The 144179-nt window shown below is 30.6% G+C and overlaps 1 protein-coding gene across 1 annotated transcript; it reads right to left on the bottom strand.

Moving 5' to 3' along the window:
* Positions 1-4762: 4762 nt before the first annotated feature.
* On the bottom strand, positions 4763-78371 carry LOC129909144 (L-lactate dehydrogenase-like). The gene is made up of 3 exons (XM_055986124.1): positions 78164-78371; positions 5013-5872; positions 4763-4951 (listed from the first exon to the last, which is right to left on the bottom strand). Exons 2-3 carry the CDS (start codon positions 5847-5849, stop codon positions 4787-4789), a joined length of 1002 nt encoding a protein of 333 aa, XP_055842099.1. The 5' UTR covers positions 5850-5872; positions 78164-78371; the 3' UTR covers positions 4763-4786.
* Between the last annotated feature and the right edge of the window lie 65808 nt (positions 78372-144179).

Raw genomic sequence — 144179 nt, forward strand, 5'->3', positions numbered from 1 at the left:
AACTAGTTCACCGCCTCTTTAACATTGTTATTAAATTCCAGGTTCACAAGTGACATATTAATATTGTAACTTGAACATTTTTATTATTAATGTTTGCAAAATTTTATTATTTCCTCAGAAAAAAAAGTACGTATACGCCATAGTGACCCATGAGTAAAATTATCAAAGGAACCTCCTAGGTATGTTATTTATTGCTTCATTTTCAAAGTCTTTATAAAAAAAAAAAAACAGCAACGAATAAAGTCTAGTCTAGTTCATAAAATAAAAATCTCAATCTACTATAGGTATTTCACCCACTTTCAACTGTTCAGATTGATATAAAATTAACAACCTACCATTAGTCACATGCATGGCATTAAAAAACACAAACACAATTTCAACTGTAAAAAAAAAATGTAAATAAATTCCTAGCTAATTAAATCACACCATCAGAAAAAGCAGAAAAGTGTAGAATTTACAATGTATGTGTGTGATGTGACACCATCTCATTGTTTTTAACCACAACAAACTAACAATCAGTAATTAACGCGAGTCAATTTTTCTCAATTAAGATCCACTAATTCCACATTATTGCTGCCCAGGATAATCGCAAAAAATAACACCATAAATAACAAGCTACACGAGAAAAATGTTTTTGCTTTTAATTGAAGCTCTACAATAATGCCTCACAAACATACTACACACCGCCACAATATAGGAGTCAAACAGAAAATATACACACAAGAGGACAACAGGACGACCGACGACAGGAGTATATAGAATCACAACAACACAATAATTATTATTGTAACCCATCACATTCCAGATGAATTCCTTCATTCATTGAAAGTGGTGAATGGGAATGAGAGTGGAAGGTGTAATACCACCCACACTTTTAGGTATTCTTTCACATAAAAGTTGATCTCTTATAAACCTCCCTCCCACCGTCGACAGTTAAATAAAACACCATCTATCGCACAAAGCTTTGCAACATACGAACCAACACATTACATTCCCGATTATCGACACACACACTCACACGAACAGTGTCGTGCAATTACACTGGCGACGGCAGGCAGTAGAACGGGAAATGGAGCTCCGACTCGTCGGGATGACTGCGGCGGGAGTGGCAGTCAGGGACAGGATAATAAATCCATTAACATTATGTTTCACCGCAATATGCGCCGTGCCGCGCGCCTTTCAGCACACAAAAGAGCGCCAATTTATGTGTGGGAAAAGTTTTTCCAACTTCAAAGGGACGACAACGGCAAAGTCGTTGTCGTCGTCGGCGTGTCTCTTTGTGTGAATTTCACATTACAACATGTAGATTGGGGTCGTCAGGACTCGCTGTATACGACCGACATCGCACAATCCAGGAGTGAAGGCGAGGGGGGCGGTTCGTTACTCTTGGCTACACATCAGAGCTATAAAAGCAGGGAAGGACTCGAAGGGTGTCCTCTGGAAATGTTTTCATCGTCATTTTATTGCAAACCTTAAATTGTGAATGAAATAGGCGTAATTCTTGACATATCCTCCACAGTCTCATTTCCATAATTTGTTAGGATTACCTTATGCTAATATATGGCGAAAAGGAACAACAACATAAACACACTTACAACGACACCAGCAACATCAACAAGGACAATTTTGTATATACTATATAACGGTGACAAGCGCATAATAATTTACGTACCAACTATTTTCAAATTTGTGGTAAGAAACAGAGACAGAGAAAGAGAGAGATGTCTTTATTTTTTTTTTTGTTTTTTCTTAGGAAAAGCGGATCAGTCAAAAAATGTTAACATGATGAGGATGTTGTGTGTGTTGTTTATGGATGCTTTTTTCTTTTCTTCAATATTTATGGAAATTATATTTAAGAAGATTCCAAAAATAAAATAAGGACTCTCGACTCGATGATGGTGTGAGTGAGAGAGAGAGTCTTTTATGGAAGAACATCAGTAGTAACAGTTTGTTTGATGGCTGGTTATCCTTTTGAACCCTAAACAGATGTTACAATTTTTTGATGTGAAGAGACAAAAATGTTTATGGTCTGTTTAGTAAAATTATGTTTAGGTTGAAGTTTGATCATGAGATTTGAATAATTTGTTAGTTTTTTTTTCATCTTATACAAAAGGATAAAAGTTTTCTATGCGATGTTGTGGTTATTGTGTGACAGCTTTGAAAGCGGTATGTGGGGCTTGAATTTTGATTTCTAGAGAAAAGTTTTGGTCGTCATAGGAAAAGTTTTTGGGAAAATTATTTCTTTTTTAAAAATGTGGGATAACAAAGAAGTCATGTATATTTCTCATTCATCGCGTCTTGCTTTTTGGATTTTTGAAGTAAATCCATTTTAACATACTCTTCTTTTAAATAGACTTGAACTACGTTGAACTTTTAGTTGTTTCTATTTAATTCATTGAGTTTATCAACAATATCAATGCTTTCTTAAAAAATTCTAGAATAAATAAAGATTCATCACTTCGTGAAATACGTTTTCAAAACCGTTTTCAAAAATGAAGATTTTTTACTTCAAGAAGTTTTTTTACAAAATGAAGATTTTCCGTTTCATGATAATTATTTTCAAAAGGAAAATTTTGTGCTTCATGGAGTAACGGCCAATTTCTTCACATGAGTACTAGCCCAGCTTAGTACCCAGTCTAGCTAGGACCGGTACTAGCACTGGTACTCGGTCCTAATGAAAAGTTAGTACCTGAGCATTTCTTCACATTTATAGGACCTGATCTAAATTCACAACGCGGTCCTAAAAAATAATTCGTATAAAACTGGTATAACTGTCATTTTGACAATATTTTGAAGTTTTAAATATATTATTATGATAATTCAGCAAATCAAACAAAACAAAATAGACAAAAACGTTTAAATTTAGTGAAATCACCATTTAAAAAATAATTAAAAAGGATTATAATGACGCTTAAGAAGACCTAACAAGAAAAAATGAAAATAAAAAAAGGTTAAAATTCAAGTTCTCTCAAGAAGTGTCACCATCAAAAATGGGATGTCATGCTCTATTAACTATGAAGTTCGCCTGCCGGAAGAACAATTATTTTAAGTTAGCAAATAAAAATTAGACGTTTGTACCTATGTACATACATATATATTTAAATAAAAATAACATTTTTTAAAAGCGCAGACTTTTTTGTGTGATTATGCCTCAAATAAATCATCGGTGCGAGTCGCGTTGTTAACTATAACTTGAAGAAAGGCGCCGACTTTTTGAGTTGTGGGACAGATGTCGTTTACCAATTCTGCATAAAAAATTAAATCAATTTTCTTCAACAAAAAAAATTACAAAAAGCACAATTTCGACAAAAAAAAAAATATTACAAAATCAGAATAAAAATCAATAAAAGCAAAAAGTATCTATTTGAAAAGACACCAAATCTCAAAACTGCTAATTAAATTTTGAAATAAATGCAAAAAATCCAACCAAATCAAGTATTATCGTCGCTAGACTGTCGATTTTTAGGTTCTAACTTTTAGGAAGTCCTAAGCAAAAATCGGTACCAATTTGACAGTACTAGGGCTTAGTACTTGTGTGAAGAAATCACTTAGGACCGATTTGAGTACTAACGATTGGTATAATAACCAGGTCCTAGCTGATTTTGAGGAGCTAGCTAGTACCGAGTGCTAACTAGTACTCGGTCCTAAATTGAGAGTTCTATAGCTTAGTACTTGAGTGAAGAAATGAGTTGATACCGATTTGAGTACTAACTTTAGGACTAGGACCGGTACCAGCGCTAGGACTCTTTGAAGAAATCGCCCGTAAGTGTTCTTTCAAAATGAAGATTTTTTGCTCCATGAAGTTTGTTTCTAAAATGAAGATTTTTTGCTTTATTATGAAGTATTTTTAAAAAATGAAGATTATTTCCTACAAGAAATCCGTTTCCAAAATGAAGATTTTTTGCTTCAAGAAGTTTGTTTAGAAAATGAAAATTCCGTTTCATGAAAATTATTTTCAAAAGGAAGATTTTGTGCTTCATGAAATACATATGTAAGTCTTCTTTCAAAATGAAGATTTTTCGCTTCATAAAATGAAGATTTTTAGCTTCATAAAATCCCTTTTCAAAACGAAGATTTTTTGCTTCATGAAATCCGTTTTGAAATCGAAGATTTTTTTCTTCATGAAGTCTGTTTCTAAAATGAAGATTTTTTGCTTCATGAAGTTTTTTTTCTAAAATGAAGGTTTTTTACTTTATGAAGTATTTTTCCAAAATTAAGATTGTCCCCTTCAAGAAATCCGTTTTCAAAACGAAGATTTTGTTTCTAAAATGAAGATTTTTTGCTTTATTAAGTATTTTTAAAAAATGAAGATTATTTCCTAAAAGAAATCCGTTTCCAAAATGAAGATTTTTTGCTTCAAGAAGTTTGTTTAGAAAATGAAAATTCCGTTTCATGAAAATTATTTTCAAAAGGAAGATTTTGTGCTTCATGAAGTAAGTCTTCTTTCAAAATGAAGATTTTTCGCTTCATAAAATTCGTTTATAAAATGAAGATTTTTCGCTTCATAAAATCCGTTTTCAAAACGAAGATTTTTAGCTTCAAAAAGTTTGTTTAGAAAATGAAGATTTGCCGTTTCATGAAAATTATTTTCAAAATGAAAATTTGGTGCTTCATGAAGTAAGTCTTCTTTAAAAATGAAGATTTTTTGTTTCTTATGAATGTAGTATGTTTCCAAAACGAAGATTTTTCTTTTCATGAAATCTGTAAAATCCGAATATTAATAAAATTGGAAAATTTGACAAAAATACATATTGGGTAGGATTATAGTAAAAAAAATAAATTTTATTTAAATTTCAAGATTTTTCTGTGCTTCATTTAAGATTTTTGCTGATTTTTGTAATAATTCTCCTTCGGATGGTGTAAGATTAAGTTTTATAATAGAAGTTATTCCATTTGCATGCAGTGCACAAGGCATAGAAAGAAAAATATCTTCTTCAATTCCGTACATTCCCTAAAAAAAAAAAACAAATTTTTTAATAGCTCATAGATAGATTTGTATTTAAAAAAAATACCTTTATAGCTGTTGAAACTGGCATAATAGCACCTGAATTGGTAAAAATCGCATCAACAATTGAAGCACAACTCAATCCAATTGCCCAATTAGTATATCCTTTCTTCTTGAGAATATCTCTAGCAGCATTAATAACTGCTAAATGAACTTCCCTCCATCCTTCAGCATCGTTATCAATCGAACCAATACGTTCATCATAATCTCTCAAATTGATACTATCAATATTAACAGCTGACCAAACTGCAACACTACTATCGCCATGTTCTCCAATTATACTCCCCTCACAAGAAGTCGGTGCAATACTTAAACGTTGTGAGATCAAAAAGCGAAAACGAGCTGAATCCAAAGTAGTTCCACTGCCAAAAACTCGATTTATTGGAAATCCTGATATTTTCCAAGCCAAATAGGAAAGAACATCCACTGGATTTGTTACCATCAAAATTATACTGTCAGGACTTGTTTTAACAATCTGTGGTATAATTCCTCGAATGATTTTTGCATTTCGTTCAAGAAGTGACAAACGTGATTCCTCAGGAAGACCAGAAACACCAGCGGTAATAATGTAAATTCTCGATCCAGCAGTTATGGCGAAATCAGTTCCGCCGGTTATTTTAGCATTTTTGACAAAACTCGAACCATGTTGAAGATCTAGAACTTCACCTTTGACCTTATTTGCATCAACGTCGATAAGGCAGATTTCGTTTGATATTTCCTGGGTAAGAATGCTGAAGGCGCATGCCAAACCAACATGTCCAGCACCGACAATCGTGACTTTGTTGCAACCAAATGACGGAATTTCAGCAATTTGGCTTAAAAGTTGGTCCCTGATTGTTGACATGGTTTTTTGAAATTGGTAGAAGACTGAAAGAAGAAAAAATGTGGTTTTCTATAAAGTCGGTTTACGGACGATAATTTTACGTGTCATAAGAATGTCCTAAGAAACCAAGTTGCGTACAACTTTTTGAATCCAATCATAATTTATAAGAAAAAACTAAAAAAATAACTTTTTTTTCTTCTCTCGTTATATCAATTTTTATATGAAAAGCTTATAAATAAATTACACCATAAAAATTAATATTTCTTCTACTTAAATTTTTACAATGCGTAAAAGGAATAAAATTAATTTAATGAAAACAATCATTTTTAATGAAAAAAGTGAAAAAATCAAACTTTTTTTTATTCCAACACCATTAAATCCATTTTTTATGTAAATCTGAAAGCCTATTATTTCAGCTCAAGATATTCATATCAACCATGTCTGTGCGACACCTATAAAAAGAGCTAGAATTTTTTGAATCCAATCAATTTTCACCAAAAAATCAATCTTTTTCATCTTCTAACACCATTAATTCCATTTTTTTATATGACAACTTGTAATATATTTTAAATTATCTGAAAGCTTATAATTTCACATTGTATATGATGCTTCAATCATAATTCTACGATGCCTAAAAAAAGTTAGAATTTTTTTTAAAGCTAAGCATGTCAAATTTTTCAAACTGAGATTACGGTACTTCCCGCACTGGTGACTGGTCAGTGGTTATGGGCAACAGATCTCCACAGGTGTTTTGAAGTATTTCTGAAGTTTATTAATTTAACATCGTATAGATTGTAGTAAATGTTCCGTTGGGACAAAAAACGTGTTTTCCCGTTGTCCTATGTGTTCTATAATTTTTCAGATTTTTTGAAAGCTCCAAGAAATTGCTAAATATAAGAAACCACCCGAAAATACCTCTAAAAAAGTAGGTGCTATTCAAAAATTCTAAACGCAAAGACTTAAAAAAAATTCCGTATTCGGTTATTATCTTTCAAATGAGCTATTAAAGATTTTTGTATATCCAATAGTTTATTTGTAATTGAAATTTAAGCCGGTAAAGCGGGAGAAAATGGCGTCACTTTTTCGTGAATGCTGCTATGGTTCATAGATTAAAAAAAGACGTTATCACGTCAAGAGGAAAAAGGTTTTAAAATTTTGTTGTCAAAAATACACTTTTTCGCTATCAACTAAACGCATTTTGATGAAATATTTAAAAAGGATCATTACAAGCTTTGATCATAATTACCAGTTCACATGCAAATTAACCCCATTAAAGGTTTCATTTAAAGTCATAAAACGGTTACCACTAAATTGGTGAATAAATAACACATTTCCTCCTGTGTGCAACATTAACACCCATGTTCTTGTTGCAACAACAATAACAACAAAAAAGTAGGAAATAATTGGTTTCTTTTGTCGCAGGTAATTTTAAGGTAAAACCAATTTTGAAATTTTCTCTTGGAAAACCATTTCCCAACAACCTTCGACTGCAGTCGAATAGAGAAAGAGACATAGACTTACCCTTTATTTAGCCAACGAATGTAGAACACCAGTTATATGGTTCTTGTTCTAACTGACACAACCAGCAATGTCATCTGGACACAATTGTGGTTTTCGCTTATACCTAACCTAACCTCGGTCAGAATAGCCATATAGCCAGCCGCACAGAGAACTTAATGTTTCCGACATATCCCACATATACGAAACGGTTGATAGGGTCAAACCTTCCCTTACACACACACTCATGAATCCTTTTTTAGCACACACACATTTATACAACAAGAACCACTTAAACATTCACCTCTTAAGTTTAATTGTGCAATTAAGATCAATATCATACACTGTTGTAGAGGATGACTGTAAGGGAAATGCGAGTCCAATGAGGTGGACATCAGCAGACGCATCAAGGACGAGGACGAAAACGTATAGGAAGGTGTGGTGGTGGCCAGAATGCCAGTGGTAGAATGGCAAGTTGCCTGTGGGCAAAGTTGTTATTCAAAGTCGACATGCTATTGGGGAATACACTGGGAACTGCCACGAGAATGGCGTTATTATTTGTCACTTCATGTGGACACATGCATGGCAGATGCCCGGTCGGACGCATGAGGTTTTCGTTTTCGGCAATTGTGCAACACAGTGTGTCGTCATATTCCCCCAATTGAGTGGTATGTAGTAGGCAATAGGTAGCACATCATATAGCCCAAATCTATTTGTGAAAGTGACGAGTCATGCATATACAACATCTCATGGCCAGCAATCTTCGACATTGCTAACGTTGCTGGAGTTTGGTTTTTGGAAATGTATATACGAGAGTAGGCATCTATCTCTCATAGGATCTCTATACAGGATGTATGAGATGCTAATGAAATTATCTGCAAAACCTCCCCGGACATGATCTTGACACCTGCCACGCAATACCTATGTTGATTTCAAATTATTATGGACTTTAAATAGACATGCGGATATACGTAGGAGAATGAAGACTATAACACTGCACACGATTAGTTATGCATACTTAATTGAGAGATTTAAGGTTAAAAGTGCTAAAAATACATGTTTTGTTTTAAGGAATTTTAGACTATCGATAAGAGGACTTTTTTTTCAATATTGGAGTGCATAAAAAACAATCGTTTTGATACAAAGATGTACCAAAAGTTTTGAAGTTTCACATTTAAAATAGCCTTTATCAAAATATATTTAAAAGTCATGGCCAAAAGCCCTTTCAGAGGCAATCAAATTTGAAAAACTATTTCGAACAGGAAAAAATTGTTCCAATTATGATACTTGCCAAAAAGTTGGCTATTACAATAAGGATGAAGGATCAGAAGAGTCTACAAAACAAAAAAAAAATTTCGAGAAAAAAATGAGGGGGTGAAGATAATCATTTTTGACAACTTACAGAAATAAAATGCACGACTAGGGTCGCACGTACTTGCTCTTATGCTTTAAGTAACTCTAATGTTAAAGCTTTTTATTCAAGAAAATTAGGAAAAATTTGATATTTTCAAGAAATTTCATAGGTAGTGTAAAAAATAAAATCTGTTTTTATAATTAATTAAACTCCGTTTTAAATGATGTTTAAAAAAAAAAAACAAGTATGCCATTTTATTACTTGTATAAAAAGGTATTTTTAGAAAAAAATTTTCGAAAATCGTAGGAGCCGTTTTTTTTTTAAATAATTTCTTATATATAAAAAATTTCTAACATTTTTCAAAAAAAATAGTTGGTATGCCATTTTGAAGAAATAATTAATTTACACATAAAAACTTAATTTCAAAATTTTTCATTAATCCGTTTTCAAAAAATTGATTTTCAAAAAAAAAATTTTGAAAAATTTTTTAAAATTCCAAAAATGCGTTTTTTGAAAATTTTCTAAAATTTTAATATTACCTTTACTTAAACACTTTTTAATGAAATTTTTTTATTAAAATAGGGTAAATGTTGTACGAGATATTCAGAAACGAAAAAAAACCGTTCTACGTTAGGTACCGTTAATAACACGGTGTTACAAAAATGAGGTTTCAAAATATACGCAGGCGGAGACCTATCAGGTTTTGTAGAGCTAGTCGCACTGATTACGAAACGGTATTTGAAAATCCCCTAACACCCCCAAAATCTGGAGTTACGGGCGAAAAACGGTTTTTTGGACCTTCACCCATTGGAAAAATTCTAGCTTCGACAGTTTTTTACCGATAGAAGATAAATATACCTTTTCAACAATGTATAAAACATGTAACTCAATTAAACCACTAAGAATTTTTAATTTATAAAGTTCAAAAATTCCATTTTTTTCGTCATTTGCCCAACTTCGGCATCAATTTAAAGTATATGTTTTCAAAACAACATGCTATTTAAAAAATATATTCTAAAACCATATCTATTTCTCAATCAATCGAGGTATTTTTTGTGAAAATCACTTCAAAATGGGCTTAGAGAAAAAAATTTTTCGATTTCAACCCAGATACAGAAATTCGAACTTTTAGGTAAAGAACAAAAATGTTGTTTCGGCACGTAGTAGGATAACTTGGGCGCCAGGATTTAATAACGGATTATTGTAGAGGAGCTCAATACAAACATTTTTTTCTTTGGGAGGGGGGTCTATCTCTCCCCGTTTAGGTGGGAGGGGCATTTTTCTAAAAAAAAAATTATCAAAATAAAAAAAAATTATTAAAAAACAACGGCAACACTTACAGTAATAAATGATACCATTTCCGAAAGAAAAAATTGTACATTTGATTTTAATTTTTAAAACAATATAATATAACCAATAGTTTTTGAAATAATCGATTTCAAAGTTAAAAATAGGCGAAAAAAAAATTTTTAAAATTCATTTTATACTATTTTTGTGCAGACTGTGAATTTTAGCAAAAAAATTACTCACACAGAAAACTGTATCAATTGATTCCTTATCGAACAGTGAAAACTACATGTTTCTATGTCTTCTAGTTTTTGAGAAAATTGAAAAATAAAAACAAATAAAAACAAAAAATATTTTGAAAAAAGAAAAATCTGATAAAATAATTTTTCAATTTTCTCAAAAACTAGAAGACATAGAAACATGTAGTTTTCACCTAAATTTCCCCTCTAGGGAATCACCAAAAACTGCTAACTACCAAGTTTGAAGAAAATCACTTCACTTGTTTAGGCTGCAGCTCCAGATAGAGACAGACACACAGACAGACAGAATTGCCGGACCCACTTTTTTGGCATTCTCCATCATCGTAATGTCATGTAAAATTGTTATCTCGAGTTCGATTTTTTTTACGAATCCTAAACTTGCCCTATAGTACCTATATCGCAAGTAAAAAATATAACCGAGACCCATGTGAAAAACTTTAAACACACGGAGGAAACAGACCACATAGAATTAAGCAGATCGCACCTTAATTTAAGCGGATTTCTGCATAGTTTTTTTGCTAAGATGACTTTCACCTTAAATTAAGGTGACAAGTCACATTAATTGCTTGAATGCGCAAATTAAAAAAAAAAAACTGGCATCCACCGCGGATCGAACCTACAACTGTTGGGTTACTATGCCAGTGCCTTACCACTGTGCTATCTCACTGTTGGAAATGAGTATGATAAACTGGAAGTAAAGCTAAAGTGTGACTGCATATAATTTCAAAATTTTTATTTTTTGTCGGTTTTTTTAAGATGAAGTTCACATTAAATTTAACTAACTTTAAGTGGAATCACCTTATTTTAAGCGGATATCACGTTATTTTAAAGTGACACTTTTTTCTCCGAGCACTAATGAAATTTTGAATGAGGATTTTGGATGAAGCAGAGATAAGACACAACCCATTTCCGGGTAATGTTGCGTTTTCGCAATGTCATGTTTGAAGACTTCTGGAACCTAACTGATTATAATTTAAAATAAACTAAAAATTGAAAGATAGTTCAATTATCTAATCGACCTGTTTTTGGATTTTTTTGTGAACAAAATTTTTCGTGCTTTTTTAGGACTTTCAAAATTCGATTGAGATAGAATTTTTGAACCCAATTTGTCATTTTGTTTTCAACAATTTTTTCAATACTTAGTGCATTTATGTCTAGTTCATTTTTTCATGAAAATATTCAAATAAAACTGATTTATATTCTATGTAAGAATTTTTTTTAAAATAATTTTGATAATGTCCATTTTCGGTGAGCGTTGCGAAAACGCAACATGAATTTTTCGGAAAACCAGAAGCTTTTCCAAAATTTTTTTTTTCACATTTCTAATAAGAAAATTAGATCAAAAACAATAAGTGTGTAAAATTTCAAGTTTCTAAGTCAACTGTAACTGGTAGTAGGGATGCAAACGATACATCGATGTTTTCAAAACATCGATGTTTTTGTTAAAAACATCGATGTATACATCGATGTTTCTTAAGCCGATACATCGCCGATACATCGACGTTAAATCTGCAAAACATCGACATCGTTCATTTTGTTACTCGTTTTTCTTTTTTTGCATAATAACAGAACTTGAACTCTCAAACTCAATCTTTTTTGTCTAGTGTTCAAAGCTTCAAAGTTTTTTTTTAATGTTTTCATTCAAAAGACTGTTTCTGTGTGTTCAGAAATCAGAACGCGACCATCAGAGGCGTACGTTGAGTTGCCGGGGCTCCGTGACAATATTAATTTTAAGGGGCCATTTCGACATTTTTTTAAAAAGGATATGTATATACGCCTTTCTCTTTTTTTGGGGGCCCCAGAAGTATGATTTGTTGGTCGCTTAGATTATTTTAGTAGCATTTTTTGAGGTCCCTGAGGATATATTTTTTCTACTTTATTTATAATAACAGTTTCCTTCTCTGCATTGTCTCCAGTCAGGGCCCTAGCGTCAGTTGGGGCCTCGGGGCACCGCCCCGCTTGGCCCAATGGTGTGTACGCCTATGGCGACCATTATTGACATGCTTGTGAGTTACGTTCAGAGCTCTGAACGTTAAAAAAATTGATTCCATTTGATTAGAATTGATGGTATTTATATATACATAAATAAAAACGAAAATCGTATTAAGAAAATATGTTTCATTTTGTTGATAAATTTGTCTGTTTTGTGGTACCTAAAAATTGAATTCAACTTAGGTTTTTGGGTTTTAAACAGATAAGACATAAATATTTTGTTCTTTAGATACAGTAGAACGTATTTATGTCCAACAAAAATACATCGGGACAACATCGATGTATCGAAGATAGAACCGATGTTTTTTTAACATCGATGTTGTAAATAAAACATCGATGTATTCAAACATCGATGTTTTTTTTAACGATGTTGCATCCCTAACTGGTAGCCGCCGGAAATGGGTTAAGAACAAGGTTGTTGCCTTTTTAAGAAAAAATTACATTCATAATAAATAGATGAAAAAAACTATGATAAAAATTGTACTTCACATAAAATAAGTAAAAATGAATCTGAGAAGTCTACACATATATTTTAGACAAAAGGGTGTTTTTTTTTTTTGGAAATAATCCGATTCAAGTCTGACAAAATAAATGCTATAAAAGGTACTTTAACGAAATTTAATAAAAATGTTGTATTTGCTAAATACCGTAATCTCAGTGTGGTATTTCGAAATGGTTGGCTTTAAAAAATTCTTACTTCTTTTGTAGTCATCTCAGAAATAAGATTGAACCGTCATTTGAAAGGTGAAATTATAAGCTTTCACATGATATAAAATTTTTTAATAGGTTGTCATTGCAAAAAATTGATTCAATAGCATGTGAAAATAAAATTATACCTACGTGTTTCTTATCTTCTTTAAGATTTTATAGGGTAAATAGGGGTAACACGACATTGAAAAAAGAGGCTATTTTCTAAACGGTAAGTCGTAAAGAGTTGACTTTTTTTAAATGATAGACAAATTTATTCAATAGTTAAAAACGGTATTGAAAACATTCAAAAAAATTTCAGAACCAAGTCTTGAAGGTTTTTTTGCAGTCATAGACCTTTGACAAAGCACTAATTAGAAAGATATTAAAAAAAAATTAGGGGTCTAATACGGATTTTTTTCATAGGCCCTGTATTTTGAAATAAAAATTTTTGAAAAACAACTAATTTTTAGGGACATTTTTGAGTAGTCTTTTATTTTTTTGGAGTTTTTAAAAGTCTGCAAAAAATCTCAAACTTATGGGAAATATAGGTTTTAATCATGCGCATGCATGAGTATTTTGCATAGGCCACTTTTGCTAAAAGTTTAAAAGTTAATATTTTTAAACTAATTTCATGAACTTTTCAAGTTTTTATCCTCTTTTTCATTTGAAAGAGTCGAAAATTAGAAATAAATACAAGAAATGGCGGAACGAAGTCCGCCGGGTCAGCTAGTATAACAATATATTATTATGATATAAATATTTTGTTAACATAATAAGGGTATGTTAACAAAATAATATTATGTTGAAAAAAAAAAAAAAAAATTTTTTTCGAACTTTTGATTCGTTCTTAATAATAATGGTCTAAAATAAATTTTCCCTATTAAAACAATAAAGAGGTGTATTGATTTTTTCCATTACAATGTATCAAAGATAGATATAGGATATAAACTCTGTGATGCCATTTAAATGCAAACAAACCACAAATATTTATAACAAATTTTGCATAAGTAATTGCATACAAGCATTTGTCCAAAGAAACCCCAGGTATTTGGAATGTTTCAGTATCTTGTGAATCCAAAACATACCTAAATAATGTACCTACAATTCTCTGCTTACAGGATATTGTTGTATATAGCTTTTACATACTTTCATATTATTTTGTGGAAAATTCTTTCTTGACACCAGATACAATTTGGAAAACAAAAAATGAACATTTCAATACAGTTACAAAAGAAATATTCTGTTTATGATGACTTTTAAAATAAAATTACTATTTTCGTTTGTTTTGAAGTTTCAAATCAAGGATGAATTAAAATATCTATCAAGCAAAATGACAATATTTAAAAATAACTTGAAAAAATAAAAATAACAGCACTTTTTACAATCTGAATAGTCTGTTTACAAAATATCGCCCTGAGGAAAATCAAACAAAAAAATGCACAATTTTCAATCCTGGAAAAAGTTTGTAGAGGCACAAAATTAAAACAAACATGAAAAGCAATCGTCCAAAACTGCGAAATAAGCAATTTTTCCAATCACTATAGGACTAAATAACTATTCAAGTAAGAAACAAAATTTAAAACCTTTTTCAAGGTCGTATGAATATGTTTATGAGTTTTTATTTATCGTTCCAATATTTGTGTGTTTTGATAGAAAATGTAGGTATTTTTAAAATCGATTTTATTTTAAATTTTAATAAATTAATAATAATAATTTAAAACTAAAAATATATTGAAAGCAACTGACTGAAAACTAATTTTAAATCAATTTGAAAATTATTTTCGATGGTTTTGAAGCTAACAAGCTGTTTTTTGAGCTTGGAGTTGAAGTCATTTGACTATTTTATTGAAAATTTAAATCGACTTTAAATTTTTTGCAATTGGTTTGAGACTCATTTGCAATCTGTTTAAAATGAAATTATTTGCAGAGTTAAAAGTTCACATATTCTAAATTGAAAAGTTTTTGAAAATCTTCAATTTTTCTCAAAACCATACTTCACCCTTTAAAACGTCTAAATCGAAAATAAAAATGCTTCCAGCTAGCAGTAAACTAAATTTTTTTTTTCTATTTCCAAAGTATTCCGTGCTTCCAGTTAATTCACTTTTGTGTTTCTATTTTTCTACAGTTTCAGGCAATTTTAAATTTTGTATAATGTTTACTTTTCAAAGATATAAATTGGAAATGCAAAATTTAAACAAAAAAAAAAAAACTCTCAACATGTGTGGAAAGTTAATTTTTGTCCAACAAAGGCAAATCTTTGCATATAAAATAGTTATTTTGTTGCAAATAATAATATTGGCAGTCAAACATTCATTGAATTTTAATGAATAAGTTTAAAGTGCGGGTGTGTTAGCAAATATGCCAAAGGGATAAATATCAACGCTGACAGTCTACCTCATCATTTGCATTCGTCATTGCGAGTTGCACCATTAATAGAAAACGGATTCACTTGAATACGTCGACGTCATCGTGATCGTTGGCGTTGCCTTTGAGGATGTCATGATGCGTTGACGTTCCACAGAAACACTTTCATTATTGTAATCAATCAACGGTACTTTATCTTTGAACATCCTTATCCTTCATCCAACACACACATGTCGCATATCCCCATTCCATCCAATGCAGGATATTCTGCTTACATGCATCCTTTTAATTCAACAACAGTAATAAAAAGAAAACAATATATGTCGCTGAGTGCGATGTTGATGCTGCTTGGTGCATATATCCTTTATGTTTGATGAAACGAAATGCATGCATATAAAATTGCAACAGCACTCGAATTGATTTTCAAAATTACTTTTACTTCTATCTGTTTGTGGATGTGAATGTGTAGCTGTGGTAACTGTGTATATTGCTGGTAGAAAGTGGACTTCATTTCATTTTCAAGAAGATATTATGGCTGCGCTGCGGCATTTCAAAAAGAATTGCCTCATCCTTTTTGATAGCAAAAAAAATTAAAAATATAAAAAAAAACTCACTCTCAAATTCTATCTATATAAATGAGTGAATACTGAGGAAAAGAAGGATATTCATGAAGCTTCCCCGCTTAGCTGGACAAAGAAGATGCAAAAGGCTAAGATATTAAGAAAAATATATAATTTTTTTTACTTTGTGTTTTTCTTTTTGTTTTGCATTCAAAAGCAAAAGAAAAGATTAATTTTTCATGGTGCTGTTGGTGATTAAGGAAAATCTTTGAGTATGCTTGAAATTGAAGAAAAAAAAATTATATTTTGAGAGGATAACACTGCAAAATGTCTTAAGATTCTTTATCAACAGTCTTACAAAGGTTGGGCCCCGGCGGTGCAGCTTTTTTAAAAAAATTGTAAATGCAACTAAATTTTAAATAAGAACAATTACAAAACAATACAATTCATTCTTAAACTTATTTTAAATGTCATTAAATCTTCTATATTTCTATATACCACCACGGTTGTAAATAAAATGCATTCGTTTTCGTTTAAAAAAAAAATAAAATTAAATCTAAAATTAAATTGCCCTCCAAAACAAGTATGCAGTTTTGATTGATATATTAACATGCATTTTTAGAAAATTTGATTTTTCAAAAAAAAAAATTTTCAAAATTTTTTTAAAAATCCAAAAATTATTTTTTTGGAAATTTTATTTAGGAAATTTTAGTTTTGTTGAAATCGAATAAGCAGTTTAGGAGATAATCGGATTTGAAAAAAACCGTTCTATGGCAGGTACCGTTATTAATGATTTTCAAAAAAAAATTTTTCATTGAAAGATAGAACTTAGCTTAAAACTAACATTTGAATTTTTTAAACGAAATCGTTAGAGCCGTTTTCGAGATATCTCAATTTTACTTAAATCGGTATATGACAAGTACCGTTATTTTTGGTCCAAAAAAATTAATTCCAAAAACCCCTCTGGAGAGTCGCCAAATAACGATACATACCAAGTTTGACATTAATCGGTCCATCCGTTTAGGCTGTAGCTCCTTATACAGACAGACAGACTGACGCACAGTGGTTCCCTGATGGAAAAAACCCCAAAAGTGAAACATTTTTCATAATTTTTTTTATTTGTTTTATTGATTTTACATAATAATTAAGTACATAATGCATAACTTTTAACTTTTTGCATAGCCTGGGTCTCGATTACATTTAACTCAAAGTGGATCCTTTAAAATTATCGAAATTAAGATTATTTTTTTTGCAACTTTTGATGTGTATAATTTGAATGAATACAGCTTTTTTGAAATAGAAAAATGTATTAGATTTTGTTAATGGTATAATTGTCCTTAGTTATGCATTTACTGTTTGTTGGATTTTTTTTTTTCAGTTTCAAGTTCAGTTTAGTCAGCATTGAAAGCCTGTTGAAAACACTATTTATGGTGTTAAAATAAATTCCGCCCAATACCGCCCTGGCTTGCTAGAAGCTTTTAAGTGTTAGATTACGTGTTCCTGAAATGCACTTCTATGATAACACTCGTCAACAAAATTGAACTTTTTTTTAACAAGAACCAAGATATACTTTTCTATAGGTTTTTGATGTGCTGAACTCGAATCCGCAATCAGAAAAATTGTATAAGCCTTCATTCTTGAGATATTACCGTTAAAAATGAAAGAAAATAGGTTTTTTTTATAACGGTTATATTTCAAGAACGGAGGCTAATAGAATTTTTCTGACTTCAGATTCGAGTTCAGCACATAAAAAACCTATAGAAAATTATATCTTGGTTCTTGTTAAAAAAAATCAATTTTGTTGGCCAGTGTTATCACAGAAGTTCATTTCAGGTAGTGTTTCAGGAACACGTAATCTATCTTGTGGCAAAAATCTTGTTGACCAGTGTAATTTTTTTAATTTAAGTATTATTTTGCTTAGATAAAATTATAATATGGTATAGTATTATCAAGAAAATGTTTTCAGCTGGAATTAAACATAGTAAGGCACAAAATAAATTTATTTAGTGTAAAAATGACTTACATCGTGATATCATTGCTGCAGAAAAGAAATTAAAAACTTAAATATGTTATTCTTAAAGTTCAGTTATTTATTTTGTCTTGATTGAATTTGTATGCAACTTTTTGTTAAATAAACTTCTTTTTTACCTATTATTTCTAGCTTTCAAAGAATATACCCATAAAAAATCTCAGTTCAGATAATAATCATTTGACAGTTTTCATTAATATGCTCTGCAAAATCTTTCTAGACAGCTTAATGGAAAATCAATGAGAACAGTTTGGAACCAAAAAAAAAAACTTTTTACTATGAATAGTTCAGAACAACCTCACTGAACAAAACGAATGACCACTTATAGCACCTAACAGCATTTGGGAGTGAATCCGATCTAAAAAGATTTTTTTCAAATCACTACTTTTTAATAAAAGTTTTAAATATCAATATTTTTTTACGAAGGCTCCTTATTTTTATATCATGAAGAAGAGCTTGTTTTATTCCACTCACATTTCAAATTTCAACAAAATCGGTCCACCCGTTTAGTTTTTACAACTTTTTTCCACTTATTCCATAGAGAGGAACCACTGTGAGACGGACTTCCGGGACTAACTTTTTTTGGCATTGTCTACCATCGTAATGTCATTTAAAAATGTTATCTCAACTTTTTTTTTTTGTACAAATGCATAACTTGATATATAGTACCTATATTGCAAGTAAAAATGATTTTTTTTAATGCATTTGTTTTTCATTTCAAATTAAAAAAAAATATTTATTGCTTGAATTGAAAAAAAAAAAATAAAACTGCAAGTGAAAAAAATTTGCATTAAAAAAAATTTTATTAACTAATACCTAAAATAAATAATTTATTGCAAACATTTTATTTTAGATGCAATTAAAATTTTTGTTAATGTAAATATTTTTCAATAATTGCATTAAAAAAAATATTTGTTGTACCTATCTAAAAATATTTTACATTAAAAAAAAAATGTTAATGCAACTGAAAAATATTTGGATTTTAAATAAAATTTTTATTGGAAATACAAATATTTTGCATTAAAAACAAATTTTATTGCAAATAAAAAATTTTCTGAATTGAAAAAATATTAAATCCATAATGTGTGCATTTTTTTTAACCCTCTGTCGGCACACGGCACAGTGCGGCGACTAGTGGAAAAAAATCAAAAAAAAGAATTTGCCAAAAATGTGAAGCAAGTATGCCAAATTCAAGGTATTAAGTCTGAATGAATAAATCGACAGTTAATTTATGATAAAGTTCAATTTTCTGTTGTCAGAGATCCTCAGAAGATCAATAAAAAAAAAACAAACAATTAGAGTAAGATTTGTAGTTACCGGTTAAAAGACCATTTACTGAAGAAAAAAGGAACATATGATATTTTTTTTGCTAGGTTCACATTCAGGAGAGAAAATATAATTATTCTAACTGCATATTTTTTTTCTACATGTAAATTTAAATTTTTTTTTAGAGTCCATATCAGCTTCTTTGTTCGTGGTAAGTACTAACTTTGATAAGCCATATATTTTGAGAGGGGCCAGATGGGAAAAAAGTGTTTTTATTTAAAGAAAGAAAACAATTATATCTTTTAAAAAAAGTAAGTTTTGTCTGCAGAAACTTGCGCTTTCTCTTGCAACAAGTGTTTGTTTACGAGTATTTTTTACATAATGTGTTCAGCTAGGGAGCTTTTTGATGTTTGTTTTTCCAACCCAACAGCCCGATTGCGTGGTGTTTTGCAGTTAATGAAGTCAAAACTAAATATGCAATCAAATTTAGAGCCTGAAAATCAAGAAATCTTAGCAAAACACTTGTTTTCTTATTTTTTTCCCGAGTTCCCATACATACAAGTTCCTGGATCGAATCATGTATACAAAAGTAGGCGTGGCAGGGGGCGAATAGGGTCGACACTATTTTGTACTTTTGAACTCGCCTAGATAATCAAATTTCTTCAATTTTATTCAAATTGTGCAAGCCGTTTTCTAGATATAAATATGCACACTCAGAAGTGGGCGTGGCAGGGGGCGTGGAAATTTCGCTAAAGTTTGTAAAACGTGTTGTTATTAGGTACATTAAAAAACAATTTTTTTTCCAACATCTCCATACAATCAACGCACTGTGCACGGGTGCGAATTTGGCAGGACAAAAATTAAAAGAGGTCACAAAAAAGTGTCTTTCTTTATAAGGGTAAAAATACATTTTTTTTTTGAATTGTGAGTACATTATTCGAATTTCTCGGAATATTCTATACATCAACTTCATTTATGATTCTTTATAAAATAGTGAGACCGTAAAAAGTTCTAGCGACATGAAAAAGTATAAACCATATTCGCAAAAAAGAGGTGTGCCTACAGAGGGTTAATATTCGTCGAATTTCTTACAGTTTTTCGTATTAAAAAAAATATGCACACATGCACACATTTTGCATTGAATTTTTTTTTTCAATACAGAATATTTTTTCAATGCAAATATTTTTCAGTTGCAATAAAAATTTATTTTTAATGCAATTTTTTTCCAGTTGTAATACATATATTTTTTTGAATGAAAGCAATTTTTTTTTTTGTTGCAATAATTTTTTTTTTTATTTCAAATTTCTTTTTTTTTCAATAATTGATATTTTTGCAACCCTTTACACAATACATACTTAAAAACACGAATTATAAAAAAAGGAGAAAATAAATTGGAAAGAATAAATGCACTACATAACACATCCTCTACGAAATAAGCTTCAAAACAAACACTCGGAATATATTACAATTTAATGGTTTAAACAACTGAGCCAACGCGGATAAGAAAAAATCCATATTGTAGCTTCTTTAACGAAGAAGGACTCTCTCTACCAAGGATATATTATATTTTATTTAATAATACATCCTTGAAGTGCACTCACGTTCAGGAGCAAAGACCCAATAAAACCAGAATCACTAGGGACAACCACTAAAACAGAGGCAACAAAAAAAGAAAGTTACACTGCACCAAATATGTAATCCACCCACAGTAGCAGACTTACAACATATTGCCACACAACACAACGAAACTCTGGGCATGATAAATAATTCGCAACAATTCAAGTGCAATATTCTGTCGACTGTTTTTCTTTGTTTTCTTTTTCGATTTTTTTTTTTTTTTTTTTTTTCTGGTCTGCGCTTGGCATTCAAGATATTATGTGCAACTGGACCAACAGTGATGCCAATACATCATCGTCGTCGTCCTTTAGTTCAATGGTCCCATAGGGCTCCCTCTGCTTTCTTCTCGATCGATAGTGTAAATTCTCAAGAGGATTTCATTTTAGAGTAAGATCCAGGACATTTATGTCAAATTGTGTCTTCATTTTGATTTCAAGTGAAAATTAAGACCCCAAAACGAAGTTCATGCCAAAACCGCACAACTTTTAGAAAGTTTTCATCTTTTATGAAATTCAAGCTTCTTAAAATTCAAGTTCACTTGAATTTAGCCTTTTTCTCTATTCTTTAATGACTGACGACAGAACAACCGAATAACTTTTCTACTTCATCTTTTGCTCATCAAGATGATGTACTTTTGTAACTTTTAATGAGACATGAATAAAATCAAATACACGGAGTATATTATCATAACCCAGGAACAGCATCAAGTGCAAGGATTCATCCATTTCCATTCATTCGAGGAAGGAGCTCATCACAGTGCATAGGAATCTATCCTGTCGCATAAATTCATACAAAACAAAGACCGCTCCTTGTGTGGTGGTTAGGTCCTTTCTGTGGCAAAAGGATTCCTCTCTATTATCTATGTCGTGTGTGTCGTGTCTATGCGTTGTATAGCAACGACTGACGACGACGGCAGCGGGTAGTAGTATTATGATGTTTGCTTGTTTTCGAATAAGGATATAAATTCGCACACAAACTATTTGTGTGTAGTGTCCTGAAATTAATTATGACGTTCACATTTGAATGGATTCGAGGAGGAGGAAGAGTCCTGGATGCTGCTCCCAGAGTCGTCCTTTCACTCTAGAGGGAGAGCCTCTGACTAAGTCACATATTATATCTATTCCATTGAATGTGACATCACAGCATGTGTCATTTGTGTGTTTGTTGGAATATGATGCTGATGACGCTGATGATGCGACAAAAGCCATAGGAGAGGACGTTTCAGCCATATCATCAGGCCAGAAGCCAAGCACAAACTTTCGCAATGGGATTTAGTGTAAAATAATTATTTTGACAAGCACCCGAACTGCACTGCATTGCATTCGTGTGGAAGTGGATGGAAGATAGGTGGCATGTTGGCCTGGTACTCATGATACACTCTGTTGCATGCAGGCATTTTGAAGCGAACCATGCTGCTGCATGTGCAAATGGCACTCTTGAGACTACTTTATAATTTTTAATGTGGCCGAAAGTTGTTAAAACAAACAAGGCTGCTGGCTGGTGGACGACCGACAGGGAGAAGTGTGTGTGAATGGTGCATGGTCAGGCTAGGGTTTTGAACTGTGTTATGTCATCAATGAATTAAGTGACTTATTAAAAATTAGTTATCCTTAAGGGGATAAGCGATAAAAAATGCATATGGAGAAGAGGTGTTAAGATGACACATGAAGTTAAACTTAATTTGACAAGCAAAGATTATATTTTTATGAGGCCTTAGTGGCACAAATTAAGGAACTAAGAGTTGAAAATAAAATTAATAAATCATTCTTTAAATTTAAAAAAAAAATCTTTTGAGCATGGTTAGGGTATATTATCATCGTACGTTAAATCGAGAATTTCTGATATTTTTCGCAGAACTGCGTTTATTAAGTTTTTCACTTCTAGAATTAAAAGGATTATTGTGAAAAATGCATTTTTCAATATTTGACCATTTATAACTATTAAGTTAATATAATTTGCAGTAAATCGAAGCTCTGTTTTATTTTTAAACTCAGAAATATTTTTTTTTTTTTTGAAATCGAAAAGACTAAAAATCAGTGGGAGTTTTTACTTGCGATATAGGTACAAGGTACATACTATGTATATATCAAGTTATGCATTCATATACAAAAAAAAACGTGTGTGTACACATGTACACGCGACTGAAGTTTTACTTCTTACTTTTTTTTTTGCAAAACTACAAATTTTATTTCTAATAACATTCATTAATTTCTAATAACATAGGGTAGAGTTGCCTATTTTCTGCCGTCTCCAGTTTCCGGCCACCTTTCGAAAAATCGTTATAACTAGTGATTTCGAAGGCGTTTATTCCAAATTTTCCCTCGTATGCTGTTCCAACAAATAAGAAAACAGCATAAGAACAAAATTTTGGAATAAACCCTATGAAATCCCTAGCTATAACGATTTTCCAAAAGGTGGCCGAAAACTGGAGACGGCCGAAAATAGGCAACTCTACCCTACCTAATAAGTTCAGGACTAATGATATTGCAATAGAAAACAATACCATTCTGATTAAAGAAAGCCGACTAGGCTCTTCAAAAATTTCACATCTTATTTCACATAATTATGTAGATTAAAAAAGAATCGATTTTTTGTTCAGTACAACAGACTTCGCGAATTATTTACGACAAGTAAAACACAATGAGATCGATTTTAATTCGATTTTAGAAGAAGTTTGTGTATGGGCAATTCCATGGTAACTCACGTTACATTCACAAAAATTTCCAACACATAAATAATTTTTTTTTCAATTTTAATGTAAATTGATACGAAATTATTATCCATGAATGGAGCATAACTATTACTTTCATAATTCACTAAAAAAATTGTCTTTATTTTTAACATTTACTTGGGAAAAATAAAAGTTTGATGGTAACTCACGTTACAAAAATCGGACACGAATTTTAAGGGTCCGACAGTATGAAGTTTTTATGTGAAATTAAGTATCTTAATTTGTTTTCAATGAAGATTCCATACATACAAAATTAAAAGCTTTTAATATGAGTGACAAAACCAAACATTTTTTCAATATTTCAAGGAAAAATTTTTAAATAATTAGGTAACTCACGTTACATTATTTTGGTAACTCATGTTACCTGCGATTTGTGGTTCCAAAAGTAAAAAAAAGATGCATTTTCACTCAAGTTTTGTTTTAATCGAATAGTGTGTAACGAAGCTTGCTTAAATGTTAACTTATTTTAGCACTCACCAGGGGATATTGTCATCGTCACTATTAGACTCATCATATTTTCAGTTTGCTTGTTTTTCCGTCATTTTCATGTGAAATTCTTCTGTTGCTGGCAAGCTTATGCTATAAAAATGCTTTACTGGTTGAACAGAATGAAAATTCGCTTGTAGCAAAGAAAAACGTCGTGGTACAAGATGTCAAATAAATTCGCTCAAAATGTAGAAAAGATGAACAGAATTATGTGGCGTACAAAAATGTCAATTGCCTTGAAAAAAAATAATTTTAACTAAGTAACCACATTAGAAACGTCAAAAGTCATTCCGCTTGTAGCTTGAAGTAAAAGTCGACTCGACTTGTACCACAGCGAATTTCCTTGCCACAGCCACAGCTACGTATTCTGGCACCAATATACTAATTTCATACTTTTTAACTTTGACAGCGACACAAGACACAGACACACATTCTGGTCTACCAGTTAAGATTATTAAACTCCCTGAATTTTTATGTTGCTATTTATAAATAGTAATTTTCTAATAAAAAAAGTAAAAATGACTGCATAATTTGTTCAAAATTCGTGTCCACTTTTTCATGGAATTACCCGTATGGCTTTTCATTCTTGCAGGGAAGCTGCCTATGTAATCAATTTATATTGAAGGTTTTGAGTGAACAACAACAACTTGTGTGTACTTTCAAATAAACTACAAGAAACAAGAATCTTATGTCAAAATTCAAATAAAAAAAAAACACTACTGGAAAAGTCAAAATGACATTTTCCTATAGCGTAGATAACTCAGCAGCTACATGTGCATTATTTGTGTGTGCATTATTGTGCCTGTTCACACGTGAAGAACGTCTAGGGTTATCATACGTTAAGAATTACTTCTGCGTATTTTGTTTTTCATTTTATGTTTAAAGAAAAATATAAAAATGGTTTTGAAACCAAATTTATGTTTTTTGCATCTTTGTTTAAAATTTTGTCACAAAATGACTTTGTAAATTTGCACTTTTCTCTTTTGGCAAATAGTAGTAATGGAATGACGACACCAGAAAGAGATGCGTACCTACGGGAACGGGTAGTTGTATGAAAAAATTCCAAACCAGAAAGTCAAAGTTCACGTGTGGAAAAGTTTCTCATGTAAACGTCGGTCGTCGCCGTTCCAGCTTGGAATTTTTCCACACGTGAACGCTGACGTAAATCACCGGTTTGGAATTTTTTTTCATACAATTTCCCGTGTGGAACTGTTCCGGCTTGGAATTTTTCCCTACCGTAGTGCCACCGTATTCACTTTTTCGATTTTGGTTTACAGCTGTGGTGAGTTAAAAAATTTATTTTTCCGAAAAAATCTTAAAAAATTGGGTGATTTGCCTACGGCCTCTAATGGCCCTATTCTGGCCAACCTCACAAGTTATGAGGACCTCACAAGGTGAGCTGATTTTGATTTTGTGAGGTTTTCGCGTCACAAAAACTTTCGAATTTGTGATCTGCTCTGAAGGAGGTCACAACTCACAAGTTGGATTTTTGCTAGTAAGAAGTTTGTGAGAAATAAATTTTTACAAAATCGAGTTATGATCACCTTGTGAGGTTTTTGTGACTTGTGAGGTTTGCCAGAATAGGGGGGTAAATCACTTGATTTACCATACAAATATAAAGGCTTGGCCACACCGGAGGGTACATGCGGTAGCGGTACGGGTATTTGTATGAACAAAATTCCAAACTGACACATCAACGTTCAGATGTGGAATTTCTTTCATACAAATACCCGTACCGCTACCGCATGTACCCTTCGGTGTGGCCAAGCCTTAAAGGCTTGGCCACACTGGAGGGTATGCGGTAGCGGTACGGGTAGCGGTGAGGGTACTTGTATGAAAAAATTTCCAAACTGACACATCAACGTTCAGGTGTGGAATTTTTTTAGTACAAATATCGTTACCGCTATACCGCATACCCTCCGGTGTGGCCAAGCCTTTAAATCTCCCCAAAACAAGATTTAGGCCGTTTTTGAATTGGGTTAAATACTTAACCTCTGTTAAATTTTTGACACTATTGTGGTGAATAAAAATGTTAAGTTGTTAAAAATTTAATGGGCTCTGGGACCAGGTTAAATTTTGTTGGCAGATGTTTTTTTTTTATTGAAAAGGAGTAGTATCATGGTAGAAAGAGGCAGAGAAAAATATTAAACAATAAGCTATACAACTGAAAATTTTTTTATTCACCTCAATAGTGTCAAAAATTTAACAGAGGTTAAATATTTAACCCAATTCACACACGGCCTTATAATCGAAATCGAAAATGAGGAAATCAAACATACCCAAACACACAGATTTTGATGTGCTGAACGCACTCATTTTCTTTTTTGACAACTTATGAAAAAAATGTCATAATAGGGGGGTTCACATTGACCAACCTACCGGACAGACTAGCTGCCATTTGGTCTGATCGGATAGTATTTTGATAATGGGAACACACATCCGACGGCCACCCAACTAACTATTTCGATGTTATAACGATGGTGAGAAGCTTCTCGTCATGACTAATTTCACACCTAAAAGACTCATATAACCCTGTTTATCATCAAAAAGGCCCCCTTTTTCACTCCTATTAAACTTATGAGAAGTGCAATGAAATACTCCTGTAAAGTTTCTCATCAGTAGCCGAAAGTGGTATTCGATCCTATAAGTGTGGGAAGAAGTACACTGTAAGACTACTGTAAAGTTTGTCATCAACAAACGCAAGTGGAGGAGAAATAAAAGGTGAGTGAGGATATAAAAGGAGTGGAAATAAAACGAGGAGAAATAAAAAGAAATTAAATTGTGTTGCATTTATGTTGATTTTTATTTTAGTATTAATTTATTTTTATAAAGTTTATCTGAGGAGCTAGGCCCAACTAGCACAACAGCTTCTATAAATTGAGATCTCTACTACTAAAACTACTTTTTATACAGCTTGTATTGAGCTTGCTTCAGAATTTAATTTCTTATAGAAGTTCGAACTTGTTTAACAACTTCTAATAAGTTGTTTAAATACTGTTAAAGAAACTTAAACGAAAAAAAAAATTGTTGTCGGAAAAGCCTGCTTAATGAATTTATACAAGCTTTACAGAAATTACCAAGTTTAGTAATTGATTTTTGGTTTTGATATTGAATAATCTAGCTCGGACACTTTTTGGTTTTGATATTGAATAACTTAGCTCAGACATTTTTTTTTTACATTTCTGATATTTGAACTGATTAAGTTTTTGATTTCATTAATGAATATACTAGGATGGCCGAAAGTAAAAAAGAATTCTTTTTTGTTTTTGTAGTTGTTTTTTTTTTTTAAATTTCGATAAGACATGTATTAAAGAGCTATACAAGTTCTTCCGAAGCTATCTGTCAAATCTCACAGCTTCGGTAAAGCTTCATTTAAACTTCTTAAAGAGTTTCAAACTTGTATAACGTTCTCCTTTTTCCATGCCCAACAACCTTACTAAAGTTTAAAAGAAGCTGAAATGTAGCTTTTGTAATATCTTAACCGAAGCTGAAATTTTAGTTGGGTATTGTGTAACAAAAAATAAAGTATCTTGGCACTACTGTTTTCATCGAGATAATAGGTGTGTTTTTTTGTTTATCTATATAGATTTTGTGCAAAAAAACGACATCGGGATTTTTGAAATCCATGCAAACATTTGGCATCACTGTACATATACTTTGGCAGCTGTCTGTCAAAAATGTTGCTTTTGTTTTTTTTTTATTTTAACTCCGAAGTGGGAAGGCCATTACATCCATGTTGGATGCAAACAAAAATTTTCATATGGCCATGGCATCCATGTTGGATTCAAAAAAATTGTTTTTTCACAAAAAACCATAAATTATCTGTATATTCTTAGCTACATTTTAAGACCATGACCATTAACATTAGTTGCGTCGTTCTTGTGTTATAAGCGTTTGAAGGTAGCCATATTGAATTTTTTTTCGATTTTTTAAAAATTAAATGTGAAAACTTTTTTATTTTTATTTCTAATTTTTTGAAAAAACTTTGGTAATTTTATATACATATCTGTTCAACAATCTTATCAGGATCCATTTAAGACTTTTATCTGAAAAGTGCATTGCGTATATCTCGAGATATTAACATTTCAATGCAATCATGTCAAACAAATTTTTGATTATTTTTTTCTATGAGAGTTTTTTTCAAACCTCGTTTTCTCCGCTTTTTTTTTTTTGTTAATATTTTCAGATATTTTTGTATGAACACAACAAATAAAGTACCTTGGCACTACTGTTTTTATCGAGAGAAAGTAAAATCTGGATAATTATCTGGATTTTTCAAAAATCTATACAGATAAAGTTTTTGTTGTTTTTAACACGTAAATTGTTTTGATTTCAAAAATCTCGATGTCGTTTTTTTGCACAAAATCTATATAGATAAACAAAAAAACACACCTAATAGTAAAATCTGGATAATGATCTGGATTTTTCAAATATTTATACAATTAAAGTTGTTGTTGTTGTTGTTGTTGTTGTTTTTAATGCGTAAATTGTCTTGATTTCAAATGTCTCGATTTCGTTTTTTTTGAGCAAAACTCTATATAGAAAAACAAAAAAGCACACCAAATAGCATAAACTTAAACAAATTTTGAATTCATTTAAAAAATAAAGAAATATCTAATTGTTAAATATAATTGAGAAAATTGAACGAAATTATCATCTTTAAATTGTTTGCATTTCCGATTTACAATTGTAGAGATAAAATTTAGTAAAGCGCGATTTGTATACTGGACTTTTGGCCAGAAATTCACTTTCTACCGTGTGAACATTAATTATTATAATGTGCGCAATAATTATGCCCATGTAGCTGCTAAGTTATTTAAGATTGGTACTTGTAATAGAGCTAGGTGGCGCTACTTGCTAATCCTTTTGACAGTTCTTGTCAAAAAGTAAATTTTCACAGTCCACTGCCGGAAAAGAAGTAAAACTTCAAAAAAAAGTTGAGATAGCATTTTTCTATGACATTACGATTATAGAGAATGCCAACAAAGTGGGTCCCGGAAGTCCGTCTGTCTGTCCGTCTGTCAGTCTGTCTGTCTGTAAACCTGTAAACGAAGCTACAGCCTAAACGGATGGACCGATTGATGTAAAATTTGGTATGTAGCGTTATTTGGCGACTCTCCAGAGGGATTTTTGGAATTAATTTTTTTGGACCAAACCAATGCTCACTGATTTCAATAGTTTTCTTATGACCCGTATGCATTTGGATACGAATATCTTCTAAACGGTTAGAGCAATCAATTTGATTCCAAGAAATTTTTTAAAAATATAAAATGTTTTTATATTTTTTTTTAACTTTGACCTCGAATATCTTTAGAATGGTTAGATTAATAAAAAAGTTAATAGAACCTTTTTTGTGGAGCAATCAATTTCCAACAAGAATATGTCTTGCGCGTTTGATCATTATAATTTTTCAATTTGTTACAAAATTAAGAACAAAAAACGAATTTTTAAAGATTTTCTCGATTTTTGGACCTCAAATATCTATTCAACGGTTAGATAAACGAAAAAAGTGTTTAAGGCCTTTTTTGTAGAGCGGTCAATTTCCTACAAGAATACGAAAAGAAATTTGCTAAAAAGTCAATTAATAAAAAAAATAATTTTTTTTTAGTAGAAGCTTGATGTAAAAATGGAAAATTGCAAAGCGGAGGACCTTCCCCTTAATATAAAGAGCTCATATTTGGTGTGTATATTCTAGAGGTGTCTAGAAATCGATTTTTCGGAGTACCAAATCAAAAAAAAAGAATTTCGATTTTTTTGACCCACCCTAATGTATATGTTCATCTGTGACATTATAGCTCCTAAACAACTTATCAAAATCTTACAAGTGAGGTTTCGTTGGAAGCATCTTCCTCTTCCACTGGTTAATGGCAAATTAACGTCAAAAAAACGGAAAACATGTAACACCTTTTAGAGACAAAAGTCATAAGAAGTTTATGGGAATAATTTCGAATCTTTTCAGTGATATATTAAAAAAAATTTAATCTTCTTTAAGTACAGAAGACACTCGGTGTAGTATTATTTCCCATATGAGATGTTGGGCATGTTGAGTTAGAGTTAGGAAGGCTAAAAACGTGCATAGTTGACAGACTAATTTTTTGTAAAAACAAAAATTCAGACAAAAAAAAAATAAACCCTCTTGTGAAAGCTACATATATTTATGTTATTTATAATTTTGTTAGCATATTATCCTTAAAGCACTCCGAATATAGACTGATTGCTTATATAAGTCGCTTTTTTTCAAGTTCATGGAAACGCTAATCAATTATCGTTTGAAGAAATATTTCGAACAACGGAAACTTCTTGAGCGGTAGCATAAATCTCGAAAAAAATTCCAAAAATTTAAACAGTAAACAATTTTTTTTTTTAAATAATTTTTAACTTAATCTTTTGTTGTATGTGTTAATTTATATTCATTTTTGAATAGCATGAAAAATTTTGTTGAAACATTTTTATATATTTTTTCTAGAATTTAATTTTTTTTTAATTTAAAAAATATTTTTGATATTGTCAATCAAATTTTATATAATTTTCTTCGTTTTCATTAAAAACTTAAAATCTTATCCCCGAACTTTGGTTTGTTAGTCCTAGAAATTCGTGGAATGAGTTTTAATTTACAAATATTTCCATTTTAATAATGAATTAAAAAATGTGCCTTAATCAAATTCAATACTCGCAAGGCAACATTCCAAATATCACATATCTATATACAAACAGACATCCATTTATATACATATTCGCATCCAATCACCATTAAGCATTACAAAAGATTCCCAACATATAAATCAAACTTCATTCCAAAGCATTCCCCCATTAATCTCTATTTCTCTAACATAACCTCTCAATCGAAATCAACTAAACTACACCCACACAGAAATACACACTCAAAACCACACACATCAAATAATATATCCTCAAGTGCAACTCTACATATTAGATATAGAGTCCTCCATCTAAAATCCATCCAAATCCAAAAGCTATAAATCCATTACAACAAATAGTAGTATAGTTTGCTGGATGTGCATTGTGCATGCAAATGACTCAAGGACACTCTATGGTTGATCAATTATACCAAATTGAAAATATTAATTCGGAAAGGTACATCGTTACCGCTTCATAAGTTAATCCTTTTGCACTTTGTATATCGCTGAAATACCACCACATTCTCCATTAGTAACAGTAACAGCTGATGTATAGATTTGGAGTTATACTCGTGTAGATACTTAAAAAATAAATTCAAAATAATTACATTTTCAAAAAAGCATTTCGGTTTCGAGTAATGACTTTGGTGCTGAAATCACAAAATTATCAAAAACTCTTCTAGGAAGAGGGAAGTGTATTTCTGTATTTGATGTATGCAATAATACTATTCAGTTGATATATTTCAGGGCATCTAAATCCGAAAGTAGATACCCAAACCCATATCGATATCGACATGTTAATCGAACTAATGCGTTTGGGATTCGCATTACTTCCCATATGCAACTAGCTAAAAAGCTACAGGAAAACACTCATCCTTCTCAATCACGCCATCCATCCGTAGTCGTATATATACACATTCCCATGTATTCAAGAATCTTATTCGCATCTGTTATATTTGGAATCCTTCGTGTCGGCTTTTGAGATGAAAATGTCTGTGTGAGTGTGTGCACTCTACCGTTTGAAGGTTTTCTGATATTCTTCTTCGGTTTTTTTATTTTTATTTTTACTCCCACATTTTCGTGAGATTTCACTCATTCAGTTTCCTCCAGGATCTAATACCCTAAATGGAACAGGAGGGTTTTTTGCTGGTGCTGCTGCTGCTTCCTCACACTCAAAACGATAAGTATCTTTTTCTTACACGGATACATATCTCAATTTATGTGTTACGTGACCTCATATTCATACAGGGTTTTGATCCTTGTAAAAGTGTTTTGGGATAAGGCTTCTCTTCGGGAAGAAAAACAACATAACCCTCGCCATGTTTACATGCAAACGCTTCAGTAGGGAAGACCTTTTAAGAAAATAATGTTAAAAAAAAATAAACAAAATTCAAAGAAACATGATTGCCAAAGGACTTTGTTTTAAGATTAATGCAGAAAGTATTGATATCACTAGTTTACAAAAAAAAATAAAAAAAAATTTTGGACACCAAGTGCAGTTATACTTTTCATATAGATTTGAGCCCATGAAACTCGAAAATTTTATCTAAAAAAATGATTATTAATTGGTTTTCGAGATATGATTTTTCAAAGTTTTTTTTTTTATTTTTTTTTTCCAGCTAAATAAATAAACAACAACCACTAAAATAACTTTTTTTTTGACACTCCAGATGTTTAGGTGCAATATATCAAAACATTTTAAAAAAATCGATTTTTTAATATAGTCCAGTCATTTTATACATTTGGAAATGCAAAATGACCGAGAAAGCTAAATTTTGGATATGTTGTATAGGATGGTTAAAAAAGCTTAACTTGAACTTTTCGACCAAGATTTCCTATGAGCTTTCTCCGCAATAACTTTTTTGACAATAACTCGGCTATCCTTTGAGATACGAAAATTTTACAAGGAGGTTTTTTGTAGCTTTTACCATGTTCTACATGCATACACATTTTTTGCTTATCATGAACCGTTTTCGAGATATCGATCAAAAAAGTCAAAAATTTACGATAGGTATGCGATTTGTTTTTTTTTTCGTATCTCGAAGGATAGAGCCGAGTTATTGTCAAAAAAGTTATTGCGGAAAAAGCTCATAGGAAATCTTGGTCGAAAACTTCAAGTTAAGCTTTTTTTAGCATCCCCTACAACATATCCAAAATTTAGCTTTCTCGGTCATTTTGCATTTCTAAGCCGTTTTTTCCGACATAATGACTGGGACTGGCCTAATAGTAGAATGAAACCCATTGAAAAAGGAGGTGAATATAATAAAAATTAAAGGAAAAATAAATTGCGGGAGAGCCGAGTCCGGGAAGTGGGTTGAGTTTCTAATGGTAAAAAATGATATATCTCGATTTCCGGCAAAACTACAAGTCTTATGGGAAAAAGTTATATGGCAAAGTTGTAGGTAATAAAAAGATTTACAAACAATTTTTTCACATAACCTCAAAATTTAGGTGAAAAATTAAAAAAACAGAGTTTTTGGTTTTTTATTTTAATCTTTTTCAAAAAAAAAAAAGTTTTTTTTTTCTACGAAATTTGGTGACAACTTACCTTATTATGTCTCAAATACACTAATTCATTTGATTTAAAATATTTATTTTTCACCTTATTTTGACTTAATATCAAAAAAAAAAAAACACCCTAATTTTTAATCGAAAATTCACGTGTCAAAATATCAGCTTTTTTCAAAAAGTCGGTGGGCATTTTGTTCGTTGAAATATCTTCTTCTTTTCTCGGAAAATGCAAAAAATGAAAAAAGCTTGAATTCGAAAATTTTTGTAATATTATTTAAAATGTTGGCCTATTTATTAAAATTTACACTTTAATTACTTAAAAACCATACGATTTATTAATTCAACATGAAATTTTACGGTTTTTCAGTAATTAACGTGCAAATTTTAATAAACAGCCAAAATTTTAAATAATGATTAAAAAAAATTTTCGAATTCAAGCTTTTTTTCAATTTTTTTTATCATATTCACCTCCTTTTCCAATGGGTTCCATCCTACTATGATTTTTTTTTACTTTTTAATATTTTTGAAGGCTTCGGCACTGGTCTAAAAGTAAAAGTAAAATAAAAAATCCAAATCTTTCGAATACTCATAGTTTTATATTTTTTATGTGTAGGGCACTTTCTGGCAAAGATAACAATAAAACTTTTTTTTTCAAAATCTATGGATAGGTTATAAAGAAAAGATAATTTTTGTAACGATCAATATTTTTGACTCTTTTTGTTACTTTTTGTGTTTTTTGTCTATAACTTGAAAAGGAAGCCGATTTTGAAAATTTTTATTAAGTAATTTTTTGTAGATAATAAAATTTCCTATCGATATAATATCTGTATCCTTATAAAAAAAATTAAAATTAAGATATTGTAAAAATCTTAAGAAAAACTATCAAAAGAGAGAAAAAAATGACATTTTTAATGTTTTTACCTAATTTCTTTTTTTATCCTTTGGATATTTGGATATCAAATATGGACTTTCAAAATCTAATTCTGATTGAGTGTCCATTTTGGCTGTAAACCAGTGTATCATTCTGAGGATTGCAAACTTGGATCTTGAATGATTCCAAATTAAGATGTGTAACGTGAGCCAGTTGTATGTTGAGAAAAAAAAAAAAAAAAAGCATTTCATTCTTAAACCTAACTTTAAACCTAACATGCAATCAACAAACTACCACTACTTTAATAAAAATATAATAATAAATAATAATAATAAAATTAATAAAATCATCTTAAAATAAAATCTAAACTACAATCTATCTACCATTCATACATAGTGGGAGGGAGGAGGTGATCATACACCACCCCCTCAACCTCGATTCATATTTTTGGATCCATATTCCATCTTCCACTTGTGGGTGCATATCATCCACAATATTTTTTTGGAGTGTATCTTGTACATCCCATTTCCCATAATGCATACAAGATATATCCCCCAGATAGTGGAAAAGCAGTGCTGGATAGTTCGCACTACAACAGGTAGTGGCGAATCAAATTTGCAAATTTGCCTTTGTTGTTTTTATCTCCATCTATCTGGGGCACTAAGTCTTTCGTTATTCCATTTATGTATTCATTATCATTCTCTTATATAATATAGTAAATCTAAAAGAAAAAAAAAAGGTCATTAAAAAAGAAAATAAAAAAGAAATAAATACCAAAAATAAAACTTACCAATTATGCCATCCATTCGCCACCACGTTTAGTTTTGTTTTCATAATTTACATAAAATAGTTTGACATTTCTTAATAACACTCTATCTGTCTCTTTCTTAAAGGAGAGAACGCAACTTAAAATTAAATCATCATGGATTTGCTTCCTTACAGTCCTAGAGAACATCCCTACAAAGTTTGATCAAAATCTAAAATGAGACAGCAATTCCGATTAACGCTTGCATACGGAATGACAGTTAACGGTCCATAAAAACTGTTGTAATCGAGAGCGGTGAAATTTTTTTTTTTAACTTTCTTATTTGACCCTTTTATAATGCAGTCCTATACTCGTTTTTCAGATGCATCGACTTTCCCTGGATTCCGAGGTATAAAGCTAATTTGACTCCACTATTATTATTCTCTTTGATTTTTTTTATAAATCATTGCTGAGTAAAATTTTTGTTTGATTAAATTTTTTTACGTTTGATACTAATTCAAACAGTTTATAAAAAGTGGAATTCAAATATTAAAGGATTATTCGAAATATGGCAGGTAGAAATACAGGTGCTGTATCTAGGAATGGTTTACCAAGTCCTTTTGTGAGATTTCCTCTCAGGACTCTTACGGAGGAGATGGAGGATAGGACATCTACAGCTGGGAGCAGTCCTAGTGCAATGTCCACTTTGAATGGCGAAGCTCTAAGTAGGTCATTGGGTGAAAATCCGCCTATGCTATATGGGTCAGATAGACCCAGTGGCATTTCAAGTAGGGGAAGTATTCGAAGTGAATCAAATAGGGAATTTGCTTTTCATCGAGCAACTATAGAAGAGATCGATGAAGAGAATAGCCTAGACGGCGTAGATGATGATAACGACATCATAAATCAGATTCGAATTTTACAGATCGAGGACAGAAATGTCCGTGCTGAGATGGAAGAGAGAAATTCACATCGCGAAAAATCTCGTGAATCATTAGATTCTAATCTTGGGTCAGGGAAAAGAGTTTCTGAGAAGATTGAAAAGAAAAGTCAACTCTATGAATCCGAAGCTGACTACATTAAAAAAATAGCAGAAGAAAGTATCTCAAATAAAATAGAATCGGCGATATCAGTGGCAGTGAGGGAATGTAATGATCGGACACTTAATATGTTTCACGATGGTATGACAAAAATGTTTACAAATGTGGAAAATAAGTTTAAAGAAATAAACAAAAAAATAAGTGAACTTGAAAACACTTCCACTTTTATAAAAGATAATGTTCCTTCTCTGTCTAAACAATCTAATAATACTTTTACGTTCAATTCAAGTGTTAAAAATCCGATAGTTCCTCCCACTGCTAACCTATCTTTAAATACAAAACCACCAATAAGTGGAGGTAACCAAACTAATTGTAGGGATACAGAAAACTTTAGAGATACACGAAAATTAGATGTACACAAATGGGATGTAAAGTTTGATGGGTCATCAAAATCTGTGTCTGTTGAAAGCTTCATTTTTAGAGTTGAATTCATGAAAAAGAATCATAACTTAAGCAACAAAGAATTACTTAAAAATTTTCATTATTTGTTGTCAGGTACTGCTCGGACATGGTACTGGCAGTATCTAGAGGAAAATTATTTAGCAAATACAATCCTCAACTACGAGGATTTGAAATCGGAACTTTTAAATCAGTTTAAGAATAAAAGAAAAGATCCTGAAATCCTTCGACAAATTATGGATAGGAAGCAACTTCAACATGAAAGCTTCGATGAATTTTATAGTGATATTAGGGGTCTCTTTTTGCAAATGCGAAATCGCCCTAATGAACAGGATTTGCTAGGGATTTTAATGCCAAACATTAAGGATAGGGTAGCAAATCTAATTTTTAGCTCTAACATAAGTACGATTCGTGATTTAAGGGAAGAATGTAGACGTGCTGAAATTCACTTAGCAACTAGAGAGAAGTTTAGAAAAAATGTTAGCGAAGTAGATTATAAAAAAACAATTTTACAAGAAGATGAAGGGACAGGTGAAGAAAGCTTCTTTAATGGCGAAGAAGAAGAATACGATATTGCTGCTATTCAACAAAATAGATTGAATACGAATTTTAATAAAAGAGGTTCAGGTCCACCTAAACAATCCGAAAGGGAAAAACCACATTTTAGTGGAAATGACCGCAAGAAAGAGGAAGGGAATTGTAATGCAAATTGTCCTTCAAGTTTCCATACAATGACATGCTTCAGTTGTGGACAGGGAAACATATCATTTAAATGTGCATCTTGTATGGGAAAAGTACAAGTCGGAAGTGCATCCGGGAGTCCACTTCCGACGAAAATGCAATCTCCTGCGAACCCGAGTCAAACGGAAAAATAAATATATTAAGAAGAATAACCAATGAAAATGAAATTGAACCAAAACCTGAAATACTACCTGTAAAATCGCTTCACCAACGGCTTCTTGATTATCAAGAAGCTAGAAAACGTATCTTTGGTGAGGAGATAGAACAGGTAACAAAAAAATCTAAAAATTATAAGAAGATTGAAAAATTAAGGGAGAAGTGTGCAATATTGAGGTTACATAAAAAGAGAATCGAATCATCGATTATAACAAATACAGACGACAATAGACCATATACAAAAGTACATATTGATGGAGAAGAGATGCTCGGTCTTTTAGACAGCGGAGCATCTGTTAGTTGTTTAGGGATTTGTGCAATAGATTTCTTAAGAAATCATAATATAGAAATCATAAAAATGAACATTGGGATAAAAACAGCTGATGGTAAAAATCAACAGATCTTAGGTAGATTCAAAACTAAAGTCTCCTGGGGAAATAAAACTGAAGAATTAGATATTTATGTCGTGCCAGGTCTTCAGCAAAAGTTATACTTGGGAGTAGACTTTTGGAGAGCTTTCAAGGTAGCTCCGAATATTGTGAGTGCTCTAGACATTCCATCACCGATGGTAGGACCGGATACTGATCCTGTACGGGATCTTTCACCAACACAAATTGGAGATCTAGAGCGGGTCAAGCAGCTGTTTCCTTCGTTTGCAGTGTTGGGATTGGGGAAAACTCATCTCGAAGAACACGTAATAGAAATGGAAGATGATATACCCATAAAACAGCGGCATTACCCAATCTCACCTGTGATACAGAAGTTGATGTACGCGGAACTTGACCGGATGCTCGAACTCGGAGTCATAGAAGTAAGCAATAGTGCATATAGTTCTCCAGTTGTGCTGGTGAGAAAACCTGGGAAGAACAGACTTTGCTTAGATTCACGTAAAGTGAACGCGGCTACAAAAAAGTTTGCATATCCGCTACCACATATCGAAGGTATTATAAGCCGCCTGCAAGATACACATTTTATATCCAGCATTGACTTAAAGGATGCTTTCTGGCAGATTCCACTGGAGGCCAAGTCAAGGGAGAAGACAGCTTTCACAGTCCCTGGACGACCATTGTACCAGTTTACGGTTATGCCGTTTGGACTGTGCAATGCCGCTCAGAGAATGTGCAAGCTGATGGACAAAGTCATTCCCGGTCATATGAGGGAGAATGTCTTTGTTTATCTGGATGACCTTTTGATCTGTTCACCAGACTTTGAATCTCACATTAAAGCACTAGAGGAGGTAGCAAAATGTTTGCGTGACGCTGGTCTCACTATTAACGTGGAGAAAAGCAAATTCTGCTTCAAGGAGATTAAGTACCTTGGTTATTTCATCGGTGATGGATGTCTTAGAACTGATCCGGACAAAGTCTCAGCGGTGAAAGACTTCCCAATTCCAAAGACTTCCAAGCAGCTCCGTCGGTTCCTGGGAATGACAGGCTGGTATAGAAGGTTCATACCAAATTTTGCGACCATTTCAGCTCCAATGACCGATTGTCTTAAGCAAGGCAAAGCTTTCTTCATGACAGACGAAGCGGTCAAGGCCTTCGAGGAGCTGAAAAACAAGTTGGTAACTGCGCCAATTTTAATAAACCCGGACTTCTCGAAACACTTTTACATTCAGTGTGATGCATCGACTTCAGGTGTAGGGAGTGTTCTTTTCCAGAAAGATGCTGAGGAGAACGAACGACCCATAGCATTCATCTCTCAAAAACTGAATTCCGCCCAAAGGAATTACACAGTGACTGAACTTGAATGCTATGCGGCCGTTCTGTCGGTAAAGAAGTTCAGGGCATATATTGAGGGATTACCATTCACAATAATCACGGATCATGCTAGTTTGAAATGGTTAATGACCCAAAAGGATCTGTCTGGAAGATTGGCCAGATGGAGTTTCAAACTGCAGGGTTTCGTTTTTAAAATCGAACACCGAAAAGGGGTCCTCAATGTAGTCCCTGATACTCTCTCACGAATCCATATGGAAGAGCTCAATCCCGAAATAGAAATGCAGGAAGTTGATCTCAGTTCTCCATATTTCTGTTCTCAGGAGTATGAGGAGCTGAAGAAGACAGTGGCGGAAAACAAAGAAAGATTGCCTGATGTATGTGTTTCGGAAGGTTTCGTTTACAAACGGACAGACATAAGAACCGGTGACGAGCTTCAAGAAGACAGAGCCTGGAAACTCTGGGTTCCGAAGGAGTTGCATGGAAACCTTTTGGAGGCGGCTCATAATTCACCAGCTGCAGGACATGGAGGAATCCATAAGACCTTGGCAAAACTGCGACAAAAATATTTTTGGCCAAACATGACCACCGACGTGCGGGAACACGTAAGTTCATGCGAAATTTGTAAGTGCAATAAACCTCTAACTGTGATATCACGACCTCCAATGGGTAACCAAGTCGTGACTGAAAAACCTTTTCAAAGGTTATACATAGATTTTTTAGGACCGTATCCTAAGACAAAATCAGGAAATACTCATATATTCATTTGTTTAGACCACTTTAGTAAATTCGTGTTTCTAAAACCCATAAGAAAAGCTACTTCAGCAACCATAGTGCAATATTTAGAAGAGAGTATATTCCATATTTTCGGTGTACCAGAGTACATACATTCGGACAATGGAAAACAGTTTGTATCTGAACTGTTTTCCAGCTTTCTCAAAAGATATGGGGTTAAACACATCAAAACTGCATTTTATTCGCCTCAAGCGAATGCATCCGAACGAGTAAATCGTTCAGTTTTAGCAAAAATAAGATCCTATTTGGAAACCGATCAAAGAAACTGGGATATGCATGCAAGCAGTGCAGCATTTTCTTTACGAAGCGTAATCCATGATTCCATTTCATTTGAACCATACTACGCGGTTTTCGGTTCACAAATGGTACAGCATGGAGGATCTTATGAACTTTTGCGAAAACTAAACGCGTTAAAAGATGGCAATATAGCTATAAGCAACACTAACGATAAACTAGAATTAATAAGAAAAAAGATTTTTGAAAATTTAAAGCTAGCACATGAAAAAACCACAAAAACCTATAACACACGAAGTAGGGACATAAAATACCAAGTAGGTCAAATTGTGTATAGGAGAAACTTCAAGCAAAGTAGTTTAGCAGACCACTACAATGCGAAATTGGGACCAAAATTTCTGAAGTCCATTGTTTTAAAAACAATTGGGAATTCTCTATATGAACTAGGTAATCTCAGAGGAGAAAAAGTAGGAACGTTCCATGCTAAGGATCTTCATACTTAAATCTTCAAAAATCCTGACAATCTGTACTGCTAAGTCAAACCTATGTGATTAATTTTTGTGATATACTATTCACTCTGACAAACCTACTTCTGTCAAAACCTTTACTTTTGGAAAAACCTACTTCTGTGATTAAACTGTGATATAAAACCGTGATAAACTTCTGTGATATTTTTAGTTTTTAAGAGAAAGATTTATTTAGTATTTATTTAGTATCAGAGATTTATATTTTTATTTATTTACTTATTTATCTTAACATAGTTTTATTTTTTTTATTTTCCTTTAACTTTAATGTGCAATATAGTTTTAAGGGCATTATTTTATTGATATGCAAAAGAATCTGTGGTACTAAGAAAATTTTAAATACATCTTTCATCTGTGATATCCACGTAACGTCCCTTTTATGTAAACTTTAACGTTCGGACTAACGTCCTCCACAAAAAAAAAAAAAAAAAAAAAAAAAAAAAAAAAAAAAAAAAAAAAATCTCGAAACACAGTATAAGCACAATCATGTATCTTAATAAAAGCCCGGCTGTAACAGTAGAGCATTAGTTCAGGGCGGGGCTCTTGCCACACGTTTGACGAGAAATAATTTGTTGAAAATCGCATATACATACAACCAGCACCACTCCTTTTTACGACGCTTTTGACCTCACGACCACTCAGCCAAAATCGTCGAGCTTGTAACGTGAGCCAGTTGTATGTTGAGAAAAAAAAAAAAAAAAAGCATTTCATTCTTAAACCTAACTTTAAACCTAACATGCAATCAACAAACTACCACTACTTTAATAAAAATATAATAATAAATAATAATAATAAAATTAATAAAATCATCTTAAAATAAAATCTAAACTACAATCTATCTACCATTCATACATAGTGGGAGGGAGGAGGTGATCATACACCACCCCCTCAACCTCGATTCATATTTTTGGATCCATATTCCATCTTCCACTTGTGGGTGCATATCATCCACAATATTTTTTTGGAGTGTATCTTGTACATCCCATAATGCATACAAGATATATCCCCCAGATAGTGGAAAAGCAGTGCTGGATAGTTTGCACTACAACAGGTAGTGGCGAATCAAATTTGCAAATTTGCCTTTGTTGTTTTTATCTCCATCTATCTGGGGCACTAAGTCTTTCGTTATTCCATTTATGTATTCATTATCATTCTCTTATATAATATAGTAAATCTAAAAGAAAAAAAAAAGGTCATTAAAAAAGAAAATAAAAAAGAAATAAATACCAAAAATAAAACTTACCAATTATGCCATCCATTCGCCACCACGTTTAGTTTTGTTTTCATAATTTACATAAAATAGTTTGACATTTCTTAATAACACTCTATCTGTCTCTTTCTTAAAGGAGAGAAAAGAGTACAGATAGAAATTATGTAATTTAAGTCGGCCATTTCTTTTTGCGGCGAATTCAAAAAGAAAGGAAAGTACCAAAGGATGTAGTAGAATTATTTATAGGAAGTTAAGATCGTAGCCGGAAATACGAATTCTAGTCTCGGTTACACTTTGAAAACAGGGAAAGAAGTAGTAAAAGCAATAAATAGTATTTTAGAATGTTTTAGGATTATAAGATGCAATATTTATACTGTGATACTAGTTTATAAGATAGGAATATACTTATAATCTGTGATATTAGTCATAAGGCAACCAAATATAGTACAAACAGTACAATAGTAGTGAATACTTGTTATATGTATAAGGGTAATACGTTACCCATATTAGGCTTGTAAGTACAAAAGAGTGAAGAGTACGAATGTTAATACCAGTAACTATGTCCAGCTACCCTACGGTTAAAGCTTATGTATCTCATAAAACAAAGAATTTTAGAAGTATATTGGGGGTCTTTGTTTAAGGGTTTAGACAAAGGGTAGTCATATGACCAAGAAATCTCAGTCAGATCAGTGTGAATCTTGTCGCAGAATTTTTGATTAGCAGTTGAAGAAAGTTTCACGAAGTTTTAAACCAATTTAGATTTTTTTTATTTTTAAAATAAAATCAAAGTTAAGACTGAAAAAGTGAAAAATTACAACAAATAATAAAATAAAAAAAATTCTAAGAGACAAATAAACTAAATTACAAGAAAAGTGAATTAAGTGAGATTTCGTTAATAAAGCTGCAAAGCCCCATTAAGCAGTAAAGGATTTCTTTTTAAGATTCAAAAAAAAAATAAGCAGAGGTATGTAGCTTCACCAGGCATAGATTGTGGTGACTTTATCTTGAACATTTTTTTTACATTCGTGTATAGGTACTCATTTGTAGTCCTGGGGCTACGAAATTCAAGGTGGACACAAAGGTGCCTCTGCCCCCTTTTTTATCAAGACCATAGATGTCCTGTATGAAGGTTGTCTGACAAAAGGAAAAGGAAGCCATTCAGTACAGGAATCCATGTCAAACGAGGGATCTTATAGATTATTAAATCTAGACGGGGACATTAGGATCTAAAAGGAGCTAGAAGCTGCGAAAGTTTAAACAAATAAAACGAAGAAAGAAAGAAATAAGTGACTAAAGAAAGAACTAAAGAGAACAAAAAAAAATAGAAAGAAGTGAATTAAAGATATATATATAAATTTGAATACAAAAAAAAAAAAAAAAAAGAATATCAAAGAAAGGTTCAAAAATTAAAGTAAAATTAGATTTTTTTAGTAAAGTAATTTTAAAAGTAATTTTAAAAATATAGAAAAGAAAAAGAGTGAAAAGCTTATCTGCATTTGAAATACAAGTATTAGTATCGGTAAGAACAAAAAAAAAAAATAAATTCAGTGATTTTAAAACGACGTTCCTGATACGTGCTGCCGGCAGGACTTCGAGGGACGTGTAAAAACGTGAGTAAACCAAAGATTTACATATATATACATATATATATATTTGTCTGGGACGACAAAGAATTCCCCAGATCCAACCTAAAATTACATATATATATATACTTATTATTAAGTGCAGATTTTTTGCTTCTATAACTATATTAAATTTTGATAATTTTTTTTTTCTTTAAATTGAATTTTTATGATTTTTATGAATATACTGATGAAACATCAAATATTAAAAATTTTTGAACTTTCAAACAAATGAAAATCTTTCATTGCTACCAGAATTTGGTGGTTATATTTTAATGATTTTAACAGCAGGATGATTTGCTAAAATTCGAAGCATTTGGTGTGTGAAGGGTCTTTGTCAGACCACCTAAAAGGAATGGACTAGAACGAGAACATGACATAAGATATATTTTTTTAGCTGGTAAGCAATATAGGGGCTATCTTCCACAACATGGGCCAAGGAAGATAGCGAAGGATATGTTTTCGAACATATGGGAGGGATGGCCAAGCGGATGCCAACAACACCGGGCAAACCTTCATGGTTCCAGCGAACCATTATCTTGAGGAGACGATGGATATAGGTGTTAGAATATTTTTATCTTGATAAACAGATAAAAATATATTTAGATTAGGTTAGGATAGCTTGTATTAAGGGGGGTTAATTTTACTAATATATTCTATTGGTAATTTCATATTTTAAAATTAATTTTATAGTTAGTTATAAGATATAGTTTATCTAAATTCAAGATAGATATTATTTTCTTTCATCATTTATCCATCCTTTCGTCAAGGTAATGGCATAGGCAATGTGCAGTATGTTCCTTTTTATTTATTTCTTTTCTCCTATCGTCCGAACAAAGTCCGTCTGATTAAAATTATAGATCTTTAGTTTTCTCCTTCTTCTTTTTAAATTTTTTTTATATACAATCGGCATGATTTTTTTGAGAGTGAGCCTAGAGTGTGAGTAAAGGACAAGAACCACCCCGTCCGACGAGCCTTAGCCGTGCCCGAGACAAGCATGCCGCCGTCCTTTAACGAAGCACAATATCGCCCCTATGGCCAAAACCTAGCTCATTTCAGATGGGAATAGGAGAAGGATGTATTATTTTTTGTTTTGGTGGCTTAGTAATTTGTAGTTTGAATTGATATGACAAAGTGGTCTTTGTTTTTATGCCTTGGCCGGCTTACATAGTTTTAGGTGTTTAGTTTTAAGTAGGGACAGTCGGGGTGGCAAAAAAAAAAAAAAAAAAAAAAAAACAAAAAAAACAAAAAAAAAAAAAAAAAAAAAAAAAAAAAAAACAAAAAAAAAAAAAAAAAAAAAAAAAAAAAAAAAAAAAAAAAAAAAAAAAAAAAAAATACAAAAAATACAAAAAAAAAAACAAAAAAATACAAAAAATAAAAAAATTGCTTGCTGTGGCTGTTCTAGTTTTTAAGTAGTTTTAATTAGTTTGTAAGTAGTTTTAATTAGTTTGTAAGTTTTTAAAATAAGAAAAAAAAAACGATAAGATTCCAAGTTTTTTTAAAATTATTTCTTGGTGAAAAATAAAAACCATTGAAATATTAGTATAAAAATAGTTATAAGGCCGAAAGGCATTAGTATTAAGAAAATTGAATTATAACTTAGAGTGCCCGTATAGGGCCAGTAAGTTAGTTGTAAGTAATTGATAAGTAGGCTAGTTTTTATGAATTTTTGTCTAGCTTTAAGATAGTTTTAAGTTGATGAAAAATAAAAAATGAATTGAAAAAAAAAAAAAAAAAAAGGATGTATTATTTGTGTTATTGCCCATTAATTTTATTTTCTTATATGAATGATTTTTTTTAATGGTTTATAATATAAACACAGTTGGCAACCATTTTCAAGAAACCATTTTATTTCTCTGGGGAGTAATGGTGGGCGATGGAAAGGCTTTTCTACGTCAAAACCCATGACATTTTTTTTTTTTTATTTTTTGGTGTTTCTTAAATCGTAAAACATGTGTACGCTCAGGTCCATTCCTAGACCCGCTATATGCTGTGTGTGTGTGTGTTTGAGTGTGAGATGTGGGTCTCCATCTTTGCCGATTTACTACTGCGAAAATGAGTATAACATGGATCATAAATAAAAATGTGACAAAGCGCGACATAAAAAGCTGAAAAACGAACAATTTATTGCCATTTTTCGGAAGAGAGGTTTTCTAAAGTTGTTTTGATAGGGCGCTGTACACTCTTTATACTTGTACACCCCGGACACAAAGCAAATAGTCCAACAACAAAAATAAAAAAAAAAGGATTCACACATACACAAGGGTCTTATGTGTGTGTTTTTGAATGGCTTTGAAAACGTCTCAAGCAAGGTTGGCGAAATAAGAGAGAAAAACTTTTTACCCCCAAAAAACCCATTTGTACGTCTTGGTTTTCGTTTTAAGAAAAAGGAACTTAACGCGTTTAACTGCAAATGCGTCCCGTCAAGACCGTTCTCGTCGCATATGAAGATATACAATTTCAATGGCAACTTTCAAAAACAACTTTTCAAAAAACCCGCACGTAAAGCCCCATGAAGGTTTTTGTACCTGGGGAAATTTATAGCTCAGCGTTAATTTAAACTGACATAGAGACGACGGCGACGTTTGTATAACTAAAGGGAAAGGGGATAAGGAGAGGTTACCTGTGTACCAGTACCCTAATAATTCCGAAATACACAGTATCCTATACTCTACTCATAATATTACCCGAAACGAAGCATCATACATATGACAGAAAGGGCGGCGGGCGGTAAGGCGGTAGCCCATTCCGGCCGTAACCTGCGATTGGATTAACTTAAAATTCATGACCTAGCAAAATATGTTTGTGAAATTTTAATTTATTTCCAACCAACTCCTTTATTAGATTATGAAATAATAGTAAAAAGGTAGGCATGGGAATATGACACATCGCACATAAATCATCAAAACACTGAGACTATAAAGCATACATTTTCCGACCTATTCGTATTCGTATATTCGTTTATAATGTGTGTTGGATGGAGTCGACCTCTGTTTTGGCAGGAAGGTAGGAGCCATTGCATTTGGGGTTTTTTATTTTTTGGGTTTGGGTTGGTTTCGGGCAAACGCTGGCTGCTGGCAGTTAATCTGGGACTGGGAAATTTAAAATGCAAAAATAATGTTGTCAGGTAGGAACGGTAAATTATTATTAAGTCCGAATTCAAATTGATATTAAATTAAAAGTTTTTCCTATGCGAAAAGTTGGTTTTAGTAGGAATTGTGTTTTTTTTTTTTTATTATTACCTTTTTTCCATTTTTTTTATAAAACAAAGTTATAGGAAAATTGTAATATTATATACAAGCAGAGGCAAGTTTGAGCACTTTAAATATTAATTATGCTTTTAATGGATACATTAAAATTGTATGACAAAGCAATTTGTGGGTGTATGTGTGTGCTTGTACCTATAGTTTTTGCTTCTCAATTTAATTTTGAGTGATAATATTAATTTAAAGTTATCAAATCTACTCTAGTGAAAGATGTCCTAGAAGTTTCACATTAACAGCTAGGACTGGTTATGGCAAAGTGATTTCATAGAGTGGACAGTGAATTGTTTTTTAACGGTACCTGGCATGTGACCAACAAAAAAAAAAAACCTTATTTTTTACGAATAATAAAAAATAATGTCCCACTAAAAAAAATGTTGAGATAACAATTTTACATGATATTACGATGATAGAGAATGCTCAAAAAGTAGGTCTTGAAAATCCGTCTGCCTGTCAGTCGGTCATTCATTCAGGATGTCTGTCGGTCAGGGCCAATCCACTTCAAACTTGGTACGTAGCAGTTTTTGGATCCTGTACAAAGGGTTTTTGAAAATAATTTTTTTGGAACATATGTAGGTATACATCAATTTTTGAAAAATTTAGTCTTCTCAAAAACGGCTCCTACGATTTCTATCAAAAATTCTTTCTTTCAAAAATCGTTACTAACGGTACCTCCCAAGTGATTTGCTTAATTTCAGCGAAATTTTTAAACAGAAGCACTTTTTTAATTTTTAACAAATCAAAAATAAAATTGGAACATTTTTTTTTGAAAAATCGAATTTTCGAAACTGAGACAATGAATTTTTTTGAGATTTTGGTTTTAGGTTTTGATTAATAATAGCTATAAAATAGCATACCAAGCTTATTTTAAAACATTTTTTTCAAAAAAAAAATATTTATTAAAATATAGTTTTTTTAAAAAACGGCTATAACGATTTTAAAATTTTTTTTTCTACAAATGCATCTTTTTAAAAGAAATTAAACTGCATACTTTTTTTGGAGCTCGATTTCATTTTTAAAGAGTTGTTTTTTTCTTTTAAAGTACGAACTTTTTTTTATTTTCATATAAATTTATAATAAATAATATTTACATATGTATAAGTAAGTCTTAAACATTTTTAGCATTTTGAATTCCAGGAGCAAGTACTTGTGACCCGGTTGTGCATCTAAATTTATTTATTTTTATATTCAGTCCAATAGCGTCAATATTGTCGTATAAAACAAATAAATAAAAAATAAAGTACGTATACGTCACGGTGTAATAGGAAGCTAGTAAAGCAAATAACAACTTTGGCCAAAGAACATTCCGAAATACAAATTTAATAAAACTTGCATTTAATAATTGATTAAAATCTTCATTTTCTTTATCGTCAGTGTTAATAAATTAACAGAAAAATAAAATCATTTCAAATAAGAATTGAAAATGTTAAAATTATGTCTTTGCTTATTTTTAAAATATTACTAGAACAAAAAAAAAAAAAAACAAACACATTAAAATCTTACACAAAACAAATAAATTAAATATATATAAATAGCATTTTGTATAATAACTTTTGATTCAATTAATTTTATATTCAAAATTCGGAGATAACGGTAAAAAGATGTTCTTTTTCAACACACGTTATATCTTTTGATCTAGTGCACATACAAATTTGATTTAACTTTAATACGCATGCTGATAACATAACCTTTTATTTGATATATCACACATAACGGTACGTGCTTTACAAGTTACACAATCTTAAATTGAAAAAATTGAAACATACCTCAAAACACCTGTGGAGATCTGTTGGCGATGACCAGCTACCAGTGTAGGAAGTACCGTAATTTCAGTCTGGAAATTCGACATGGTTGACTTTAAAAAATTCTAATTTCTCTTATAGACATCTTTGAAATAAGATTTATACATCATTATACAAGGTGAAACAATGGTATACAATTTACAATGGTATACAATTTTTTATAGGTTGTCAAACAAAAAAATTGATTTAATAAATAATAAAATAAATGTTTTTTTTGCTTTTTGGATGAAATTTCATCGAGTTTAAAAAATTCTAGCTCTTTTTGTAGATGTCTCATACACCTGATCGATATATATATTTTGAGCTTAGACAATAAGCTTTCAGATGGTGCAAAAATTTGTATAGGTTGTTAGGAAAAAAAAAATGGATTTAATAGCGTGAGAAGATAAAAATACGTGTTTTTTCGCTTTTTTTTATGGAAATTGATCGAGTTCAAAAAATTCTAGCTATTTTTGTAGATGTCTTATAGATCTAATAGATATATATATTTTGAGCTCTTACAATAAGCTTTCAGATGGTATATTATTTTTTATAAGTTGTTAGGGAAAAAATGCATTTAATAGCGTGAGAAGATAAAATTACGTGTTTTTTTCGCTTTTTTTTGATGAAAATGATTGTTTTCAATAAATTATTTTTAAATTTTTGGGCATTGTAAAAATTTTAGCATGGCTTTATTCTTTAGGAAAATTTTGTAAGCTTTTTAATGGTTTTAATTTTTTTTTTTTTTTTTTTAAATGATTTTTTAAGGTTTCACTTCTATCACGTGTGAATGCACACATGATTTTTTTTACCGTTTTTGAAGTTTTGTTGATTTCTTTCAAAAATTGTTTAAATCTTTCCGATATCTTTTTTTATATCCTGATATATCTTCAGTTGTTTCCAAGACTGCCCAGTGCCCATCCCTATTTTATAATATTTTTCTTAATGAAAGTTTGAACAAAATTCTTAAGTCTCTCATAAAAACAGTTTTCTTTGTTAACTGATCAATATGCTTCCAGGAATTACCACTCAAGTTTTAAAGAGGGTTATGTGTAAATATTTTCTTTAGTTCTTAGCCAAAGATGAAAATTTCCATCCATTTCTTTTTAACTTTGATTATTTTGATTTATATTTAGTTTGCTGGTAAGAAATCCAAACACAAAGTTGATGATGGTTTTACCTTGTTCTACCGAAAAACTTGTGTAGTTTTAAATTCTTTATCAAAGATGTTTACCTATAACTCTCTGTAATATGCAAATTGATGAAAATGTTTACTTTATTTTTTCAACACAACTTTTTTAGTTTAACGTATAACTGCATTCAATGTAAACAAGATAGTTTCTTTTTTTTTGCAAAGTTTGTTTGAAAAAAAAATACAGAAAAAAATAAAACAGAGAGAAGCAATAGAATGGAAAAGGATCTATGGTGATGGCGGCAGCGTAGCGGGGTCGGAAATGCTGGACAAACGTTGGTAAGCCTTTAGGGAGTTTCGATAGTATAGGACCATGTTAAATGTTTTACGTTTTTATTTCATTTTTTTTTTTTTACTTTCAATTTGAATAGTTTTTTTTTTTTTTTCTCTCATGTTTTGAATGTTGATGTTGCCTTTGGCAGTAACAACTTTACTATACAGTTTGTTCATAAAAAAAAAGAATGTAAAAAAAAGTTACATATTTCAATTCTGGGTTAGTATATTTGAGTGATTTTAATGCTTCATCATAAAATGAATATTTGAAAAAATGAAAACATTAACTCTAATGGAATGCATTACAAAATAAAATAAAAAAAAAAAAAAGACTAAACCAAAAAAAAAATTATCATTGATAAAAAAGGATACATGAGCAGCTTTTGTTTGATAAATTCTACAGCTTATCTGGTATAGCTATACATATATCTAGGTGATAGTATTGATTGAGTCCTTCTGATTTTATTTTCATTAAAGTGATTTGAATTCAGTGATTAATTCACGAATTTAAATCAAATTTAAATTTAAAATCAGCTTGTAAATTATTTAAATTGATTATGGCTTTACTTTGAGTTGTATTGTAATTAAGTTTGTAAAATGAGGGCTAATTTAACACGACATGAAATGTTTATATACCTTTTTCCAAGAATAAGCCCTTATTTAATTCACACTTTTCGTATTAAAGCACTTCTAGGTTTTCTTAAGAATCCTCTTTCCTTGTTGAGTGAACACGTTTAAAAATCTAAAAGAACATCTGAAGTGTCCTTTAGCCTGAAAAAGAAGTTTCCAAGTACTTGCATTTTACACACTAAGAGATTTATGTATACCAACCGTGCCCTTTGGCTGAAAACGAGATTCTTAATGATAAGTAAGGATATGATTGGAACAAGAAGAGATCTAGTTTTATGGTTAAACTTGTGTAAAGGAAAAAATATAACGAATTCGTTAAAAGGTATTTTATAATTTTTGACTGTGTTTGAAGGCTTTTTAGGAATTAAATGCACGACTGGGTTGACCACACTTGCTTTTATGGTAAAAGTTGCCCAGAATATTGAACTTTTAATGCAAATTTATGAGAAAATTTTAAAATAAATTTTATAAGAAATTTAGAAAATTTATGAATTGAAAAGAAAAATTTTGATTTATTGTATAACAAAATTTTTTTCTTAGAAAGATTTGAAAATCATTTGCTTGGAAAAAAGAATACATATATCGATCAACACATTAAAACAAAGTTTCAACAAAAATTCATTTTTAATCAGATTTCAAAAAATTGATTGTTCAAAACTAGACCTGAGCCTGCTGTTGCGTTAGCTGCTTTCAATCACTCTGCTCTTCAATATAACTGCTCACTTCCCAGTCCACAACTAACAAAAATCTAAACCAATCTTATTTTCGTTTTTATATTTACAATTATAAACATGAAGCGATTAAGTGAGCAGGAAAAACAGTAATAATGGCCGATGTTCTTAAGGATTTCACTGCTTTTAAAAGCAAATCTGCTCTCTGTAAATTCACTGCTCTTTTTCAGAAAATATTTTCGACTCTTTAAAATTTCGACTGCTTTTTTGTGATCATTCTAATTATTTGACTAACGATGAAAAGAAGCAAGGTTGTAGAGAAAAGTTTAACTGGATGATGGCAAAACAGAGAAGTTCTATTTGAATAACCATTGTTTTAGTGCAGGCATTCAAGGAGTTATTAAAAAACGGTAACTTACTTTTTACCGACTCACAGTGTGGCCGATGGTAGGAAAAGTTGGCAAAAATTATTTTTGTTCGTTTTTAAGTTTGTTATGGGTAAAAATACTATAATAAAGTACAAAACTGAGACAACTCTTGTGATTCTATGAAAAATTATTAAAAACGCACATAACTAAGAAGGTATCTGTTACCTTTAGCTTTGAAGTTGTTTGAGAAGGAGAATTGTTATTTAATTTTTCAATACTTTGAATTTACTGGTTTTATTATTTAAATAAGGTTTTTCTTAAAAAAATATAGTTTTATTGCTCAAAGATTTTTGACGTGACTCATTAATTGGTTTAGCAAAATCTTCCTAATCAAAAAATACACTGGTCAACAAAATTCAACTTTTTTTGTCCAAAGAACCAAAATATACTTTTCTGAAGGATTTAGGAATACTGAACTCGAATACACATTCAGAAATATTCTTTTAGCTTCCGTTTTTTTAAATATTAGCGTTATAAAATGCAAAAAAAAAATGTTATTTTGAATGTTTTTGAGGTTATGCAAATTATGGTTTATTATTTCAGCATAGTTTGACGCTAGTTTGATCTGTTTTTCTTCTGTTTAAATTTTTCCGATCTTATTTTATGCATGAGATATCTCAAGATAAGTTTCCATTTTGTTGATCAACACTATTTTCTTAAATTTTTAGCCAGCATGCTAACCGTACACACTCTAAATTGTGGCTAATAGAGTAATAGAGTAATTCTGATTATGTAGGTATACGAGTTCAGAATCTCTCACACCTTCAGAAAAGTATAATTAGGTCCTTGTGTCAAAAATCTAGCTGACCGGTATTGTCAGCACTGCCGGAATCTGAGAAATATATACAAAAAAATGGTTATTTTTAGCTAACTTCACATAGTGTTTACTTAAAAAGGGGCAAACATGGGCAACATTTTTTTAATTGACACGAAAGATGACACTCTCATCAATAAAGGGACATCAACAACAAAGCGCCACTTCACACCGTTATGAACTTTTTCTCAAGGAATTTGTATGACGAACACAAAACACGAATGATCCCAAAGACACATAATTCGAAAAATTATTTCAAACAATCTACACACTCATAATTCAAAAGAGAAATGAGAATCTAAAGCTTCCCTTTTGCTTGTAATTCCATATTTATTTCAAATTTTTATCTTTTGTTTTAACGAAATAGCACTTAAAACTTGAAACACCCATGGGAGCTAAAAAAAGTTAAATAACGAATAATTTCGTCAATGGTGACATTTTAAAGTGTAGTTACTCTCCCCGTTAGGCTAAAATCGGTTTTGTGCAGCCTATTAATCCCTCTATTAAAGTAAATTTGTATTTGGCAATTTCGGTACAAATAAAAAATAGCTATTTTTGCCAGCTTTTGATACCATTGGCCACACTGTGCGACTTCCAAAAAGGAGGAGGTATTCAATTCGTCTGTATTTTTTTTTTTTTTTTTTTTTTTTGTTTTATGTTTGTTACCTCATAAATTTGGACTGAGTGAACCAATTTTGATAATTGAATTTTTTAATGGAAAGCTGGTGGCTGCAATGTGGTCCCATTTCAATTTCGTTCAGTTATATCCATAGGAACTATTAGAAAAACCATAAAACCCAGTATTTTGACCCATGGAAGTCGGTTTTGTTTTTAGATAAAAATGATTATTATTTTTATTTTGTATTTCATATTTTCAATAATTGTAATTTAAATCAGGAAAAAATTTAAAAAGTATATTTGCAACTTTTGCTAATTCCTATTTAAAGAGTGATTAAATAGCAGCTATAAATCGCTGCTTTTTCAATATATTGCTCACTGCTCTTTAAAAATCGCTCTTTAGCACACCTCTATTAAAAAAAATGTTTGATTTTTTTTTTCAATTCCCTCTAGGCAGTCACCCAAAAGAGTGTTAACTACCAAGTGTGAGTCAATACACTGGTAATATAGAGATTCGTAAACAAAATCGAACCAGAAAGCACCCGAAAATTAAGGCATACAAAAGTTTGTCGAGTAGAACCTTTGAACTGAGTGTGTTGACAAGCTTAATCGGTATTTAGTTATTTCTGGTCATTCCAGAAAACACGATTGACCTCGTTAAAAATAAATAAAGCTTAAGATCATGCGTCAAGTCCAAAAAGGAGAATCAATTTTTGTCAAGAACCCAATCAAAGGTTCCAACTTTCGTCTTCAACGATACTTCAACTTTCAGATCCCTCGAAAAAGACCATTCCTGGCAGAACAATTTGCTGCCACAAACAGCAACGGTTATTTAAAAAAAAACTGAAATCAATCACGATTTTTTTGAGAAGTAGTATCGCTATACTATTTTTTGGAAAATCAGTTTAGTTTAACCGAGGTGGGTCAAGTCCAAAATTTTAGGTTTTTAATTTCATTCCTGACTTTTTTGATCAAAACTCTGCCTGTTATAATGGTAAACAAAAAAAGACCAAAAAAATCATGTGTGCAATTCACACGTGGTTGAAGTGAAACCTTAAAAATCATTTTTCTTGCAATAAAAAAATCGAAAAAATATAACTTTTTTTATTCCATCACTTTTTTTTTATATGACAACCTACAATAAATTTTATACCATCTGAAAGCTTATTGTTTCAGCTCAAAATATTTATATCGACCATGTCTATACAACATCTACAAAAAGAGCTAGAATTTTTTTTAACCCAATTAGTTTTCATAAAAGAAGCAAAACAATCTCTTTTCTCTTCTTACGCCATTAAATCCATTTTTTAAATGGATTAATTTTATATCATTATTATTTCACCTTTTATATGACGCTCCAATCATATTTTTACAATGCCTACAAAAAAAGTAAGATTTTTTTAAATCCAACCATGTCGATATTTCAAACTGAGATAACGGTACTTCCTACACTGGTGGCTGGTCATCGGCAACAGATCTCCACAGGTGTTTTGAGGTATTTTTCAATTTTGTTCAATTTAAGATTGTGTAACTTGTGGAGCATGTACCGTTATGTGTGATATATCAAATAAAAGGTTATGTTATTAGCATGCGTATTAAAGTTAAATCAAATTTGTATGTGCACTAGATCAAAAGATATAAGGTGTATAGAAAAAGAACATTTTTTTTACCGTTATCTCAGAATTTTGAATATGAAATTAATTGAAATTTTGTACAATTATAGTTTATTTAATTACCTATCTACAGTACAAATTTTATTTATCTATCTATTAAAACAAATAACTTCAAAAAGTTATAACAAGTTGAATGTTCGTGTCGCGTTTTCGTTTCATCTTGTTTCAAATCACTACGATACTAAAGAAGTTTTCACTTCAAAAATTAAAATTGTATATCAAGGTTTAATCTGACAAAACGTTCGCCGTACTTTGTTTTAAAATCAGTTAAATTTTAAGGCTGTGTCAATTTCCATTTGTTTGAAAATCAGTAAGTTTTGGACAGAATTCCAAATTCTCAGACGACATGTTTTTAAATCTAAAAACTGGTATATCGATATTTTGTTCATTTTTTTTTTTTTTGAAAACGGTTCAAAAAAGTTCAAAATTTTAAACTAAATTTTTTTGAAGGAATTCGCTAGCCTCATTTAGCCAAAACTCCATTATACCGGTAAATACAAATAGAGATTTTGTCGACAAAGCTAGCGTCTGAATTTGTTTAGAAATCGGTTGAGTTAAGATCATTCTGACCTTTTTCGCCAAAACTCCGTATAACTTTAAATACAAAAAATTAAAAATTGACATATCGAGATTTTTATAATATGAAGCTATTGATGTTCTTTTTTTGAAAATCGGTTGAGTTCAACGGAAGTGGCTTACAATTTTAGACTACAGTTTTTAAGTCATTTTTAACTCTTTTCGTTTAAATGTATAACGATAAATGAAAAAAAAAATTCAAAACTAGCGTATCCACACTGAACCAAAATCAATTCAGTGGAAAAATTATAAATTTCAAAAATTATAAAGAGCAGTTGCAATCAATAAATGCAATGAAATTAGATAACCTTGTTTGCACAAAATCTACCTAAAAAGTTTTGCTAAACTGAAGCTAAAAGTTAAAATTTGATAAAGTTAAAATGAATTCCGTTCAAATTTTGGCATTATAAAACTTCAAATCTAAATTTCCATTAACAATACCTAACAAAAACAACAACAACAACAACAATCACAACAAACTGTCTAGAAACAAGACAACTTAATTCAAAACGAAACGAAAACCTCAATTGGAATATTACTCTAATTTTCACTTTATTCAGTTTAAAAATAATGATGTAGATGGTTGATGGTATTCCTCATTTAACTTCATTATGATCTTGAAAAGGCATCCTTATACCAACACCAACTCCGGCATCATGTAATTATTGTTGTGTTGGTATATAAATAAACTCTAAAGAAACATCCTGTCATCCGGCGACCCGCGAAGTGGAACTACTCGTGGTCTGATCGTCTTTCACTTGGTCCATTTACCATCAACAAACCACTCTACACCGTCTTCCTCTTATATCCATTTCCATTCTTCCCATAATATCACAATGAAATTATTATGCGTTTTATTTTTGCCAGCCGCCATTTCTAGTGAATTGAATTGAAGAAAGAAGAAGAATATCAAAATGGTTAAAAAAAAAAATTAAAGAGAATATAAAAAACATCTAAGTGAAAGATTCTTATTCATCTCTGTTTCGGAGGTACCTACATTTCCATCGTTATTTTCCATTACGAGCCATCACAAAGGATAACAATGATATCTTAAGAAGGATGCAATGGCAAACTTAACAAAAAAAAAAAACGAACGAAAAAAAAACTCGGGCAAACAATTCACTCATTTTACTATTTTCTTCGGCGGCGACGGGTGGCGGCTGGTTTTTTTTTTTTTTTTTTTTTTCTTCTCGCCAGGACAACAAGGATAAGGAAACAACTCGAACGTTAGTACCAACCATCAGAGATGGCTGCTTTTATTTTTAAGTCTCTATTCCTAGTAAGATGGCAGCAGACGGGACATGGCGTGACGGTGGCGATGGAAAGTGGGGGTGGACTGGTACCTACTTCGTTGCCACCATGCCTTGGGGGAAAAGTTTTTGGTTCAGTTTATGTCACTGGGTCTGGTTGTAAGGATAAAAACATTTCCTTGTGAAGCGTTTTTCATGATGGAACAGACATGACTGCTCTCTAGCTCGCTAGCTCCAACTCCTTTTTCCTGCTGCCTCTATTATAGAATGATGATGTAGGTGTATTTACATACATACACCATAGCAAAGTATGATTCGGGAACAAACCATTATGGTATTGTTTATTTTCGAGAAGGGTTCTTGTTCCAATCGGCAATGGTTGGCCGAGGCTCTGTCTTTACGAGTTTCTATATGAATGGCAGACAGCAGAAGCAGCAGCAGCCAAGAAAAGGTGGAGGAATTGGGTTGCATTATGCACTTTTGATAGCAGCGAGCGCTTCAGGGAATGCAATTTAAAGAAACGAAATTTTGCCCAAAAGAATGTTGAAATTTGAATAATGATTGATTGACTTTTCCATAAAGAAGGATAATAATATTCATCGAAGACAAAAAAAAATGATAAAATTTGAATAAACTATGAGGATGATAGACGAAGATGTACATCAGGCAAACGAGGAAGGTTTTTATGGAATTTTCAATTTTACTTTTTTTTTTTGGTTTTGAAAAGTTGAATTGATTAAGGATCAACATTCCTTTGTTTATGATAGATCAGGGATTGTATAAATTTGTTTTGTAACAAATTATTCAGAAAAACTGACGTTTTTTGTGGAGGATAATGCAACTTTAAAGGTTCCTTCAAAATGTTGTATTTCAAGAATTCCCACATTATCCTTTAATTATATCAACATTAGAGGATTCAATATGATTTTCTTAGAACTATATAATGAAACTATACAAAACTATGGACACACATCCAATTAATTAAATTATTATACCAAAGAACAATTCCAAGTAGAAGATAAGAATGCGCAGACAATTAAATCATCACTGGAATCCATTCACAAGCTCTTAACTCAAAACACACACACAAAGACACGAAATAACTTCGCATCTTCCATTTCAAATAGTTTAACCATCGCACATTCTCATTTCATGGAAAATCTCATGGTTGTTGTAGGTATTGTACCTTTAGCTATGTTTACTAATGTTAAAGCATTTAAACATTTGTTTTGTTTGTTTAAAATAGCATCACGCTTCGTCGCTTTTCATTTCATTTCAACTAGGAGCAGGCGAGTGTTTTTCTTTGATATTTAAGATTCTTTCTAAGTTTAATCAGAAGTGTTAGCGCGTAAAAATGATTATCATGAAGTTTTAAAGTTGAAAAATCACGAGTCTGTAGTAGTTAAGCGATGTTTTTTATTTTTTTTTTTTTGTTTATTAAGAAATTAAAAACCAACTCCACTAAGTAGGAAAATATTCTGTGTCACCACTCTAAAGTGAAGACAACTTTTTCATATTAAAACAAAAACAAAAAAAAAAAAAAACAACAGAAAGAAACTTTCATAAACTTTTTCTTTAAATACTAAGGTTTTGAGATATTATAGAGAATAAAAGATTTAGAATGACTAGTAAAAATTTTTGGTAGTTAAATAGTAATTTTTTGTATCGATTTGATTAATTAGTAGAATTTTTCTATCCAAATATTTCCACAGAAAAAAAAAAATGTTAAGCATACACCACAGTGACCCAGTTCGATAAAAGATTCTTATAAGGATTATAAGAAAAATTACAGAAAATTTTACAGGCAAAATTTACAATATCCAAATGCTAACGTACAAATATTTTGTATAATAGTTTAATTTAAATTTTCTTTGACGTGATAACGTCTTATAAATCGATGAACCATGACAGCCACCACGAAAAAGTGACGCCATTTTCTTCTGTTCCACTTGAATTTTTTTGCAGTGCGACAAAAATTTCAATTAAAAATAAACTATTAGAGATAAAAAAATCTTCTATAGCTTATTTGAAAGATAATAATCCATACATAGTTGAATAAATTTGAAGGATTTTAAAAAAATTCGTCATTTAATAGGGTAAATAGCCAAGCTATAAATGGTTATTTATAACTAAAACATGAGGTAGACCTTTGACAAAGTAGTGATTATAGGTAGGGAACATTATTTTTGACAATTTGGAAAACGTCATTAAAAAGATAATAAAAAGTAAATCTAAGAATCTGATACGGATTATTTTTAAGTCTCTGCGTTTTGAAATATGAATTTTTGAAAAACACCTTCTTTTTGTTAGGTTATTTTTAGGTGGGTTTTTATTTTTATACATTTTTTATAGCGTTAAAAAAATCTCAAACTTATAGAACATATAGCCTATGACTGTGCGCATGCTTGCAGAAAAAAATAGTATTCTTAAATGATTTTTTACCGAATAACGGGAAAAACAAGTTTTTTTGTCCCAAGTTTTTTGGCCGTTTTTAACCGTTTTAATTTTTATCTTTTTTTCTTCAACAGATAAGTTAATGAAATTTATATTGTAGATTGATAATAAGCGACTGGGACTATAATTGTGCAAAATTTCAATCAATTTCGTATTCACGATTTTAAGATAAGGGTAAAATAAAGTTCTATTATTAACACGTTCTTTCTTTTTTCTAGAGCACATTTAAAATTGATTTAACTTTACTGAGCATGCTGATAATATTACCTTTCATTTGATATATCACGCATAACGGTACATTTAAAACAAGCTAAACAATGTTAAATTAAAAAACTTCAGATATACCTCAAAACACCTGTTGAGATCTGTTGCCCATGACCAGCCACCAGTTATGTGGGAAGTACCGTATTCACAGTTTGAAATTTCGACATGGTTGGCTTTAAAAAATTCTAACTTTTTTTTTAGACATCGTGGGAATATGATTGAAGCGTCATATGAAAGGTGAAATAATAAGCTTTCTTATGATATAAAATTAAATAGAAACAAATGAATTTAATAGCGTGAGAATATAAAAAAAAGATTGATATTTTTGGTTTTTTTTTATGAAAACTGATTGGGTTCAAAAAATTCTAGCTCTTTTTGTAGATGTCGCAGAGACATGATCGATATAAATATTTTGAGCTGAAACAATAGGCTTTCAGATGGTATAAAATTATTATAGTTTGTTTTATAAAAAAAAAATGAATTTTGGAATTGATTTTTTTTTTAACACAAGCACACACCCTGTTTTCTTATGAAGTTATCCGTAAACCGTTTTGTTTTTATTTTGTAATGGTCATTAGAAGAAGCTAATTTATACAAAAAATAAAATTTTGTATGTAATATATCAGGCAGACGGCAGAATAGCCATGTCATTATTCTTAAGAAAAGAAATTTGTGAAACAAAATTTTATGAAATAAAGAATTTATCTATCTATCTATCTATATCTGAAAAAAAAAAACTTTTAAAATAGGTGTTGAGCTCAGAAGAAAGTTTGATTTTTTTTTTTTTTTTCTTCTATAAAACTGATTTCTTGGAAAATAAAGCTTGATTTTTTTTATTAACATTTTTATGCACGCCTAAAAAATTTTCAACATTTGTGCGTAAAGAAATTGGTATTGTCGAACAAATTTATTTATTTATTTTTTTTTTTTTTTTTTCATTTAAAAAATCTGTATTTTTATTTATAAAAATTCTGAGTATTTATTTAGATCTGTACACACATTTTTTTTTTCAAATATGTACTTGCTTTTATGAGAAGAGTTGCTTAAAATTAATATTAAAGCTTTATGAGTTAAAATTGATTAAAAAATAGTGTTAATTTAATTTTTTTAGTTAAAATAAATTTCAAAAATAATATAAAATGTTTTTTTTTTTTTTTAATTGAAATACAAAAGAGGAGTGATTTTTCAAAAATTTGTTTTTGTTAATCAGAAAGTCGAAAAAACTTAAACTGAATTGTAATTTTTCATACGACTTTCAGTTTTCACTGGTTTTCAGAGTTTGATTTGTGGGATAAAAGTTGTGAAAAGTGACTTAAATCTCCTTTTGAAAAGTCACTATCCTCAAATAAATTCTAAACAATAAAAGTAACTTTTATAAATATTTATTTATTCCTCATTTAATTTGTTTAACTTTTTATTGTTCGTTTTTGCGACGCGTTTAGGAGCTGTTACTATATCATCAGGTGGAGTATGAAAAAATATTCCGTGTGATGATGGAGTAACAGTTCCAAAACGCATAAAAAAACGAAAAATAAAAAAGAAGGTTTTGAAGTTGTTAAATTTATAATTAAAATTAAGAGTAAATAAATTTTTTTTTTTATTTTTCAACAAAATAAAATATTAAACTACAACTTGGAGACAAATAAGCAACATAAAGTGTTTAAGGGAAATTATGGGTAGGGGTACCGACTACCGAGTTCAGGATATTTTTTTTTTTTATCCTTGAAATAAAATTTTGAACTTGTTTCTTTTTTATGACAAGATGACAACCAATAGAATTTCTATTTGGGTTTTCTTAAAACTTTTCACTTTCGTTTCCTGAATTTCCTTAATTACATGTCCTTTCCATTAGAAAAATTAAAAATGTCAATCTTAGGCTTTTTTTTTTTATTTGTTGTATTTATATTTAATTGTTCTCAATAAAAACAAAACATAAAATAAAATACCTATGTTGTTTCAAAAAAAAAAATCACGCGACCAAAAAAAAGCTATTTTCTTTTGTCCTGGATGTTTATTTCAATCAGCATTTTGCTCCTCTTCCTCTGCATTTGATTAGTAACACAGCAAGGACATTCCAGCAGAAAACATATACAGAAAAACAGAGATACAACCATTTCGAACAATGTCGTTTATTCTGTCGGAAAAGTGTCAAACATTTCAATAGTTTTCAATTCAATGAGAAAGTACAACCAGAGAGTGAGAGAGAGAGAGAGGGAATAGAGAGATAGAGTGTAAGTAAGTAACGTGTTGCTTTTGTGTTTCGATTCAATTCGATTGGAATCGACTTGTATAGTGCATACGATGTGTTCCCTATGTGTATCAAGGATACAATATCACGATGTACAGGGAGGACTCTCTCTCTCTCTCTCTCTGATGGTGTTAATATAGCAATGTCTCGTAGAATGTTATTATTATTATTTTTTTTTTTCTTGTAAAAGCAGATATATTGAATTTCAAACAATTGGCAATTGATGGAAGTATAATGGAAAATATATAGGAAGCTCAGTTCCGCCATTTGTGAGAACTGACATCCTTCTATACAAGGACTCTATTATCTTCATGTAGACATTATTATGTATGAAAAAGTATAGCTAAAGGTATGGCTTTGATGAGGAAATTGAATTTTTTTTTTGTAAAAACGTTTCTGCGGAAGTAGAAATATTAGTTGAATTAGTGACTTGAAAGTAACAGCTAAAAGAGTTATTTAAAGTGCAAAAATATCAGAAAAGTTAAATTTCCAAACCAACATTGTCAAAATTCACCTTTTTTATAGTGAAACAATCTTTCCGTGCGCCTAAAAATAGACTTCAAAAAAAGGAAATTAAATCAAAGTGACGAATCAGAGGAGCAAACTTCCATTTTCATAACTCGCAGGAAGACCTCATCACTGTTGCAATCAATAAAACGTATCACATTATGGCCAGGATATGAACTCTGAGCTCAATTCGTTTGACATTCAGCGTATCGCATATCTCCAGCTCACAACATTTCGCTAAAGAGACAATATCATCCAAAAACAACCATCATCCCGTGGCGCGAAGGTATAAGGTCTGTGATGATAGTGGTGGCATTGGCACAGGGATTGAAAATTAATGAACTGAATTATAGCATTTTGAAACAATTTCCGTCTACGTGTCGACAGAGAAGAGTGCGATGTCAGAGCCCGTCACTCTTTCAATTATCAGTCGTTAGTAGCGTGGTGAACACACTCTATAAGAGTATTGTGTTGAAAGCAAAAATAAATGTTTCATTTCTAAAGCTCTCAGATTTTATGCATAGAGAACTTTTCATCGTGAAATTGAAACTATAAACAACGACACTATACTGAATACTCTAACCCCACGACACGAAAACAGGAGCAGGAAGTCTATAGACGAACTGTCTAATGTGGCGAAGCGGTGGTGACTATCATCATTTTCATGGAGATATTCATCATAAGTTATTCAAAGCACAGACAGAGTGATGGCATTAAAATTATTATTTTGTGAAGTTGTTTTTTTTTTTGTTGATGAATTGCAATTTATTTTCATACAGGATGAAGGCGCAAATGCTTTTGGGAAATTCCACGAACTTATTCGCCAGTATGAACTCTGGCGCACTTAAAACAGATTTTCCTGTTTGATTGCATTTACAAAAGGATAAAGTAAGTTTTGTTTAGAATTGAAACGTAACGCACGTACAATGTACTTAAAAGCTTATTACACCTTCAGACTATAGTGGAGTTGTGATTTTATTTTCTGTTAAAATTTCTAGGATGTTAAGTTTTCAAAATAAATTTTGTTTATTTTTTATGGTATTATATCATTGAGTATAGCGCCTTCTAGCGTCAGAAGTAGAGCTGTTCTATGCTCTTTTAAATTTCACATTTTTCAAGTATAATTGATCTTTGTTCTTTTGTAAAAATTTACTGCTCTTTATCAAAAAATATCCTCGGCTCTAATATTCACTGCTTTTTTGTGAGCAATCTATTCTTCATATCAAATAATTTGATTAACGATTTAAAAGGCAAAGACGTAGAGAAAAGTTTAGGTACTATGACGATGAGGAAACAGAGAAAATCAATTTGGAGTTCCATTGTTTCAGTGCAGGCATTCAAAGCATTCTTTTTTTTTTATATTTCATTTTATATACTTGATATTTCATATTTTCAATCATATTTCAAATCAAAGAGAAATTAAAGAGTTACTTGTGGGAATTGGGAATAACTGCTATTCAAAGAGTGATTAAATAGCAACTAATATTAATAGCTGCTCTTTTTATATGCTGCTCACTGCTCTTTAAAAATTGCTCTTTAGCACACCCCTAATCAAAAGTCATGAGTTTGTTTGTTTTTAGCATACATTAATATAGACTTTAGACTATACCGCAATCTTCAGAGCCTACAGCTGACAAAAAAGCCTCTTGTCGGGACACCCTTACGACTTTCTGGGCTGGATGATGGCGCTTTTGGACTAAGTTTTTATTTAATACCTCTACCAGAAGTGATGAGCCTTAATAGGGACATGACATTACGATGATGGAGAATGCCCAAAAAGTAAATCTGGCAATTCTGTCTTTCTGTCTGTATATATGTTCATTTAGCTACAGCCTAAACGAGTGAAGTGATTTTCTTCAAACTTGGTAGTTAGCAGCTTTGGGTGATTTCTTAGAGGTGAAATTTAAATTTTTTTATGACCAAAACTAACGGTACCTGCCATATAACGGAAATAGAAAATTTAATTTTTTCAAAAACGGTTCTAAAGATTTTGATTACAATTTTTGTGTGTACCTAGTGTTACATATAAAATCCAGCTTTTGAAATAAAAATATTATTTTTTGTACCGTTATTAACGGTACCTGCCATAGAACGTTTTAGTTTTTTTTTTTTTTTTTTGGTTTTTAAATATCTCGTACAATATTGACCCGATTTAAACGAAAATTTTTATACAAAAGCGTTTAGTAAGGATAATAGAGGAAGGTGGCCTAAAATGTCCCCCCTAAGGAAAATGTCTCATATCTCAAAAAAAAAGTAACATTCAAACTTAAATGCTATATACTTTTTAAAGTTTAAAATATTACTCTCACATTTTTTTGTTTTGCGAGTTAAAAAAATTCCAAAAAGTATTTAAATTTTTTAATTTTCAAGACGTCTACTAGACGGGTAAAATGGCACACTGTCCAAACATACGTGATTTTTAATGAAAAATCGAGTCAAAAGGCTACTTTTCCATTTCCTTGGAACAAATCTTTCTGCGAGTCATTCAAAACCCTGTTCACGTTGGTTACTCGTCTCTGAAGTTTTTGAACTTCGAATGTTTTGGATGCTTTTTTCCAGATTTTGGAGGGAATCAAGTATACCTACTTTCCTCAGTCCAGGACTTCCTCTCTGTAGAGTATAGATCGTTTATGTTTAGCAACCATTTTCACTGTCAAAAAATGAAAATGTGAAAGTAAGTATGCCATTTTACCCGAGTAATAAGTAGGCCATTTTGCCCATTTGGGGTTTTTTGAATTTATGTTTTATACCAGTAATTTATTTAGAAATACTTCATGCATACATATAATAACTTCTTTTTCCAAAATACCATTTTTTTAAACTATTTTTTTGCAAAACAAAAATTCACAAAATTTTAACGAGTGTACTTTTTGAGGTGGTAAGAGACAGTTTGACCTGTCATATTTCAAATAATGGCTTGAAGTTGCTAAAATTTCGTATGTGTCGGTTTTTCCAGATTAACTAAAGAATCGAGTTCATAAAACTTTCTAATTATGTTCGATTCTACGATTTCTAGCAAACGGGGCCATTTTACCTTGGAATGCCATTTTAGGCCACTTTTCCCTGGGTATTAAAATTTTAGAAAGTTTTCAAAAACCACATTTTTGGATTTATAAATATTATTTCAATTTTTTTTTAATCAGTTTTTTGAAAACGGGTTGGTGGAAAATTTTGAAATTTTGTTTTTATGTGTAAATTAATTATTTCTTCAAAATGGCATACCTACCAATCTTTTTTTTTAATGTTGGAAAATTTTTATTTTATAAGAAATCAAATTGCATACTTTGCTTTGTGTAAAAGACCATTTAAAACGGTGTTTAGTCAATTCTAAAAAGGTTATTTTTTTTACATATGAAATTCTTTAAAAACATCAAATTTTCCCTAATTTTGTTCAATCAAAAGCTTTAACATTAGAGTAATTTAACCATAAGAGGAAGTTCGTGCGACCCCAGTTGAACATTTTATTTAGTGTATAAGAACTCTGATTTAAATTATTTTTAAAAAATTTTCTTAAGGACTATTTTTGTCTTTAAGTTAAAAAGTGAAGTTTCTGAAATACAATGTAGCTAATTGAAAGAATTTCATTTAACGACATATGTATTTATAAATGTAGAATTGTACAATGTAGAAGTTCATATATACTTCTCCTCAATATAACACCTCTCTCCAGATTTTAAACTTTATTACCTTAAAAATAATAAAACCTCTGTACTCTAACTCACTTTTGCACTTTTACTGAATGTTTGAGCTTTGTTGTTCGGCAGTAAAGAACCTTATGCTGACATAACAAACAAATAAAAAAATTGTAAAAAAAAAAAAACATTTTTTATTTATCTGAAAAAGATTCCATCACAACAAGTTACCACACCAACAAAAAAAAAAACAAACAAACAAAAAAACGCGAATGCCGCCCTTCTACTGAAAGATATCCATCTCATCAAACAATGAAGTAAACCATACCTACCTACTTTTACACCAAAAAAAAAAAAAAAACAGAAGTACCAAACTCATCGAGAGTTAAAATCCCCAGTGAACCCAAAAGCCACTTAAGGACCTAACACCACACCAAAAGGATAATGGCATTGACAGTTACACCACGAATAAATCCACTTTAACTCGGGGATTCAAAAACGAATCTGACATAGAAACGACTTAATCCGCACAAAGGAGAAAAGTACACGATTAATACAGACGGGTTTTTCTCCGGTTTGAGTTTGAAATTCGTCAATAAAAAAAGAGAACATTGAAGGGAGAGAGAGATTTGGGGGTTGTATACTACACCACCCCCGCACCAAAAAAAGAACAAGATGTAATCATTTTGCTTTTGTTATGTAAAAAAAAAATAAAAAAAAAAAAATATTTTGAGAGTGTCTAAGGTCGTTGCTATATACGCACCTGTCGCGCACCTGTGTGTTGTTGTTTTGGAAGGAAGAGACACTCTCTCTCGATGCCACAGCATATCTGCTTGGGTGCGACATCAAATTGAATCAATTTTTCGTCTTAAGTCATAAAATGTTATGCGTCCTGAAGGGAAACTTTTTTAACAAAAGAAAATCACTTTGCGTGTTCGATGTATGTGTGTGTGTGTGTGTGTGTCGTTATACTGAATCTGAATTTCATTTTCCTGTTTTCTTTGATCAAGGGATTTTATTATCATTCTCAAAATGATGGTGTAAGGGAATTATACCAAAAAGGTATCTAAATCTACATAAATATATTGTTCGTGGAATTCGAAGAAAAAAAAAATTTAAAAAAAAAACATCACAAAAAGTGAAAAATATTAATTTTAAACAGAATTTTTATCTTTTTAAATTTTATGGTATATTCCGCTAATTAATTAAAAGTGTCAATTTAGGCAAAATAAAAAAAATATTTATTAATTTTCCAACGATCGCCTAAGCATTAAAGATGCATATTTTTTACAACACGAGAAGGCTCTAAACTGGCTCTGGCCCACAATTTTTTTGGGCAAAAAAACAAAATGCAAAAAAACAAAATGTCCCCGTCGCTTCCATAGAATTTCAAATTTTTTTATTAAAAAAAAAAAACACTGTGCAAGTCGAAATTTTTGACAAGTGCGCTGTTGACTGTTTCCCCCTATTTCGGACCTGAGAAATCCATTGGCATCATTAGTTTTTCGATTTATCGGTACGATTCGAACAAAATTTTGTTTCGGAAGTTTTTTTCAATAATTTTAAGCATTTTGCCCGGTTTAAAGTAATTTTTCTTGTTTATTTTGCTATTTTTTCTGCTCAAACGTTATTAACTACCAGCATAAACTACTGGCTTTGTGAAAATGTATATCTTAGTAAAGAATGTGATGCCGATGTGTTTTTTTACATTTGAAGCCGATTTGTGAGAAAATTGCTTCTACCGCCTAAACGATTTAATCTTATAATTCACTCCAATGTAATTTTTTTCTGTAAATAATCTAGGTAATCCTTATACAACATTTTATTTATGAAATTAAAAAAAAAAAGTTTTGAAAAAAAATTTATTTTTAGTTTAAAAAACTAAACGGCAACACCGGCAGTTTTTAAGACATAGATTTTAAAGTATTTTTGATAACCGACGTTAGAGAACAGAAATTATCAAAATTGGATCTGTAATTTGCTTTAGTTACTCCACTAAAACATAATAAAACGATAAAAATGCAAACAAAACCAATTTTTTTGAATTTTTTCAACAAAAACTTGCTAAATTGTTAAATAAATTGCATAAAATTATTTATTTGTTTAATACTGCTGGTAAATAACGTTTGATTCCAATAAATAAGGGAAAAATTCTCAAAATTATTGAAAAAACTTCTGAAAAAAAATTCGTTCGAAGTCGTACCGATAAATCGAAAAACTAATGATGCCAATCGATTTCTCAGGTCCGAAATAGGGGGAACCAGCGCACTTGTCTCAAAAAAATTTTTGAAAAAACTTGCACAGTGAAATTATAAAAAATATGTAAAATTTTTAAGAATTAATAAAAAACAAAAATGTAACATTCGCTAAAAAATATATTTGAAAAATTTCGGAAAAGTTTAATTTCACGAAAACGGCTCCAACGATTTTGTTAAAAAAATTCAAATGTTAGTTTTTAAATGAGGTCTATCTTTTGAAGAAAATTTTTTTTTTTTGAAAATCAATATTAACGGTACCTGCCATAGGACCGCTTTTTTCAAATCGGATTTTCTGCTAAACTGCTTATTGTATTTCAACGAAATTTTTTATTCAAAAGCATTTATATACTTTAAATATAATAATAAAATTTTGAAAAAAATAATTTTTGGATTTTTAAAAAAAATTTTTAATTTTTTTTGAAAAATCAAATTTTCGAAAACGGGAGATTGAATTTTTTGAAATTTTGTTTTTAGATGTTGATTAGTGATTTCTACAAAATGGCATACCAATTTTATTTTAAAACTTTTTTTAAAAAAAATTATTAATTATTTATTATATTATAAAAAATTAGTTTTTAAAAAAACGGCTCTAACGATTTTGAAAAATTTTTTTCTAAAAATGCACCTTAATATATCAAATAAAACTGCGTACTTGTTTTGTGGGGCGATTTGATTTCAGATATTGTTTTATTTTTTTGAAAAATGAATTTTTTTTTTTTTTTTTTGTTTTTATATATTTACATTTTCTAAGTTTCTATAATATAAAAAGTCTTAAAAACTTAAGCAACTTTTTTTGAAAAACCAAAAAAATGCTGCCAGACAAAAGAATTCGGGCCTGGTTAAGACCTTTTTATTAATATGCCTTTTAACATTTTTTGGGTGACTTTATTCAATATGTCGTTGGCTCTCGCTCTATAGGAACTGTGTCAAATTAAAATTAGTAAATGTTTCATTCTTTGAAATAACGACGGAAAACGAGAAAACAATGCAATGTTTTTTATGTGCTTACAAAGTTCAAAGTTTAAGGCTATAAAATATAAGATGATTTTATCAATAGGTAGTGGTTCCATACTTTTACTCTCAAGTGTATATAAATTTAAAAACCGTTAGAAAGAATACTTTTTTTGTCAAAGCCTTCAACAATATATTTATATCATTTAAAAAATGGCTGAGTGTCGAAAACGTGTTTTGAAGCCTTAGATCCTTTAATAACGATTTTTTACATCCAAAATGGTAATGGTCATAAAATTGGTCCGTAAGATTTCATTACTTGTCTCTTAAACGGAGAAAATCGAATGCAGTAAAAATTATTCAAACAAAATATTACGCATACGCCACAGTGACCGCCTGAATTTAAACTTTAAAATTGAAAAAAAAAAAAAAAATAGTTTTGATGCTTATCAGTTTTCAATCCTAAATAATTCATTTTCAAAATTTTGTTTAATTATGTAAGTTTTTTTTTAATAAATTTTTGGAATTTCTGTTTCTGATCTTGAGATTTTCGGAACAAAAAAATGATAGAAAAATAAATTTCATTTCCATTTTCTGATGAAATTCCCCTTAACCCATAGACCTTTTTCACCTACGACGGCATTTGAAATGAAAACAAAAAGAAAAAAAAAAAACTCCAAACGAATTATTGCAAAAGACTCGTCATCATCGAATTTCATCGCGAAAACAAAACAAAAAAATTGATTACATTTCAACGCTGCCACCGCTTTCATCACTACTCCCTTCATCCTACGGCGCATTCAACAATCCCAACCAAACCACCTTGCCACTATTTTTCTGCCGCTGTGAATCAACACAACAGTGAGTATATCCGCATCCTCGCAAATGTCCTCTTCAATGGAAGAACAAACCCTCGAGCCTTAAGCCGCGAATAGGCCGGGGAATTGCTGACATAATTTGATATTTCCCATCATCTCTGGGTCTCTGGTTTTTGTTATCTGGGAAATCGTTTTAACAACTTTTTGGGGCTTTTCAATTTTTTTGTTTCTTGTTGTTCCTTTTTTTTCATAGTCTTATCCTGTTTTTTGTTGTTGTTTTTTGTTTAATTTTTGTATTTTTGTTTTATTCGAGGGGACAGAGGTTATTAAAAACATTTTTTATGTTGACGCTTTGTTTATTCGCCGACGGTGGATAGTGCTTTGTTTGTGTATATAAAAACCAGCAACTGGATATATCGAGCAGCAGGACTTTGGCACTGAAGTGGATATAATCAGGGGATGGGTAAAAGGGAGCACAAGAAAAAAGTTATATAGGTTCGTCCTTTAGAGAGAGAGAAGGCTGACGCGTAGCGTGCAGTTTGTATAAACTGGAACTCACTTTTGGTCATTATGCAAATGTGTTTTCTTCTTTGTGATGTCTAAAAGTTGTGTGTGTATTTTAAAAAGGCGGTAAATCGGAGGGCGGGCTATTTAATGGCATTTTCATTGTTAAACTGTTTTTTTTTTTTGTTTTTTTTTATTCCTCAAAAAGATAAAGATACAACGGACAAGAGAGAGGTTTTTCTTTTGAATAATTCATGTGTTTTCTTTGTAAAGCAACAGGAGTTACCACCTCCTCTCAGTGGAACGTAAGCGGAGGACAAAAAATACTCAACAACGACAATAAATTGCTTGTAAAAATTGCAAAAAAAAAGGCGGAAAATAAAGCCGAAACGCTTGCAAGAGGGAAGCTATGAAAGCAAATACGAGTAAGTATCCCGCTGCTAAAGTCATTTTACTCGGCTTTCTATTATGATGTCATCCCTAAATTATCCCTTTGTTAATCCTCCCTATCCTCTGTGTGTCGGTGTACATATCTCGCATCAGCCAACGTGTGTCATAAAGGGAAAGGTGTTTGGGGGTGGTATTTGGTTGAATGGGGGGTGGGTATCTTCTTCGTCCTTGGCAAGGATGTCGTCGTCGTCCATCACAACAGCCAGCGGTGGGATGGTGATTTTATGTTGTTGCCGTGAATTGTTATGTTATAATCTCAGCTTGTCGTAAATTCACGTATTTGTGAGAGGTGCGTAGATCCTGAACCACCGACACAACGACCAACACGACGACGACGGTTTGTGTATATTAAATCTTGTTGTTGTTTCGTCGTTGTGTTGTATCAAAAGATGAGTAAGTGGTAAGAGTAATTGAGGGAAAGGAACGCGTTGAGGTATTAAGATGGTCGAATCACTTTAATCGGGTTTATGTCAGTGAATCAAGATTAAAGTGATGCTTGGGGCGTTTGTATACGAGTATGCTGCTGATGGTCATAAAATTTGGTCATAGGCTTTAATGGAGAATGTGTTTGTTTTTTGTTATATTTTTTTTTCGTATTAAGCTGTTAACAAAATTTATGCTGAGCAAACAAGAATAAGGCAGCTCGCTGTTGCCTACTTGTGTACTTATGTGTGTAATAACGAGTTTTCTTTTAATTTGGCTTTTAATCACAGTTTTATGTGTTTAATTTAAGTAGTCATTAATTTTGAAAGTGTAGAAGAAAATAGGTACTTGAGTCTTTAAATCTTGATTGAATCAAATAATATTGGAGGACTTAATTGGCATTTGGTTAGGAAATGGACAATAGGGTCTTGTTGATATAATACAAATTTAAATTTTATACAGTATTTTCAAAATCGTTTGAGAAAAATAGAAGAGTATATTAAGAAATTTTATCAGAGACCACTAAAAAAGTAAAAGTAAAGTTGAGAAAACTTGCATTGCAAGAGACCCATTTCTGTCATAAACTTGTCAAAATACATACAAAAATAATTTGCCAACTTTTTTGGAATATTAAAAGTTTTCGAACATTTTTTAAAAAATAAAATACAAAAAAGAAAAATGTCGTCCAATTTATTTTTTCTCAAATTTTATATCTTTGTTTAATATGCTACACTTTCATATCATTGACAATCCTTTAACTTTTTTTGGCAATCCTTACCAATGTTTTAATTTTTGATTAAAAAAAATATTTTTTTATCAAAAAATGTTTTTTTCCCAATTTTCGTAGATGACTTATCATCTAAATATCGTCGCTTTCACGGCAAAGTGGCATAAGTCAGAATTTGCTTATTTTGCTATGAGATTGTATAATAAGTTTTATAGAAAACGCAAAAGGTATTTAAAAAAAAATAGTTTGGAATTATGCCGTTTTTTCGAAAAAATAGGACTATTTTCGACACTGTTTTTTCTGCTATGGAAAAAGTTATTAAAAGACAAAACTAAAAATATAAAAATATTATATTACATATTTTAACTCAATTTTATTTATTTAATAACTCAATTTTATTTAGCATACACGAAAAACATAAACAAAAACTTATTTAAATTCATTTTTTTAACGCAGTTACAGAACCGGACTTACAAACCATATGAAACAAAAATAAAATGCACGACTGGGGTCGCACGTACTTGCTCTTATGCTTTAAGTTACTCTAATGTTAAAGCTTTTTATTCAAGAAAATTAAGAAAATTTAAAATTTGATATTTTCAAGAAATTAAAAAAAAAATAAAATCTGTTTTTTATAATTAATTAAATATCGTTTTAAATGATCTTTCACAAAAACCAAGTATGCCAGTTTACATCTTGTATAAAAGGGAATTTTTAGAAAAAAAATTTCAAAAATCGTTAGAGCCGTTTTTTAAAAAAATAATTTTTTATATATAAAAAATTTCTGACATTTAAAAAAAAAAGTTGTTATGCCATTTTGAAGTAATAATTTACTTACGCATAAAAACGAAATTTTAAAATTTTTCATAAACACGTTTTCAAAAAATTGATTTTGCAAAAAAAAATTTTGAAATATTTTTTAAAAATCCAAAAATGAGTTTTTTGAAAATTTTCTAAATTTTTAACATTACCTTTACCTAAAATATTTTGTATAAAAATTTTCGTTGAAATCGGGGTATTCTTGAACGAGATATTCATAAATCAAAAAAACCGTTATATGACAGGTACCGTTAATAACGGTAAAAAAAATATTTTTTTTATTTAGAAAGTTGGCTCTTATGTGTATTGCTACACTCAAAAATTTTAATGAAAATCGTTAGAGCCGTTTCTGAAAAAAATTAACTTTTCTATTTCCGTTATATGACAGGTACCGTTAGTTTTGGTTCTAAAAAAAAAATTTCAATTTGTCGCCTAGGGAATCACCCAAAACTCTTAAATACCAAGCTTGAACAAAATCACTCGAATAGTTTAGGCTGTAGCTCGAGGTACATACAGACAGACAGACAGACAGACAGACAGACGGACAGACAGACAGACAGACAGACAGACAGACGGACAGACAGACAGAATTGCCGGACCCACTTTTTTGGCATTCTCCATCATCGTAATGTCATGTAAAATTGTTATCTCGAGTTCGATTTTTTTTACGAATCCTAAACTTGCCCTATAGTACCTAAATCGCAAGTAAAAATGCCGAAATGATGAAAAGATATTATAGGTTTGCTCTTTTACTATTTAAAATTTTTTTTAGTTGTGCGTTTTCTTCGAAAAAAAAAAAACAAAACCAATCCTATCGACGATAACAGCATAGCTAAAGAAATGCCATTAATATAATACAAAATGACAGGGATATTTTTGGAAATTAACAGAGAACCTAGAAGAAGTAGGAAAGCTCTGATTACACAGAAAAAAATGCGTTTTTTTTTTAATCAGTTCGGTGCTCTAAACTAAAAAATGACAAATCTCGACTTATGCTACTTTGCCTTGAAAGCGACGATTATTTCCTTTTTAAAATTTTTTTTAAATATTTTTTTTTTATAATAATTTTTACTTGCTCTATAGGGCAAGTATTGGTTTCGTGTCGAAAAAAAAATTTGAGGTTTTAATCAAAACCAACATTACGATGATGGAGAATTACAAAAAAGTGGGTCTCGCAATTCCGTCCGTGCGTCTGTACGTCTGTGCGTCTGTGCGGTTGTGCGTCCATCTGTACACATTTCCACAGCCTAAACGGGTGGACGGATTTTCTTAAAATTTGGTACAGATGATTTTTATAGAATTCTGAAAGTTGGTTTTTTTTTGTTTTTTTATATCTCGTTTAGAACGTATACCTCCCATACAAAAAAATACGATATTGCGAATTTCTCGAAAACGGCTCTAACGATTTTGATTAAACTTTGTATACGTAATATTTTAAGCAGTGGCAATAAAATTGCATTTTTATTTTTTCTCAAAAAAGTCAAATAACAAAAAAAAATTTTTTTCATGCCCTAAATGTCGGCTCTTCCTCAATATCAATTTTTTTTTAAATTTAGAGCCAGCTTTTAAAATCTACAAGTAGACTAACATAAAAGTGCTTTGAACTGCAAGAGCAAGTACGTGCGACCCCAGTCGTGCATTTTATTTTCCTGACAATTGCGTTTTTCAAAGTGGCAATCTTTGAAAATTGAAAGAAAAAATATTTTTGAACAAAAAATTTTATTCCTAGATTTTGTTAAGAACTTCAATTCATTTTTTAAGACTTAAGTAAGGAAACTAAAATGTTTTTTAAGCTGTATATACCTGACCTTAAAAAGTGTCAAATTTTTCTTTTTAATTTAAATGACCACTGTTGACCACTTTTTAATTTTTTTTTTTTGATAACCTTTAAAAAAAAAGTTTTAAAAAAATTGGGACCCGAAAGAACACTGCCAAGCATGTCGCCAAAATTTTGTATATTTATTTTTGTGTATTTATTTTTCTAAGCTGTACTTAAAATTCAAATTTATGAATTAAAACAAAAGTGATGATTTTTCTAGTTTTCAAGTTTTCAATACTTAATACAGTTTAATTTTTCACTGTAACAACTTCGTTCGGGCAATTTCAAATTACTGAATACAGAATCGGATTTTTCGAAATTTTGAAAAAAATACCCTCCTTTTTTTTACTTTCTAGAAAAACCACTGTATATTTTCAAAAATATTTAAGTTGTCATATGCTTTTTCTTTGGAGAGTTTAATGAGGAACAATTGTACAATTATGTGTAAATTTTGAAACAGAAATAATTAACTCATCATGTACAAATGCTCAATCCCGTGACGATGGAATGGCCCATTTATCATTATCTAAAAACAAAATTTCAAACTAGATCCAATTTCCACTTTATTTTTTTTTTAGTTCAAAAATGTGTTGTTTTTTTTTTTTAATTTTGTATCCAATTAAATTGTAGATAATTTAAATTATGTATGTAAAACGGAAGAGTCATTTGAGAGAAAACCTGAACAACCATATTATTTACAACCATATTATGTTTCATATAACAGGTAAGTGTATAACCTAGTAAAAATCCAAGCAAGTTTTAATCAAAATCATATCAGTCCTTCGCTGTTTTATCGTTCTGTTGACAGCTTTTAAATGAAATTAACAATTTAAATAGGTATTCATTATTTTAACCCTTCCTTTTTCTCGCTAGAATATGTCTCCAAAAGATTCTTTGTTAATGTCCTTCTGTTAAAATATAAATGTAATCTCTTCAGACATGATTCATATAAAAAAAAAGAAAAGAAAAATGTTTTCCATTAATAATCGCATTCCAACCTATACCACAACACCCATTTCCTGTCAATGTTGTCGTCTTAAAAAAAAAAAACAGTTTAAAGTGAAATTGAAACTACTCAAATTGCAAAAACCTCCTATAAGCTCTCTGTAAAGTGTTTCAAACCACTAAGCCATCTAAAAGTCCAACCACCATTTTAATGACACACACCAGCAATCGATGCGATGATGGTGCGGTATAGCGTAACCAACGATAAGCAGTATGACTTTGGTTAAAGTCACTCAAAAACTATCTAAAAACGTTTGACATAATCCGATAAAATTAGTGGCATTATATAGGCAAATGGAAGGCGAAGCCTTGGAACTGTGAATGTTGTCATTATCGCCAACATCATCATTACTACGGCTTTGTTTCTTTTTAACTGGAGAATGAACGAAGAACGTTGATGATGAAGACGACAACAACACAGACGAAGAAGAAGAAGACAAAGACATGGATTAACTGTAAGTAGTTTGCTAAACCATGATTAAGGAATATTTCAAGGACTACGGAAAAACAAGAAAAAAAAAATAATAACCACAAAGTAGACGAGATAACAATCAGTGGCGGACAAAACGTTATCAATTAACGCAGACATTCGTCTTCTTCTTCAGATTCTTCAACAAGATAAATATGTGTCAGAACATTCATTTTCCCTTTTTGCCTTTTTCTTTTTTGGTTTGAATCAAATCAAAATGGCCCAAAATGACTCATAAACTCAACTCGAATTTCATTGATGTACTGACTTAATTGCTTTATCCTTGTATACTTCCAAGGACTAAACAGAAGCAGCAGCAGTTCTTCTTCACAACCAGGACCAATTTATTGTGCCTCTAGATAAATGGAGGGGGATTTGAGTGAAAATATAGATGGATGATACTCCAGCCACCCTACTTTCGATTCCACAGGGAAGGATTTGGACAGATATGTATTTTAGAAAAAAGGCGAAAGGGCGAATTTGAAAAGTGTCTACAAATATAATTTAAAATAAAATGAACGACTGGGGTCGCACGTACTTGCTCTTGCAGTTCAAAGCTCTTTTATGTTAGTCTACTTGTAGATTTTAAAAGCTGGATCTAAATTTTAAAAAATTGATATTGGGGAAGAGCCGACATTTAGGGCAAAATTTTGTTAAATGAAAAAAAATGTTTTTGTTATTTGACTTTTTTGAGAAAAAATAAAAATGCAGTTTTATTGCCACTGCTTTAAATATTACGTATACAAAGTTTAACCAAAATCGTTAGAGCCGTTTTCGAGAAATTCGTAATATCGTATTTTTTCGTATGGGAGGTATACGTTCTAAACGAGATATAAAAAAACAAAAAAAAACCAACTTTCAGAATTCCATAAAAATCATCTGTACCAAATTTGAAGAAAATCCAACCACCCGTTTAGGCTGTGAAAATGTGTACAGATGGACGCACAGACGCACAGACGCACGGACGGAATTGCGGGACCCACTTTTTCGGAATTCTCCATCATCGTAATGTTGGTTTTGATTAGAACCTCAATTTTTTTTTCGACACGAAACCAATACTTGCCCTATAGAGCAAGTAAAAAATGAACAAAAGTATTAAAGAATTGATGAATTTCGCTTAAAAGTAGCTAAATAAAAATATTAAGAATTCTGAAAATTTGTTGCCCTAAAATATTAAGTAGGTAACTGGTTTGAAAAAATTTTGAATGTTAGATGTGATTTGACGAAATATTTCTTTTTCAAGCCTCTTCTTCAAAAGAAATTTTGATTCCTTTGAGTTTTAGTGAGAATAGAACTTTCATTTTCGTCTCTATGAGGAAAATGTATGAAATCCGTCCCTGGAATTCGTAAACTCCTATCAATTGAATAGGTATGAAATTCAATACAAGTTTGCTATAGCTTCTATAGAAAAGTGTTTTTGCCTTCTTCTTCTATTTTTTGCTTTTTTTCTTCTCCAGAATACAAAGAGCATTTTGTGAGTAAAATGGTAACCGGAATTGAATTTCCGCAAAAGTGTTTTCCTCAAACCTGCCGTTTTATTTTATATATACCTAAGCCCAAAGCCCCCACTATCTTCAACAACACCGATACACACGCTCTTCAAGACGTAGTTGTGCACCTTCTTCTTGCCGTTGTTCGTCAGCTCGTAGATTTTTATTGAGTGGAAATGTAACAAGTGTATCGCATTACGAAATCATTATTGACAGACAATTTATTGCACACTTGTTGAGGAGAGGACGACTCAGAGAAAGTCAGACTCGAACAGTCTCAATGCCAGTACAAGCTACAAGCCAGCCAGGCTCTAAGGGGTTGTTTAGTTGTTTGGTTGTTCGGTTGCTGTTCTATGTCTACCTATTGTTTGATTTTTTTTTTTGTATGTTTTCTTCTTGTTTTGTTTCTTTATTATTTTTTTTTTTTTGCTTCATCCCCACAAATGGAATAAGGTTTATTTAGGAATGAGTATATTTGTGTGGAGGAATGACGATATACTGAAGGGTGTTTTTTTGCACATTATGTTTCATGGCTTGCCTTATCCGGTTCCGGTTTGAGTTGTGATTTTGTGAGAATTCCAAAACAACAACAGTTGTTTGGTCTAATTTATTTGATTTCATGTTTTTTAAGTGAAAAAACAAACACTTGAGATGAGAATGTTTGGAATTTTTTTTTTTTTTATTTTTTTTATTTTGAACATGATAATGAAAATGATTGTCGCCCTTTTAATATGCTTGTAGGGAATTCTTAAAATAGCTACACATTCACAGCACACCGGCGTACGAATAAAAATTCCTTCCATATTTTGAATTGAAATGTTTTCATTGGGATTAGCTTAAGGGAAAAGTAGATTTGCTGTTTTTAGTGGAGGATTACGAAAATAGAATTATTTTCTTTTTTTTATTTGATTATTTTGTATGAATCACTTACTCAGTTCACTTATGATAGTTTTGCACTTTTTTGGGTTTGAAAAAGGGGGTTTTTACTCTTGTTGTTCAAAAAATGAAAACACTTAGTATTTGTCAACAGTCAAAGACAAAGTAATTATTATTTTTTTTTTCGATGCGTTTTTCTCAAAAACAACAGTTTGGTTCTTCAGTTGTCACTGTCTGCACTAACTTTGAAAATTGCAATGGTTTGAGTACTAAATTAAATTGAGAGACACTTTTCTTAATGTGAGTGTCGCATAATGTCAGAAAATCTAAGAATAAATTTTCAATTTTAGGCATTGCCAGATTTAAATAATAACAACACATAATTTGGAAAAAAGTATTCTCTAAATCAACTCATATTATTGCCAAGATGTTCAATATAAAAAAGTCAAAAAGGTGATTTTTGGTAATTTTTAAGTCAAAATACGAAATATTTTTTAATATCATAATATTAATAATTTTTTTTTACATTTTGCATCGAAAAACAAATTTCAAATTTTTACTTGCTCTATAGGGCAAGTATTGGTTTCGTGTAGAAAAAAAAATTTGAGGTTTTAATCAAAACCAACATTACGATGATGGAGAAGATCAAAAAAGTGGTTTTCGTCATGCCGTCCGTCGCACAGTGTGGGATTTCGCGAATTTAGCGGAATTTAATTCGAAAAATGACTTGTCTTGTTTGATGCCAAAACCGGTTTTTCTTAAAGCTAATAGATTGTAGAAAGTGATAACATAAGAATTGATAGGTGGGAATCATGTAAACAAAAATAAATAGCTTCGAAGTTGCAGTTGGCGATTTTTTTTCTGTTTATTTGGTGAAAGAGATTACTTTGCTCTTAATTTTTTCTCGTGCGTTTGGTGTGCGTTTTAATAAAAGTTTTATTTTTTTTATATTTTCTAAATATCAAGGTATAATTATTTAAGTAATTTTTTATTTCACAGGGTGTTTTACATTTTTGTTTTGGTGATTGAAGTTAAAAAAATGTGTTTTTTTTCGATTTTTGTACCTTTGTTAGAGCAAAACTTTAGTTATTCCGCGTTATTCCGCTTAGAGACAATATTCAATGCAAAGCTTGATTTATTATCTATCAGGAATCACTAAAATTTGACACCCCAATTTTGTTATGATATATTTTTTTTTTTTTTTCTAAATGACCATCAAAAAAAAAAAAATGATGGCATACCGTAAAAATCGAATAACTTTTTGGTATTTTGTTAGAAGAAGAATGTTATAGAATTAGAAACTTTTTACTTGCTCAATAGGGCAAGTATTGGTTTCGTGTAAAAAAAAAAATTCGAGGTTTTAATCAAAACTAACATTACGATGATGGAGAAGCCCAAAAAAGTGGGTTTCGTCATGACGTCCGTCGGTCTGTGCGTCGGTGCGTCGGTGCGTCGGTGCGTCGGTGCGTCCGTGCGTCCATCTGTACAAGTAGCTACAGCCTAAACGAGTGGACGGATTTTCTTGAAATTTGGTATGGATGTTTTTTTCGTAATTTCCAAGGTTGGTTTTTTTTTGTTTTTTAATATCTCGCTTAGAACATATACCTCCCATACAAAATTTTCGAGTTATTGCAATTTTCTCGAAAACGGCTCTAACGATTTCGATTAAATTTAGCACACGTAATGCTGTATATAGTTCTAACATAACTGCGTTTTTAGTTTTTCTCAAAAAATACGGATAGTGGAAATATGGTCTTTACATTTTTTTAAATCGCGGATGTCGGCTCTTCCCGTACATCATTATGGAGTTATTGCAATTTTCTCAAAAATGGCTCTAAGGATTTTGATAAAATTTTGCATACGTAATATTCAAAGTAATTTCAGTAAAACTGCGTTTTTAGTTTTTTTCAAAAAAGTCAAGTAAAATAAAAAAAAATTTTATTTAACTAACATTTGGCCTCCATGCCGGCTCTTCCCCTACATCAACCAAATTTCTTAAAAATGTATATAGAGGCAGCTCTAATAACCTACAAGTAGGCTAACATAAAAAGGCTTTGAACTGCAAGAGCAAGTACGTGCGGCCCCAGTCGTGCATTTTATTTTATTTCACAGGGTGTTCAAAAAATTTGTGAATTTGATTTTAAAATAGTTCCAATAAAAATACAGGGTGTTCAAATTCAAAGTTAACAGTAAGAAAAAAAAGAATTAAGTTATTTTAAAAATTAAAAACGAAAACTATCAATTAATAAAAAAAAAAGTATTACATCTGATAAAGGGTGTTCCAATTATAATAATAAAAATAAATTAATAAAAAAAAAAACAATTAACGCGTATTTTTCACAAAATTTGATATTTGATACTTTGAAAATCGGTATTAAAATTAATTTTACTTGTTATAAGTGCTGTGTTTTGTTATTGTGTGTATATGTACTGTGGAGTATTAATTTCCGTCTTTTTATAATGTGGTATGTTATTTGAATAATTAGCAAACTATCCTTTTAATTTAACAAAATATTTCGGTATTATATAATTTAAAGAATGTCTTTCCAAATAACAAAGAAGGACATATTTGATGTTTGGGTCTCAAAAATAAAAATTAAGCGCTTTGAGGCAGTTATGTCATTTGTTTTAAATGTTTTTGGTAACATAACGTTTTCTGAAGAAGCAGTTAAATCATTAAAGGCGTCTGTGAGGACAACTTGTTTTAAGTTAGATCAGTTATGGTCAAAAAACAGGAACCGTGAAAGCTTTGAATGCAAAAATGCTTCCTGGCTCAGTGGCTATTTAGTAATACCACAGCAAATATTTTACGAAATTCCTTCCCCTTCGAATTCTGCAAGTGTGGGTAGATCTAGAAAATCATTTAATGAGTGCTGTGAAAAAATGAAGGAGAAGAAAGTACAAGGCCTGTTAGACTTATTTAGCTTTGAAGAAATTTCAACTGCATATGAAATTAGTTTGCGAAAAAGTGGAAAAAGGAATTAGTAAGGGTGAAATTGTTTACATTAAAAACAAAAAATACAGCAAAAACAATTAAATAAATTCAAATTGGCTTTTTATTTTACAAGAATAACACGATTGGTAAAAACAAATTGTCTATTCCAGTTAAACTGATTTTTTTTCGACAGGAAGTTTACGGTTCTTTTAATTATTGATATCCTTGATGATGTATGGCAGAAAAATTTCGTGACAGAACACTTACCAATTAAAAAAAAAAACATTGATTGTGCATAAATAAAGCTACATAATTTAAAACATCCTTTCAAATAGTATCTTGTACGTTTTAGTAGCCTTTTAGAGAATAGTTTCTTTAGTTCATAAACAACGTCATTGACATATCGGTTTGCAAAAAACCTAGTCAATTCTGACAATAATTAACTTTTTTCTTTATTTTATTCATATTTGTCATAAAATTAAACAATAAATCATTCCTCAAAAGTTTTTTTTGTAAATTATGATTTTCAAAAAAAAAGTACTTTTTGGTGAAAATAACCTGTCACTTCAAAGCTCATTTTACAAAAACTTAAATAAAATATCAGCAAAATGTGAATTACATTTGATTGTATACACATATTCAATGAACTAATCACAAAAAAAACTACAACAAAATTTAAAATGCAAGCGTTATTAATTTTATTCCGCTAAATTCGCGAATTCCCACACTGTGCGTCGGTCTGTGCGTCTGTGCGTCTGTGCGTCCATCTGTACATCGAGCTAGGGCCTAAACGGATGAATGGATTTGCTTGAAACTTGGTACAGATGCTTTTTAGGTTATTCTCTAGGACCATTTTTTTTATTTTTTTAATATCTCCTTTTTAACGCATATCTCCCATATAACGTTTTCGAGGTATTGCAACTTTCTCAAAAACGGCTCTAACGATTTTGACTAAATTTGGTATACGTAATAGAATTATTGATTCTTACAAAACTGCGTGTTTAGTTTTTCTCAAAAAATGCGGAGAACGGAAATATGGCGTTGCCGTTTTTCAAAAATTGACATGTTTTTTAAGTTTATATATTTCATCAAAGCATAAGTCAATTTTATTCAAAATTTACAAACATCATAGGTATTGAAGTGTAAAATGTAAAAAAAAATTAAAAAAAAAAGTTTTTCAAAAAATATTTTAAAAATTGAATTTTTTTAACTTTCGATTTTTTTTTTTTTTTATTTTATTTTTTTTTTCTCCACAAAATCTTAAATTTCCAATAGATATTTAAGATAAAGATACTTTGAACTACAAGAGCAAGTACTTGCGACCCAGTCGTGCATTTTATTTTTAAAGAAAAGATGCAACAGTTATAAAAACTTTTAACTTCTTATGTAGTGAGCCAATTATTGTAGAAAATTATAAAAATAAGAAATTTATAACATTCATTAATTCATTCATTTGTGGTTGTGGTTGTGGTTAAAGAAAACGTAAGATGATGAAATTTAAAGTACACTGAACGAAAAAAAGCTAATATTTTCTAAACTGGTTGCGATAAACTTTTTCTATACTCGGTTTCAGAACAGTCAAAAGTGCACCTATCAGCCATTTTAGGCTTATCCATTTTCTACCCGACACCCTGTATAATATACTTATACAGTGTATATAACCCTTTCGAGCCCAAGCTATGAAAATTAACCCTCTGTCGGCACACGGGTGCGAATTTGGCTGGACAAAAATAAAAAAAAATTACGATTTTTCAAAAAAGTGGTCACACAAAAGTCTCTTTATAAGGGTGAAAATATTTTTTTTCGGAGTTGTGAATACAATTTTCGAATTCCTCGGAATATTCTTCATCAATTTCATACTTGATTCTCTATAAAATATTGTGACCGATAAAAGTTCTAACGACATGGAAAAGTATAAACCAAATTCGCACCCGTGTGCCTATCACGTCACAAAAAAGAGGTGTGCCTACAGAGGGTTAATATTAAAAAATGTTTTTTTTTTCAGTATTATCATGTCAAAAACAGAACAACTAAGAAATATGAATAGCAAAAAGTTATTTTTCAAAATAATAAATAGCAAAACTAATGTGTTACTCTCATGCTACATGTGAGTAATATGCACTGCCTATGCACACAAAAAAAAGTTGGACAACTGAGAAAATTACTTTTTATAGATCAATAATGTATGCTACTTCTTCTAAGCCAAAAAAAAACAAAACACTTTCTGGATTAATATTTTTTTATCTTTTTTTCAAAATTATGACCATATACGAGTGTAAAAAAAAAATGCAAAAACAAAAAAAAAAAAGGGAATTTCAGTCCCTTTTTCGATAAAAAAAATTAAAAGTATGATATAGGCATTATTATATTTCAATTAAGCCATCGAAACCTAAAAAATTATTTTAGGGAATATTTTTTTACAAAATTTTAAGTATATGTTACATGAGAGTAAGGCTTTTTGAGATTTGATTGGTAGTTTTGAAAAAAAAAAAAAAAAAAAAAATGATCGGTTATTCGACTTCAAAGCTAAAAACTCCACGTTTCTGACCTCTTTATGATCAGTTCATTTATTTAAAAAAAAGTGACGTGAGCCAGATTCATTTTGACTTCAGATTCAAACTCAGCACACTTAATTCTTTTGAACCGTATAGCTAGTTTGTTTCAAAGGCGATTTTGCTGCAGAATAGTGTTTCTAAAACTTGTTGATTTTTTATTAAGAATGGAACTTAAAATAAGTAGTCAGTAATGGTTTTAGGACTTGCAGTACCCTTGGGGAATATTTCACTCGGCGCCTTTTACAGAAATAAAACCTTCATTTTCAAATGATTTTTATGAAATTTTGGTCTTGTAGTTTTCATTATTAAGTTCTAGTTCTTTTATCATTAGTTCGTAAATGTAAAATTTTGTACATAAAAACCATTTTGGAAATTGGTAATCGGATAATGTTCTTTATTTAAAAACTTGATTTGAATATGCTTTTTTTTTCGGGAAACCAATTCAATCTGACAATCTTATCTCTGTTGAAAAAAAGCATTCAGAACCATTTTTAAAATGCATTATTTTTGAAACGACAACTTATACAAAAACTACGGGAAATATTTTAGACTGCAAATTAAATAGAAAATAATTGAAAAAACACCCGATTTTTGGACCAAAATGAAAATAACTTATAATTTTGACTTTTGACCAAATTTTAAAACACATATACAAATTTTATTTTTCAAAAATTAAAAAATATGGAAAAAGAAATACTTAAACAGACAGAAGTAAACAATCTAGAAATTCATTGGAAGTAACTTTTACCGTTTTGGAATATAATAGGCAAAAATGATATTTTTCACCTTTTTTTAAATTCGATATTTTTTAAGCGAATGGTGGGACAAAAATAAAAATACTAAATTCACTCATAGAAATATAATTTTTCCTTGCTTATCGCAATGTTAGCTTTGACACAAGGTCTATCTTTTGATGAATTTTTTTTTAAACGGTACCTTCAATGGAACCGTTTTTTTTTTTTTTTTAATTTCTGACTATCTCCCAAATTATTGCTCAAATATAAATCAAAAATAAAATTTTGAAAAAATAATTTTTGGATTTTTAAATAAACTTTGAAAACATTTTTTTTGAAAAATCGATTTTTTGAAAACCTGACATTGAATTTTTTTTTGAAATTTTGATTTAAGATGTTGAATATCAATTGGCACAAAATGTTATAGGTTCCAAATTAATTTAAAAAATTTTTTTCAAAAAATTATTTAAAAAAAATTTGTTATTTGAAAACGCCTCAAACGATTTTGAAATTTTTTTTTTTTCTAAAAGTTCATCTTAATAAAAGAAATTAAACTGCATAATTTTCTTTGAGCTCATTTTCATTCAAAGTGTTGTTTTTTTTTTTTTTTCATTTGAAGAACGAATTTTGTGTGCTTTTTTTTAAATATTTTTATACTCATTCTACATTGATTAAAATTTTTTTATAAAAGTAGTAGAAATTTTAATAATTTGTATTCTAAGAGCTATGTTTTTTGAAAACTCAGACTCTGTTTTGAGAAGAAAGTGCTTCCCAAAGTTTAGATATTAGTGGTACAAAAATGATCATTGCTTCACAAAGTATCTCCTTGAACTTACAAGGAATTGTTTCGTAAAAAAAATTTGTTTGTTTCAATTTTATTTTTTAATATTTTTTCAATTCTCAACCAAAACTAATAGGAATAAAGTTTTTCATTTTTCTATAGTTCTTTGAAAGTACCTCGTAGTTAATAAAGGTTTAATTCAGAAATTATAGTTTTTCAGACAATATAATTGAAGTCTGATTAAATGCATATCCTTGAATTTCTGTCAGATTAAAAAAAAAAAACTTTAAAATAAATAAAAAAAACAAAACTATTATTATTGAGACCAGAAATTAAATCGTCCAAATTTACAAGAAGGAAGCTAAATATAAACACAAGCATTTTGTAGCTGTATAATATTTATAAGGTCCTTACAAATCAGATGCAGGATGCATGAATAATTATAATCTTAAGGTATACTAATTTACCCATTCAAATTATTTACAACCTGCATGTGCGATGATAAACGGTATAATCTATAATCCCAGAGATTGCCTGACCATAATCGTATTATTTTTATAGATCTTCTACTTCAACACCTCCCTTCTTGATGCTATACTAACTGCTACTGCTGCTGCTTCACATATACATACGGTTTACGTTAACCCTTCTTAACACACATGGGTGCGCTCGGTGTTAGCCAACACTTTTCGTCCAAATCTTTACATACTCACAACCATATTTATATGAGCCTTCTTTAATGTTTAGTTGTTGCAGGAAGTGTAGAAGGTACATACTTTGCTTGCCACCCCAAAAAAGGTTCTATTCAAAATTGACTCTTCTCGCTCCTTCTCGACCTTAAATTAATTAACTTGAACGTAAACACTTTGTAGCCGGAATACCGGACAAGCATTCTCCACTTCCCATTCCAACCCATTTTTGGGTAACACCAACTTTGTGGGCTTTATATAAATTCCCCCCTTGATCCAACCGACCGAGCTTCGAAGGACGACAAGGACGACAGAGAGAGACGTCCATGAAGCATGCACAACACCAACACACAACACCATAGGAACCCTGAAACCTGGACAGCAAAGTTATTGACGTTCTTCTGGGGATTCCTTGAACATTCAAGTGCAGGAGTAGAGGTATCGTGTTTAATGGTCATTTTGTGGTCTAAAGAAGAAATGCATCGAAGTGAGTGAGCGGAGCGTCAGCCGGTAAAAGGCAGGATGTACCTTACCAAGAATATGCATTTTTTTATACACATCGTTTCTAAGGGAAATCAATTGATTTAAAGTTCAGACTAAAACTTCACCGAGAATGAATCATTTTCAATTTATAATAATCATCATCCATAACCTTTACCGTTTTTTTTAAGTTTTTTTTTTATCTTTCCTTCGAGCTCCTTTTCCTATCTATCTGTCTAGCTATTAACAGAAAAAGTAGTTCCTTAGACTTGCAAGAAGCAAAAGCAAGTCATAAAGAAAGAAACTTGGTTTAAAATAATGGGATGCTTATAGAAAAAAAAAACTATGCAAACTCTCATTCATATCTATAACTGCACTGCAGTGATAAACGCTCTCCTTCGGAAATTGCTTTTACCCCATTAACCTGTTTGTGAAGGATGTGTTTCTCCTGAAACTTTTTCTTTAATGTTATTTTTAAAAAGATAAATGTCAGGTAATTTTGAACAGAATGAGATAATAATAGTTAACTAGATACTAGCTACTACTTTCTGATAAATTATTGAGTTAAGGAAGAAATGAAATAAACCTCCTTTTTAATCAGTTTCCATGTCCTGTCAAAGAATATACAAAATTGAGATTCATATTCTTCAATAAAAATATAAAAATATAAAAATATAAAAATATAAAAATATAAAAATATAAAAATATAAAAATATAAAAATTTAAAAATATAAAAATATAAAAATATAAAAATATAAAAATATAAAAATATAAAAATATAAAAATATAAAAATTTAAAAATATAAAAATATAAAAATATAAAAATATAAAAATATAAAAATATAAAAATATAAAAATATAAAAATATAAAAATATAAAAATATAAAAATATAAAAATATAAAAATATAAAAAATAAAAATATAAAAATATAAAAATATAAAAATATAAAAATATAAAAATATAAAAATATAAAAATATAAAAATATAAAAATATAAAAATATAAAAATATAAAAATATAAAAATATAAAAATATAAAAATATAAAAATATAAAAATATAAAAATATAAAAATATAAAAATATAAAAATATAAAAATATAAAAATATAAAAATATAAAAATATAAAAATATAAAAATATAAAAATATAAAAATATAAAAATATAAAAATATAAAAATATAAAAATATAAAAATATAAAAATATAAAAATATAAAAATATAAAAATATAAAAATATAAAAATATAAAAATATAAAAATATAAAAATATAAAAATATAAAAATATAAAAATATAAAAATATAAAAATATAAAAATATAAAAATATAAAAATATAAAAATATAAAAATATAAAAATATAAAAATATAAAAATATAAAAATATAAAAATATAAAAATATAAAAATATAAAAATATAAAAATATAAAAATATAAAAATATAAAAATATAAAAATATTAAAATATTAAAATATAAAAATATAAAAATATAAAAATATAAAAATATAAAAATATAAAAATATAAAAATATAAAAATATAAAAATATAAAAATATAAAAATATAAAAATATAAAAATATAAAAATATAAAAACAAAATTGAAAGAACAAACTTAAACCTACATTTACATTAATTAATAACTTTAAAAAGCTATTTATCTTAAAAGTTATAGAAACAATAATTTAATTCTTTCCCAGTCCCATTCATTTTAATAATTATGTCTTTTAATACATTTAAATCCTGGTATAAATACCAAAACAACCTAAGTTATGTACTTTTCATTTCCTTTTTAAATTCCTTTCTATGTGTTTTTTTGTTTATGATTTTCCTATGATTTATATTTTAAAGCGTTTTAAATAATTTTATTGTTCCCAATTGAGAACATTAATGGATATAAATAAAATTTATTACAGCATTCAAATGCACGACTGTGAGAGGCAGAGTTTTTTTTTGTGTGATGGTGTGGATAAGTGTATTTGTTTGTTTGTGTATTTTATGATGAGGGGTTTCTATAAAATGAAAAAGAGTCTGCTCTCTGGTTTTATGAGATTTTGGAAAATTTTCAAACCAACACCCGAATGCGTTCAAAAAATAATCGGAGTGTGAAAAATTGTATTTTGTAGATTTTGTGTGGTAGGATATTATTTTATGAATGGTTTGAAGGGGGGTTGTATATAGTATAGTACCAGTTAGTCCTTGAAATGAATAAAATTATAAATGGTCCAAGGAGGAAAGAAAATGGGTAAATAATTCTGACAGAGAGCTGGAGCGTTATTATATATGAATGATTTCGAATTAAAATGTATAAGAACCCTTGTCAGTTTTCGTATATGTACTCATGAAATAAGGTATACTTTTTTGACTGGCATTTATGTTTGTTGGTAGTGGATTTGAATTTTGCCTTAATTTTGATAGAGGTTGGGTGTAAGTATAATTCTGTTGAATTGAATGGGTACACTGTGGTGTATGTGGAATATTTTTTTATTCATCAAAGTTGTCCATATTCAACACTTGGTATTAAATTTATGAGAATGTTTTAAGGATCAAGGTGTTGCATTGGAAGTTAGCCATTGGCTTTTGAATAAATGTTAATTTAAAAGAAGACTGAGGTAGATAAATTGTTAGGTTTCTTATGGAACTAAATATTTATTGGTGCTTAACTTTAAGCTCAAATATTAAGTTCAAATTCCTTCTTCAATATAAATCATCCTCATGATTATCACATTTGTTGATACTTAATCTCAAAATCAACCATCATCACCTTTTTAATTACTATCACTTCACTCTTCACCAAGTTCTTCATCAATTTTCAAAATTCTGAAGTATTTCCAAACCACAAGTGAATCCAACAAAAACCTTGATATTCTCCATATCAAGTTGCCTCCAAGGGCAGACCATATCGATTGTTTGTGCAAAGGATTAAAACGAGAGAGAGCAAACCAAGTGTACAAAAGATTGTCACCTTATTGAAGAGCAGCATCAGAGACCGATTATAAATCTTCCGGTTGTTCAAAGACACACGCTTCGTCAATTCATTTGACCAGCTTTTATTCCTATCTGTCAAGGCAAGGATATCCTAACCTTTACCTATCTTAGCTAGAGGATCCCAGGGACGAATTGAATTGTATGCATTCTATTTGAGAACACACACACGCACACCAAGAAGACATTAAATAAATAAATTCATTGTTTCGAGCTCGGGGATACCCTATACCTGTTTTAAAGGTGATTATATGTTATCCTATTGACGGGTTGAAATATAAACAACAGGCAATTGAGGAAAGGTATAGTCTTATCATTTCTGGAACACAACCTTTCACACGCTTTTAGTATGTATAAACTACAACATGCAAACAGAGGTATATAAGAAGAGATAGGTTTGATTCTTCAATAGTTACCTTAGCTCCTTTTAAGCAAATTCAATCATTTCGCACAAAGGTCCTGACATTGTGCTACCTACTCTCCTGTCAGCACCAATGAATTGAAATCGATATGATGGTTTAAAACAAGCGGAAGCTATGCTACCTCTAGTAGATTCTGGTTTAACAATAGGTGTCAAAAGTTGTTGAACCATGGCAGCATCCACGAAAAAGTGACGCCATTTTCTACCGTTCCGCCTGAAATTTTTAGCAGTGTGGGAGTAAAACGAAAATGCAAAAAAGTGGCTTATTTCTAAACGCGACGTTGTAATAAGTTATTTTTTTTAAATTAACAGATAAATTTATTATTAGGCTGGCAAAGGTATTGAAAAAATTCTAGAAAACTTCATAACCAAGTATTGTACATACGATTTTTTGTCCCAAGTTTCTTTCAGTTTTTTATTTTTATCTTTTTTTTAAGACGTGTACACCAATGGTTAATATGAATATTTTGAGCTGAAATAATAGGCTTTCAGATGATATAAAATTTATTATAAGTTGTCATATAAAAAAATTTATTTTTGGGTGATGGAAGGAACAAAAGGTTGATTTTTTCACTTTTTTCATAAAAAAATGATTGTTTTATAAATTATTTGTATACCTTTTGCGCATTGTATAAATCTAAGTATGGTTTTATTCTTATGAAAAAATATTAAGCTTTTTAAAAGTATAATTTTTTTGTTAGCTTTTCATATAAAAATTGATTTTCTATGAAGCCTAAAAAAATACCATAAAAAGTCAAAGTGTCACAATTTTTTTATCAACAACTGTACAAAGTCTATTCAAGCACTTTACCATAAAACACTTTGGTGTATGCACACATCACACCTTCCGTTTGCCCTGATGACGATATGCCGATGATGTTGATGCTGCCGATGATGGTGGTGGTGTATGGAAAAGCAAAGGCGAGTGCATCAAAGTGCAAAGAGAGGACAATTGGTTTCTGTCCAAAAAACCCTCTTAGCCCTCCATTTGCCAGTGCAAACCCTGAGTCCCAGCAAACGCAACTTGTTTACAATGACATATGGCAAAATTCGCATGGCGGTGTTGTGTTCTCTTTATCTATATAATGGCTCATGGAAGAGTTACTATCAATCCGACTCCTCTGTTATATTGTTGTATAGATTTGGTGTGTCTCTGGCTCCTGCTGTTCGTCCTGACACAATGATGATACTTCCCGCCCTAAAGATATAGAGAACCCAGCAAAAAGAGGGTGATGAGGGCGCTTTTTCTGCTATCCTTGCTGGATTGTCATATAACTTAGTATAGGTTTGAGTTGTCGGAGTATGTAGAGGCAGAATGGAGCAGCAGCAAACTATACAATTTGGTGCATTGTTTATGGAACTTCAGTGGTAGGATCAGCAAAGTTGATGACGCAAATGACGCATGCAAGCAGATTAATCGGAAATTACAATAAACTGTAGCGTTATAGAGATAAATATAGGAAAAAGGTTTATTCCATTGACGACTTGGTTATGTTGGCAGAGGAGCATCTAAAAGGAATCAATGACGATGGTAATTTTCTAGCAAAAATTTCATTGTTTCTACAATGGAAAATCTTGCATTTGTTGTACAAATTAATCTAGAGAAATAAGACACCAATTATCAGCCTTCTAACTGCTAACTAAATGACCATAATCAAAAGGCCTAAAAGCTATTAATATAAAATAAACTTTTACCAGGGATTAACTTTAGCAATTAATTTTTTTCTATTTATACCTTCTTGGAATTAGTATTACTTTGTTTCTCTTATTCTTTTGTGGATGAAATCATTTTACCGGATGTCATTAGTTTCCCTTTTTGTAAAAACACACATTCACACATGAAACGAAACACCCTTATATGATTGTTTGAATAAAGTCTGTGGTAATTATTGCTTCTTAAATACTCGTTAAGCAAAACTTTTAGTGATTAAGTCATTTATGGGCATTTTAACTTGTGTGGAAGAAAATTATTAATAAAACATTAAACAATGTGTATAGGAGGAATTTATTAGGTTATTAGTAACTTAAACTTTGTCAAGGTTTATGTTAACTTTGGAATTGACATTTAATGTTTGAGCTAATGTGAAAGTAATGGAAAGTGTTTATTAGGTAAGGAAACAATAATTTGCATTGGTCTTTTGACACTTACATACGTTAAGTTAGGAAAGTCAGTCTTGTTAGAGGTATATCGTTCTAATAGGAATGGAAGACAAGTTTTTAACGATTTATCGTTTTTCATCGTTTTGAGGGTGAGCCTAACTTTCGTATGTAAATTGCATTAATTAATACATTCTTAGAAGATTGCTAATTTTAGAGTAAATGGTTGAAAACAAACAATTTAAATAAATCTATTACCAAAAAGTTACAGTACCACGAACGAAAACTTCTGATGTTTACTTGAATTTCCATTCTTAGTGGCGACTTTAATTTACCAAACTTACTATGGCCTTCATCGTAACTGAAATTCATCTTGTTGCAGTTAATGCTGTCTGCTGTCGCTAAGAAAAAGGTCTTATTCACTAATATTAAAAACAACCTTCAAAGACAAGTAGATCCAACCTTTACCTAGGACACTTGGAATACCGTCAAACTTGACAATTATCATTTTCCTATTTCTTTAAATTTTGTATAGGTACGTTAACTAACATCCCAATATTGATTTTCGAAAGTATAATTTTCGAAAAGCCAATTTTCATGGGATGATTTCTCACCTAACCGAGATGGCCTTCCACTTCCATAATTGTTTTAAAGAAATGTATTACGATTTTGTCTCAGCCTTTAACATAAATGTTTTAGCTTTCAAACCCTAGTTGAGTCTTTATTAAAGTTTGGAAAGATTTTTTTTTTCATCTTTATTTATAGACTCATGTGCCTAAGATTTTTGAAAGTATGTACATTAGCGTGTGTCACTTTTGTATGGACGAAAAAAAATTATCTAATTTTGCAATGTAATAGTGGTCAAAAGTTTTGTTAGGGTCTAAGGTTTAATAATATGTAAAAAAAAATTATAATATCGTTCGCCTTTGGCTCGCTCAAATCGGTTGAAGTTGTTAGGAAAACAACGATTTTATTTATGAAAAAATGATTTATTTCCCTCGCATATTTTTTCGCAAATTCTTTACTAAGTGATCAATTGCAACAAATAAAAGCTTAAAAGTTTTTTTCTATATATACAGGGTTTTTATGATTTTTGCTCTCTTGTCCTTTAACTGGCCTTTTCTTTGCCAAACTAAGTTTGATTTGAAAGATTTTTTTTACAACCAATCAAGAATTTATTACAGTTTAAGTTTGTCTCAAAACTTTTTTTTCTGCGGACAACCGTTTTTCCACAATTTTGCATCAAACACAATTCTCTTCGTTTTTAAGTTGTTTTTTACACTTTCATATCACTTAAGTCAAAAAACACGTTAATGAGTATTAATTTTTAGTCCTTTTCATTAAAGCCCAGGTAATTTTCATAAAATAAATAAGTTTTATTTCACAAAAAAGGCTACTGAAAGTAATTTAAAAAAAATAAACAAGCTAAGTGAATTAAAAAAAAAAAATAATTTTAAATAAAAAATTAATTTAAATGAATTAAAAACTTTTTCTGAGCTTTTGTCGTTAAGAAAAGAACAAATAGATAAAGCGCTCAGTAAAAGTTTTAATTCATTTAAATTAATTTTGTATTTAAAAATTATTTTTTTTTTTCATTCACTCAGTTTTTTTTATATTTTTTAATTACTTTCAGTAGCCTTTTTTATGAAATAAAACTTGTTTTTTTTATGAAAATAAACTGGGCTTTAATAAAAAGGACACAAAAATTAATACTCATTAACGTGTTTTTTTTGACTTAAATGAAATGAAAGTGTAAAAAACAACTAAAAACGAAGAAAATTGTGTTAGATGCAAAATTGTGAAAAAAACGGTTGTCCGCAGAAAAAAAAGTTTTGAGACAAACTTAAACTGTAATAAATTCTTGATTGGTTGTAAAAAAAATCTTTCAAATCAAACTTAGTTTGGCAAAGAAAAGGCCAGTTAAAGGACAATAGAGCAAAAATCATAAAAACCGTGGTAACTTGAAAACGGGACGAAAACGAGAAAATTACCTCTTAAGTTTTTCGACTTAAAATGACCTCAGGAATCCATGGTTTTCATTTGGGGCGGTGACTATGGGACACCCTGTATATATTTATATTATTTGTTTTTGTATTCAAAGGGCGAAATTAAAAAAAAAAAACATATATTTGAAAAATTTTTTAAAATCCAAATTTCTTCGATTTCTTCCTATATTTTGAGCGAGCCAAAGATATTAATTAAAATGAAAATTGTAACCGCAGGATTTATTTTTGATAAGTAATGCAACTTTTAAAAGCTTTTACATTTGAAAATTCCATACTTTAGCATTTTGACACACCCTAATGTACATTAGGCCGATCCTAATTTGTTTTTTTCGAAAATTAATGAAGACATCAGCTCTCCAAATAAATAAAAAAAAAAATCCTCTAATTTTTTCAGATTTTTATCTATACCCCTTACAAAGTCGTGTTGTCCTGAGTCGGGCTCTGCTTCTACTCCTGTAACAAGTTGAAAATGTACATGGACTTTGCGTCTGATTTTTTGATTATTTCCATATATCTCCTTTACGACTTGATTGATTTTGTTCTAATTTTGCACAACTATACTAACAATGATCCTTAGTAATATTGCATTCCAAGATATTTTTAAAAATACATTCTTGAACCACAAAAAAATGGAAAAGGAAATCGATTTTTTTCGTACCTATAACTTGTAGTAGGTATACTTTTTTTTAGATTTCTCAAAAACGGCTCAAGCTATTTTTCGCAAACTTCGTCAACATGTCAATAGACAATGCTTAATCAATGTTGCATACCAAAAAAACCTTCATTAGTGTTTTAGTTTGTTTCCTTGTGGATTTAAATAGTTTTCTGATATTTTACCTGATAGGAGAGAATACTGTTTTTAGGTGCCAAGGGCTACTATATTTCTTTTTTGATAATTTATTTTTTTTAGCTTTCGTGAAAAAACACTTTGAATTCTCATCTTAAAAAATGATCAAAATTGAAAACTTGCTTAGTTGAAAAAAAATATGCTTTAAATTAACGCAAACAAAAATCTTCAAAATAAAAAAAAACAATGGAAATCCACCTTACAAAAAAACACCCTTAGAGCCCCCGCACACATTTTTTTTATTTTAAAACACGCAAATTACAAAAATCAGTTGTCTTTTCTACAAAAAACAAATTTTTAGGAAAAAATTTTTTTTTACAAAATACATTTTTTTTTGAAAAAACAAATTTTTAGGAAAAAAAATTTTTTTACAAAATACATTTTTTTTTTGAAAAAAAAAAACAAATTTTTAGGAAAAACAATTTTTTTACAAAATCCTTTTTTTTTTTTTTTGAAAAAAAAAATTTTTTTTCGTGAATTTTTTTTTTTTTGAAAAAAAAAATAAAAAATATTTTTAAATGCCCAATAGCCCAATATACAAAATTATTTGATTACGAGAGAAAAAATTGAGATTATAAATTTTTTAAATACTAATTATTATGCAAATATATTAAAATTTTCTATGTGCTGAAAATTCGCGCTATTCCGCGGCTAAATTTTCAAGAATTTGTTAGCTTAGGCCTCTAAGTTTTCATATTAATAACAAACATTGCGGGATCTAACAGGATCCGTAACCAAATATCTTATCATACACAAAATTCTTAAAAAAAAAACTTTATTTTGAACACTTTTTGACGATCACCAAAAAAATATTCAAATAAAACACATTTCATAAAATAAATTGTTTTTGAATAAAAAGCTAACAATTTCTCAAGACCGCACAAATTAGTCACGTGCCACGAAAATTCAATGATGAAGTTCAGACAATTTTGTTTTTTCAGCCTATTGTTTGTTGGAGTGTCTCGTACTTGTGTAACTCAATAGTAACGGCTAATTGCTTACTTTAATATTTTGACTTTTGTCCGCGTAGATCACGCAAATACCTCTATGCGCCCCGCACATCACTACAAACTTTCTATCGGCCAATAGTTTAGTCGGGTTGGGCTCCTAGTGTGCGCACAGGCAGCCGACTAAATAGTCAGCTAGGTAGGAAATATTTTAGTTTGAAGGCAGCAGAAGAAACGGATCGACATGGGTTGGTAAATATGGTTGTCACACGATGCAGTGCCTATTTATCTATGACATAACGGTAAAACTTTCATGTTAAAGCATTTTTTATTTTACACTTTTGATCAGGTATATTTGGTATAAAAGCTCTCTGGAGCTGGTATTTAAGGGTAGATCAAATCACCCGGTTGATTAAATTTTCGATCATACACAGAGAAAAATAGACCACATAAAATAGAACAAAAACAATAAGATTTCTCTATGGTTTTCATCCAAGAAGGAAACCTTATTAAAACAATCGGGTTTTCCTTATTGTTTTAAAATCTGCAAAAAAATAAAAAAAAAGATGACCAGGCTGGGAATCGAACTGGAGACTTCAAATCATTAGTCGCCCACCTTACCACCTGAACCAACCTGCCATGAAAATATTGATCGCGATTTTTGTTCTAGTGCTAAGTTGCAAAAAAAATCAACTTTTCAGTCAAATTTTAATAAGATTTTCTCTATAAAAATAATAAGAAATCTCCTTGAAAAAACCTTATTAATCGTTGATTTTAATAAGATTTCCTTATGAAATGTATGGACGGTAAAACAATATGGCAATCTGTTAGTTTTTAGCGGGTCATATTTTTCTCTGTGTATCACCTATACAAGAAATTTTTTATATTGTCTTCTCCTTTTGCCTCTATTTTATATTTTTCCGTTAAAAGTATTCTTCCACTGATTGCAATAAGTATTGATTTGGGTTTTTACTAGAATTTTAAAATTTTGTCTTATCCAGTTTCTGAACGCGCAAATTTTTCTTTTAAGACAATTTAATAGAGCAACCGTAAACTTCTTTTGAAGATATTTTACCTCAAGCTCAATAAATATTAACAATCAATCACATTCAAGGTATAATACCTCTCTCTATAGCTCCTCTAGCACTTAGGTACAATCAATTTAAAAGAACAGCAGTCAAGAGCTCATATTATTCAATTTCCTTTGCTTCTTTCCTGATAAAATTTTCTTATCATCTTCTTGAGTGTATTTTTCCTTCCTTTTAAACTTTTTTCTGCCATCATCCTTCACCTTCGCCCTTCATTTCTATACCAACTTTCAAGTCAAAACACTCAATTTATCGGTCGACACGGCGGCAACTATAGTCTATTTAATATGGAGAAGCATCATAGTCAATGCAATCAATATTACTCTGTCCGGGTAGAACGGAAGAACAAACCATACAACAGCAGTGAACCCGCTGGGACTTGTTACAGTTCCACTCCCCTAACCCACTTTCCCGTTTACAAAAATACCAAAGAAGCACTATGTTGAATCTCACGTTCTTCAACGCCCAACGCCCTCTATCGGTAAATTGAAAGTTTTGATTTATAGTTTTTGAACGCATTCCTTCGAAGTAGAGAAAAGATAGTGTGGGTCTTCAGTTTGTTGCTTAGGAAAGAGGGAAGAAAATGATGCCGCATATTCTGCTGCTTTGGCAACCAACCAAAGACGATGCATCCTGTTTTGTGAGTGAAAGGACTTATTTCAATATCCATTTGTCTTTTGTTTCCTTGCTTCTCTATCGGGGGAATCCTTTGAAGAGATTTTTCTTGTTGTTTTGGTTTCTTCAAACTCCCACAATTTCAATGCTGCAAGTTTTCATTTTCTTTGTTTCAGTTTTTTTTCACTTTTTCATAAAAAAAATAATCAATATTTTCAAGAAAAATGAAAAAACCGACAAAAGATTTTTGAACTTCTAACCCAATTTATCTGTCATTATTTAGATAACGGTGATAATACTTCATTCGGAAATGATGATGACATTTTGCATTAGATGCACCCCTAATTTGACTAACGTTTGTGAATATAATCAACAACAACACAAACACCAAAACATAGAGTATGTCCAATTTGAGGCCACATCAGGGTTTGTTAAGTCGTGGCTCCTCCTTCAACAACAACTAGCTTCTCCTTTATGAAAACCAAACTTGACAAACATGAAATTATTCTCTTGGTTAACCGCTACTTAGCTTCTGGAGCATCTGTGAACACAATTCCTTGCTCTGGCGGTTGGCAAATAGCCACAGAGCTCTCCCAAACCATTATTGTATTTGGTTATAAAGAGTGTATTTTCAGTGCCGCTGGGGGATATTTCTTCTTCTTCATTTTGTGTGTGAACACTCACAATCTTTTGAAAAAGATCCAAACAAAAAGGGTTAACCTACACTATCTTGAATGATACTTTAACAGTCATTTTGAATTTCTTCGGCTATCTTTTGGTCTATTTATGTCATAATAATATGTCAGAAATTGTCCTTGGGACTATATTTTGTTGTCATACAAAAGGTTAAGGAGACAGATACATTTGTTAAATTCTTGTAGATTAGGTAGGTTTGATAGTGGAAGATTGAAGCAATAGTTCTATCAAATCCTGCTCTCAAATAATAATACATTTTATTTTTCGGGCATTTGTACCAACCTTCTTTAAATCTGAACAGTTTTGGTAAAAAAGAAGTTTCGTAACGAAAAAATCTGACGCCATTCACTTGGGTGGTTCGCTTAACGTGTATGTATGTATATAGTACGAGGTACGACTTGTACGAAGCTTGCATGGATCGAGACGAGCGAGAACAACACCTGTAGGAGGGCAAACGCCGACACCAGCCACCAGTGAGAGAAGATCCTTAATCTCAGTTTTAATTTTGACATGGTTGCCTTCAAATTTTTTTAACTTTTTTGTAGATGACGTACAGATATAGTTGATGTATATTTTTAAAGGTTAAATGATAAGCTTTCCAATGATGTAAAAATATTGACAATATGATGTGTATAGAAAGAAAAAGTGTGTGATTTCATTAAATCTTTTTTATACTTTTTGCAAAACATATAGGCTTAAGTGGTGGTTTGATTTTTTAGAAGAAATATAAGGCTGATTAAGGTATAATTTTTGTTTTGTAAAGGTACTTTGGCATATAAAATAAAATGCACGACTGGGGCCGCACGTACTTGCTCTTATGTTATCATACCTTTTATGTCAAAGCTTTTTTGTAAAAATATTTTGAATTGGTTATAATTTGATTTTTTAAGGAATTTCATAAGAAATGCAAAAATATGTAATTTTTTTTATAATTTCTTAAGCCATATTTCCGTTATCCGTATTTTTTGAGAAACACTAAAAACGCAATTATGTTAGATTTACGTACAACATTACGTGTGTTAAATTTAATCAAAATCGTTAGAGTCGTTTTCGAAAAAATTGGAATAACTCATTAACGATGCACGGGAAGAGCCGACATCGGTGATTTAAAACAAAATTTTAATATCATATTTTCACTATACGTATTTTTTGAAAAAAAACTAAAAACGCAGTTTTGTTAGATTTACGTACAGTATTACGTGGGTCAAATTTAATCAAAATCGTTAGAGCATTTTTCGAGAAAATTGCAATACCTCGAACATTTTGTATGGGAGGTATATGTTCTAAGCAAGATATTACAAAACAAAAAAAAAACCAACCTTGGAAATTACGAAAAAATCATCTGTACCAAATTTCAAGAAAAACCGTTCACCCATTTAGGCTGCAGCTTCATGTAGGGGAGAGTGGGGCAGTTTTGAACACGGGGCACATTTGAACACTGCATATAAAATATTAGTATATCAATCTTTTTTAGAAGTATTTCGATATTTGAACCCGTCAACACGATATCCATAAATGTCAACGACTTTCCATCGTTATCTCGGCTGACTTTCAGATTTATAGGTGGAAGGTGATTTTTATAGTGGTTTTGCATTATTTCAGTTTTTTAGTTGTAAGAGTTTAAAAAAAAATTGGTACGTGATTTCAAAACGCAATACAGTTTTTGTTAATGGTTAATGAATTTTAAACTAATTGACGGTGAATTTTTGAATGAATATATTAATGTTTAATATTTATTCAACATTTTATGTCGTTGACACAGTGGGGGCAGTTTTGAACAAGTATGGTGGGGCACTTTTGAACATGTTCAAAACCGCCCCGAGCAGTTTGTATCAGACATTTTAAGGACACTTGAATGTGTTTTATTTAATAAATCGTAATGTTCTTATAAAAAAAATAATGACACTAGCATTTGTGGGCAAAATTAAAGAAAAAATGGGAATATGTACAACATAATTGAAGATTTAAAAAAATGCCTGAATTCTTCAAGTTCTGCTAGACTGTTCTCGATGAGAACTCGATTATATACCGCTTAAGCGTTATAGAAATTAAAGTCAAGCTACCTACACCAATTAATGCTCCTGGTACATGAAGAACATCCGCTTTGTTAACATTTGGATTTAATGTCTAGAAATATATCTATATACATATATTGAAAATAAATCTATTTTACTCTGAGAAGCAAAAATGGTATGAATACCATTTTTCTAAGATATATTTTAAATGAATTTTTCTTGGTTTTTGTTTTTCTTTTGAACTTATAAATGTGATAAACTGATAAATATAGTTTAAATTTTAATATTATTTTTTCTGAGTTTTTATTATTTGTTGGTTAATTGAATATGATATAATAATCAATTTGGAGTTTTTGTATGTTCTTATTAAAAAACTAATAAAAAGTTAAGTATTATTTATTCATTACAAGGAAATTAATACTGATGTTCAAAACTGCCCCTTTCATGTTCAAAACTGCCCCATACATGGGGCACTTTTGAACATAAGATCTAATATTGGTTTAAAATTAAAATTAAATATAAATAATATGCTAAAATAACCAGATATAATTTAAAATCGAAGTTCAATATCACTGCTTCATATAAATAAACTTAACAGATCAATAAATCGAATAAATATCTTTCTAGCAGTTGCGAAAGCAAAAAGTGTTCAAAACTGCCCACTCTCCCCTACACCTTTTTTTGACGACGCACAGACGCACCGACGCACAGACCGACGGACGTCATGACGAAAACCACTTTTTCGGACCTCTCCATCATCGTAATGTTAGTTTCAATTAAAACCTCGAATTTTTTTTTTGACACGAAACCAAGTAAAAATTGACATAATGAGAAATGCTAATTTTTAATTTAATTACATTTTTCGCTTTTTTACAAAATAAATATGTATGTATATATATTGAGCTTCAAAAATTATAAATTTTGACGTTATCACGTTAAACTATCGTCCGGAAACCTACTTTACAGACAACCACATTTTACTTGCGATATAGGTACTATATTACTATATATCAAGTTATGCATTCGTACAAAAAAAAAAAGTTGAGATAAAATTTTTCCATGACATTACGATGGTAGAGAATGACAAAAAAGTAGGTCCCGGAAGTCCGTCTGTCTGTCTGTTTGTCAGTCTGTCTGTAAACGAAGCTACAGCCTAAACGGATGGACCGAATTATGTCAATCTTGGTATGTAGCGTTATTTGGCGACTCTCCAGAGGGGTTTTTTTAATTAATTTTTTTTGGACCAAAAATAACGGTACTTGTCATATACTGATTTTAGTAAAATTGAAATATCTCAAAAACGGCTCCAACGATTTTGTTTAAAAAATTCAAGTGTTAGTTTTAAGCTAAGGTCTATCTTTTAATGAAATTTTTTTTTTTTTGAAAATCCTTATTAACGGTACCTGTCATAGAACCGTTTTTTTCAAATTCGATTATCTCCGAAAGTGCTTATACGATTTCAACGAAATTTTTTGTAAAGAAGAATTTATATAATTTAAATATAAACCAAAAATAACATTTCCAAAAAAATAATTTTTGGATTTAAAAAAAAAATTTGAAAATTTTTTTTGAAAAATCAAAATTTCGAAAACGGGACATTGAATTTTTTTGAAATTTCGTTTTTAGATGTTGATTAGTGATTTCTATGGCATACCAATTTTATTGTAAAACTTTTTATTCCAAAAAATTATAAAAAATTAGTTTTTTAAAAAACGGCTCTAACGATTTTTAAAAATTTTTTTCTAAAAATGCATCTTAACATATCAATCAAAACTGCATACTTGTTTTTTGTTTTGGAGGGTTATTTGATTTCAGATTTTATTTTATTTTTTTTAAAAACGAATTTTATTTTTTTCCAAATTTCTATATAAAAAGTCTTAAAAATTTAAGCAACTTTAACTCTAAGAGCAAGTTCGTGCGACCCAGTCGTGCATTTTATTTTTATAATAATTGTTACTTGAATTAATAGAAGAAAAAACTTGAATTGATATCAAAGAAAAAAAAAAACAGGTACTACCTGGATAAAAAATAAATAAATAATTATAATTGCACAAGTTCATAAAAATACTATGCAATAGCTTTACCGCTGCAGTCCCCGAATGCCACAAGTTTTTTTTTGCGAAGCGATGACTGTTTATCTGTTTTCTTCTAACTTTTAAAAAAACTTATAATAATGAAGCAAATGAGATACCGTTGGAAACGTCTTGATTATCTGCTAGTTAAAGGATATAGATGCATAAGTTTAAAGACAAGTAAGAACTTTTGCCGTAAAACGCAAGAAAAATAAAATAACCTTCATTATCAATCCTGTCCAATGCATTAAAAATTCCGAAAAAATTCAACAATGTGCTTGTGGTAAAAGTATCGATTGTCGATTATGCATCCTTTTTTTGTATCCTTTTTGGCTACCTTAACAGATGATACTAGTGGTCTGATTTCCCATGTGTCATCCTAAGTCATAGGGTCAGACAATGAAGATTTACATTGTTTTTTAGATTCTTTGACGTCTCACTTCTGTTTTTTTTTTCTCTTGTTTGTTTATTTGTTTTTGTTATTGCATATTATACCCTTTAGCTTGAATATATCTGCTATTGTTGCTGGTGTGATTGCTTTGAAACAATACACAAAAAAAAAAAAAACAAAAAAAAATATAAATTCCCAACGGGAATACCCATTTGCTCTATTTTGTCAACATCCAAAACGAGAGTAGGTATCTGTGCAATCCGAAATCGGAATCCATTTCCATTTTGGGTTCTTGGAATTCTTTTTAGGTTTTGTCCCACAAAAGTATCAACAGTATCTAAGACATAAAAAAAAAGTTAGATAGGGGATGATAGTGTCAAATGTGGCCAAGGGTTATAAAAGGTTAAACAAAAAAAAAAAATAAATAAACAAAACAAGAATCTCTTGATACTGGGTTCTCAGGTTTTGCTGGGGGTTAAGTTCTTAATTTGGACATTTTACACTTTGGGTATTTACTTTTGTCCTTTTACAGGTGTTGTTGCATGAAATAAGCTTATTTAGTGTCCAGCACATATTTCATTAATCTCCTGAACTAAATTCCAAAAGAATTAGCCAAATAAAGTTTAATGAAATGGCGCCCAACGAGAAGAATCTAATTTTTTTACTACAAAACAAAAATTTAAAAAAAGTCCAAGGATATTTCACCTGTCATTTCATTTTTTAATCTCTCCGTTTCTGTCTTTTTTTCAACACTAAATCTGTAAAATTTTCATTTCCAATCTTCATTGTTATGAAAATTGAAAAAAAAAAAATTAAAACTCTCAATTCACAAAGTGGTCTCTTCAATCAACTTACCATTACCATTCAGAGATAGCGCATTCAATTGTCATTTCATTATGTGTCAATCAGTATCAGTTACAGTTATTCAATATCCTGATTATGCAGAATTTGTATCTCATTGCTGACCAATGGGATTTGAATAGCTGTCTGTTGATGGGGAGTGATATGCACTTAAGGCACAATTTTAATTTATGTCACGACGGCGGCGACGACTTAAAAAAATATCATGATGATTATTATTTTATGTATCCGTTTTATGTAATGTGACAGAAATGGGCCAAAATAAAAAAAAATCGCTTTCCATTAAAGAAAGAGAAGGAAGGAAAAAACTTCAATTAAGGATATATAGAGACGAGTTTTCTGTAGTATACAAAGTACAACACATTCTGTCCTCGGGTTTATTAAAGGGACCTTTCATCAGAAATGCAACAGCCTTAGTTGACATTTCAAATCAACTCGACAAAGGACTCACTCTCTGCTCCAGAACCCAGACTCTGAGTCCGGAGTAAAAGTGGACAACTAGTGTAGTTAAGAATATGGGTGGTGCTGTACTCTACTCTGATTGTGTGTCAGTAAGTGTGTTAACAAATTTAGCTGGCATGGTCAAACGAAGTTATTATCATTCATTCACTCACTTCAGAATTTTTTCCCGGTTCCTTTCGTCTAGTTTTTTTTTTTTTTTTAATTTTGTTTAACTTTAGAGCAATAGGTTGGTCCTGTTTTCTGCAGAAGAAGAAAAAAAGGAGCATGTTCCACTCCATCTTCGTCGTCATCGTCAAGGTTTTGTTCGAAAAGGATACACAACCAGGAGCAATAGGACAACGAAGGAGCAACGGCTGCTGTTGTGCTGCTATAGTACTTGTATAGTGCTGCTGTAGTTGCACAACAAGTCCCATAATTAAACAGGGAGTCGCTAGTGTTGAAATTAAAGTTTTAATTACATATGGGAATATTTTTCGTCGTTATTATTTTTCTTGTGTGCACAATTTCGTCCTGTTCCGTTCCTTATACCATCGTCGTCGTCAGTTGTTGCCGCGGCGTTCTTATTATTTTTATTTTTATGTGAATTTATTTTTTTTTATTTTTATATATTTGTGTTGGAAAATTTAGATTAATGAGGAACCGAGATGGTCGCTTCTGGGACCAATAAGAGGGTTTCTCGGTTTATTTCTGATGCTGATACTGGTGGCTGCTTGAGGTGTAGAGAGTTTGTTGTATGATGATGTCATATGGTTGCGAGAATGATTATGAAAAATATTCACTATGGGAGTTCTCTGTGTTGTATTGAAGATGTGGTTTTTATTTTTGTTTGTTTTTGGATTGAAAGTAGAGTGATGTGCAAAACAATAAAGTAACAGTAATTTTTCATCGAGCTTCAACTTTTTAAAGTTTTTGATAGCAGAAAAGAAAAACAACAGAAAATGAAATTTTTTTTATATTAGCGATTTAATAGTGCAAAAAATATTTATGCACGGTTGCAAATACTCTTTTAGAAAAAGTTTCTTAAAATACTAAAGCTTTTAAAAATTCAAAAAGAATGTTTTTGATTAGGAACATTTTATAAGAATTTTATTCAAAATTTCAAAATAATTTTTAAAATTAAAAAAAAAATTGCTTTTTTTAAAAAATATTAATCAGCAAAAAAGTTTCATGAAAACAAATAAAATTAAAAAAAAAACAAAGAGGTTGTCTGTAAAGCCGGTTTACGGACGATGATTTTACGTGATAACGTCGTAAGAAAACAGGTTGTGTGCTTTTAAAATCAGCCATTTGAAGGGTTTATTTATTTCAAACAATCATAATTTACAAGAAAAAGCTAAAAAAAATACCTTTTTCTTTTCTCATTATATTAATTTTTTTTATTTTAAAAGCTCACAAAAAAAATTATACCATTAAAAAGCCAAATATATCTTCTAAATAATAAAACCATTTTTAAATTTTTACAATGAGCAAAAAGTATTAAAATAATTTATATAAAACAATCATTTTCATCAAAAAAGCAAAGAAAACATGTAAATTTATCTTCTCACGCTATTAAATCCATCTTTTTTAAATAATCTATAAAAATTTGTACACCATCTGAAAGCTTATTGTCTTAGCTAAAAATATATACATATATAGATCAAGTCTATGAGACATCTACAAAAAGAGCAAAACTCGATGAAATTTCATCAAAAAAAAGCAAAAAAACATTTATTTGTATGTTCTCATGCTATTAAATGAATTTTTTCCCTAACAACCTATAAAAAATTTACCATGTGAAAGTTTATTGTTTCATCTTTCAAATGACGTATCAATCTCATTTCAAAGATGCCTACAAGAGAAGTTAGAATTTTTTAATGTCAACCATGTGGAATTTCCAGACTGAGATTACGGTACTTCCCACACTGGTGGCTATTCATGGCGCAACAGATCTCCACTGGTGGTATGATGTTTTTTGCAAGTTTCTTGATTTAACATTGTGTGGCTTGTAGTTAGTCTAGCGTTATGTGTGATATACCAATTGAAAGGTAATTGTATCAGGATGCTCATAAATGTTTAATCGAATTTCTATCTGCTCTTGGTAAAAAGTTATAACCTGTTGAATTTTAAAATTTTATTTAACCTTTATCTCAAAATTGTGTTCACGAAAATGATTGAAATTTCGCACTCATATAGTTGTAGTCATGGTCTATCATTACTACACATATAATATTCCTCTATCTATTAAAGAAAAAAAGGTAAAAATAAAAAACGATGAAAATCGGTTAAAAACGGCCAAAAAACCTGTTTTTTAAAAACTTATTTTTCTCCGTATTCAGTCAAAACTCTTTTAACGATTCTAATTTTCACATGTATGCGCATTTATCAGCCCTACATGTCCCATATAACTTGAGATTTTTTGAACGCTAAAAAAAAGCTAATAATCAAAAATACCGCTAAAAAAGTAGGTATTTTTCAAAAATTCATATTTCGAAACGCAGAGTGTTGGAAAAAAATCCGTATTAGACTACTAATTTTTTTTCCTTCATCTTTCACCTGGCACCTTTAGAATTGTCAAAAAAAATTTCCTCTACCCATAATCAACATTTTGTCGTACCCACAACATCTGATCAACGTTCAAACAAAACGTTATAGCGGAGTTCCAGAATTTTTTAGAATTGTCTTAAATGCAGTTATCCTTAAATCAGTCTTCTCTATCTATAACAAAAAGAATCAACTCTCTACGACCACGCGTTTAGATTTTAGCCCAAATTTCTTCTTTGCGTTTTACCCCTGTTTACCCTATTAAATGACGGAATTTTTAAAAATCCTTCATTTGAATTAGGCTTTAGATTATTATCTTTCAAATAAGCTTTAGGAGATACAAACTCTAATAGTTTATTTTTAATTTTGAATTTAAATTTTGCCGCACTGCGAAAGTGTAACGCTAGAAAATGGCGTCACTTTTTTGTGGTGGCTGCCATGGTTCATCGACTTATAAGACGTTACCACGTCAAAAACTGATATTTTTTTATAAACGAAAATGTGTTTTTCAAAACATTTCAATTTGTTTTAAATCTATTCTAACTGGAACTCTAATTTGAATAAAGATTTTCGTTGAAGTACATAGGTTGATTTGTTAACGAGTGAAGCCAAATAGCTAAATTTTAGTCGACATACAAAATGATACAAATGGTCTTCAAAATTTAGCCGGGCACATTTTTATCGTTCACAATTTCATCGAAAAGAAAGTCAAGAAAAACAGAGAAAAAGAATGTCAGCTTGAACTGTGTATTGCTTATGCCAGAAATAAAAAGAAATCAGTTCTGATAAGTGCCATTTAAAACGGTTAAAATAATATAAAGGTCAATAAAATTTGGAAAATTTTGAAGAATAACATTCAAAAAGTTAATTTTTAACAAAAGAGGGGTTACTTCAAAAATTTTTATTAGTTCTAAAATGCATATTTTTGTAAAAAAAACTTGAATATGGAAACTACACGGTTTTAAAATATTCTTGCTTACTTAAAAACAAATGTAAATTCAGTGAAAGTGAAAATATAACTATCAGAGCGCGATTTGATAGAATTAAATAATGGTAAATAAAATTGATACACAAAAAAATTCTCTGAACTGGTTATGAGACTATGCTAAAATAAAAACATTAAATAGGTACCTACATGTTTTTACTTGCGATATATGTAGGTACTATTATCAAGTTATGCATTCGTACAAAAAAAAAGTTGAGATAGCATTTTTCTATGACATTACGATTATAGAGAATGTCAAAAATAGTGGGTCCCGGAAGTCCGTCTGTCTGTCAGTCTGTCTGTCTGTAAACGAAGCTACAGCCTAAACGGATGAACCGATTGATGTCAAACTTGTTATGTAGCATTATTTGGCGACTCTCCAGAGGGTTTTTTGGAATTAATTTTTTTGGACCAAAAATAACGGTACTTGTCATATACCGATTTTAGTAGAATTGAAATTGCTCAAAAACGGCTCCAACGATTTTGTTTAAAAAATTCAAATGTAAGTTTAAAAACAAGGTCTAACTTCTAATAAAAATTTTTTTTGAAAATCATTATTAACGGTACCTGCCATAGAACCTTTCAACTCCGATTATTTCCGAAACTGCTTATTCGATTTCAACGAAACTTTTTGTGCAGAAGCACCTATATAATTTTAATATAAGCCAAAAATAAAATTTGAAAAAAAAATAATTTTTGGATTTTTAAAAAAGATTTGAAAATTTTTTTTTGAAAAATCAAACTTTCGAAAACGGGACATTGAATTTTTTTGAAATTTTTTTTTTTCGATGTTGATTAGTGATTTCTACAAAATGGCATACCAATTTTATTTTAAAACTTTTTCTCCAAAAAATTATTTATAAAAAATTAGTTCTTTAAAAAACGGCTCTTACGATTTTGAAATTTTTTTTTCTAAAAATGCATCTTAATATATCAATTAAAACTTGTTTTGGAGGGCAATTTGATTTCAGATTTTATTTTATTTTCTTAAAAAACGAATTTAATTTTTTTTTGTACCTATATAGTAGGTACATACCTACATTTTCCAAATTTCTATATAAAAAGTCTTGAACATTTAAGCAACTTTAACTTTAAGAGCAAGTTCGTGCGACCCAGTAGTGCATTTTATTTTGTTGGTCGCTGAAATCAACTCCGAAGTCCATTTCACTCGATAATTTAAGATTTTTTTTATAACCTCAAAAAGTTTTCACAGAAACCCTGAAACGAAAACCTTTTTTGAGTTTATATCGAAAAAAATTAACTTCGAATTCGGTGTCTGCAACCGAAAAAACATATTTTTATAGCTTGTTTTTTTGTTGTTTAATTTCTGAGGGTTTTCGTAGACCGATATTCAGAAGTTCTAAGACCTGATTCGAATCAGGAGATACAAAACCCTGAGAAAATCATGATTTGGATTTGTACTAAACAAAAGCCATTAAGTATCAATAATAATTTATTTACCAACCAAGCACTATTTATAACGAATTTCTTCAAAGGGAAAATAAAATTTTGAACCCTCTATAAACTGCTTTTAAAAAATACTTCTTTATTGGACAAATCATTTCCAATGATGGCCTTTTTAACCCCACAACACACCCTTAAATCCCATAATCTGTCCATTCTTTTCTTTTTTTTTCTTTTCTTAGTAATTTATGCTCTCAATCTAGCAAATTTGTTCTATTGTTTTGCAAATTCTTTAAGGAAAGAAAAATGAATTTCTGGAAAACGTGACATATTAGCTTATCCCTCCCACATGTTCATATAAAACTGAGAGAATTCAATTGAGTTAAAGTGAAACCCGAAAAAAAAAAATCAATTTACATATATTTTCATACACATCAACAATGCCGTCTTTACCATAAGGGCACACGGGGCCCGTGCCCAGGGCCCCCATTCTCAGGGGGGCCCCGAAGGTACTTTTATTCTCAAAGCATTTTTGTCGGGCAGTTTTTTCTACACCTATACGGAATATATGTATATGTTTTCAAAAGAAAACAGATTATGTGGCGTTGTATGCGGACAAAATTTTAAATCCAAACGACCAAACCCAAATTCAATTTTCAAAAAAAAATAAGACAATAATATTTTCAAAAAACAAGAAAAATATCTTTTTTTCCACTGTAGGTAAGATTATTTATTATTTATTAATAAAAACAACGAATTCTCTTCCATTATCTTTTTCCTTAAATAATAACTTTGTTTGAAGTTTGCAAAACTGCAAATCAGTGTAAAAATATGTGTAGATTTGCATTAAAAGACGAAAAAAGAATCAATTCGTCGGCAAAAAAACATCAATACTTTTTCCACTGGAAAACAGTGAGATATAGATTTTTGAAAAGCAAACAGTGAGACATAGATTTAAAAAAAATTATTTTAACATGTTTCGTTTTTTTTTTGGCTTCTTTGTAATTTTTTTTGAAAAAAAAAATGGATTAAAATAACATAAATTAATTAATTATATACTTGTCAATTACCTAATTATTTGACGGTTTCGTTAATTTGTTTCACAAAAGACTGTCTCACTGATAGCACCCCTTTCAGTGAGACGTTGAGACAAATAAAATATGTCTTAAACTTACTTCAAAGTTTGGTTAAGCTATCTTGAAAACATTCTAAGATATACCAATTTAAAAAAAGGGTGTCTCACTGTTCGCACCTTTCCCGTACATGTTTTTTTTTTTTTTCAAAGCAAAATCGTTATCAGTTTTTGAGAAAATTGCTATATCTCGAAAACTTTATATTGGAGATATCCGTTGAAAAGGAGACATTATCATCATTTTTATCAAAAAAACAAAACCGACTTCCATGATTCAAAACGGGGTTTTATGGTTTTTTTTTAATAGTTCCTATGGCTTTAACTGAACGAAATTGAACTGCAGTCACTAGCTTTCCAATACAAAAAGAATTATCAAAATTGATTGACTCTGTCCAAAGTTATGCGGTAACAAACATAAAAAAAAAAAAAAATACAGACGAATTGAATACCTCCTCCTTTTTGGAAGTCGGTAAAAATAAAAAGATTTTTGTCGCTCTTGGAAATTACGTACAAATCGTCTGTACCGAGTTTTTAGCAAATCTATCAATCCGTTTCAGCTCTTTTTTTTCAATTCTTCAAACTGAAACTTATAACGGATACAGGGTATAATTATTGGCAGTATAAAAAGTACAATTATTGGCAGTGGCAACGATTGATGTCTCAATGCACGTATTAATGGGAACCCCTGTTAATAATGAAGAAACTAGGTACTTTATATGGAACGATATATTGGCACCCCTTTTTAACCATAACCATTGCCTTTAAGCCAACCATTGTACTTATTTTACTTTCCAAAAGGGCCCCAAATTCTTATGTGCCCAAGGGCCCCAGGATAGTTAAAGACGGCCCTGCACATCAATCCATCCAATTCAATCCGTCAAGATGAAAAATTATTCATTCTGGAAGTGGTATACTTCTCTTTTTGAATCATTCAGTCCAATATTAGGAATCAGTTTTGACAGCAATTTGTATATTTTTGGTTTTAAGGACAACCCAATTTGATTCAATTTAAAATAGTGCGTGATTTTACCACAAACCATTACGAAAGGGTTTGAAATAAGCTTTCAATTTACTTGCAATTTTTATGAAAACATTTTTTCTTTAATAAACTTTAATATTTCTATTAACTATTACTGAGGTTAAATACAAAGCTAACAAAAAAAAATTGATACCCTTATTTTTTTTTTTCCAATATTAATATAAAAGTGCTTCCCCCATTTTCTATACGTTTATAAAAATGCAAGTCCCTAAGGCATTCAAATTGACCCATATAAGATCCCTTTTTAACTGTTGAATTCGATATTATTGTATGTTTTCTTGTTTTCAATTCCCTTATTTTTTTTTTTACCATCAAACACACAAACACATTTATAGCAATCATGATATTACCGTAATCCATTGGCAGGATAAAAAAAAATCGGGAGCGTATCGGAATCCCGCTTTTTAAAATCCCGTTTTTCGAAAATCCCGAAAAAAAAGTTTCAAAATCCCGTTTTCTAAAATACCGCTTTTTTAAATCCCGTTTTCTGAAATCCCGCATTTTAAAATCCCGTCAAATCCCGAAAATCCCGATTTTTTTACAAAATACATGCTTAATTCACAAATAAAAAAATCATGAGAAATAGACAAAAAATTAGTAAAACTGATTTTTTGCCCACACAATATGTACCTTCAACACATAATGAAAACGGTATTTCTTTTATAAAAATATAAATGATTAAGGCCTTAAATTGAGTTCACAAGTAAAAGAAATTTCATTTATTTAAATATCAAAATTGTTGAAATGCATTTGGATGCATAAGTTGATAAGTTGATAAGTTGAAATATATTTAAATGAAATTTCTTTTGATTATGTAGTGTGTACTTAATTTAAGGTGTTGTGATCATTTTATGTTATTATTAATCTATGGGATTATCACGATTTGATTGTTCTTCTGAAACTTTAAAGTAAATATTAGTTTGTTAATTGATTTCTTTTTAGTATCACATTCCTTACTTTTTCTTATTTTTGTATATATTATATTTTTTGTTAAAGCTTTTAATTAAATGCGTTTAGAACAATGTCTCATTTTTTAATTTGTTTTAGTATCCCGATTTTGCAAGCAAAACTAGTTGTTTTATTTTAAAAAATCGCGCGATTTTTTAAAATAAAACAACTAGTTTTGCTTGCAAAATCGGGATAATAAAAAACGGGATTATAAAAATCGGGATTTTAAAAAGCAGGATTATAAAAAGCGGGATAATGAAAAACGGGATTTTAAAAGCGGGATTTTAAAAAACGGGAATATAAAAAGCGGGATATCGAACCCAACCCAAAAAAATCAGTTGTTGAATTTCTGTAATTGTCGAGAAAGACTCATAGTAATCCACAATTATTATTATTTTTCAGGACTCTCTCTGCTGGCTTCCCACTTTATTTGGATTGGAGAATATTTTGTTCAGGATGATGTTTTTGCACATCAACAGAGGTCTCATTGGGGGAAGGTAGGTTGGTTTAAAGAGAGCAGCTCTATGTGAAGAAGGAATAATAAATATTTAATCAGTTTTTCAGTTTTTTTTTTCTTCATCCTCTGGTTTACTTCATTCTTTTGAGTTGGATAAATACAATTGACCGGGTTTTCTGATTTTTTTTTCTTATAGAAGAAGCAGGTATCCCTATAAATCATAGGGGTACTCTTCGAACAATGAACTTTTTAATAAAAAAATTGCTTTTAACTTCTTGTTGGAGATTAAACTCTTAAACTTAAAAAAACTCACATAAGAATCTTTTAATTGATATTCATTCCAGGATAATATTGGCCAGGATGTATAATTTATTAAATACCTTCCTACTTTCAGAAATATTGAATTCCCAGTGCTGGTAACCAAGATTGGTATGCCACTTAACATTATTTTTACTTACAGAATCCGACACTGTTAAGTAGTGAGAAATACATTGCAATAGCCTCTTTGTCTGTTTTGAGAGCCTCAGTTTATAGTTGATTAAAATCTTTTTTTTTTTTAACTTTTTTGACGTGATAACGTCTTATAAAACGATGAACCATGGCAGAAGCCACGAAAAAGTGACGCCATTTTCACCCGTTCCACCTGAAATCTTTAGCAGTGCTGCAAAAATTTCAATTAAAAATTAAAAATAAACTCTTGGATATACAAAAATCTTCTATAGCTTATTTGAAAGATAAAAACCTAAAGTCGAATAACGAATGAAGGATTTTAAAAAATTCAATCATAAAATAGGTTAAACCAGGGGTAAAACAAAATTGGAAAAAAATAGCTATTTTTTGAACGCAAAGTTATAGAAAGTTGGATTATTTTTAATCGATAGATAAATTTATTGCAAGGCTAAGAAAGGAATTGAAAAAATTCTAGAAAATTTCAAAATAAAGTTATAAACTATTTTTTAAAACTTAAACATGTGGTAGACCCTTGAAAAAGTAGTGATTATGATTATAGGCAGGAGAAATAATTTGAAAATGACATATTCAAAAGATAATGAAAAAAGAATTAGGGTTCTGATAGGGATTTTTTTAAGTATCTGCGTTTCGAAATATGAATATTTGAAAAACACCTACTTTTTTATTTCTGCAAAATTTTCATTCATTTCACTATCACAAAATTTTCATTTCAAAATTTTGAGATAACGGTAAAGTAATGTTCTACTTTTCAACACATTCTTTCTTGATAATGATAATATTACCTTTAATTTGATATATCACACATAACGGTACATTTACTATACAATACCTCAAAACACCTGTGAAGATCTGTTAATTTTTTGTAGGCATCGTAGAAATATGATTGAAGTGTCATTTAAAAGGTAAAATAATAAGCGTTCAGATGATATAAAATTTATTATAAGTTGTCAGTTGTAAGTTAAATTGTGTTAAACGATTAAAAAGATTGATTTTATTTGCTTTTTTTGATGAAAAGTGATTAGATTCAAAAAAATTCTCTTTGTAGATTTCGTGCAGACATGATTGATATGAATATTTTGAGTTGAAGCAACAGGCTTTCAGATGGTATACAATTTTGTATAGGTTTTGAAAAAATAAATGTATAGGTTATAAAAAAATGGAATTAATTATGTTAGAAGAAAAAAAGATTGAGTTTTTTTTTACTTTTTTCATGAAAAACAAATGTTTTCAATAAATTAATTTCATAATTTTTACTCATTGTAAAAATATAGTTTTTTTTTTTAGAAGAAATATTAAACTTTTTAATGGTGTAATTTTTTTGTTTACCTATAGTTAAAAAAATTGATACAATGAGAAAAGAAAAAAAGGTCTTTTGTTTAGCTTTTTCATGTAAATTATAATATAATTCGAAAATTTATTCTTTTTCTACAAAACATACAGATATACGTAAATATGTAAGTTCTTAATCTTTAGCTTAAGTATTTTACTATAAGATTTATTATCTTATATTTTTTTTACAAGAAAGTTGTCAAATAAATAATTATTTATTAAAATTAATTAAAATTAAACTAAAATTAAAATTTTTTAGATCGTTTTTTGTTAAACAAAAGCACACAACCTGTTTTCTTATGAATGGCGTTATCATTAGTAAAATCATCGTCCGTAAACCGGCATTACAGCTGTACAGACGACCAATTTTTTAACTTTTTTTTTTGTTCATTTGATTCACACCCAAATTTGACAAAAATAAATTCGTGGTGTTGACAAAATATCAGCCCGCTACGACCCTTTATAAATCGTCGCTGTAAAGAAAAATTGTTCTAAGTTACAAAAAGCTAATTTTACAGTGGACGTTTTTTAAGTTTCAAATTGGTTTAAAGCGACAATTTTCTGCTCGTTTGCCATTCAAGTTATGTTTTTTATAAAGTTTGTTCTTTTCTCTTGAATAAAATATACAAGTTTACCTTATTAGTACGTGCTTACTATTTTTAAATATTTTTTAAAACTAAAAACCCAAAATTTGACATAGAACAATTCCTATACAAGTACGTTTTTTCCTTAAATAAAAAGTGGACTTGGAACAAAATATGATGGGACTTAGAACAATCAAGAATCCTCGGGCTCATTTTCAAAAGGCTTCTTCCCTGTTTTTATTGTTCTATGTCCCATTAAACTATATTATCTGCGGAATGAAATTTTTTTTGACAGAAACGATTTTCAAATTTTCAAAGAGCACCCTAAAATTAGTAAAACTGCATCATTAACTCATTTTCGGTAAAAAGTGGATTTAGAAAAGTGGACGAAATGAAGACCCACCAAAACTACGTTAAACCTAAACCTATTGCGACACAATTTGAACGGTATTAGGAGGAAACTAGTTGAAAGCAAATGGGTTTCCTAAAAAGCAGATAGAGTTAGAAGAGATGTCACACTATCTCGGAACTCGGTATCTTGAGACGAAATTTTCATCAGACTCATTGACAAGCAGCTGAACGACTAAATCTCACTGTCCACTATTGAGTAAATGATAACAAAATTACCAAACTATCATTTTCGTTGATGGAAAGAAACTAGTTTGCTTTCCTTTATAAAATTCCTTGCCAAAATTTCTTGCCATTTCTTACTATTAAAATATCATTTTCAAGTTTTCTGATGGAGTCAGATGGAGTCAAAAAATAAACTTTGTAAAGGAAAAGAACAAAAAAAAAATACTTTGCACACAACACAGGCTTTACCAAAAATAATGTGTGTCTTCTTTTCTCTATATAAAATGTCACAAAAGATATTCTTTGTCGACATCACAAGTTTGAAATGATGATGATGATGATGTTACCAAAAAGGGACTTTTCCACATTCACTAGGTATATGCACTCACTATGAACTTCAAACGCCAAAAAATAAAAAAAAAAAAATAAACTTTTTATATATAGTTTTATGGTGAAACTTTTTCACTTATCGTGCACATAAATTGATTTTCCTGATGACAGCACATTTTCAATTTTCACTAAAGGAAACTGGCATTGGAGAAACTTCACAGAGGGACAAAGAGAGAGAGAGGCTTTGCGTAGGTATACAGAAGCGAAGGGAAGCCTCAAAGTCAGTGCTCGCTCGCTCGCTCGGTTAAAGAGGCTGAACTTTTGAAACAAAAATGGATGCAGGTGTGCTGTGCATCTGTTCGCTATGATATTTCGCTTCGTTTATAATAGATGATAAATGAATACACACCAGAGTGCGCTTCCATCTACAACACATTCCACCCACTAGATTCTCATATATGCTATACACATACTTCGCCTCTCGCTCACAGGAAGGATTCGCATCCTTCCATCTTTGATGGTTATACTTTTGAAAAAGTTTCATCTGATAGATATACCTCTGGCACCTCTACATTCCCTTTCACTACTGCCGCAGGAGGCACACAGGATTCCCTTTGGTTTTAAATCTGCAGCAAAAGCAAGCAGCAACTTTTCACGGCTACCCAGAGATTATAACTGCAAAAGGGATTTCCTCAAACGATGAAGAAGCAAAATGTTGAATATCCGTGAAACAATGGCAAAAATGATGAAAGTATTAATTTGGAGTTTTGACATTTTATACAGTTTAGACAGTTTACAGTGTGTTGGAAGTTTCTTGATGGATAAGTGTATTAAATCAACGAGCAACGGTAAATGGATGTGATGTAGTGTTGCTGATTGATTTATTACTATTCAAAGTTATGGTGGAGATAGGTTGTTGTAATCAAGTCAGGGAAGGTTAATGATGATGTCGAATTGAAGCCTCGAGGAGCTATTTTGATTACAGATACTATTTGATTGATATTCATTTTGTTCAAATTGAATTATTGATTTTCCACCTCAATTGGTTGGCAATTGTTAAAAAATGACAACTCTTTCCTTCACGTTTAACCTTTTAGCACGATTGTCTTATTTCCTCTCGCTAGGTGGCGGTATAACCTTCCTCCTGTGAAATAAACAGGATGAATTTACGAGCAAGCTTGTTGTTGTGTTCGCGTCATTTCACATTCCCATTTCCTTCAAAAGAGAGAGAGATAGCACCGCTTAAAAGTTATGGCAAAGCATCATCAAGCCAGTCAGGAGGCCGTCAGTCTGTACTACGGTCGTCCAAAAACTGATGGTGATGATTTAACTTTTGTAATTTATTTTATCTGCACTTGTGCTGCTGCCTGCCATATTCAGAGCTCTTTACACAGTCGAAGCATATCCAAATATCCATCCAGGACGACCATCGAGAACGTGATATGAAATGGTAAGGATTCATCTTTACTTTTTTTTTTGTTGGACTGTTTTAAAGGAATGCTTTTGGTTGAATCTTTTTGCTTTTAATACGAATTTTGATTTTAATTTTAAGAATTTCATGAGAAAGTGGATCAAATTTTAAGTTGAACTAAGGTTTTGCCATCATACAAATAATAAAAAGATTTAAATTAAAATATGCACTTTTATGGACAAATATTTTGGAAAAAAAATTGTAACAATTAAAAAAATTGGTTTGTCTGTAAATTCGATAAATAAATTTAATATTTCTTCTAAAGAATAAAGCCATTTTTAAATTTTCACAATGCGAAAAAGGTGTAAAAATAATTTATTAAAAAGCAATCATTTTTCATGAAAAAAGTGAAAAAAATAAAACTGTTTTTCTTCTATTAACACCATTAAATCCATTTTTTTATATTACAACCTATAATAAATTTTTTATAATCTGAAAGCCTATTGTTTCAGCTCAAAATATTCATATCAATCATGATTTAACGACATCTCTACAAAAAGAGGTAGAATTTTTTTAATCCAATCAATTTTCATCAAAAAAAAAGGAAAAAAAAAACAATCTTTTTTATCTTCTAAGACTATTAAATCCATTTTTTTATATGACAAAAAATTTTACATCATCTAAAAGCTTATGTGAGATATATCAGCATGCTCAATAAAGTAAAATCAAATTTATATGTGCTCTAGATCAAAAGGATGGACCGTGTTGAAAAATTTTACCGTTATCTTAAAATTGTGAAATGTGAATACGAAATGGGTTGAAAAATATAGTTCTGTCTATTATATAAAAAAATAAAAAACTTGGATCAAAAAAATTTGTTTTTCCCGTTATTTGGTCCAAAATTATTTACCACACGCATGCGCATAAACATAAGATAAATGTCCTATACTGCCCATAATCTCGTAAAGGCCCTAACTACAAAATTTTCGATTTTGATTTTTTTGCAAATTTGAAATTAGGGCATTGTCTCTGATTTATTGTCATTAATTTTTTTTTAGTCTAGTCTTTAAATAAGTCAGAAAATTCCAAATATTTTTGAATTTTTTTTTTTTCATTTTTATATGCAAATTGCGGTATATTTGATTTTGTGTTTTCCTTTATAACTCAGAAGTATGAAAAATGTAGTTAGGGACTTTACGAGATTATGGGTAGTATAAGTTTGAGATTTTTTGAAATTGCTAAAAATAAAATACCACCAATTATAACTTGGTTTTGAAATTTTCTAGAATTTTTTGAATACCTTTGTTAGCTTTTAAAATATATATAAATTGTTAACAGCTAAATACGGTAACGGAGAAGAATTTTACGCGTCTTTTCTGTTACCGCTTTATCTGTGAATAATTTGGCTACGTTTAACCCTCTGTAGGCACACCTCTTTTTTGCGAATTTGGTGTATACTTTTTCATGTCGCTAGAACTTTTTTCTGTCTCACTATTTTATAGAGAATCATGTATGAAATTGATGTAGAATTTTCCGAGGAATTCGAATATTGTATTCACAATTTCCAAAAAGTTATTTTCACTCTTATAAAGACACTTTTTTGTGAACACCTTTTATTTTGTCCTGCCAAATTCGCACCCGTGTGCCGACAGAGGGTTAATAAGTTTTTCGAGAAACTTCGAAAACATCAACTTTATCATGAGCCTTTAAGACCTACTAAATTTCAAGAAAAAAGATTGCTTCTTCAACGCGATAAACTGGAAACAACGTCAATATGTATTAAAAATCGTATCAGTCATTTAAAAAAAAAAAACAACTACTTACAAAATTTCAATGATTGTTAGTATTGCAAGGTAGGTATGCCAAAAAGAAAATTCATTCATTTGTTTTGAAAATTTTGATTTTCAAAAAAAAAAAAAAAATTTCTTAATCCAAAAAATTAATAGGTCATATTTAGAATTTTTTTTTAAATTTTAATGTAAAGATAATTTTCACTGAAATCATTTATGTCTTGTACGAAAAATTTAGAAATCAAGAAAAAAATTCTATCTTGAAGTTTAACCGTCTAAGCGACAAAAACCGTATTTTTATATAACAAAAGTACGACGTAGCTTTTGTTCAAAATCTAGAGATATTTAATCTTTCTTTTGGAATTGCCTATATAGTACTACATTTTTGAAAATTCGGTAAAACATCTTCAAATAATTAAGACATTACTTCATTCATTTTTTCACAGGAAAATTTTTGTAGGAACAGTTTCATTCTTTCAAAGAGTTAAGTAAAAATAAATATTTTTATTTCCACAGGAAATCAAACCCTGAAGACCAAAAGTAAAAAAAAAAGAAATATCAATCTCTTGACAGGTGTAGCCTTTGTACAAAAAAATTGTTTTCTTGTATTTATCCAAAATTATTAAGTTAATAAATAAAATAATTTTAATTAAAATTGAAATAATTTAAAACGAAATAGGATAAAACTCAATAAATGGCTAAAAATTGGATAAATGACGCTTACATTTCCATATTTTTTTATTTTCAAATCCACTTCATATCCATTAGACTTCCTAACTTACACAATGATGTTCTCCGCGCGATTGATTGCAATGTTTTTGAATGTTAAAAAAAAAATCGAAATCAGCCAGAATGTGTTTTAGAACGATTGCACGTCATGTGTTCAATACAATAATTCTTCAATCGATGTATGCCCTCTTAAATGTTTCCTTTTTTTTGCCCATAGAATTCTCATTCCAAAACGAATATTTTAAAAAATCTTTCACGTTTTAGCCGTTTGTAATTTTTATTACAAAATATTAACGCTTCATGCGTTATGGGCTCCCGCTATACTACCATATAAAAATGGTGTTTTAAAGAAACTTTAAAACCGATATAATGTTTTTTTGTTGTTGTTTAATAACCAACAAAAACAGTCTGTCATCGAGGACAACCAGATTAACCACCCGTCGCACGTTGAAGAGTGGATATGTTGGTCTTGGTATATACCTATATTTTTTGGGTATATATTTGTGGTAGCGGCTTTGTGGTTCTTTCCCACGTTTTTTTTTTTTTTCAGTTTTATTTTTGTTTGAACTGAACTTTGTCGCTATCCCGCCCGTCATCGACCCAGTTGATGGGTTCTCATAACTTTTCGAGTTATTGTCAATGGCATCAGTTTATCCAGTTAAAATGCATGAAGTTCAATCATAATAAAGCATTTGACAGGAAATGGGATTTTAAATTTTTCGTTTTTTTTGTGTAACTAGCTTAACTGGCAATGGCGATGTCGTTTGGTCCAACAATGGCTATAAAATTTTAACATTTTTAAGTTTTCATGTTGTTGACATGGATTGTGTTAGGAATGGATACAAACATTCCAGGATCTAATAACTGTTTTAAAACAAAATTCTAAATTTGATTTATAAAATAATTAAACTTTGCCAATTTTTCCAATTATGGGTAATTTTTATTCATTTCAATATTTCGTGGAACTAAAAACTTTTTGCCAACAGGTAGGTAAATAGCTTCAATATTTTTATTGGATCCTAGAACTATTTATCTAATAAATTTGTTTGCTCTCCTGAGACCAGTCGTTCTCTGCCATTAAAATTATATTGATTAATGTTTTGTGAATTAAATACAAAATTTAATGATCCTTGGAATAGAAAACAAGCAGTCTCATAGTCCAAGTTCAATTTGACGGTTGAAAGAATTTTCAAAACTTAATAAAGGTGCTCTCCCACAAGCAAATTGATGAGGCGAAAAAATATACAATATTATAGTTAATATCTTTTAAAGAACATTTTCAGGAAGTTATTATATTCACTCCGAAGATGTTTCCCTTAAATACGAGTTAAATTACGGAAGTTAAAAAAATAAATATCTATATTTTAATGAAATTTAAAAAAAAAGTTAATTCTTCTTGTTTAATAACTTTTCAATATCTGCCATTATATCCAAATTTTTTCCAAATTTAAATTTTTTTAAAGCTTAATGAACCAAAATTCTCAAACCGCAGAAGTAAGTCAATGTGAACGATTCAGTATTTTAGAGCAAATAAAAAATATAGGTATAGAGGCATTTTGTTCCACGTTGGGCGCCAGTTATCATGAAATCAAAGATGTAGAAATTGTTGTGTTAATGGAAAGACTTGAATCCCAAAACTAAGTTAGATAGTGTGAATTTTTTCAATCAAATCGCAATATAAGAGAGGAATATGGTTCTGCGTTGGGCGCCAGTTTTTACTGAATCTTGAATCACCGATAGGGAATCTGTTATGTTTGAATGAAAAGTCTTGCATCTCAAAAGTAAGTAAGTGCAAATAATTTAGTATTGAAATGGAAATAGAGGAAAATAATTCTGCGTTGGGCGCCAGTTTTTACTGAATCTTGAATCACCGATAGAAAATCTGTTATGTTTGAATGGAAAGTCTTGCATCTCAAAAGTAAGTTAGTGCAAACAATTTAGTATTGAAATGGAAATAGCAAAATAGAGGAAAATGGTTCTGCGTTGGGCGCCAGTTTTTACGGAATCTTGAATCACCGATAGGGAATCTGTTATGTTTGAATGGAAAGTCTTGCATCTCAAAGTAAGTTAGTGCAAACAATTTAGTATTGAAATGGAAATAGCAAAATAGAGGAAAATAGTTCTGCGTTGGGCGCCAGTTTTTACTGAATCTTGAATCACCGATAGGGAATCTGTTATGTTTGAATGGAAAGTCTTGCATCTCAAAAGTAAGTTAGTGCAAACAATTTAGTATTGAAATGGAAATAGCAAAATAGAGGAAAATGGTTCTGCGTTGGGCGCCAGTTTTTACTGAATCTTGAATCACCGATAGAAAATCTGTTATGTTTGAATGGAAAGTCTTGCATCTCAAAAGTAAGTTAGTGCAAACAATTTAGTATTGAAATGGAAATAGCAAAATAGAGGAAAATGGTTCTGCGTTGGGCGCCAGTTTTTACTGAATCTTGAATCACCGATAGAAAATCTGTTATGTTTGAATGGAAAGTCTTGCATCTCAAAAGTAAGTTAGTGCAGACAATTTAGTATTGAAATGGAAATAGCAAAATAGAGGAAAATGGTTCTGCGTTGGGCGCCAGTTTTTACGGAATCTTGAATCACCGATAGAAAATCTGTTATGTTTGAATGGAAAGTCTTGCATCTCAAAAGTAAGTAAGTGCAAACAATTTAGTATTGAAATGGAAATAGAAAAAAAAGAGGAAAATGGTTCTGCGTTGGGCGCCAGTTTTTATTGAATGCACTAAGAATGCAATTATTAGAGATAAGAGACTATATCGAAGAAGTTCAGTTGCATAATTTCACTCACAATCAGTTAAAGAGACAGCCTTTCTACTTCACGAGACTAATATCTGGTCTTTTGTAGGGCGCCATTTAAAAAAAATCTCTTCTAAATGTAAACCTTGTTACCCTTGATTCTTTTCTCAAACATTGATTAAAAATTTAAATCAAAACACTTTCCTATAAAAAAAATTGTAAAATAAACACACCCTTGATTTTGCATTACAAAAAACAGTCACATTCAAAAGACTGACGAAATAAAAATAATGATTTCGGTGGTGTGACATTTTTCTAGAGAGCATGCACTCTTTTTCCAAAAAAAAAAATTCACGATTCAGTGACTTCTTTGTAATGAATATTTCATTACAATCTTATTGCACAAATTTGTATCTATATGTATAATATTCTATAGTCTTCACACATCTAGATACAATTTTGTTTTCATTTTTTTTCTTGTGTCTGTAACATGAATAGAAACACGGAAGAAGAAGATACAATTTCGATGAATCCGTCCAATTCGTGTCTTTTGCTGCAAAAATTCATTCATTCCTCTTTTCCTTCATATTCCCGTATTTCTCCATAATATTCCAAACTCCTGAGCAACAGAACCCAACCAAAGTGCCGAAAAAGAGTGCACATATTGTGTAACGAGAAAACGTATTCCAATTCATGAAACATGCATACGACTTGTATGTACGAGTGCGATGCATTTTGTTCCCGCCCGCTCTCGCTCCCTCTTTTTCCTTGAATATATTACAAAACATGGGGTCGTCGTATAGAATATGTGCATATCCTTTTTGGATATATATCTATATGAGAGTATTAGCGGAATCCATTTATATTGTTGGTGTTGTGCATTAGCAGTTGCACCAGTAGCAGAAGCTGCTATTGCTGCAGTAGTAGTCTAGTGTACGTATATCCAGGAATATTATCGCAATGTCGTAACCGGGTCACGTTTCGCTAGAAATAAATGTTTTCATTGCTAGTATCTATTGTACTTTAAACAGGAACTTCCCTTATATATGCTCCGGTTGCCTTTCCTGTTTCTGTTTCTGGTTCCCAAAAATTTTATAGCAGCTGGCTTGTGTTTCTACCTATTTTTTTTTTCTATAAAAACGGTTTGGAAAATAAAGTTCGAAGAAATTCTCAATGACTACGGCAAATGCGTTGTCTGTTTTTACTTTTGGTGTTTTCAATAACATTTGTTCAGAAATACTAACAATTTTGTATTGTATTAGAATTCCTTTTAAAAGAAATATACGCCAATACGGACTAATTTGAAAATAGAAATAAGATTCCATTCAATTGAACATGCATGGGTTTTTGATCTGAACTTTGCACTAAGGTTGCATAGAAATGATATAACTGTTGCTTCCAAAAAAAATTGTCAAAAAAGATCCGAATACATTTTAGTACACTTTAAATTTTAAAAATACTTTCAGACACAAATTATATAAAATTTTGTAAATTGGAAAACGTTGTAAAGCTTAGTTTAAAAAATAGATTTTAACAATTCGAAACTTCATTGAAAAAAAATTATAGGGATTCTAAAATTAGTCAAATAAGTCGAAAAAAGGCTAAACCTCAAAATGAATGCTTATAGAAATTAAATTTTTTGTGCAATATTTTTGTGTTTTGGCATTCTACTTGCTCCAAAATTCTAGAAAATTGTCATGTCCACAAGTCACGATTTTCCGAGTCAAAAAGCGAGATGGAAAATTTAAAAAAATTAGCAATAAAAGTGAAACAAACCTAGTTTCTAAGTGTCAAATATAAATTGACATAGGTACTAAAAAACTCACCTTAAAGTTTCAAAATAGTCGCTCCAATGTAAATACAAGTTTTTCGTAAGTACACCAGGAAAATTTAAGAGTCCATTTTGGGTATATTTTAAGAAAAAAATTGTTCTAATATTAGCAACATTTTTTGATGATTTGAGAAATCGCTTAGTTTCGTATATCTACAATGACAAACGTCCACGTTTACATTTATTCCTCTGTAAATACTAGAACCTATTTCTAAAAAGGAAACTGTTAAGGTCTTAATTTATAGCAGAACAACGCAGAAAGATATCAAGTAAATGCAAAACTTTCCTAAATTATTCATCATGTTAACATGAGCCTGCAAAATGGTCTTCAAAATAATGTTTTCCACGCTATAGCATTATTAAATTAGTAAAATAGTGTTTTCCTGAGTGGATTTTTAATTGGATTAAATCATATTTACAAGCAAGTTAAGAAAAGCGTATTCAAGTAAATTAATTTTTATTCTGAAGTTCCACAAGGTAGTCTTGGGCCAATTTTTTGCATTCCTTTTCATAATGAATTTTCAAAGATATTTCTTTTTATGAAATTATCTCGGGAGTATCAGAAAATTTGTCAAAGACGTTGGACTTATAGAACTTCTACTTTCAGAGTTATAGACTTGAAATGGTCGATTTTTATATTGTTTTTAACTAACGCTGATTCGAAACTCTAAAATTTAAGGTTTTTGGATTTTGAAATTGGGGAATTTTCAAGATTTTCAAGATTTTGGATTGTACCTATGGTTTTTGAGAATGTATCAGTCTCCAATATTGAGTTAATAAGGAAATAAATAATTAGCTGATGTACTTTTACTTAAAGCACACTTTTTATGTGTCAAATAAGTCAAAAACTTATAGCCCAAATTAAAAAAATTGTGTTTTTAATAAAATAAGAAAAGCGACTTAAATTGTTCATGAATTTTTAATTTTAAGTATCTTTTTTTTTGCACTATAATTGTTATTAAAGAAACAAAAATATTCTCACTAGGGATTGCAAGACGTCTCATATACATAGACCTTAAAGACTTAAAAAAAAAAAAAAACAGATCAATTAGAAAAGACTTGTAATAAACAACATAAGTCCATTTTTCCCAAAAAGTGTTTTTTTTTTTGGAAATTTCTCATTTATTTATATCTAGTTATTCATCTTATGAAAAAAAAATAAGAACATATGTCAGACCCCCCAAAAATGCGAAAACTGAAAGTAAAGGTTCAAAATATATGGAAAGATTTCACGCAGTGGCAACATTTTTGACTGTTAAATACATGACTTTTTACCAGTTTTAAATTATTTTGGCAGCAATCTTGACACGCAAGCTTTTAAGTCATACATCAATGAAAAGGTAAAGATTCACTCTATCTACTGCTTTTTTATTCATTAAAATCAGAAGCAGGATTCAAAAGCTATAGCTAGATAAAAACAAAAGTTTTACCAAAAAAAATTCGTTTATTTCAGAAACGACATAAGTCCAGCGACTTTAAAGGCTTAAAAACCCTCTAAGACTTGAAAAAAAATTATATTTAAAAGGTTTTTAAATGCGTCTTTAGATATATTATAGCTCGGCATACTCTAAATTTGATGTGTAGTGGAATTTTAACATAAAAAACAGTTTTTTGTTGCTCCTGAAAAATTAATGCTCATGGACTTATGCTGTTTCTGAAATAAACGATTCATTTGATAAATAGACCAGTGCCGATGCCTTCAAAAACATTAAAAAGTACAAAAAATCATAGTAGAATGAAACCCATTGGAAAAGGAGGTGAATATAATGAAAATTAAAGGAAAAATAAATTACGGGCAAACCGAGTTCGGGAAGTGGGTGGGTTGAGTTTTTAATGGTAAAAAATGGTATAGGTATCTCGATTTCCGGCAAAACTACAAATCCTATAGAAAAAAGTTGTATGGCAAAGTTATAGGTAATAAAAAGATCTACAACAACTAATAACAATTTTTTCACATAACCTCAAAATTTATGTGAAAAATTCAAAAAACCAAGTTTTTGGTTTTTTATTTTTATCTTTTTGAAAAACAAACATTTTTCTTCGAAATTTGGTGAAAACTTACCTTATTATGTCCCAAATACACTGTAATTTATTTGATTTAAAATATTAATTTGTTTACCTTATTTTGACTTAATACCAAAAAAACACCCTAATTTTCAATCGAAAATTCACGTGTCAAAATATCAGCTTTTTTCAAAAAGTCGGTGGGCATTTCGTTCGTTAAAATGTCTGTTTTCTGATGGTGTAAAAAAAAATTTACATTAGTATACTATAGAACATGTTCTTGTAAAATGCAAAAACTGAAAAAAGCTTGAATTCGAACAAATTTTTTTATCATTGTTTACAATTTTGGCCTATTTGTTCAAATTTACACTTTAATTACTCAAAAAACGTAAGATTTATCAATGTTACATGTTAAAAAAAATCCTTTGGTTATAAGAGTGAATTCAGGAATTTGGATAAGAAAGTAGCTTGACCGACTTCTATTTTGGCAATATCGATTTTTTTTCTTTGTTTGATTACCAAGGATAAATCTTAATTTCAAAAGAAAACTCAAAAAAACTCCTCGCTCAAGCCCTCTTCATCTTTGAAAATACGATAATATTGTGATACTCTACTTCTTCCTTTGTCTTCTTGAGTTTCCTTCTTAACATTTTATGCTTTCAAATAAATTTCCAAAAAAAAATGTAAAAAAAGCTAAAAATTTAAATTTAAACCTCTTCATTCTTTTTGCCACTTTTTGTATTCTTTTCTAAGTAATCTCGTTAACCTCTCTCCATCTCTCTGTTTTTCTTGCTTTGAGTTTTTTGTTTTTGTTCTCCTCACCCAATCAAGACGACACAACAGAAAAGTTATAATAAAAAATTGAATAAAAAAAACAAAAAAAAAAAAAAACCTGGCACATTATTTTTCAACTGGCTATCAAGAATGCCATCAGCGTTTTTTCTCTGTGCACTGTGCCTGGCCAAAGCCAAAGTAACAAAGAGTTGTTGTGAGTTTTTGACCCTTGTCGTTGTCAACGTTGTTGTTTTGAATGTCGGTTGTCCTCATGAACAGAATACTGAACTATGAGTTTATTCTGTTGATGTTTTTTACTTTTTTTTTTTTGTATATTTTTTTCTTATACACGGGAAGTGAAATTAAAACAACACTTTCGTGCAAATACAATATTACTGCAGGGTGTTCTAAAGAATCTAAAAGAGGTTGGAAAAACATCCTTCTCTCTGTTAGCAAAGTTAAAAGGTATTAGCTAAACAGAAAAAAAAAGAAATAAATAAATAAAAAAAAAAAAAGTGAGAAAGGTTCAAGGATCACGACAACGACGAAGCAGTTAATGAAACCTAAGGCGACATACCTTCCTTTTCTGCATCTCTCTATATACGAGTTTACGACCAAACGGTCTGTTACTGAGATTTCAGACAAATGGACGATATAAATGAATTTGTATCTGCTGGCCTCTCTCTCTCCAAAGTCCAGATAGAGACGAGTAATTTCTTTGCTTTTTAATCTGAGAATAGATGTCTCCTTGAAATCTACAGGAAGTGGGTAATTTATCTCCGGGGAATCGGAGATCGGACTTGAAAGGAATGTGTACGCCTAAAGTGTACCATGATGTTAACTCCCTAATTGCTGTCGTCCCTCAACACACAGAAAGGTTGGTATTTGTTTTTCCTTTTTTTTTTTTTTACTTGAGGAAATGAAATTAAATCACACTTCAATTCGAAGAATGTTGTAATGGATTCTAGAATGATGTCTTTTTTCTTAGATTCGGATTGAATTTTTTCTAGTTTTTATCTGAGGTGTTGATGATGATTTTTATCTTGCATTTTGTGAGAAAAAGAAGAGTTTGCAATGATATGGTTGCAATAAGGAATTGAGTTTTAAGTTTGCATGCTTTAATTGGGAACAGCTCTAATTCCAACTTAAAATTCTTCACTAAAATACTTATTTAGCAAAAAAAAAAAAAGGAGAAACATGCACAATCATTTTTGCTCCTATTAAACCCTTGAGCTGAAAAAAAAAAATTATTTCTCTTCATTTTCATTTTTCTACCATTTTCAAACAGAAGTAAAACTTAAATAACACTTCAAGAGGTACCTAATCCAAAAGGTACGATACAGTTATTGTCTTCCATATGCAAATGTCCTTTTTAAAAATAATTTTGCCACAAGAAGAGAATAGAAATAGAAATACGAAAAAACAGAAAGAATATTGCTACTTTCTGCAAACCTCTTAAGAAAATGTTACTGTTCCTTCTTTTATTTCAATATTCTTTTTCTAAAGACAAGCTTACTTCAAAAATGAACGCCTGATTGAGAAAGATTATATTCAAAGTACTTCAAGGTTTTCTAGCTGAAAAAAAATAATAGTGCAAATTGGTCCGAAATAACCAAGTAGGTAGTATTCTTTGTCTTAAAACAGTCTTCAAGGTATTCAAAGATGTTATCGGAAATGATCATTGCATTTTTATTGTTTGAGTCCTAAAGAAACCTGGAATATTTTGCAAAATGTTTCGTAAATTTACATAATTGCATTTAATTTTTTGTTCTCAAGAGGGTGTTAAGCTAGTAAATTTACTGTTTGTCTAAAAAGAGGAAGAACACGAGCAATATGGTTGTTATTTCAAATGAGAATTTCCTGAAAATAATTTACTATTATTCAGGTAAAATAAGACTTTTACTAATACTTTTACTTTTACTAGACTTTTACCAGACTACCAACTAAAATACTATCGTAAAAATTGGAAAATCAAGAACATGCTCAATAATTTCCTCTAAAACGGGAAACCTTCGCCGAGTCAGCTAGTAAATTAAAAAAAATGTATTCCTAAAATAGAATAAAATGCACGAATTGGCCACACTTGTTTTTCTTGTTAAAAAAAACCTATGTTAGCTATCTATAGGAAATTCAAACTTTACGAAATTTTTAGAAATAATAAAAAAATATTTTTTTTATTTTGAAAAAAAAAAAAACAATTATTTTTTTCCGTAACTTTTTTTTGAAAATTTAAATAATTCCAACTTGCCATTAAAAATATGTAAGCGAATGACAGAAAATGTAAATTAACGCAAAAAACCAAATCACCAAATTTCCGAGAAAGTGAAAACAACAATGAAATAAATTTTAATGTTAAAATGTATTTTTTTGAAAAACAAAATTACAATGCCTCACAGCCCAGCCAGTTAAAAAAAAAAATATCTTGTATAAATATAATGAAAATATATACCTAAGGGGATGGTTAAAGCAAATTTTCATAAAAATTGGTGTAAAGTTCTTCAAATTAACACTGTACAAGCAAACAAATAAACTAGAATTTTTAGAAAAAAATCATGATTTTGTATTAGGTACTTAGACAAAGTTTAGATAATAGAAGAAAAATTGAGTCAAAAGTACCCACTGTTAGTTTTGATCCCAAAAAAATTCAAAACTTCCAAAAATTCTTCTGTTCAATATCCAAAAATTCCTACATACCAAGTTGGTAGTGAGTTAACTTATTTGTTAAGGCTGTAGCTATTTATACAGACAGGCAGACAGACAAAAACCACATTCCCACTTTTTTCGTATTCTCTATCATTTTTAATTATTCAAATTTTGTTTATAGATTTTATAACATTTGAAAAATAATCAAAACTTTAAAGTGCTACATCAGCAACGTTTTATAGAAGAATTACAGCTTTTTCCTGGACGTCAATCCAGTCATCAGAATATTTTATTTCGTTTGTTTTTAATGCGTAGTGTGCGTAGTTATTGTTCACACTTGTGATTTTAACCAGACTAAACGAGTATGGATTCTAGTAAACTATATATTACGCTCACTTAGGCGTATACGTAATCTTTTTTTCTATTGTACCTTATACTTTGTATTGTATTGTAATACAAGTTTCTTTAGTTGGCAACGAGCTAATTGCCATTTGATTATATCTGTACGTTAAAGCTATAAAAATGTTCCTGTAAATTTAAATCACAACAAAAACATTACTGTTAAAAAAGAGCCAAGTTCTCCTATGTTTAAATTATGCTGGCACAAAAAGTATTGAGATGTAAAAGTGTACCAAGTTCTAAAGTTTGGGTTCAAATTCGTATCAATAAAATTTTGATTGTTCTCTTGACAATTTTTCTTTTAATTACCGATTTTTAAAGTTATTTCAAAAATTGCCAAGTAAACAATCAACATTTTATTGATACGAATTTGAACCCAAACTTTAGAACTTGGTACACTTTTACATCTCAGTACTTTTTGTGCCAGCATAATTTCAACTTAGGAGAACTTGGCTCTTTTTTTAACAGTAATGTTTTTGTTGCGATTTCACTACTTTTTGCAAGGTATGGCTGTAGAATTGAAAATCTCTATATTTGATGAAAATTCAGTGAAAATGGGCGGTAGCCACGCCCCCTGGCTGAAATTCTCAAACTTTAATTTTTTTTCTTCGTATAAACTACCATCTCTACCATTCTACCAAATTTCAAGATACTCCGATAATCAGAAGGGCTCTAAAATATTAAAGAAAATTCAGCGGAAATGGGCGGTTGCCACGCCCCCTGGCTAAAATTCTCAAATTTTATATTTATTACTTTGTATAAACTATCAGCTCTACCATTCTACCAAATTTCAAGATCAAGGGGCACGGTAGTGCCCAGCCAAGTTCTCTAGCAACTTTGGCACTACACCCTTATTTACAGGAAACAACTCAGGCCATTTTCGACCCCCCTCCAACTTCTATACCAAATATGGCAGAAATTTCAAACTCGCTCCATTTGTTGAACTAGTCGAAAACAAACTCCTTACGAAATTTCAGCTGCCTAGGATGAGTAGCTCCTGAGATATAGGGCTTCGAAAATCTCAAAAACCGTAACTGACTGACTGACTGACTGATTCACTCACTGACAGATCATCAAAATTATGGAGAACTTCCCGCTATCGTAGAAACTTGTAATTTTGGCACAGTGATGGGGATTGAGGTGCATACAAAGGAAAAAATCGAATATTTGAGATTTTCAATTCAGGGGGCGTGGTAACCGCCCATTTTCGCTGAATTGTCATCAATTATTTTAGAGCACTTCTAACTATCGTAGAATCTTAAAACTTGGTAGAATGATAGAGCTGGTAGTTTATACAAAGGGAAACATTTTAAATTTTAGAATTTTAGCCAGGGGGCGTGGTAACCGCCCATTTTCACTAAATTTTATCAAATTTTTTAGAGCACTTCTGACTATCGTAGAATTTTCAAACTTGGTAGAATGGTAAAGCTAGTAAGTTATACCCAGGAAAAAATTAAAAATTGGAGAATTTTGGATAGGGGGGTGGCAACCGCCCATTTCTGCTAAATTTTCATCAAATATTATAGAGCATTTCTAACTGTCGTAGAACCTTAAAATTTGGTAGAATGGTAGACCTGGTAGTTTAAAAAATTAAAATTTTAGAATTTTAGACAAGGGGCGTGGTAACCGCCCATTTTTTCTGAGTGTTCATCAATTATAGAGATTATAAGTTCTACAGCAATACCTTGCAAAAAGTAGTGAAATCACAACAAAAACATTACTGTTAAAAAAGGAGCCAAGTTCTATGTAGAAGTTATGCTGGCACAAAAAGTACTGAAATGTAAAAGTGTACCAAGTTCTAAAGCTTGGCTTTAAATTTGTATAAATAAAATGTTGATTGTTTGCTTGGCAATTCTTCAAATAGCTTTAAAAATCGGTAATTTTAAGAAAAATTTTCAAGAGAACAATCAACTTTTAATTTATACAAATTTAAAGCCAAGCTTTAGAACTTGGTACACTTTTACATTTCAGTACTTTTTGTGCCAGCATAACTTCTACATAGAACTTGGCTCCTTTTTTAACAGTAATGTTTTTGTTGTGATTCTACGATAATCAGAAGTGCTCTTTAATATTTGATGAAAATTCAGTGAAAATGGGCGGTTGCCACGCCCCCTCGCTAAAATTCTCAAATTTTAAATTTTTTCCTTTGTATACACCACAAGTCCTATCACCATGTAAAATTTCAAGTTTCTACGATAGCAGGAAGGTCTCCATAATTTTGATGATCTGTCAGTGAGTCAGTTACGGTTTTCGCGATTTTTGAAGGAATTTGGGTTCGGCGAGTTCAACAAATGTAGCGAGTTTGAAATTTCTGGCATCTTTGGTGTGGAAGTTAGAGGGGGGTCGAAAATGGCCTGGGTTGTTTCCTGTAAATAAGGGTGTAGTGCCAAAGTTGCTAGAGAACTTGGCTGGGCACTACCGTGCCCCTTGATATACATATTACATATACATCATTATATAGGGTACTAATAACTCTGGGTACTCTCAAAGAATTTTCGATTTTTTTTTGCGTTGAGGGAAAAATTTTAAATACGATTATTAATCTACAGATTTGAAGATACTTATAGTGCAATATTTATCTTAATGATTCACTGGTTAACAAAATTAAACTTTTTTTTTGTTGCCGAAACAAAAATATACTTTTCTGAAGGTTTTCGGTGTGCTGAACTCGAATCTGAAGTCAAAAAAAATTAAACAGCTCCCGTTTTTGAAATATTACCGTTAGAAAATGCAGTACTTCGGACCTTATTCTTTTATATAAGGAAAATGTTTTGAGCATATTTAGTAACGGTTTTCATAAGTACTATTTACCACCTTTTTAAATCTGTTTAAATCTTTCCGATATCTTTCTTACTGCCCGAGATATCCTCAGTTGTTTGGTATTTTTATAAATTTTATAACGTCATTATCTTCTTTATGATATATGAAGCCAAACCCACTTACTTTAGTTTGAGATATCTCGGGCAATATAAAAGATATTGAAAAGATTTAAACAGGTGTCGAAAGATGAAAAACAGTTCTTATAGAAACCGTTACTAAATATGCTCAAACAATTTTCTTTATACAAAAGAAGAAGGTCCGAAGAATTAAAAAAACGTATTTTTGCATTTTCTTACGGTAATATCTCAAAAACGGGAGCCGATTAGTTGTTTCTGACTTCGGATTCGAGTTCAGCACACCAAAAACCTTCAGAAAAGTATATTTTTGTTTCGGCAACAAAACCCTTGTAAACCAGTGTATTAATAAAAAATATTACATTTATATGTAAAAAATGCTGCCAATAAATTTGTAAAGACATTTTCTGTTGAAGCTTATTTCTAAACAATAATATGCTTCATTAAATAAATTTATACACTGACATATCGGTTCACGATATTATAGAGTTGATATGTAGTTGGAAAGTGAGTTGTTCATTAAACACAACAGCAAGATCTTTTACATCATTAACAATTTTAATTTGAGAATTGTTTAGTGAATATGATTGATTCAATGTCCAATAGCGGTGCCTTTGTAAAACAATCACAGTTTTCCTTGCTTTGATGATTATCTCTTAATTCATTATTGATGACACAATTATGCCAAAAATTTCTTTAAAATACGATAAGTCATAGGTGGAAAATCCGGGCCCAAGTTTTTTAACCCAAATTTTGATATCACATAAAACTTACTAGTTTTTATTAAGTTTCTTAAAATTTTCTAAAATTAATTAATTAAAATTGCTTGTTATAATTGAATTGATCCCTTTATAATTTCTAATCACAAATAGAGTCAAATTTTGAAATTCCTTTATCGACGGTGGGGGTAAGGATGGAAAACAAGATGTGAAACAAAACGCTTATATACATTGAAAAACTCAATTGAGAATGCAAATTTGCTTTGTTGGAAAATTAAAAGCAAACATCAACATTTCACTTTTTGATCAAAATGCAAAGCTATTTTCGTTTAGTTTGAAACACGAGCAAAATCCTCAACCTTCATCACCATCATCACATCACACAGCATCATCATCTCTCTATCAGACGACAATATAACGTTTACTCTCATACCCTCTCTCTCTCTCTCTTTCTGTTTTATACCACCAAAATGATGATCCTCTGCTATGCTAAGTTTAAATCCTTCTTCAAATGTGCGATGAAGTCGACATAAAAATGTCACTCAGCGTATAGAGAAAGAGAGAGTCCTGCAGGTGCATACTTTCTACAAGCTCCAAACTAGATGCTTTGGTGCATCCTGGCGAAAAGATGAATGTGGCGCAACCGCTAGCTGCTGCAAGGCAAAAAACAAAACGGCAAACTGCACGAGTTCATCGTCATTATGCGAAACGTGCCTTGAATCATAAGTAGTTATACCAGAGTTTGCATAGATGCGAGGAATAGAAATCCAATCGCCTGATGCCTGCCTGTTCCGTTCCAAGCTTCAAGGGCTTTAGGTCTATACACCTTCTTAGTTCGCTCTCGCATCACCATGCATGATGTCGATGTCGAAGGAGCTTAAGAGAATCACTTCCAAGAGTGAGGTGCTTTTCTACAACATCCACTTACACTTCCACTTCTTCTGGTGTGGTAGCCTGGTCTATATAGGTAACCCGGCGAAAAGTGATTGGACAAATATTGTTTTAGTGTGTAGTTTGGAAGTTGACGGCAGAGTATAACTTTTCTGGTGTGTTGTATGTAGATTGGGTTGCACGTTATATACGTTTTCCTAATACAAATGGGGAATGTGGTGCTTCTCTTGGATGGACGCCACTCTGCTACCGCCACTACCAACGTCGAAACTAAAATTATGGAGAACAGACGGTAGCGTGGTAATGTAATGGAGATAAGATTAAGGTATTATGTGAGTGAGTTCGCATCGAGTCGGGAGGATGAGGACGAAGGATTTATTGGTTTGGCGAATTGAGTGGGTGTAAGGAGAGTAAGGATGCTTGATGGATGAGATTTGCTTTGGTAAACTAATTTAAAATTTCTCTCTCCGAAGGTGTATCAGATGAAGTTTTTAAATTGACTTGAAATGGTTTTGCTGTTATATTTTACTCTGATATAGAGTTTCTAGGTTTTGGCATCAATCTTTATGGCACATGTTTGTTTGAAAATTTATGAATCTTTTTTAAAATTTAATTTGTTTTGCTTTGTTTAGAAAGATGTAGCGTTAGGAGATGTAACTATTCAGTTTAACATTCAAGTCGATAATCTAGAGATCCTTAACCCTGTGGTGCACCACAGCTGCACCATCGCCGTTTGGCGAAAAATTTCGGTGCACCACCGCCGCACCATTTCATTTTGTATGAAAAATTCTCTGCACCATGATACATAATTTTAGATTATTGAAAAAAAAAAAAACTACCGGCGAGAAGGAGAGTATCCAGAACACTCTCAACTAGAAGCCCAACGCCTTAACCACTCGACCACCAAGACATGTTTGTACGAATTGGCAATTTGTTGCTTAAGTTAAAATAGCTTTGAAGATGACTTAAACATTTGTATAAGTACGAGAATATAATTTTTAATCATGGTGCAGACGTTGTGCGGCGGTGGTGCACCGAATTTTTCATTCAAAATGAAATGGTGCGGACGTGGTGCAGCGGTGTGGTGCGGCGGAATTCCATTTTTTATTCGGGAGATACTTTGACAAATAATCACAAATTTAATTTTAATTCCTTTTACAGAAACCATAAATTAAATCCTTTGAAAATTTTCATATTTTACATCAAAATCTGTCAATATATAAAAATATGGTCCTTCAACCTGATTTCATTGTGTTTAAAATTTTTCAAATTAGATTCTTTTCAAAAAAGAACAACAACACCGGAAAAGAGATGAGTTACCGCGCGTTACCAATATATTCAAACAAAAAATCCTTTTATCCTGTCCTTTATTTCGTTGTGTTTTTTTTTTTTAAGCAAAAACTAATAGCCCCCCAAACCGAACAGAATAGAACCCCGAAAAACCCAAGTCATGTGTGTAGTAGGTATAAGAAGACATGCAAACTAAAGCGCAACAATAAATTGGATTAAAAGGGAACATTTAGCAAGAACAATGTAAAGTAGGACACGGTATAAGGATTTATGGCTTTTTAGTTCCATTGTAATTGCCAATCGATTTTATGTTTGTTATTGTCCTGGGCAATCCTTCTCCTCTATTATATACACAAACATACAAACACTGTTACATAGTTAGCTAACTGGCTAGCTAGCTATATCCCTCTTCCATCTATTTCCGGGTCTCTATATGTGGGATATGTGCATAGTGTAGCAAGGATATCTAAATGAAAAATACCATAAGAACACATGCTTCGAGGCTACAACTGTCGGTCGCCGTCGTAGAGTCCACGTCGTGTCGTGTCGTTGTCGGTGGCGTCATCATCGGTCCGAATGACTATTATTTTGTTCAATATAAAGGATATCCTATATAGAGTAATACAGATGTATCAGCGAGTAAGCGAGCGAAGGTCCTTTCAATTTCTCTCAGTGGTAGATAAATTTTTACCCCGAGATGCAGGATTAATTGGATTAAACGAACATAAATACTTTAGTGCTTGTTTGATATTTATACTCATATCCTTGGCATCAGATGGTGCGGGGGACACAATATAGTTACACATATAGTCGATTTTAGAACTTTATTGCTTTGTAAGTGTTTTCGACATTCCTTTATTTTTGGTGGATCTGTAGATTTGAGAAAAATAAAAATAAAAGTAATAAAATAGAAATTAAATTTTTTTGGGGTTCAGACCTCTAAAGATATAAATTTTGAAATGATGTACCATTGAGATCCAGCTTAAACGGTTTTCAAAGAATTTTTCATGGAATAGATATAAGAAATAATACAATGTCCGTCAAGTTCATAAGAAATTTTCGAAAAATCTACAATCTTTAAGGATACCTCCTTAGGTCATACTTTTTAGTTCTTGGAGTTCTAATTCATCATAAAGACTTTTTCTCTCATAAATTCGCGTCTTTAAAGAGGTTTTTAGGTCATACTTTTTGGTTCTTGGAGTCCTAATTCTTCATAAAGACTTTTTTCTTCCATAAATTGGCATCTTTAAAGAGGTCTTACGGGCATTTTATTTGGTTCTTGAAGTCCTTATTCATCATAAAGACTTCTTTCTTACATAAATTCGCATCTTTAAAGAGGTCTTTAGGTCATACTTTTTGGTTCTTGGGGTCCTATTTCATCATAAAGACTTTTTTGTTCCATAAATTGGCATCTTTAAAGAGGTTTTTGGGTCATACTTTTTGTTTCTTGGAGTCCTAATTCATCATGAAGACTTTTTTCTTTCATAAATTCGCATCTTTAAAGAGGTCTTAAGGTCATTATATTTGGTTCATTTTATTTGGTTCTTGAAGTCCTAATTCATCATAAAGACTTTTTTCTTACATATGTAAATTCGCATCTTTAAAGAGGTCTTTAGGTCATACTTTTTGTTTCTTGGAGTCCTAATTCATGATGAAGACTTTTTTCTTTCATAAATTCGCATCTTTAAAGAGGTCTTATGGGCATTTCATTTGGTTCTTGGAGTCCTAATTCATCATAAAGACTTTTTTCTTACATAAATTCGCATCTTTAAAAAGGTCTTAAGGTAATTTTATTTGGTTTTTTGAAGTCCTAATTCATCATAAAGACTTTTTTCTTTCATAAATTTGAAGTCCTAATTCATCATAAAGACTTTTTTCTTTCATAAATTCGCATCTTTAAAGAGGTCTTAAGGTAATTTTATTTATTTTTTTGAAGTCCTAATTCATCATAAAGACTTTTTTCTTTCATAAGTTCGCATATTTAAAGAGGTCTTAAAGTCATACTTTTTGGTTCTTGGGGTCTTAATTAATCATGGAGACTTTTTTCTTTAATAAATTCGCATCTTTGAAGTGGTCTTAAGGTTATTTAATTTGGTTCTTGAAGTCCTAATTCATCATGAAGACTTTTTTCTTTCATAAATTCGCATCTTTGAAGAGGTCTTTAGGTCATTTTATTTGGTTTTTTGAAGTCCTAATTCATCATGAAGACTTTTTTCTTTCATAAATTCGCATCTTTAAAGAGGTCTTAAGGTAATTTTATTTATTTTTTTGAAGTCCTAATTCATTATAAAGACTTTTTCCTTTCATAAATTTGAAGTCCTATTTCATCATAAAGACTTTTTTCTTTCATAAGTTCGCATATTTAAAGAGGTCTTAAAGTCATACTTTTTGGTTCTTGGAGTCCTAATTAATCATGGAGATAAATTCGCATCTTTGAAGTGGTCTTAAGGTTATTTTATTTGGTTCTTGAAGTCCTAATTCATCATGAAGACTTTTTTCTTTCATAAATTCGCATCTTTAAAGAGGTCTTAAAGTAATTTTATTTATTTTTTTGAAGTCCTAATTCATCATAAAGTCTTTTTTCTTTCATAAATTTGAAGTCCTAATTCATCATAAAGACTTTTTTCTTTCATAAATTCGCATCTTTAAAGAGGTCTTAAGGTAATTTTATTTATTTTTTTGAAGTCCTAATTCATCATAAAGACTTTTTCCTTTCATAAATTTGAAGTCCTAATTCATCATAAAGACTTTTTTCTTTCATAAGTTCGCATCTTTAAAGAGGTTTTAAGGTAATTTTTTTTGGTTTTTTGAAGTCCTAATTCATCATGAAGACTTTTTCTTTCATAAATTTGCATATTTAAAGAGGTCCTTAGGTCATACTTTTTGGTTCTTGGAGTCCTTATTCATCATAAAGACATTTTTCTTTCATAAATTCGCATCTTTGAAGAGGTCTTAAGGTCATATTTTTTGGTTCTTGAAGTCCTAATTCATCAAGGAATATTAATTCTTTCATATATTCGCATCTTTAAAGAGGTCTTTAAAAGGTCAAAACATTTCTGTTTTTATATCTCCTTATATCTGAGGTGGAACTTAAATTATTTCCACTAAAACTCATAATTTATCTTCCTGGAAAAAGAATGAAAATATTATGTATTAAAATTCGTTTTTGTTTTATGCGAGTCAAAAACCATAGTCTAACCATTTAAAGTAGGAAGGTAGATCTACTCATTAAGGTCTTAAATTAAAAATTCCATTTTTCCTTCAACATTTTGCAAAGAAATAAACCAAAAATCCACTTCTCCCAGCTAATGGTGCAATCATAATAAATAAAAAAAATTTTTTTCTTGCCCCAAAAAAATTAACAAAGAAACTAGACTGCATTTTGTGCGCCGCCATAAAGAAAATTCCCCCCACTTTCTGAAACGGAAATAAGCCTCCTCACGGATGGCACACAAAAAGCTACTTTCTAATTACAAGTCCATTAAAAATATAATTGAAATAAAGAGGCTCTCACATATTGTGTGTCTTGTGTGTGTGATGGCAAAGCAGCTAAAAAACCAACAAGATGCTCTATGCACTGCCAACTGGCAAAAACCTAAATTATATAAAAATGAAGTGAGTACATTAAGCTTTTGTTTTTTTTTTGTTTTTTGTTGTTGTAAGGACTTTCCCACATGTTTTAGTGTGAGAGAAGAGATAGCTGTTGCCTTTTGCTGTTCCTTTATAGCGAAGATGTGTTTTCGTCCTTGCAGTTTTGAACCTTCACTATAATAGTCACTATATAAAAGTCCTATAGTAACAATTGTAACCGCGAGAGCTGGAAAATTGCCAAGTGGGGTAGGTATTTGGATTTCAACTTGTATTGTTTTTTGTAAAGAGCCCACAAAAGATAGTTGGGGTTTGAAAAAAAACCCTAACGTCCGTCGTTTAAATAGTGTGAGCTGTGTGCTTCACGTCAGTGATGCCTGATCCTTGATATACAAAAACAATAAACAAAAAAAAAAGGTTTATTTTTCCGTTTCCGTGCTTGCACATTTGATTTAATACACTTTCTAGACATTAGACAGGACACTATAAAAAGGTTATGGTCGTTAGCTGTGCAAAAAAAAAAAACAAAAAAAGAATTTTGTTTTTTTTGAAAAAAAGTTTATAGAATATAATGCAACAGCATGTTGCAACCCAAGCAGATGGCTTTGTTTTGAAAACAAAAGCGAGATGGAGTTGCAAAGGAAGAGGCGATAACACTGCGTCAAATTGTGTTTTAATGTGTTTTATGTGTGATGGTGCTCTGCTCTGCTCCGCTACCGGTGACAGGATGGCAAGTTTTGTAATTTATATCGAACTAAATTTTATTTTTTTTTTTTGTGTGATGTTGGCCTCATATTGAGATAACAGATTATAATTTTTTTTTTTAAGGATGTCCTCTTAAAATGGTGTCAACTGTAAGGTTAAACTTAAATAGTTGACCTGATTTAAGCGATAGCATAAACTCAAGTTGCTTAAGGCTACTGATTTGGAGGTTTTTTTGGTTGAATAATTCAAAGTAGCTGGAGAGGTGCTCGTCAGGAGAATACATCACCAACACATTTGTACAATTTTGTTGAAAAACAATTTACACTATGAATGAAAACTCACTCCCTGCAGGCCCAACTATAATAGGAAAGAGCTCGCATAAGCTTACATATGTCAGAATCGAACCATCTGTTTCGTCATGTTTTTGAAAGCATACAAAGTAAATAGTTTTCCTCACATGCGGTATATTCTTAATGAAAGTTGAACAAACCACAGATATGCCTATTATAGCCAGTCTTATTTGATTGTGTGTCTTCGCTCACTCGCTTGTTCCATTTTGACACTAGCCCATGTAAAATCGTGCATTCAAATTTCGAGATTTTACACTAAAAAGTTTTTCTTTTGAAGAGAACCCGAATAAAATGGGCACCACCGCTGCACCACGTCCGCACTATGATCAAAAAATTTCTAAACCACCGTACCACCACTGCACCAAGTTTTGCACCATTTCATATTGAAAAAAAAAAGAAAAAATATGAAAAAAATTCAGTTCGCCACCGCCGCACCATGTCCGCACCATTTTTTTTTTTATGAAAAAATTCGGTGCACCACCACGCACCACGACTCCACCACGTCCACACCGTTTCACCAAGACTGCACCACGTCCACATCATTTTAATTTGAATAAAAAATCGGTGAACCACTGCCGCACCACGACCGCACCAGGTCCGCACCATTTTATTTTGAATGCAAATTCGGTGCACCACCACTGCATCACGGCTGCATCATAATCAAAAACTTGACTTTATGGTCGAGTAGTTAAGGCGTTGGACTTCTAATTGAAAGTGCCCTGGATACTCGGGTTCGAATCTCCTTCTCGTCGGTAGTTTTTTTTATTTTCAATAATCCAAAATTATGTGTCATGGTGCAGCAAATTTTCAAACAAAATGAAATGGTGCGGACGTGATGCAGACGTGGTGCGGCGGTGGTGCGCCGAAATTTTCCGCCAAACAACGGTGGGCTGTGGTGAGGCGATTAAGATTTTTTTTATTTTTTTCCTTAAAAGTTTAATTTTTATTTATACTCGGGAAAACAAAATGGTAAAAATTTAAAAATCAAATTTATATTTTTTAAATTTTTTTTGGAAAAAAGCTTTTAACTTTTAAACACTTCAGTTGAAGAAAAAAGATATCCCATAAGAACTTTATTTGTTCTCAAAATACTCACACAAATATTTTCAATTAATTCAAAAGCTTTTTACATAATTAATCTTATAGATTGTTATAAAATTCAAGATGTAACTACTATCTGACATTTTTCGGGTGTATGTCTGGTTACTCAATCCATTTAACAAAAATAATCGATTCACATAAACTATTAACACCAAGACACAAAACCATCCTCGTTTCGGTATAAGGATCTCTCTCTTTATTCCATTGAATTATTACATCAATTTCAAATGCAGGTTGAAGGGCAGCCCTGACCAGTTTATCCATTCAATTAAGGTCCAATCAGTGATTACATATCATCTCACTCTTTATACTCCTATACACTTTATATCCCTCCATCAAAAGAAGAGAACCTCTACTTCATTCTACCACAAAAATCTTTGAAATTCTGCTCCCCCTGCTCCTCTTTCAAAAACCAACGTTAAATTTAATATTGGTAGAATATGGCTTTGCACAGGCAGCATAGACAATGATTGAGATGAGGACGAAAACTGAACACTATTCTGTACAAAACGGCAAGGGAAGACCCTACTCAAATAATTTCATTTCGTTGTTGTTCGTCTTGTCAATATCATTTGCAGAAGACCCCCATTATCAATTATTATGTTCTTCTTCGAGCCTTGTCCTTTTCAAAAGGCTTTAATCGATAAGAGTGAGAGAGAGAGATAGGGAAAAGAGTGGAGAAACCAATGCTGACTGAGCATTTAGCTTCTTCAGAAATACCATAATAATGGGTATTTTCATGGTTAAGTCTAAGGATATTTAACCAGAAACATATTTTGTTTTCGGTTCGTTCAGGAGAATCTGCCTGTAATAGGTTTTTGTGCTTTAAACAAAACGTAAACAAAACACAGAGTATTCAATTTTTCATCCAAGCATGGTTGAAGAGAACATTGGATGATGAAATAATGATGCTCATGGAAGGAGAGGTTTTAATTATTGGATTTAAAAAAAATGTCTGTTTTAACAGACATTAATGTTTAGAGTAGTATTTTTAAGGATTAAAGGATTCAGGAAATTTTAAGGATATCATTGTACACCTGAGTAAGAATAGAAATTGAATTTTTAAAGAAAAAAATCAAAAAACATCTTGAATTCCGCACCACAGCTGCACCACCGCCGTTTGGCGGAAAATTTCGACGCACCCCCACCGCACAACGACTGCACCACGTCCGCACCATTTCATTTTGTATGAAAAATTCGCTGCACCATGATACATAATTTTGGATTATTGAAAAATAAAAAAAAAAAAACTACCGACGAGAAGGAAATTCGAATCCGAGTATCCAGAGCACTTTTGATTGCAAGTCCAACCAAACCTTACCACTCGACCACCAAGTCATGTTTGTATGAACTAGCAATTTGTTGCTTAATTCAAAATAACTTTGAAGACGACTTAAACATTTGTATAAGTACGAGAATAGAATTTTTGATCATGGTGCAGACATGGTGCAGAGGGGGTGTGGCGGAATGCCAATTTTACTCGGGCACAAAAAAAACGTCAGTACTGGCTGGATTAGTTGTTTGTTAACCATTTTTCTTCCTGAAAAACAGCTGAAACAAGTGAAGGGAAAAGTTAGTACTTTTTAACATTAAGGCTGCTTGCTTGTTAAACTGGAACGGATTGGAAAAGTTGACTCCAAGGTACTTTTTTGAAGATTGGAGCTCTATTTCCGTGCTGAATACTTTATACATATGTTATCACACCATTGTTGTTTTTGTTGCCCTTGTCCAGTTGATTTTACTGTAGATGATGTAAACCTTTTTTGTGGTCGCTCTCTGAGTATTCTTTAGGCCAATGAAATCCTTAGCTCGATTTCAAACTGTCATTTGCATCACAGCTGTAGTTCCGAAATTCTTCTAGGAAGTTTTATGTATCCAAAAAGAAACCAAGATGAGATAAAGTTCAAGCTCATTAAAATATAGAAATATTTTATTTATTCCTATTTAACCAATCTACTTAAAACAGCGAGAAAACAAGCTTAAACGAATCAATCGTTCAATCGAAATAAAAGGGGAAATAGGTTAATGCATTCAAGTTATCAAACAGATATTACGCTAAATATATTTTTAATTCTGTGACCTCTCTGTATTCTAAGGATTTGGACCCAATTTTTAGTCTTCAATACTTATGTTCCTAAAACATCTTTTCTTCAAAACAACTTTAAACATTATTCCTTATGTTAAATTTACCTTATGGCTTGGTTTGAACAAACAACCTTCATCATAGATAATCCCAAAAAAGTTCAACGTTATAGAATCAAAGAGACTCAAAGGTTAAAATTTGGCTTAAAATTTTCTTTATGTACTCATCTCTGATCCTTTTCACTTTCTTCCACATTATCCACCCATACTCCTTTACTCTACATAAAATTTCATAATTAAATGAAAACTATTTCATACGTAATTTTACTTAACGTTAACGTTCCATCAATCCGTAAAATAAAAAAAAAAAAATAAACTCATCATAAGCTATGATTTTATATGTGCTTTTACAAGCAAATGTTAGTTTTGCTTCATAATAATTTAGGGGCTGTGTTGTAAAACGGAGAAGAGAAGAGTCTACTTTTCGCATTATAAATGTTTGGTTTCGAAATATGAAGCATCATCATCCTCCTTTCTAAACGGCTCTAAGGATATAGGATGCACATCCTCTCTGGATGTCAAACAAAAACGTATATGGAGGGAGTCTGTGAAATGCATGTGCATCGTGTCTAATCTTCTTCTTCCACACAAAATACCTACCAACCTACATTATATTTTCCCC

This window comes from Episyrphus balteatus, chromosome 2 (genome assembly GCF_945859705.1).
Source record: "Episyrphus balteatus chromosome 2, idEpiBalt1.1, whole genome shotgun sequence".
NCBI classification, from domain to species: Eukaryota; Metazoa; Arthropoda; class Insecta; order Diptera; family Syrphidae; genus Episyrphus; species Episyrphus balteatus.

Excerpts from the sequence above, each read along its gene's own strand:
- LOC129909144 (XM_055986124.1), bottom strand. The coding sequence starts at position 5,849 with ATGTCAACAATCAGGGACCAACTTTTAAGCCAAATTGCTGAAATTCCG. Across the intron at positions 4,952-5,012 it reads CAGTTTCAACAGCTATAAAG|GGAATGTACGGAATTGAAGA; the intron begins GTATTTTTTTTA and ends TTTTTTTTTTAG.